The sequence below is a fragment of the Homalodisca vitripennis genome, chromosome 1, assembly GCF_021130785.1.
Source record: "Homalodisca vitripennis isolate AUS2020 chromosome 1, UT_GWSS_2.1, whole genome shotgun sequence".
Taxonomy (NCBI): Eukaryota; Metazoa; Arthropoda; class Insecta; order Hemiptera; family Cicadellidae; genus Homalodisca; species Homalodisca vitripennis.
In genome coordinates, this window is record NC_060207.1 from 146228575 (window position 1) to 146372753 (window position 144179).

At 32.7% G+C, this 144179-nt stretch overlaps 4 protein-coding genes across 9 annotated transcripts in view; 3 read left to right on the forward strand and 1 right to left on the reverse strand.

The window, feature by feature from the left end:
• Nucleotides 1–2717: 2717 nt before the first annotated feature.
• Nucleotides 2718–42693, forward strand: LOC124373373 (aldehyde oxidase 4-like). Of its 4 annotated transcripts, none has more exons than XM_046831753.1 (27): nucleotides 2718–2779; nucleotides 9324–9373; nucleotides 9481–9647; nucleotides 10745–10905; nucleotides 12972–13131; nucleotides 13340–13613; nucleotides 14702–14931; nucleotides 16038–16140; nucleotides 18690–18820; nucleotides 20207–20335; nucleotides 20627–20794; nucleotides 22635–22800; nucleotides 22946–23061; nucleotides 25375–25470; nucleotides 26392–26602; nucleotides 28462–28642; nucleotides 29705–29888; nucleotides 31230–31428; nucleotides 32864–33033; nucleotides 33321–33479; nucleotides 34126–34254; nucleotides 34808–34938; nucleotides 36084–36174; nucleotides 37922–38083; nucleotides 39600–39696; nucleotides 40751–40861; nucleotides 42551–42693. In XM_046831753.1, exons 1-27 carry the CDS (start codon nucleotides 2763–2765, stop codon nucleotides 42616–42618), a joined length of 3861 nt encoding a protein of 1286 aa, XP_046687709.1. In that variant the 5' UTR covers nucleotides 2718–2762; the 3' UTR covers nucleotides 42619–42693. The 4 variants fall into 4 exon arrangements, with proteins under 4 accessions (XP_046687709.1, XP_046687705.1, XP_046687714.1 ...); XM_046831749.1 differs by having other exon boundaries at nucleotides 2719–2779; nucleotides 32864–33051; XM_046831758.1 differs by lacking the exon at nucleotides 20627–20794 and having other exon boundaries at nucleotides 2719–2779; nucleotides 32864–33051.
• Nucleotides 42694–47963: 5270 nt separating this feature from the next.
• On the forward strand, nucleotides 47964–88762 carry LOC124373399 (indole-3-acetaldehyde oxidase-like). Of its 2 annotated transcripts, XM_046831770.1 has the most exons (27): nucleotides 47965–48039; nucleotides 53899–53951; nucleotides 54423–54589; nucleotides 54728–54888; nucleotides 56599–56758; nucleotides 57751–58024; nucleotides 58948–59177; nucleotides 60089–60191; nucleotides 64003–64319; nucleotides 66013–66141; nucleotides 66401–66568; nucleotides 67300–67465; nucleotides 70452–70567; nucleotides 72417–72512; nucleotides 72949–73162; nucleotides 73740–73917; nucleotides 75169–75352; nucleotides 75435–75630; nucleotides 76232–76419; nucleotides 77812–77970; nucleotides 78981–79109; nucleotides 81581–81711; nucleotides 83371–83464; nucleotides 83685–83846; nucleotides 85175–85271; nucleotides 85858–85968; nucleotides 88565–88762. In XM_046831770.1, the coding sequence occupies exons 1-27, from the start codon at nucleotides 48023–48025 to the stop codon at nucleotides 88630–88632; spliced, it is 4068 nt and encodes a 1355-aa protein (XP_046687726.1). In that variant the 5' UTR covers nucleotides 47965–48022; the 3' UTR covers nucleotides 88633–88762. The 2 variants fall into 2 exon arrangements, with proteins under 2 accessions (XP_046687734.1, XP_046687726.1); XM_046831778.1 differs by lacking the exons at nucleotides 78981–79109; nucleotides 81581–81711; nucleotides 83371–83464; ... (2 more) ...; nucleotides 85858–85968; nucleotides 88565–88762 and adding an exon at nucleotides 78814–78943 and having other exon boundaries at nucleotides 47964–48039.
• Nucleotides 88763–91979: 3217 nt separating this feature from the next.
• Nucleotides 91980–93532, forward strand: LOC124355257 (uncharacterized protein C1orf194 homolog). Its single transcript, XM_046806308.1, has 2 exons — nucleotides 91980–92480; nucleotides 93244–93532. Exons 1-2 carry the CDS (start codon nucleotides 92287–92289, stop codon nucleotides 93419–93421), a joined length of 372 nt encoding a protein of 123 aa, XP_046662264.1. The 5' UTR covers nucleotides 91980–92286; the 3' UTR covers nucleotides 93422–93532.
• Nucleotides 93533–97691: 4159 nt separating this feature from the next.
• Nucleotides 97692–144179, reverse strand: part of LOC124373411 (neurexin-3-like) — a 53728-nt gene continuing 7240 nt past the window's right edge. The window contains exons 2-21 of one of the 2 annotated variants that reach the window (XM_046831792.1): nucleotides 135277–135437; nucleotides 134860–134886; nucleotides 133491–133649; nucleotides 132573–132725; nucleotides 127732–127839; nucleotides 125984–126185; nucleotides 124146–124331; nucleotides 122940–123083; nucleotides 120412–120629; nucleotides 119101–119209; nucleotides 117380–117574; nucleotides 114194–114637; nucleotides 113860–114018; nucleotides 113096–113215; nucleotides 110580–110758; nucleotides 109679–109850; nucleotides 108291–108529; nucleotides 104722–104836; nucleotides 102337–102531; nucleotides 97692–99417 (exon numbers count right to left, since the gene is read on the reverse strand). In XM_046831792.1, coding sequence (XP_046687748.1) covers nucleotides 98840–99417; nucleotides 102337–102531; nucleotides 104722–104836; nucleotides 108291–108529; nucleotides 109679–109850; nucleotides 110580–110758; nucleotides 113096–113215; nucleotides 113860–114018; nucleotides 114194–114637; nucleotides 117380–117574; nucleotides 119101–119209; nucleotides 120412–120629; nucleotides 122940–123083; nucleotides 124146–124331; nucleotides 125984–126185; nucleotides 127732–127839; nucleotides 132573–132725; nucleotides 133491–133649; nucleotides 134860–134886; nucleotides 135277–135381 — 3807 coding nt within the window. In that variant the 5' untranslated portion in view covers nucleotides 135382–135437 and the 3' untranslated portion in view covers nucleotides 97692–98839. The remainder of the gene's footprint in view (nucleotides 99418–102336; nucleotides 102532–104721; nucleotides 104837–108290; nucleotides 108530–109678; nucleotides 109851–110579; nucleotides 110759–113095; nucleotides 113216–113859; nucleotides 114019–114193; nucleotides 114638–117379; nucleotides 117575–119100; nucleotides 119210–120411; nucleotides 120630–122939; nucleotides 123084–124145; nucleotides 124332–125983; nucleotides 126186–127731; nucleotides 127840–132572; nucleotides 132726–133490; nucleotides 133650–134859; nucleotides 134887–135276; nucleotides 135438–144179) is intronic. The other variant, XM_046831786.1, reaches the window with a different exon arrangement.

Below are 144179 nucleotides of genomic sequence, written 5' to 3' on the forward strand. Positions count from 1 at the left end.
ATTACTTGTGATGGCCATAGTGATATAAGTTAACCTTTCCTAAAGGAACTGTACTGAACTGTTTTACTGATATAAATATTGTTTTTTGAATCTAACTTATTGGTGAAATTAACTGATATCCAATAATGAAAGAAAATTACGCTTAGCTTTCAAATACAATAAATTTTTGTCTTACGTGTATTTTATTTCTCCTAATTTCGTACTAATTTTAGAGCCTTGTTGAATGAAATACGATCAAATATGAAAGAAGATCAGTATTATTAACGATCTGCACACTTACAAGACGACTTACTAGACGACTCACAAATCTTTGTGTCTTAGCCGAAATCTCAATGATTATCGGCTAAGTTTCATAAGGTTTATTTCATGTAAAACATACACATTTATTTGTTCGTAAGACTTGTTTTTGTTATATGACTCACAATAGCCATGAAATATAAGAAAAATTATTGAAAAAATGTTATTAAGTCTTAGGGAAAAAATACAAATTTTCTAATAAAATTAAACTGAATAAAATCCTGAAAATTGTTAGTAATAAAATTAAAGTACTAAAAGTTAAAACATAATACTAAGGCACTGCCTTCAAAATATATGTTGTAATTGTGTGTTTTGAATGAGTTTTGTTTCTTACAAATAAACATATTATTTTATTAATTTGGAGTTCCTAATGTTCCTTAAAAAGGTACTGTAATTAATAACTCAGATTAAAATGTTCAGAAAATGTACCTGGGGTTTAATGACTCCAGTTAGTATATACGTTATTTTCACGGAGCGACAATGTTACCTACAGGTAATTCAATCAAGGCAGTACACTTTGATTTACCCATTTAGTGAGTGTTCCATGTTAAGTTGAGCAGACTCCCTAATGAACCACCTTCTGAAATTGTAATATAAGGTAAAAAAACTTCATTTACCGTTTCAGAGATTGGTGGTAATTTAGTAAAATCGTTAACATTCCACTCTAACCGTTGTTCCACGAAATTTATTCCACTTGTACTTCAACTCACGCGACATACCACAACGAAAAATCAAGTAAAGTAATATATAGTCCATAAAACCCCTTCTCAGCATACTAATTTGTTTGAGTTCTTCAAAAATATTTAATCTTTAGAGGATGCGTTATAGTTAAATTACATGATCACCAAAGAACATCTAGCGATATTAAGGGTGAAACTGTTATAGATTTTGAAATTTTATAGATTACAATCAGTGCGCTCAATCTTATTTAATTAATATATCGCTTTAAATTACCTCGAACAACGTCGTCACTAGAAACACAAATACGAACAACGAAATATTTCCAAGCGTTCATGGCATAATATTATATATAATTCAGCACGTATTACGTATCGTTGATTAAATGTCATTATACAAGCTTCGCATGAATCTCATACACAAACAGGAAAATTTCACACATACATATCGTCTCCCGTAACCCTTGGCACAATAAGTGAAATGTTTCCTAGCATCCGTGGAGTAAGTGTCGGAAATTGGAATTAAAGTACATCTCTGCACCTGTTTCGCCTCGGGTTTCTTCGTCATATTTCAAAGAAGAGAATTAGAGGAACGTCTTCTGAAATTCTGATGTAAACTGGGAAGCTTTCCACAGCGCCTCGTAGGTAACTTTTAGTTATTTGAAAAATGTCTCCGCACCCAATTCTGTCTAATTGCTCTTGGACGGATTTCACTCTGCCTTCACTAAGGACGTTACTCGGAATACTAGTATGGAAAATTTAACGTTTCCTAGCATCCTTGAGGTAAATAATAGTTATGGGAATACAACGATTCCTTATCAACTTATTACCTCTTGTTTCGCCGGTAATATTTCCAAGTCTCCTGGAGGAACACCATCTGGAACCATGATGTAAATTGGGGAGTTTCCCACAGCAACTCTATGGTAACCAATGCGAGTGTTTATACTATGACTGCAGCTTTACAGAGATAAGTTGTATTAATTATATAGGACAACAACATCTCTGCAGCTTATTTCGTTTGGTTTTCCATAAGGTTTTATATGTGCAACCTCCAACAAGATTTTCTGATCCTATATTGTCTCAATCCTTACCTTTCACTTTATTAAAATCTATCGAAATGGTTTCGGCAGTTTAGGAGAAATTAAAAAATGTGAATAATACTATATCCAGCTTTGTCTTACGGTACAGGTATTCCTTTTCTATATGTAACTTCGTCGTATTAAACCTAAACGTTCCCCCCCGCTTAGAGTTGCACTCTCAACAACCCGACTGAAAAACAAAGGAGACACCCATCTAACGACGAGGACTTATAAACCTGCATACTCTATGAGCAGAGGCTCAAGATGGACTTGGACTAATCGCCGAGCAATTTTTCTAACATGTATGGAACGCAGAAGAATTTACGTTTGGTATGTTAAATAGTTGTAATCATAGATGTTTTAATTTTTCTGCAGTTTGACTTAGCATTATTTGTCTCTTTGTCTGTCCACACAATGGAGCTGTAGATTAAGAATTTAACATGGCTTTCAATTTAGATATAAACAAAATCGTGTTCGTATTTTGTTCACGACTTATAAATGTTTCTCAGTGCAAACGCTCGTTTGATATGTTCATGTGTTCGTGACGTTAATGTGTTTGTAACAATGAGACACAATTATCATGGGAAATTTATTTTAATTAACCATGAACCACGTGGCGAGATAATTTATTTCCAAAATATATCAAGAATGTCGTGTGTTAAATGAGAGGAAAACGGTTCGTTTTTCACAACACTCAGGTGCCACAGCCATGGACTCAGCTGTCCAGTAAGTATATAACTGCAGTAAGTAAACCTGTTTTTGGAAATAAGTAACTTAACAAATTTTTATCTAAAATTGTGTGTAACCTATAGACTAGGGGCGTTAAGAAATTAAATATACTATTAATTTTGATTATATCAGAAGAACCTGATATGAACTACCCAGAGTTGAAAAGTGTATGAAAATATAAAGACGTTTGGAAAGTGTACACGTCTTTAGTTTTATTTATTTAGGTCTAGTACACGTTCTACAGGAATATAAAATGGAACAATTTTTATCAATTTTGTATCAAATGTAAAAGCTTATTTCAAATGACGTGCAATCTGTTCGATTGGTTGTCTTTATTGATTAAGATATGGCGTTTGTATATTTGTAACAGAAAGGTTGTGCGGAATATTAATGGCTATACAATTTAATGAACCGGTGAGAAATTATTTTAATGAAAAAATAAATTAAAACACGTTAACTCGAACCGTCTGCGACTTTTTAGAGTTTTTAAAATTATGCAAGTAAAACATCAAAATCGTAATGTATTTTATGTTAGAACATGATATGTTTTGATGATTTCCCATCAATGATTTTGTTCTCCGCCTAATGAGAGGTTATAGTTTACCCATATAAGTCTTTCCATATAGGTCACTTTATGTTCTGTTTGTGTTAATAAAGAGATTTAAACCAAAGACCATCTTTGTAAGACTATTGGTAGTACTACACGAATAATGTATATATATTTTATATAATAAAAATAAGCTTATATTAATGATGTAAAAGAAAATAAAAAATTGTCAAATAATTTTAAAATTATTTTAAGAGACCTTTCAACACCAAAGATTTGAATCAGCATAAATATGTTGACAATTTATAAACAATTATCAGCCGAATAAAGATTACTAATGTTATGTAAATAATGATTTATGTTTATATACATTGAGTAAACAGTTAAACCATTGTATACAAATATTTCGTCTTTGGATAAATACATATGATCTAATAAATAGAAGACCAAAGTATTTTCCGAGATTTGTTTCAAGCTCTGGAGTGAACAACATATAAAACCGACCGCCATTTACAAACAAAAGTATTATAATAGAACATTTGAGCTTGTTTTACCATCCATGTTATTAGTGTACTTTGAAAAAATTCAAATCTATCTGACAGAATCCACGCAGAAACGCATTCTACCGAAAACGTCAAGAAATATAATGGTTATTACTAAACGGAGAACAGAGGATATAGCGTGTATGCCTTGCGGCCTCCGATCCACTGAGCAGTAAGTATGCACGTTATGCCTCCCCCCCCACAATTCTTTAACATTTTAACTTAGGGAGCTAATTTGGCAGAGCCCTATAGTTGGGTGTATACCCATAAAAGTCACACCCTTAAATTTAATTCCTTAAACTAATAACTAATAAGTGGCCTTCTATACCTGCTTCGCAAGTATCCCGGATCGTTGTCCATAATTACACCCTAGGTATTCGTTCTTAGAAAAAAGCAATGTTTGTAAACTTGTTACAATATAGTGTGTGTCCTTCCTTTTTGCAATCTCTGGGCGCTATATCATTATATTTCCTTGCTTTAGTATTAATAGAAAGTAGATAAATTACTTTTTGTATATTTATGTATGTATCCTGCAGACTAGGCACGGTATTTATAAAGGTTTTCACATGTTACGTACGACTATTTGTTCTTTCGGATTTGACAAAACTGGTCCAGCACTACTCTTATTTAAACTACTGTTTAAAATATTAATCCTTCAGCTACTATATGTCGTCCTACAATGTCAAAGGAAGTCAATTTAGACAAAGGTGTACTGAGGGAATTATGTGTAGGCTACATATTCAAAATGTTGTTTATCCAATTGAATTGCATTGCAATGTTTAAATATATTCAGATTAAAATAAATGGATGCGTTTCTGCCATATATACGAGAAAGTGACATAATACGAGCATCTAATGTTATTTTTATTAGTACGCAGTTTAGGACCCCGAAAAACGATTGGAATTTCAAGATTTCGGAATTATTGAAATCTATAACAGCTCGTTCTATAATACTGATTGAATTCATTCCTGCACATATAAAATTATATGACATTGGGAAAACCTTGACTGTGTTAGCGGTATAGACAGTTCCAATATCTATCATGTCTACGGGAGTTTCCTTAAGCGAATGTTCAATGTATTTATGAATTAAACATTTTTTGGGTGTTATATTCGATTCAGCTTTTTTGACCACGTTACCTGTGCTACTCAGCGTGCGCTTGGGAGGTTTAGAGGGATGTACAGGCAAAGGTTGGTCTTGTCAGAGACAACAAAGGTCCGCCTGAAACAATCTTTGATTGTATCCGTGTTATTTTATTGTTATTCTGCATACGGTAACAGCATTTCGAGGGTTCAAAATGAACAGAACACGGCTGTCCGTTTTATTTGTAATTTACTTAAATACGACTTATCAGCCCATTGAAAGGCTGCAGGATTGTTGCTAATGGAGACCGTATTCAGGCTGCAGACCTGCTGCCTCTTCAGGAACTGCGGTACTTGGGTACTTGGTAGAGAGACTCCTGTAATACCATGATGAGGTTGCAGAACCCAACAGGATGATTCGCTTCACTTCCCTCAAGCAAGCATAGGCATAGGAATGAGAAGCTTTTGGTACTTTGCTCCCAAGTTGTACAACTCCCTCCCTTGTGATCTAAAATCACTCAAAGATGCTGCCTTTAAAGTAAAGGTTAAGGAAAAGTTGGCGATTGATGATTAGGTTACTACGTTTCATACGGTTTAGTTCTATATTAATTAATTCCCGTTAGTTTTAGAATACTGGAGTATTTCTGGAAAGCTCCTTGTATAGATAAACACTCGACCAATAAAAGCATTTTTGACATAATTTTGGTTTTATTTATAAGTGGTATTTCGGAATAACACGTCTATATTTGATTCTTATATTTAAACGATATAGTATGTGATAACGATAAATCCACACTATATTCCACTACATTTTGGTTAGTGACTATAAAACATGAAACATTTAAAAATTCTCACTTACAGTTTTGTAATATTAACATAATTAGACACAACTCCTCACGATTAATGTTTTATGCCATTAAACATGAATTGCCATTGATTTTTTTAACGTAGGGGGGATGCATTTGCGCACGGAGTGTGGGACTTCCTTGCGGACTACCCACTAAACCCCCTATGGGCCACGGAGGGCCCAGGCCGGAACCCTTTCGAATGACATCTTGCCTGGTCCGTGTGTCTTATGTCCCATCCAGGACAAAACTACTTGTTTCGGAAGCTAGGGGTCAGTCAGGCATCCGTCTTCACGCTTCTGATGAAGGATCGCATGTACATGAGTGGTGACTGCATTCCATGTGTCCTCACTCTGCAGCATCAGCTCCACAATGATGTCTGCCGAAACATCGCCTGGCCTCGGTGAAGCGCCCGCAAGCGAAGAAGGTGTGATGAACATCATCTTCTTCCGGGAAATAAGCACACCGAGGCGACCTGACTTTTCCCATCCTGTAGAGGTACTTCCTAAAGTAACCGTGTCCCGTCAGGAACTGACACAGGCCGTGGCCACGATCTATCCAGGGCTGAAGCTCTCGAATGAGACGCAAGGTCCAGCGACCGTCTGATCCTTCCGTCCACCTCCGCCGCTCTTCTCTGTACCGATAACAGCCTTAGACTGTATCGCCTTATCCTCATGACACTCGCTCAAACTTCTGCGCCATACAGAAGGGTTGAGTTTACAGTAGACATGAGGAGGCGTCTCTTACTTGACCTAGGGCTTCCTACGTTAGCCATCAGCCTGCCGAGAGACATAACCACCTTAGAGGCTTTGCCACACACCGCCTGAATGTGCTCCCAGTACCGAAGACGGCAGTCGAGTAACACACCCAGGTACTTCACCGCAGTCCTTGTCCGTACCTCGACACCCCCCCCCCCCACATTCATAGAGATCAGAGTGGGGATTCTCCGTCGAGTGAGCATAACGATTTCGGTCTTGGCGACCGCCAGCTCAAGTCCGTGGCTCGTCATCCAGGCATTGACCCGAATCATTACCTGATTAAGGCGTATCTGTGCCAAGTCCGGAGTTCTCGCCTTGATGACTGCAGCTACGTAATCGGCATAACCCACGAGGAAGACGTCGTGGGGCATATCGAGGCGAAGCAAACCATCGTATGAAACATTCCATAGGTCTGGGCCGAGAATAGACCCTTGAGCCGCACCGGCAGTGACCTCTTTCGTTCTCATTCCGTCTTTGGTTTCGTACAACAGCCGACGGTTCTTCAGGTAGTCAACTGCACAACTGCACAACGACCAGGAGATAGTCGGGCACGCTGAAGTCCCGCTGCAACGCCTCCAGCATGTCCTCCCAATGAGCAGAGTTAAACGCGTTCTTTGCGTCAAGGGTGACCAACAGCACAATCGGCCGAGCCTGGTGACAAGCTGTTTCGGCTTGCTGGACGGCACTGATCTGATTAATCATATTTAAAATAAAAGTCATAAAACACTTTATAATGAGTGCAATATTCTTCTATACTTTCTATAAAGACATTATCAGGCAGAAAATGCAATCCTCATTAGCTCTGTATTTATTAGTCGAAGTCTATATATTTGGCCAAAAGACTTCCATCCTGCCAATTAAGGCGTGTTCCACATAAGTAGGTGAATGAAAACTGATCTTTTCGTAAGAGAGAAAGGTGCACAGATCAGCGTACATCCGAGACGGCGCAACCCGTAATGACAGGTTACTGATATTGAGTCTGATTCTGATAATAACAAGATGATAAGTTCCTGTAGGCTGCAATCAATAAAACATTTTCCGTATCTTACCAATGTGACTGGTAGTTCCATGCGCTCTTAGATTATATCTAGAAGAAAGCGACAAATGAAAAATCTTGTTAGTTGTGGTATCCCAATAATTCATTTCGCTCTGTCCGTCGAGTGGCGAGGTCTGATCTCGTTATTTAAAAATTTTGAAAAGATATATCCAATTCTTGCTGTGGCCAAAGGAGAATTCCTATTATTTATATTTATTTTTCAATAGTGAACTTCGCTTCTGTGTTTTATTATTTTCTGTTATATTAAAAAACGTTCCATTTGTTATCTTATATTCTAGTATACCTTCTTCGTAAGTTTAGCCGAGACAGGTGTAGTCAAATCTTGCGCTGAGTGTAAGAGAATGTTGGAATTTATGTGATGAAAATGAATAATGAATACCTTAGATTCACAAAGACCAAATAATAAATGTATTAAATCTCAATTTAAATTGTTGCAACTTTCTGTTCAACCTAAGTCTAGGCATTAATGAAATCGGTCTCCAATTCGGCTTGGAATCCTACGAGGCTTCTGACGCAATTGCTTAAGTGCTTTCATGGTCCTTTCAACATTTTACTCTCATCCTTGCTGTGGCCAAAAGAAGAATTTCTATTATTTATTTTTTAATAGTGAACTTCGCTTAAGTGCTTTCATGGTCCTTTCAACATTTTACTCTCATCCTTCTCAGAAAAAACTAACAATTAGCACTTTAAATATTGTTTAATACAAGTAGTACACGTTTTTATATTTACTGAATCAGTTGAAATAATAATTTAAAACATGATCGTCATAACACACAATTTTAGAAATTAATAATCAGTAATCGTGTCTAATTATGTGGGCAAATCAGACATAAACAGCTTAACTTTATTCTTCGAACTAGCGTATTTATGTCATAGCTAAATCGAAAATTAAATAATGTAAAAAGGGAACATGATCGCCCATGCAATGTAATAAATATTATTCAGAATTATAGACTCGCTTCAGGAATGAGAAATGAAGGTCGTACAGGTGCAAAGGTCACAAACTAACCACCCGTGCATTGTGTACCAACTGTTGTCATTATAATGTCTGTCAGACCTCTTATAACGGATATGCCATATTTTCATCACAAGTTTTAATTTCTTTGGATCTCTTTGAAACTTGCAGGAACCTGTCAGTATGACTGACTATAGTCCGCTGTTCTTTATCATTAGTTTCAATAATGGCTTTGTCCCTATACGAGTACTATAACAGTTTACCTGTATGTACTATAGTGGATCGGAATACAATATTAAGTTTTGATCTCGGTATATATTTCTTCCCATTTTTCTATACAATTATTCTATTAGACTGTAAACAATGCATAAAACAACTGGACTTATTATGCAAAAAAATGAGAACATTGTTATATTATGCCTTCTATTTGTTAGGCTCTACAAATTTATTTTTTACATTTTTCAAATTTGTCTTGTATCGTCGAGAACTTAAGAAAGCACGCAAACCAACAAGTGATTGGGATGTTCCTCACAAGCCATGGCCACAGAGTGATAACAATTTATCGATTAAAAGGAGTTTAAGCCATGTCATACGGACAGTATTAAAAATTAAAATTAAACTACAGAATGGAATATTGCTAACCTTTCAATTAGTGACTCAGTAGTTAGAAATCATTCTTTACTTTAAAATTTTAAGTTAAAAATATAAATGAATGAAATGGAATTAAACAATGACTTAGAATCTTTTTTTACAGATGCTGGGATAGTTTTGTTTCATTTACACTGAATGGAGAAATCCAAAAAGGTAAATATCTCAAAACATGTATTAAATTATAATTTATGCGTTTAAAAAAAGAAAAAGAAAAATAACGTTTTTTATGATTGATAATCGGACAATGAAAACTTTTGTAGTATCCTCACTTCCCGGAGACACATCTCTCAACACTTACATAAGAGAATATGCAAAGCTGAAGGGCACCAAGTTCATGTGTCGAGAAGGAGGCTGCGGGGCTTGTGTTGTCAGTCTACAGTTTACACATCCTGCCACGGGTCAGCAAAGGGTGGTTTCGGTTAACTCTGTGAGTAAATTATAGATCTTGTTTTAATTTAAAGATTAATATTATGTAAAATTATTGATAAAATATTTATAATATATCAAAAAATAGTTTTATGAATTACTATTTGATCATCCTAAGGGTTGTACGCAACATGACATGTATAATGTCTCTTAGCGGAAGTGCGTTCAAGTTTGATTAATTTATTCTCATGCGATAAAAGGGTAATAATATTTTTTAACCATTATGGAATTCAAGTTCCATGAAGGTTTTAAGTGTTGTGCAATACTTTGTGTACGTAAAAATTTAGAAAAATACTTTTCCGGCTGGCAGTACATTTTTAGATATTTCCTTTTTCGTACTTTTATTTAAAATAAGTGTAGGTAAACTTTTGAAAACTCAGAAAATGTTATAAATAATATACTGAAGCCAGTCAAATTCCTTTCTATAAAAACAAGACATTACTAATGAAATAATTCAGTTCAACAAATTTACTGCGGTAGATGCACATTGATACTATATCTAATATTCTTAAGTCGGTTCATGTCTCAGGAAGGTGTTAAAAAAATAGTTGTTTAGTAATGTGTTACACTTAAGAGTTATCTAAAATATATTGGACGGCGGTATATAGAGACCAATAAAGGAACTTTCAGTTTAAAATATCCAACCCCGAAAATCTTTTAAAGCGTTGTCTTTGTCTCTTCGCTACTACAACAACATTTATAGTAAAGTTTAAAACGTTACTTTCTTTTTAGTACGACACACACACACACACACACACACACACACACACACACACACACACACACACACACACACACACACACACACACATACATATGCTAGGATTTAACAACAATTAAAGTATTGACTTTGCATTTTTATTAATCTAAAATCAATCATTATCAATCCACTACTCCTACATCTTTATGTCTCGGATGTTCGAGGCTGTAAAAATAATAATCGTTTTTGAAATTGTACGTAACGATCTTCGCGATGACAAAGGCATAGACACAAGGTTATGAACTGTGAACCGTGTTGGGGTCACTCTAGATAATACTTTAATATTTTTATTAAATTAATTGAATTGAAAATAATGCAATTAACTATTTTTGTGTTAGTGCACGTTTCCTGTGTACGCCTGCCAAGGGCTTAAAGTTACTACTGTGGAAGGCATTGGGAGTAAGGCTAAAGGTTATCACGAAATTCAAAGTAGATTGGCTCACTTCTACGGTACCCAGTGTGGTTACTGTTCTCCAGGATGGGTTATGGGTATGTACAGGTAAATATTTTTGGCTGTTTCTTATATTTAACAATTTCATTTATTGGTACTCTGTAAGCAAATATTGAATCATTAAATTTGCGTTCTAGGGATGACTAAGTACATAGGCTGATATAAATATAAATATATATATATAAAGTTTCATATACCACTTATGTATATAGTATACAATTTTAATAATGTATTACATTTAAAATCATGAAATAATTGGATATTCATGTATATACAGTATTTCTAAAATCATGTTTTGTTCAATGATATCATATCTACTATGTTTTTATGTTTTATTTTTAATAATTTGGTGGAGTTTCTCAGACCTTATTCATACTTAATACTATTTAATAACACTTAAACATGAAGAGACTTTCAAAATGTATTAATTCAGTTAATGCAGCAATTTGCTTTGCAGGGTAGAGACATAGAGTTGACATGTGCCTTTTTGGGTCGATACACGAACTATTTTAGTGACGTGGGTGATGTTAGACTACTAATTCTTTGAGTGAAACCCTGATTGGTTGAAAGGAATATATCAATAATTTGCTAAATACATACATTTTAAGATAATATCTAGACAGAAAACATTTAGTGTTTAGTCGAGGTTGTGACACTAGGCCTACAGCTAGGCCGTAGTTTATTGTAGTGACGATAAATAATACATATCTCTCTTATTGTGTACCCGTTCGTAGCGCCGAGTTGTATTTCACATGCGCATGCGCTCTTAGTCTGTTACGTCTAAATAAAACTAATGAAAATGTTGCTTACAAGATGTGACTTTGCTTAACAAAATTGTTGGAATACGTGCTACATTGTTTCCAAAGACGTTACTCTATTGTTGAAATGTCAGTGTGATAAGGCCGTTAGGTTATATTTTTACGTTCAACAGCAAATAAATATTGTGTAACAGACTACAATAATATTATAAAATCCTAAATATTATGACGCTACTTATATCAATTATATAAAGTCCCTCCTCTGTACTTCCAAGCATGGTACAATTGGTAAAATTTAGCAACATAACCAATTACGAATTAAGTACAGCGTACTTAATTGAAGAATTCATTTTTTGATGTTACATACGTGAACTGTTTCTGAAAACAAATCTGTAAACTCTGACAGCACTGTTTTATGCTGGGTTGGAACTGATGCTCTGTAGAAGACTAAATTATAAGAAATTTTGCTACAAATACGGAGGTAATAACTGTTACGTATACATTAAATAAAACCTAACACAGCTATATAAAACAAAATAAGAGTACGTCACACCAGGTTCCTGCTGAGGTTACTTGCAAAATTTCAAATATATAATACATACCATTCGCGAGATGTCTTGTGGACAGTCAAAAAATTGAACAGAAAAGACATTTTTACATCCCCGGCCAACAAAATAGAAATTGTGTCACCTTATTGAGTTATAGGGTTAAATGAGCTCAGCCATATTCCATGGTTGGACATCCACCATTATAGAACTCATGTCTGTGTAGAAATGAAGGTTCATGGTAAATTTAAAGTCTGAAACTATGGATCAAATCCTTCTCAAGATATCTTGCAACATCATACATCCAAATATGTGTTCATTAAGGTTTCATAACGTGTTCAAAAGTGTTTAATAAATAATAGTTTCGATGAGATAAGAAAGATACTACAACGCACAAGTGCGCGCTGAAATTAAATCTAGTTTTAACTAACTTTTAACATTTACTTTTCACTCTATTATTTTTTCCTTTTACTCTACGAATAAAAATCTCAACCGTTAAAATCTTTTGTAATTCTCAGAGTGTTTACACATTGATTTATTCCACTATTTTTCGTTGCCATTATGATTACTCATAGGAACAATGTATAATATTCGCTAATGCTCAGCCAAATGTACCATCATCGCACTCAGTATTTCCTACATTTGAGTCATGCAAAATATCTAGTATATAGGTCAGTTTGTTATTGAGACATCATGTGAACAGAAAGGCATGGAAATGTGTCAGCCCCTCTAGTGATAGGCTTCGCTGACGCTCAGGTAATGAATGATAAGTTGGTAGTTTCTGATGTATTAATGAATACATTCTTTTCAGTCTTTTGAAATCGAATCCCGAAGTTACTATGAAAGAAATCGAAGACTCATTTACTGGGAATATCTGTCGTTGTACTGGATACAGACCGATACTTGATGCTTTCAAATCATTTGCTTCTGATAGAAGTAGTGAACTGGAGAAGAAGGTGGCAGACATTGAGGTAGGAAAATGTATACACTTACAAACAAATTTTTTTATAATACTCCAAAATGTATTGATTAGACTGTGAAATATAACTATTAAAAAATTGAATTTCCTTTAATTCCTAATAATATAAAATTCATCCATTGAATTTTATTTAGTTCGTTTTGTCGGTGTTATCATAAATTCCGAGATTTATGGTAAAATTAAATACGTTTTATTTCTAGGATTTATTAAAAGTATGCCCAAAAAGTGGAATTGTATGTCATGGAAAATGCAAAAATGATAAAAACCAGAGAAGCCCTTTCGACTGCGTTGATAAAAACCACAAAGACGATTGTGACATTGAGTTCCTGGAAGTGGCGCTCGCCTTGCCCTCACTTAGACTCGAACTCCGGGGTGGCTCTCAATGGTACAAAGTGTCTCAGGTGGATGAGCTATTTGAGATATTCGGGATGGTAAATGGTTCCTACAATCTTGTAGCTGGCAACACTGCTAAAGGTAATAGTGTATTTGAACTTATTCACTTGTAGTTTAAAGAAATTGTTAAATTAGCTTCTGTCAAAATTATTATTTGTTTAACAAAGACGCATATGTTTTAATTTATGTACTGATCCAACCAGCTATAAAGTATGAAGTAGGATATACAACATGAATTGTATGTACTAGAATTTATGTACTAGCACAATTACATTGATAAACAGTTACTGGGAAACCAAAACCGTTACATATCCTATACCAATTATGTATAAGATATGTGTCTACGTCCATAACTTGTAATTGATAAACATAATTAAATAAGTATAAAATAAAGTTTGTCAACGGCCATTACAATTATTTTTATTACCAAATATTCAGAATTTTGCAATCAATTAACTATTATACACATTTTTAGAAATCATGTGTTCCACGGATTTTGAGCACTTAATTAATTTATAAATGATAGTTTTTCTCATCAACAACTCAGATTAGGTCCTTCGGAACATTTGATTAACTGTGCTTTAAACGGAATACTTTATTCACTTTTATATAAAAAATCTATGCAGTTCCGTTTCTATTAAGGTATGACCCAATAATGTAGTTTTTCAGGTAAGATTGCTATTTCACTATCACCAACTTAGACTTATTTTGTAAATTAAATAGTTAATTGTAAATTTATTTATTTATTTGCAAGAGTTTACACAATAGAGCCTACGATGTGAGTTAAAAAGGAACATAGATTGAAAAGAAGATGACAAAGGAAATAATAAATAAACATTATGTTTCGCTACAAAAGTACAAAAAGTCAGTACTCCTCCATTTTAAAGTAATTAATTAACAAAACTCGAATGACGAAACAATTCTTAAAAGCAATACTACTCATAAGACATACTAATTCAAATATGGAAACTAAGTTCAAAATACAATTATCTTTTAAAATCCAACAGCATTAATGTAATTTGAATTATTATAATCCTAGGATACTATTTGTCTCAACACATTGATTGTTCATAACTTTTAACTATAAACAAAATTAATTAAGTTTAAAATAAAGTTTGTAAACGGCCATTAAAATGATTTTTAAATATTGAATACCTCTGTTACTTTAGGAATAGTCAAGGATAAGCCACCGCCAGATGTATTTATTGATATAAATGGAGTAGGGTTCCTGAAAGCCCACTCATTCCACTCCAACAACTTGTACGTCGGAGCAAACACCACCCTGTCGGACGTTATCGTTCTGTTCGAAGCTCTGGCGGAGGAGAAACCTGAATATTTTTCCTACTTGAAACAGCTGGCCGATCACATTGAGAAGGTTGCTAATAGGCATGTTAGAAATGTAAGTACTGGCTTTTAAAAATTCTTTTGTTCATTTTTGGACAAAACGATTAGAAAACTCCTCGTTTCACTTAGTGGCTTAATGCTCTTTGTGCTGATTTGGATACAGGATATTTAGGTGTCCTAGAGGCTTCCCTCCTGTGGAGATCCGATGAGAAGGGATAAAAAGCACTATCTAAGTCATATCAGAGAGGAGCTAGATCTGGTTCAGCGTCTTATAATCAAAGGTGACCGGGGGGGGACCAGGGGAGACAATATTCTCTCATGTTTAACAGTAGGGGAGCTCCAATGGCTCCCACAATTACCCTCATCAGTAATCTAGATCAACCTTTTAACCCTAATATCTCATCATTTTCGGTTAGTGATATGCCATTCCTGGGCATTCATAGGATTGCACAGATTTAACTGACACATCGGGCTTTAATGTACACAATATAAGTTCTACTAGTAAACAGCCAAGGAACAGTTTTTATACATGGAACGAATAGTATTGGTGTCTATACTGAGCACAAAGTATTCCTTAAAAGCATAAGACCCAACACTAAAGAACGTTCTGTTTAAAACAATTAAAAGTTATCTTGCCCAAGAAAATAATGCTAACATTATTGAAGTATTTCTATACTGCACTCGACGTCTAAGACTTTCGTCCCACTTTCGTAAAGCTCAAGCCAATCAACCTTACGGCGATAATTTCGAGATCATAACGAGTTTATGACATCCCTAATCATCACTATTGAACTCCATCAAATAAATAATACGAATACATATATATTGAAAAAAATTATAGTATTTATTATAGGAAGATGGGTTTTACAGATATGAACATTTAATATTGATTGTGTTTACTATATGTCATTTCAATATTGCTCACTTATATTTAATTCCTGTAAGAAAATAGATCATTCTATTTTCGGTAACCAATAATATTTTAGAGCAATTATAACATTCTGCTGGCCATATAGAATATTATTATTTCTGGTAGTATTTTATGCGGAAATCGGTATCAAAACTTTTAGTTTTAAGCCATAGCAAGTAGATAACAATAAATACCGTCTAATATCGCCGAACTGCTTATAATATAATAATAAGACGTTTCCAAACCAACAGGTGGGAACGATTGCTGGCAATTTGATGATAAAGCACGAGAGCAGGTATTTCCAATCTGACATATTCGTGATCCTCGAAACTGTTGGGGCTAACGTGTCAGTTAGTAAGTATTATTCTTGGGGCTAACGTGTCAGTTAGTAAGTATTATTCCAAACCAACAGGTAACGATTGCTGGCAATTTGATGATAAAGCACGAGAGCAGGTATTTCCAATCTTGACATATTCGTGATCCTCGAAACTGTTGGGGCTAACGTGTCAGTTAGTAAGTATTATTCTTGGGGCTAACGTGTCAGTTAGTAAGTATTATTCTTGGGGCTAACGTGTCAGTTAGTAAGTATTATTCTATAGTTATATATTTTTCTACAAATAATAAAGCAATAATCCAAACTAATGGTTCAGAATTAACTAAGACAAATTATGAAAATGTTTATTTAAAATATAATGAAGGAGCACAAGAAAATTTAATGTATACCACTACAGACATAATGTAATTCTAGAAGTTGTAAGATATCTTGTTCTCAAGTGTTTATTCTTTCAGTAGACTAGTCCTGGCTAAATGCGCCTACATTTTTCCGTCCTAGGTCAAATTAAGGTATCACAATTAAAACTGCAATCAGATTAATTTTAAATGCGTTTCCTATGGAAAAAAACGAACATACTATAGGTACACATTTTACATTTTAATGGTCTTACTTGTATGTCATACAGGTTAATGCGTTATTTAAGATATTTAATTTAAAAGGCAGGGCGGTAGTCATATAAAATCTGATATAATTATTGGAAAACATGAAACTTTTCTGTGTAGATTAAACATAATTTAATCACAGTCATCAACTTTTATGTACACTTGGTATCATAAGGATTATGATTTAGTTTTGATTAAGATTATATTCTGATTATATTTCCCTATCATCATAAAAATCAACATAATCGATTTAAAACACCTAGCGGGTAGAAGAGGAGGAGGTTACAACTATGGAGAAAGGTTTACAATTAATGGAGTCTAGATTCACCGAAGTTGACTTTTTTTGTCCCAAAGCACGGAACAAGTACTGGAATGTCTCCTCCTCCCGATCGAATTGTCACAGGGTAAACACACTGTCAGTTGACGAGGTTGTCTTAATTTGTCCCACAGAAGGGAAGAAGTGCAGAGTCTCTTCCTCCCGATCGGATTGTCATAGGGTCGACACACTGTCAGTAGACGAGGTTGTCTTTATTTGTCCCATAGAAGGGAAGAAGTGCAGAGTCTCTTCCTCCCGATCGGATTGTCATAGGGTCGACACACTGTCAGTAGACGAGGTTGTCTTAATTTGTCCCATAGAAGGGAAGAAGTGCAGGGTCTCTTCCTCCCGATCGGATTGTCATAGGGTCGACACACTGTCAGTAGACGAGGTTGTCTTTATTTGTGCCACAGAACAGAACAAATACGGGAATGTCTCCTCCTCCTGATCGGATTATCACAGGGTCTACACACTGTCAGTAGTCGAAGTTGTCTTTATTTATCTTTATTTGTGCCACAGAATAGAACAAATACTGGAATGTCTCCACCTACCGACCGAATTGTCACAGGGTCGACACACTGTCAGTAGTCGAAGTTGTCTTTATTTGTGCCACAGAACAGAACAAATACAGGAATGTCTCCTCCTCCCGATCGGATTGTCACAGGGTCGACACACTGTCAGAAGACGAGGTTGAATACACAAGGTGGAGTATAAACGCTGTTCCCAATCCTCAGAGTCGCTTGGCATTAAAGAGAAGTTGGGAAAATACCACAGTTTTTATTATCACGTTTAAATCTGGGTCATGGGTGGGCAAGACCAACAATACTCTATACTTAAAGTAGTACAAGGAGAAATACATCCACAACTGGAAGAAAATAATCAATAAATCATTTAAAGCAGGGAGGATCGAACCTATGTGCTCGGCTCAAAACGAGCGACTTTGTCTCAGAGATCTTGTTACTCCAACACGAATCATAAGCAATTAATTAAGAGGGACAATTACCAGTGAGGTTTTTTTTAAATTATGGCCGGGGGGGGGGTATTTATCATGACCTGACCAATCAGCGACAATAGGAGCGATCACCTGATCCTCTCAATTGTTTGTATGAGGCCATAAAATGTAGCCTATTGAGTATTACATATAAATGTTAAGCGAATGAATCTAAATATAATATTATATTTTATACTATGAAGGAAAATAATATAATATAGTACAATATAATATAATTTATACATATATAATATTAAATATAATTATATATGTATATATATTATAATAATAAAATATAATAATTATACTTTTGAACTCTTGGAAAATTATCATCCAATAAGAAAATTTTTTGTATTTATCAAATTTACTTCTAATTTTACATAATCATGAACTTAAAACTGAGCAAATACGTTAATAATTAAATAAGTACTGGTTAATAAAATCGGTTTCTTAAAAATGTAGCTGTATGAGTGATTAGCTGCAGTGCTTACATACCATGTATTTACTGAACCAGTTTAAATCTGAAATATTAGTACTTTTTACATTAAACCCCTTCTCCATTACATACTTAACACTACGTTGGGTCTCCTCTTTCTTTTAGATTACATGAACAGTTTTAATTTAGCAATAGCTTGTCATCAAGTAAGATGATGATTGCAGGAGGGGATAATGAAGCAATCACATTAATGTCACTGCCGGCCTTCCTAGAGACTGACATGTACAAGAAGGTGATCCTGCAGATAGTGCTACCTCCCCTGAATGCCAATTGTTACGTCGTAAAAACATTCAAGGTAAGTAATTTTGTAATATGCAAGATATCGATCATAATATACTAACATAGCAAACATTTAGCATATAAGATACATTTTCAGTGAATTTCCATAAAAGAAATAATATACTGCTGTTATCTTCATACAAATTCTTCCTAATCCTGCATATAGAAGATGTAGAACAATTTTCCAGAACTTTACATATATTTGCATACCAATAACACACAAAGTCCATGATGGCTACATTTTGTGAACATAACAGCACACACCCTCAAAAAGTCCAGTATTTTTATGTTCCAATTAAGATTGTTACTTTAGTTAAGAAGGTGAACAAAGTTTTAGGAATTAAAATTTACAGTAGGACGAGGCTTCCCTTGAGAGCCATCCCTTAAGAGTACACTTTGTGGGTTTTATTGACAATATGTGTTCTGTTTTTCTGTACTTTGAAGGATGTTTTGGTGAATCATTGTAAAGATATGAGTTAATTTGACATGCAGATGGCTTTTACCATATAACCACCAGGAAAAGTTTCGAAACCTCAAATGTTGGTCATGGAGTATCTGAATGAGTTGACGACCTCATATATCCTTAAGTTCAATATTGGGGCAATAGGGAACTCCAGCAATTGCCGGTGGCTCATAAAGAACTCCAGGTTTTAAATGTACATGTTGGTTAATTAGGTTTTATATATATATATATATATATATATACACATATATATATATATATATATATATATATATATATATATATATATATATATATATATATATATATATGGGGTTAATTAGGTGATAATTATAAATTAATTATCTACTGGTAATATGTCTATTAGAAAAGTATTCGACCATAATTTAGTAGAACCCGATTGACAAGATTCAATCAGCGCTTGCATGAGCTGACATTGAACTTATGTGCGCATGCTTTGACTCACTAGCATAATTTGAGTTAAGTAGTGTAAAATCTTGATGATTCTTTAATAGTTGCAAGGAAATGAAGGAACGATTTGAGCAGCACTACTGCATCAAAGTTGGCTAGACATTGTCCGCGAGTCAAGTGGAAAACATTAGGAAGAGTTGCTTGCGGAGTTTCGGAATACGTGATGGATGCTATGGGCACATATACCTACGAGTATTACACAGATAGAGAAGCGGTTTGGTATTTTAAGATGTGATGAGATACATAATCCTAAGATTATGTTTGTATTAATAATATTTATTATTATTTATACATAATATTATTTATTATTTGTTAATATTAATTGCTGGATAATTAATTATTATTTAAAATTTGCAAGTATTAAAACAATTTATGTATGCATAATTCAATCTATTTAGATATTGCTTACTATGTGCTATGCACTTACAAAACTGTGTATATCATATTTAGAAGATTTTGATTTTACAGATCGGTCCTAGGGTTCGAAACGCTGTTGCCTACGTCAACGCCGGATTTAGATTTTGTGTAAAAAAAGAAGATGGTTTCCGAGTAGAAGAACATCCAAGTATAGTGTTTGGAGGAATAAATCCTTCTTTTGTAAGTACATGGTCTATAAAATACTCAAACTACTTATTCTCATTTCGAATAATGAAGGTACATTAAATCAGTCAGTGAAGGTTTGCAGTTAAATACATCTGGGTTTTATTGAAACGTGAGACAAGGTTCTCCTTGGTTTAATTACAGAGTCATACTTTCCAAAAACAATTTCGTATTAGACCAAGTTAAAACAATTAAAAATATTGTTGCCTTAGTACATGTTTATTTTCTTTTATTAAACATATATTGTAAAAATTACTTTATTATCATTATTAATAATTCATATTTCAGATCCACGCTGACTTGACAGAAAACTACCTACACGGCAAGCGTCTACTGGACGTATCTACCTTACAGGCAGCTCTAGGTATTCTCAGCAAGGAAGTACAGCCAGATCACAAACTGCCGGATGCGACACCACAGTTCAGGAAAGGCCTCACTCTGGCTCTGCTTTACAGGGTAAACATTCGAGTATTACCCACTAGGGAAGCAATACAAATAACGTTCTCTCCCTTTATCTTCTTTCTCTCCCCTCTTTTCCGCACATCCCTCTCACTTTATCTTCCACCCCCTATCATCATTCCTTTCCTTTCTATTCGTGTGTGTATGCGGTAGAAGTCGCCAGACTACGTGTCGCGGCAACAGGAATCGCCAGGATAGATTGAGGATCATCCCTTGTAGGAAAAATTTCATATCCCAATTCGTTGTAGGAACACTTTTCGGACAGACAACGGAAAATTTAGGTAAATTTTACCAGCCTCCTGAGTGATCAGCTCCAGTAGCGCTCAGCTAACTAATTAGTACTAATCAAACCACTTGTCGATACGTTTCGTAACCTTGGGCGTTCTCCCAACAGCATTCTGGTGGGATACGGTTCATCCCTTAGATCGAAAATCTGCCTTTCACCAAACTACCGCCAAAAAGTATTGAAGCTGTCTCTCACTATACTCCCCGCTACTAGAAGGCAATAGATGTATACATGACAGCATTTTGCCAAGATGAGACATACATCGAAGGGACACCACCATTATTGAAATCGATTTTGTCATATACTGTATAAAAATGAAGTTTCATTAAAATTTAAAGCTAAATTCGGTATCGAGATATCCCCTGAGTATATCGTTCAGACAAATACCACGGAGTTGCATACACCAGCATCGAATTAGATTTTTCCTATGTAAAAAGTAAGTCCAATATTAAATTTTAGATATAGAACATTATTAAAGTATATTTAGGAGAGTTAACCTTCTATAAAGCTCATCCAAATGATAGTCATAGACTCAAAAGAAATTCGTACATACATACAGAAGGAAAATTTATCCAGCCCTCCAAATGATAGGGTTTGCTAAAGCTTAATCAATTATAGACCTAACTGGTTGTTAGTTGTAATTGATATTTCAATTAGTAGTTACTAACTATATTTTAAAACGTATAAACATAACTGTTATTTACAACATACGTTTCGCCTTAAGAAATTTCTCTGTAACGACATCGCTAATTTCCTTCTGGCAGTGCTGTTTTGTCACTTGTGTTCTCTCACAAGTAGATTCAAACAGAATCGAGACGGGAAGAGTATTGTATGAAAAATATAAATGTAGTCTAAAGGATGACTATAATTTGTAAAAGTAGAATTTTCCTTAACATATATTTGTCTCACATGAAAAATTGCCCAATTTATATAATTTATTATATTAAGTTAGGAATAATACATTTCTTTCGTCCTTCAAACAGGAAACATGTCTGTGTTGGTTGTTAAACTAGATAAGAGTTCTTGCAATATTGCACTTTCGTCATGTTAGAGAAGGATGTCAGTGATTTCTAGAACCATAACTAATGACTTATGTATTGAAACAAACAATACACTTTAAGGGTTGTAAGGCTGCTATAATATAACATAGCAAGGGTTGTTTTGATGTAAACAATTTAAGCCTGCTCACTTTATTGCTAGGAGCACCAATCTGATAAGAAAGTCCCAACAGTGTGAAGGCCCAGTTCCGCAGTGGAGGAGAAGATATCACGAGACCATTGTCTTCAGGCAAACAGGAGTTTGACACTGACAGTACTAGACCTCCTCTCTACCAGCCGTTAACCAAACTGGAATCACTTATTCTATGTTGTATATTCAGGTAGTCCTGAGCCTGAGTCCCAACAGCGTGAAGGCCCAGTTCCGCAGTGGAGGAGAAGATATCACGAGACCATTGTCTTCAGGAAAACAGGAGGTTGACACTGACAGTACTAGACCTCCTCTCTACCAGCCGTTAACCAAACTGGAATCACTTATTCTATGTTGTATATTCAGGTAGTCCTGAGCCTGAGTCCCAACAGTGTGAAGGCCCAGTTCCGCAGTGGAGGAGAAGATATCACGAGACCATTGTCTTCAGGAAAACAGGAGTTTGACACTGACAGTTCTAGACCTCCTCTCTATCAGCCGTTCCCCAAACTAGAATCACTCATCCAGGCCTCTGGTAAGCTTATCCACATAAACTTGTTTATTTGCATATTGGAAGATATCAATAAGTTATCATTAATTTTAATGAATGGAAGTTAATAACATTATTTGTTAGTTAAAGTGTATAAACATAGTTTTACTAGTACAAATTGAAATTGCAGGTGAAGCAGAATACGTGTATGATATGCCAACAGTGGGAAATGATTTGTACGCCGCCTTCGTTATCACTAAACAAGGACCCGCTACTTTAGTCAGCTTGGACCCTTCTAAAGCCCTTGTGAGCTGAACAGTTTTTTATATCTTTACAATTATTATTATCTTGATCATTACACTAAGAGAACATCTCTTTCGGCTCAGTTGGAACTTAGGTAGATTTTTATTTGGAAATGTCAATCTGAAGATTCATTACTACTTTAGATGTCCGATTCGAACAAGACTGTAGGGACAATTACCCTCAATTTTAGCATATTAATAAAATCGTAACAGTTTCAAACATTTAGAAAGTCTATAAAATTGAAACATTACTGAAGTCTGTTCCACGTTCATCGTGCTGTACAGTTCTTATCGGAGATACTCAACATGTTACTACCTTCACTGGAAACATCATGCCTAGTGTTTTGCGTGTTGCGTCATCTGTCCCTGCGACCCGCGCGATGGCGCTTGAATATATTTTACTGTATTCTAACTTTGTACCTTAGCTCATGTTCATATGTGTTTTATTAATCCGTGATGTTTGTATCACTATAAAAAGTTTATACAGATAGAGGTGTGAAAGGAACAAATAATTTATTAATATAAATATTTATAAAATAATTCACACAGAATTGATTTAAAAAAACTTAAACATTAAAATAGTATGATTTTGTTATGATAGTGTTTAAGAGACAATGTTTATTGCGATGGCAGTAAAAATATTCTAGCTTTTGCACGTGCAAATGTAGGTATAAAGTTCATTTATTTTAAAATATATTATTCAGTTTATTTACAGATTCTCTCCGAGTACTTTTAAACTTACATTGCAAGATGTCATTGTTCTGAACAGGCTAAAGGCATGACAGAAAAGAATCTATCTTATCTGTGGCGGCACGGCTTATCTATATGTTATTAGAATTCATCATGAAAAACACAACAATGACAGATGGCTTCGGATAAAACGGGCTTAGACATAAATATAACATAAAATAGTATAAAACTATACAAAAAATAAGCAGTATATTTGAGAGTGATTTTGAATACACACTTTTGTAGTTTAATACAATGTTATTATTAATAATTAACTATTTTGACTATTTTTAACTAAATATTACATGCTTCAAATTTATTACTTTTAAATAACTTCAAAATTTATTTAACGTGTACATAATGTACATGTAACATTTAAACTATCATTATTAATTGACATAAATAAATAGGTTTACAGCTTAAGATTGAAATTATTTAGTAATAACTACAGTAATAGTTTAAATTTATCCCAGTAATTTCAGTTAATTGAGGAGTAATGACAATTGTAACCTGTACGATGTAGCCTACACCATAAATCAGAAACCTGGTCCTTAAAAACATAATTGTTGAAACTTTTCTTCAAGAAAGGTTTAAGACGGACAAATATTTAGTATAACCGAAACACACGTATTTAATCCAATATATTTACGGAGCGTGGCCGTGGGAGTCGATGTCTTGAGGACGGCTAGTACCAAGAGAACTGCCATAAGGATTAACATGACCTATTGCCGCTCCGTACTGCACGCAATGATTACATAGTATACTATGTAATCATTGACTGCACGGTGAACGTGGAACCAACTATATACTAAAACTTTTACAACCATATAAATTCTTTCGTAAAAACGTGAACTTGCATTAGTTTTAATTATCAAAAATTACGTTTGTAAACATATTCACTTATAACGGTTCAATTGTACACTTCTATAACTGTAAACGGCACCATCTTGAAAGCTTAAAAATTTATAGAAAAATAAATTGGCAAAAAAGTGTCAATTTTTGATTCTTGTGAAATATTTGAGATAAAAATTGATCCGAATAGGAATGACCTCCATCCATTACTGGCTAAAACTGGTTACTGAATTCAACCAAACTGTATAGAGATACTGCCTCTGTAAGAAGTTTAAGTTATAAAATATTTAGCATGTAATGTAATTTTGACGTAGGTAAGACAAAGTATGATGACGGTAAACATGTATCAACCGGTTTTGCTGGCATGTGACTTTTTGCAACTTTTCATTAATTAAGCAGTGAAACGAAGTCAACCAAGTTATGTGCAAGTACTGGCTTTGTACCAATCCTGGATATTTTAAAAGGTCAACGTATACACGAGTGCGTTATATTTCAGCCCTAACACACAAATGTGTATATATATATATATATATATATATATATATATATATATATTTGTTATAATAAATCATTTGTTACGAAAATATTCTAAAAGATGAAATATGATAAAAACATTCCATTTTCTGGATATTAAATAAATTTAACCTGTATATAACATATAAATTAAAAGTGATTCATTTTAATATGTTTTAGGGGTATTTTCTTGTACCTGAATAATTGGTTCGTTTTTCCGCAGAAAATACCAGGTGTAGTAGCCTTTTTCTCAGCCAAAGATATTCCCGGGGAAAACACTTTCACGCCTTCACAAGACTTAATTCCTGACAAAGAGAAGGTAAATTTGTTTTCTAGAGGAGATAGCGTTTATGGCCATAGATATTTGAACACATAAATATTTTAGAATATGTCTCATGTTATTCTAAATAAGGACTGTGATTTGAGTGAGCTAGCTCAGGTTTTTTATATTTACAGTATAGTAAGAGAAGGATAAGAGCTATAACAAAGGAAAATTTTCTACCAAATATTACATACAGGAAATCATTAAAAAATAATGTTATCAATTTTAAGGAATTATATGCACTAGAACTGGAGCTCCCGTCTTAGAATCTAAAAAGTTCACATATAAGCCTAAGGTATATGATACAATTTTTTAAGCTATAATTTCCAAACAAAGTGGAGTTTTTTTTCAAAAATAATGTATTGTTTCAAAATAGTTGACCAAAACAGAACGAAATTGGGACTTTACATAAAACCAGGTAGTTCTACGAATTTAGAAAGACATGTCACGAATATATTTACTACAATTTGTCTAAGCCCAAAAAATATTAAAAAAGAAAAAGTAGACTTATGTTTGAAACTTCATTTATATGTGTACAAAGTTGAGTTTAATTACAGTGCATATACATCCGTGGCATTTGGATGAGCGATAACAAGCCAAACACAAGGTGATATATCAAGAATAAAGTGAGTTATCAAAATCCAAACTATACAGATCATGTTATTCGTTCTTGAAAGATCTTGCGAAAAATTTATATTCGTATGACGCTCGGCCAAATATCATGAAGAGTCACTCATCATTATTGATCTCAATGTTTGAGACACCCTTAGTAACACCTTATTAGTTTTAATTATGAAAATAATCAAAAATTATTTCGAAATTAATATGTAATTTAAAAGTTGTATAAACATTATATTACGCTTTAAGTTTAAAAAAAAATTATAGATACGAGATACTCATTCTTCTTGTATATTCCAGCTGTTTGTCGATAAAGACATTCTGTTTGCTGGTCATCAAGTTGGAGTATTGGTGGCCAAAACTCAGGAACTCGCCGACTTTGCTGCGGAACATGTAATCATCCGATACAAGGACAAAAAGAAACCAGTCCTTGATGTTCGTGAGGTTGTGAAGAACAAGGACACCTCAAGAATGGTTCTCAGGGATGAAATACCACCGATTGTTCCTACACGTAATTATTATCTTATGCATAATATTTTAACGCTTTAAATCTATTAATAGTGACTTTATATAGAAAGAACTTGGTAATATTACATTTATTATTTTTTTAAATAGAAGAAAGATATAAATAACATGTCAAAACATAACAAGGCCTTTCATAATGTTTGACAAAAAGCTTACGGAATCACCTGGATCCAGAAAAACTCCACAGTGTATACAGTTACACCATCTCTGGAACAGAGCAATCACTGGAAACCCTCCAGGCTGTACTTCATAGGATCATCTAAGTATTGATTCACTTAGATACTAGAAACATGCATGCTGCTTATTGGCAATGCGTTAGTGAAGTGTATCACTACGGGTTGTCAAAACTTCTCTTATCTCTGTCTGCACAATATTTAGAGATCGAATTAAGCTTTAGATTTGAAATTTTGCATGAAGCTTTATTGCTGTATATAAAATATCTAGTTTGATGGTGGTGGTTTGACGGTTTTAATCTATAATAATCTTCAAGTGTCAGCGAAAGATGTCGAGAACGATTTGACGTATACACTAGGGCGGTATATCCTTAAAGGTTTGACGGTTAGCACGTTGAAATAACTGCCGCGTTCAAGATGACAATTTTATAAAAAAATACTATAAATATATAAACTTGAAGTGTAACTAATACACATGTTCAGTAATATAGTTGGTCTTAATATACAAGTATGTATTTGTATACATTGTATGAGCAATATATTATTTAATTTGAGGTTTGTCCGAAAAGTGCAAATCCGGTACCTTTTTCTTTATTACCGACATAAAAACTGAAAGTTATAGTTTGTAAATGATTTGACTTGTTGATAAACAAGTTAGATTTAAATTTAGTTTTCATTATAGTAATGGTTATAGCTATATAACTTGGACATCTAAACGGTATCCCAACCAAGAGTGATTTCTTATATTATTTATAAATATCGAATAGAGAAGTGTATAAATTAGCATCTTTCAGGTCTCAGTCCCATAGTTGATGAATAATAAATGTGATGGTGAATGAATAAAAGTGAAATATTTGCGTTTCTGCATTTTTAAATAAACCGCAAAACGACACTCTACACTACCTGTGTTGTGAAAATCAAGCCTGATGAGTAAAATGTAATAACATTTATTGAAGACTAAACACTATGTTATTCATAGTTCCTAAATACGATTTTTTTGGTCTCGAATTGCACAAAATTAAAATTCTAAAAATGAAAAAAATGTTCGTATTTAGATTGGGTTTTATATTTTTTTAAAGCACCACTGAAACCACAATTTCAGTCAGTATATTACATTTTTACAATGATGCATCAATAAAATACTGTGTTTCAGATCAAAATTATATATTTGTTATATTTAAATAATAAATGAATATTTATTTTTATCCATGCAAAAGAAGTTATAAGTTTAATGACTCATTTTAAAATTATTCGTTCAACTCCAAATTCCTCCAAATTAGGAACATGAGTATAAAGTAATATAATTATATATGTAGTTCATAAATACTATGACTCTGCTCAAAATAGAAAAAAATACGTAATTATTTTACACGTAAAAATTACAGGCTGAAACCATTTATTGTTTTTTAAAATAGATTTCCAGACATTTTCATGGCACATTGAAATGAATAAACATACTTTATTTGTAACAAATGTATGTCTATAGAGCTTTAACATAGTTTTACATACGATCGTGTAATATACATGATACTCATTACAATATAATTTAAATGAGTAAATAATTATTGTATTTACAAATTTTGAGAATTTGTACGTATAATCTTGTGTTGTAGTACACTATAGTTGTAATTACAATTCAATTTATAAAAATAAAATACTGTATATTTTTTAGCTTCTGTCTCTAAAGTAATCAAAGGAGAGTTTAAAATGGACACCCAATACCACTTTATGATGGAGACTCTCGCTTGTGTGACAATCCCGACGGAGGATGGACTTGACGTCTACTGTACAACGCAATGGCCACAAACAGCTCAGGAGGCAATAGCGCTGGTGCTCAACATCCCCGAGAACAAGTAAGATACAACTTATTTCAAGTTCAGTTCCTTTATTAAATTTATTGACCAATTTAAATTACTGTGAAGAGAGAAATTAGGATGTTCTTTGTTTAAAGCTTAACACGATTTCAGAAATTTTTTGTAGTTATTGTTACAAAAACTGAACATTATGTTTAAAAGATTAGAATCTATACTTTTCAACAGGTGGCAGAAACCGTCATAATGTATATGCCCAAAATTAAAACAAATTGCTCATTCCTTAGTAATTAGTACATTTTAGAACAGTAAATAAATGACCACGTAAATAATTCGATGATGGTGGTGTATTACGTGGTGGAAATTTAAAGTTCTGGATGAGTTAATATTTATCGCATCAAAGAATTAAAATTTATTTATATTCACACTACCGATAGATATATATATTGTGTTATGTAAGAAATAAGGCCTCAGGATCCAGCTCAAACCTTCTATTAGGAATAATATGACTACATGAAGAAATTTCATAATATGAATAGTATTCATTTGTAATGTAGAACTCTATTTTCAAAATATGTAAATATTTCACAGCGTTGTACTTCTAAAAGGCTTGCACATTTCAAAATTTCATTAACAGTAATTTTTAATTTCTAGTCAATCAATTTTTACAGTATAATATAAACTTATGCTTCTATTAATCCTACTTCAAAGACTGCTGTTTAGTTTGTAATTTTATTTCTCTGATAATTGTGTAATTAACTAACAGTATTATTAGTTTTGTCTTAGCAAGTGAATTTTAGGTGGTAAAATTGTGGTTTGATATTAGGCAGATTTTGTCATTTTAATAAGAAATAAACTTGTTTTAATTGCCATTTTATAAAATTTTCAGTTGTAAACTATATTTTTTGAAAAAAAGTGGGGAAAGAACGTATTTAGTCCTGTACGTTCAAAGCCAAAGTGATTTCTTTTACATTTCCCTAAAGTATATTTCAAAATGTAGGTCAATTCTTTCTTGGATACAATTATGCTTCATTTATAAATAATAATTCATTGGACATTACCATACGTTTTAAACACATACTCTCAACTTATTGATGTTTTCAGTATAAACATGAAGCTTCGGCGTTTGGGAGGATCTTTCGGTGGAAAATTGACACGAGCCAACATAGTCGGAGGAGCCTGCAGCTTAGCCGCTTACCTTCTGCAGAGACCGGTCCGTATGGTGGTCAAGCTAGAGACTATGATGGAAGCTATCGGAAAGAGATACCCTTGTTATTTCGATTACGAGGTGAAATATTAAATTATAATTAAAGTTAAATAATTATTTTTTCTAGAATTTGATGTGTTTACGGATTCAGATTTTAAATTTAAGAGTACCGATAACTGTTGTACATTAAACAAATATCCTACTAGTAAATAAAACGTCTGTTACATAGTAAAGAAATCTGAACTTTATCATATTTCGGAAATAAAGTAATGTTGAAAGACATACATTCATTTCAAATTCGTGAGTTCAAATTCATTATTTGTGAGTTCGAGTGGTAGGCCTATACTCTTCCAACTTAGTAAAATGTAACTGACATATAGTTTACCGTTCACAATGCGTCATTAAATTGCTTATAAACTTAAATTATTAGTTAAAAAATATAAAAAATTTGACATTTTTGACCTTGAGTTAAGGTCAAACATTTTTTGAACAAAGTGTTAATTCCAAATACAGCTCAAGTAATAAGGGTTATTAAATGTAAAATTTGTGGGCCTTTAATCATCTTATTTCTTTGAGAGTTATGAGCAAATATAATGATGCAGCAATGGGATCACCGTTGTCACGTGTAATGGTTAACTTATATATGAAACCATTTGAGAAGATCGCACTAGAAAAAGCGCAGAGCAAGCAAACGCTACGAGTTTGCTGTTTAGGTTATGTATAGCCAAGTATTGTTTATTTTTATACTTCAATAAGAATAAAAATAATAGTCTGCATAAAGAGTTTAAATTCTTCAAACTCAAGTAGCGATATTAAAAATGTCTACGGGTTACATTGAATGTTATGTACATTCAATTTTAGTATTTAAACAACTGTTTTATCTATGTTGTGATCCCATACAAAGTTTTCAAATTATTTATGGATTTTCAATACATATGTTATGATTAGTTATGATCCCATTAATCTATATGAAAACTATAGATTTGTTATATGAAACTGTAAGGCTGAATGACGTAAAAAAATGTACTACATTTAAGAATTTCAGTTCATGTAATTCAAAATGACATCCTTTGCGTCATTGAAGAGATAGGGCGTTGGTAATAAAATATTTTATTGGGTATTGTATCTGACGACTGTAGAGAAAACTTAGCTCTATATACTAGAAACATATACAGTGTGCTTGAAAAGTCCCGGAGCGGTTTAATAATTGTTTAACCATTTTTTGTACAGCATTGAGTCGTGGTATAAAAAACTAATTTTTTATGTGATCGTGGTTTTTATCTCATCTGTAGGACGGCCCTCTGGCCCCCAAGGATTCAGTAGAAAATCTTACGTTAGAGCATAGGTCGAGATGTACATCAAATTAAAGGTCTTTTATAGTAAAACCAGTGCCACAAACCGAACCTCACATGTTTCTTTCAGGCTGGAGTGAACTCAGAGGGAGCGATCCAATATTTGAACACAAATGTCTATGATGATGCTGGCTCAGCATTCAATGATCCAGTCATCGATTTATTTCTGTTTCCTTCTTTCATGAATGTATATGACTCAAAGTCCTGGGGGACAAAGATGTACGATGTGAAGACTGACAAACCATGCAATATATGGACAAGATCACCAGGTAATAAAACTTATAACTTTGTTTTCCTTTTGAATGTTTCAGTGAACATAGGTAAGGCAAGTATGTTGCTTATGATAAAAACTACACTAGCAAATAATTACATTAAGATATTATTTTTTATCGGTGATCGATAGACGAACAGTAGAACGGAAATAAAATACTAAATTATAAAATTGTACAGGTAAACTAAACAGTGAGTGAATGGGCAGGTAGGGAGGGGTTGTACAGAGAAAAGAGTTAATGGACCATGAGAATAGAGGAAAAAGGGGTATTTAATCACTCAATGATTATTCGTCCAATTAGGGTTTGCACTGGAATCACGAACAATTCTTCGACATTGGCACTGGACAACGAGATGTTCACAATGCACTGTCTGCAATTGGCAAGTAGCAGTTTCAGACCGTATATTCGGTAGAGAAAAATACTACTAATTCTGCCACACAATACTGCCAATTAAGCGGTGATACGGCACAAGTAGAACTACTGTTAACCGCAGAGTACACATAATCCGTACTCTCACATAGTCATTACCACAAAGGACGCGGACTGAGAACATTACAGTAAAGTTCATAGAGTAGTAAAACATAGTGTAGGATCTGTCATCTGCTAAATATACGCAAAATAAGAGCGTACCTTTGTGTTTTGTTTGTATTCGTACGCTGAGTTACGACAATAAATGATAAGCGTAGCTAGAAGTGGTTGTATGATAACGGGTTCTGGTTTAGTTCAACTACACCTAAAAATATCTGTTTGAATAATTTGTTAACAAGTAGCTAATATAGAATAACAACCTAGATTTGTGTAGGAAATTATTATAATAAATATATTGTAAACATTACACACACATATATCAAAATATCCTCTACACTACAAAATACGATAATTTTTCTATTGTCTCCATTTTATAAACTCTAAATTTTTTATTATCAAGGTAATATCTAGAATAAAATTCACAAAACCTAATTTACATGCAGGGTTTATGTTTTTTTAGTCATTATAGAGTCAGTAGACTATGATAAATAGGAAATATGTAATTGAATGACATTTCTTTTAACACTAACAACATTTGGAACCTATCTTCAATTTGTGTTACAAAATTTTATCATTAAGGTTTTTAAAGGGCATTTCCATTGATGTATTACTTTATTAAAATAATAATTATCCCATTTTTTAAAGGTGGAAAGGAAAGGTTTTGAACTTCGAACGGATAAAAATCTCCAGCAACATTATTTAATTTTACACACTCATTCATAAATTAGTTTATTATTCTATACTTAAAAATTAACAAACTGTTGTGTGTTTCTGGTTATAAATAATTAGATTTTTAATTAGTATAATGTTGATTGGTACATAGATGAACTCAGTAGTGCCAAAATAACACTATGTGAGATATCTATGATCTGTCTTGTACTGTTATCACTTTTGAACGTTTCAGGCACTTTGGAAGGTATAACTTTGGCTGAGCACATAATGGAACACATAGCCCACGAGCTCGGCAAGGACCCGCTGTCTGTCAGGATGCAGAACTTGAACAAATTGTATCCTACTGAAGCCTTGATCAAATTAGTGAAAGAGAAATCAGACTACGAGACTCGCAAAGCTGCAGTTGAGGAGTTTAACAAGGTTTTATACTTTAACTTTGGCATAGTTGTTTGATAAAAACTTGTTTCACTATGTTAATTTTAAATGCTATTTATCTTTGCCGATTATATTTTATTACAGTTATACACAAAATAATGTATCCTTACTGATAGAAACACATTTGATTATAGGAATACCGTTCATAACAAATGCCATATTTAACTGTTATGACAACTCAACATTTTAAAATATAAGTTTTGTGACAAAAGATATATTAATAATTTATTTCAAAATGTGTTACTATTTTTCAGAATAACGTATGGAAGAAGAGAGGAATATCGTTGGTGCCGATGTCATTTCCTCTAGACACTCTCTCTAACTTTCACGCCGTGGTCTCTGTGTACAGAAACGACGGATCCGTGGCCATCACACATGGAGGGGTGGAAATGGGACAAGGGGTCAACACTAAGGCAAGTACATTCTGTTCATTGGTGCACCATTCACGTTGGCATTCACATCAATCTCGATATAACTAAACATATTGAGTTCATTCTAAGTTAAAGCAATGAAGAATGCAGATGTATTTTTTACGGAAACGGTTGTAATAGAATTAATCATTTCTACACTAATATGAGGAAAACTCATTAAAAATGTTTCTTTATTTTAGTGAAACAAATAACTGTAATCAATAAAACGTTTAATGCTTACAGCTTGTGACTCAGGGTTCTCTGGTTTTCGATCCAGAGATGACAAGATGAGGTTCTGTATTAAGGCAGGAATGTATATCTTATAGGTATTGTATATTAGAATCTAATTCAATTCAAATTTATAGATGTATACAGTTAAAGAGTGGCAAACACATTTTTGTCTGTATGGGAATCATACAAATAAAATATGGTTTACTATACCAATATAAGTAAAGTATAAAAAAGTGTTATAACTTTAAAATTAAAAGAATCTTTTTAAAACGCTTTCAGAAACTAAAGTAACCATAGTTTAAATATAATTAAAAAAATGTACATATTTTAATACCTCGATGAATTTTTTAGTAATCAGGAATTACTCCAGACTTTTAGCAATTAGTACTAAGGTAGTGCTTTGTTGGTGATTGTATAGGCAGCCCAAGTCTGCGCCTCAGCTCTCGGCATACCCCTCGAACAGGTGTCAGTGAAGCCGATATACAGCATAACAGCGCCCAACAACGGGCCTTCAGGTGGCAGTTACACAAGCGAAAGTATCTGTCTTGTAAGTCATTAAGACAATATAAATACAAGAAAAGTTATACTAACCTTTCTGTTACAACAAAACAGGTCACATACTCCACCAAGCTTAACATGGCATGTATTAGCTATCTAGACAAGGAAAGCCATTTTTACCTCATCACAAGTGTTGTTATTGTATTCCTGTTCTGTGTCATATTTAGTTTAAATCGACAAGCAGATAAAAATTCTTTAAGGTAATCATAATGCAATAAAATTCACCAACGTTAATCTAATTTTTTCAACACAATAATCAAAGACAATACAGAAATAATTTTTTTTAATTCGCAGTATAAGATAATTTGAACACTGTAGAGAGGATTAGACAATAAAGAAATGTTGACAGGTTGTGTTTAATAAAGTAAAATTGAATATAAATTTCTAAATTGACGATAAATTTATCGTTTGTGATTAAATGAACTTGTGATAGTAATGGTACTGACCTCGTAAGCTTAGGTACTACAATATATGATTAGTGTAATGATGCAATGCTATAGATATATCTATTATTGAGAATTAACAACTACTCAATTTTGCAGGCAGTAGACGAGTGCTGTCGGAAACTCAACAAGAGGCTGGAACCTATTCGTAAGGCACTGGTAAATCCGACCTGGCCTGCCCTGATACAGGCCGCCTACGCAGCACAGGTCAACCTCAACGCTTCATACATGTGAGCTATAAGTGTAATAATTTTACTTCATTCCTAATTTCATCAGGAATAAAGTTGGGTACTTAGGTACTTAGTGCGCGTAATCTATATATAATATATATATATATATATTATATATATATATAAATATTTATAATATATAATATAATTCAATATTATATATTTGTATAATACATACAATAATAATATATTTATTATATATCATATAATATATATAATAAATTTATAAATGGTATTATAAGTCAAGAATCTCAATAAGAAATTATGGAAGTACTCTTTCCAAAAAGTATTTCAAACATCAGCAATGACTTCATTTTATACTAATAAAACCATACTAACACTTTCACAGAACGACTAGATTTGTCTCTAATAACAGGTCCCACACATTGTTTACATTATTATGGCTGGCGATTACCTCTTTGTGATATTTATTAACTCTCACTCACAATGTATACATGAAATAACTGTGGATATGTCACAAACTTCTGTGGCCGGGAGCGCCAAACATGTCACAGTTGAGAGGTATCAGTTGATTGTTGCTCCTCGCTTTTGCAAGCAGGTGTTTAAAGTGGTTGTGCTCGCTTATGAGTTCACGGAATTTGTTGGAAAAGAACAGTTGGAATAAATGTAAAAAGTTAAATATAGTTAGTACCTTGTAAATATTTTTTATCATTGATATAATACTTAGTAAATGCCAAGTAGTAAAAGACTAAACGTACAAGCCTACCTTTAAAGTGATCGTGCTCGCTTATGCGTTAACGGATTTGATTGAAACAAGTACCGTTGGAATTATAATTAAATTTTTAAATAGTTGGTGCCTAGTACATTTTTTGGGTGCCTATTATGGGTTTTTTTGTTTGGATGTTACATGTCACAGTTGAGAGTTATTAGGTATTTGTTGTTTCTAGCTTGTGTAAGCGTACTATTAAAGTGATCTTGCTCGCGTGTACGTTGACGGATTTCGTCGCAGAAGGAATTGTTATGAAATTTACTAAATATTACTAAGTTAAACAATTTTTATCTTATGTATAAAATTTTAGTTCTACATAACACGCTACCTATGTGCGAAGTGTGACAACCAAAGAACAGTCTCTATTAGCTCTTACTACCTTGAAAATTAATACCCTAAATATGTGTTTTAACAGGTTTTCAACAATCAAAGATAAAAAAGAATACAAAATATTGGGAGCTACCGTTATAGAAGTGGAAATCGATATTTTAACTGGAGAACATAAGGTAACTTTCAATGGGTGCTTAAGAAAATATCAAATACTAAATGTACATAAAAAATATAGTTCAAATATTATACATATTATTTTAATAACAGTAACAATCGAATAGGAATGATATTAGAAAATGTTATAAGTAGTTCTTGTCTCTTTAAATTAGTCATTACTTTTTAATTACTATGGGATTTACCTATCATGAATTAAAAACGTTTTTCAACAATGCAACAACTTTTAAAAAAGGTTCTGCTACAATTTGTTCCAATTCACTATTCTAAGCCAAAAAGAATTAATAATAAAAAGTACAACAAATTGGTGGCCTAAAAATTTACGTTTTGGGCTAAATTTAAAAGCATAATATGTTTTTATACCTTATAATGAATTCAATTGCTATTCATTGAAAGGTTAAGCTCTTAAAGGGTCCCAGTTTTGTTTAAAAAGTCCAGTACTTTAATCAATAATTTTTTTATTAGACATGTTTACTTTCAGCTTTCTTAGTATTTTTCACATAAATTAAAAAACAAATAATTTAAAGGTAAAACGACTTTTCACACATATAGGCACAAGATAAACCACAACGGCTGCTTGGAGACCGAACAGTTGGATCTCCTTTGTTCTCGGGGTTTATTTTTGAAGCACTGTGTCATCCCCAAAGAGCGCTCCAGCAGTTATGTCCGCTCATGGCGTGACCTTTCGGTGCAACCCTGGGAATTATTCATAATGATTTTCATGTTTGCTCAACAACTAAAGTTTAATCCTAAAATACTTTTAAAATACTTATTTTAAAAATATTTTTAATATTTAAAAATAAAGATTAATACTTTACATTTCGTAACTTATTAGAGAATACAAAATGTAATAAATTGAAAATTGTAATGTGCAAATATTGCAATCGTAATCGATTATTGTTAAAACTAATCAGTATTCAGTAATATGTTATAAGTAAATTTATAACAGTAAAAAATAATTTTTTTAAATACTGCTTAAAATACTTTAAATCTTTTATCGTATTGCAATGTAAAATTTCGGTAAGGTTCTATCAAACTACAAAATACTCTCTAGTAATATTTAAAGTATTGTAAAAGATAGGGAAGGATATTTACACCCGTAATTTATTGTTTTTCAGAGCCTACGAGAAGTTATTATAGCCTTAATTAAAAAAAGGAGTCATCAGATTTGTTGTGCTATAACATTTCCCTCATAATAATTGAAAATCAATCATCATTATGTGAATCAAGATTAAGATAATACTAGTGTAATAAGTTTAGTGTATACTTATGACTTGTTTGCGTGAAAGAATTGTAATTTAAATGTTAAAATGTATTGGAAAAAAGCACTAAATTATATCACTGCATTTTAAAGCTTATTAACAAAAACCATAAACGTATGTATTGAAACTGGCATATGTTTCTTTTTAGCAAAGTTTCATTTTTAAAGTAGAATCAGTTTTATAAATAATCTTTCAAATGCAATAAAAGTTAAGCAGATAAAGAAGATTCTAATCTTGACTAAATTCCTTGGCCTTTTAACTCAGTCTAGAAGTTTAACGGTTGCATTATCTCTGGAAGTCGTAGCACTTTTAGTCAAAGCACTAGGAGTCAGCAAAGTTTACTTCTATAATTTGGGTAACAACAATAAAGTCTCCCACGAATCTACAATCTAGTTCTCCCATAACCAGATTGAGCTCGTCGTTGAAACAAAAAAACAAGGTATGAAAATGAAATAATATAATATTTTACAATGTTTTTCGTTCACAGATTATTCGCGTGGATATTCTTGAAGATACTGGAAAAAGCCTGAACCCATTTTTGGACATAGGCCAAGTGGAAGGGGGATTCGTCATGGGCCTAGGCTACTGGACTTCCGAGGAGATGGTCTATGATCCTGACACTGGAAGGATGTTAAGCAACAGGACCTTGGTAGTTCTGACCTTCAGTCCTGTTGTAGTTCTGACCTTAAGAATCTTCGTGTTTTAGAAATTTTTATATTCAGTTACATTCAAGGTGGAAGCACGGATCGTAAGACGCTTCACTGAGGTTGCATGCCAAATTTCAAATTTAGCTCATTTCATTCTCAAGATATCTTGCAGAAAGATAGACGGAAAGTCAATGATATCTAGAAACAATTAGCACGAAAATGACAGACCATAGAACTTATTTTAGTAGAAATGTAGTTTATGCTAAGTTTAAACTTTACATATGAAATCTTTCTTGACATAACATTCAGGAACATTCCACAGGATACATTCAGATTTATGTTCATTAATCAAAAATGTATACACCAAGTCACAATAACATGTAAACATAGATCGGCTAGATGTATTTTATATAATCATATGTTACATCTTTAAATCTCTTATTGATGTATTGAGTTTGTTTACAAATTTATTTATCCTTTATATTCTTGTTACTCGTAAGACCAATGTAAAAATATTCACTAACGCTCAGCAAAATCACAGGGAGTGACATGCACCTTCATCGAACTCAGTGTTCTTCATGTAGAAATGGAGCCTCATACGCAATTTTAAGTCTTACACAGATCAGTTCGGTTTAGAGATAATGTGCGGAAAGACAGACATATAGAGAGAAAGACAGAGACAGAGGTAAACGCGTATCTTCGCTACAGCTCAGCCTTTTATAAACGCCACAGCAAACATCATATTTAGGCGTATCTAGTTTCATACAATATTTAAACGCACTATCGCAGCAATATAAGACGCTTTGTACTATATTGAAATGTTCACTATGTTATCTTTCATTCTTACACGATCATAAACACTAATAGATCTATAATCCATGGTTCGACATTGATTAGTCTTCGGTCATCTAAATATTATTGGGTCCTAACTAAACAATGATGATATCTCAGCAGCAGCGGACTGACTAACACGTAACTATTTACTTCAACAACTATAAAATTGTTTAATATGATTTTAAAATGAACACTAACGTTGTTTGAACATGAATAAAATTGAGTTAAAAAGTATTAGTTAGTAAAAAGTGTTTAATATGAATATGTATTATGTAGCCCTACTTCGTATGATGTTTGTATGTTCATATACCAATTACGTGACTCGGTAATTATTTAAATAGCGTAGTTAGTATGAAGAGAATGAAGTATACAAATTGCTCGATTTTGAACCAATCTATTATCAACAAAAATGTATATTTAAATTCGTAAACATATAGCTTGACGCTTGACTCCATGCCTGTTTTATGATAGGCTTAGATAAACGTAGGAAAGGCTCTCCTTGAGCCACAGACTAATACAATGTACGATTATTGTAAGACAAAAATAGTCAAATTACATTGTTTAATGTCACCATAAAGGCACATATGTTATTCGATCATAGAGTTATTGTTGTAAATGTAAGTTTTCTAGAAAAGAAAATATTTCTCCCGCATGTCGTCAATAAACGCGGTAAATTTGTTTCAGAAATATAAGGTCCCTTGTGTAAAAGACATCCCTGTTGATTTTAGGGTTTACCTTCTCAAAAATAGTGACAACCCGCTTGGAATTTTGAGATCAAAAGGTGAGTACAAACAGAACATAATTTAATGGATTTAAAGGGTTACTGTTAGATCTATATTTTTAATCAAGTAGGCTGTAAACTAATTATGCTAAATGTGAGATACTAATATACCTTTACACAGTGAGCTGTATTTTGCCATTAAAAGAAAGTTATCATAGTTGTAAATTCCTTTTTACACGCATAAATGTACTATTTATTCGAATGTACTTTTATTTTCAATATTTTATATTATTCTTGAGACCATATTTTGCGGGATACAATGGTTAAAGATCAAGTTATTAAACAGTAAAAGTTTGTAGGCAAAGTGTAAAACTTTTACAGTGCCTGATTCATGTTACATTTAGTCGTACATCTGATGTCTAATTAAAAAAGAAACAAAAGTTAAATAATTAAGGATGACACATGAAATCTTATATATTTTGGTAATATTTTGTAATATAAATATAGAAACACAAGTGATGATGATGTAATGAGGGCCTTTTAAAGAAATTCAAATTTTGTATAAAAGCACATTATTACCAATTCAAATATTAAATCTTTCCAAAAATCATTCAGTTGAATATTGATGGAAATGAACTAGTTCCTAAGGCATTGTTTTATACTGGAACAGGTACGGGTTAGTTAAAATAAAATGTAGCTCAAATATCACATAAAAGTATAAAAGTGCCTGTATATTAATGATTATTTTTACTGTTGACATCTCTAGATATTTACTTTGTTAATTCAACAATTTATATATTTTAGTGATATTCCTATCTTCATGAAATTTTAAATATTGATCTACGTTTTGACTGGTGAGAGGTTATGAATTTTTACGGGACGACGCTCGTAAGGTTTAACTTTGGCCACCTTTCTGTTCCTCTGTATTTTCTTCATACAATATATCATGTATCACATAGATTTTCATTTCTTACCGTTTAGTGTAGGCTAGTTTATAGAACCAGAACAATTCTTATAGAGTATATTGGCAATCAAGAAATAAATTTAAAAATTAATGATTGGTAATAGCAAAAAAGTCAGCTCTATATATGATAACAATATTCCAATTTTCCAGCGGTGGGTGAGCCTCCCCTGGTTATGTCCAACTCAGTGCTGTTTGCCATAAGGCAGGCACTCAGGTCGGCCCGCAAGGACGTGGGGCTGCCGGACCAGTGGCTATCGATGGGTAAAATATTTAACGTAACTATAAAATAATTAACTTTGTAAGCAGTTTGGAAGAAAGTAAAAGCTTCCAAAGAGCGTAAGTGAGCACTTACACTGGGCACTACTATGTCCAACCCTATCTCTATAGTCATTTGGTTCGTAATGATCGAACCAAAGTCATGATATAAACTCTTTTTGGGATTTTGAGTGCCCGGGAAACATCCTGTAGTATGAATTGATTCAATAAATGTTGCATTTACCCCTATGCAAAGGGTTATTTAAAACTAATGGTTATTAACTAAGGGTTATTTAAAATACTCATCTCTACATCCTACCTCTTCACCTCAGAGTACCAATAAGTTCGTAGTATATCTTTAAAAAATTGTGTAAAATCTAAAAATATTTGACATATGGAGATTTTCCGTGGATTACTGCTAGTTGAAGATAAATGAGAAAATGACGTCAGACATGGCAAGCTGAGCTTTTCTAGATATTTTACAAACTTGAAATTTGAAATAATACTGCTGTTCGTGGTGTATAAATGGTACAATTAATAAAATTATTTTTATCTTGGGGTAATTTTTGAAAGATTAAATTATTTCAAATTTCTCTTGATGACAATTTGACGTGAGACTAGTACAGCAAACGAAGCTTTTTAAGTGTTCTGTAAGTATGTGTTAATTTAGAAAACAATTTAACTCCCCGAAACCTTTATGCATATACCTTAAATAATATTTCGCTTATGTTAGGTGCTGGAATGTAAAACATAATTATATTTCAAAATAATTTCTGTGAAGAAAACTTGTGTTGCTCAAAATAACGCAAAATGGTGACAAAGTATACGGAATTGATACAATAAAACTAAATAATTTTATGTGTATTTTTTTAGTAATATTAATGTAGTTAATATTGCTTGTAAATTATATAAAAAAGTAAAGTAAATATGAATATTTTCCTCCACATTACTTGAGTTTTTTTTATTAATACTGGTTTTGTTGTTTGGATTTTTGTTAAAGACTTTTTCAAACAACCGAAGGTTTCCAAGAATAATCCAGACAAAACCACAGCTAAAATAATACTCATATTATTTGGGGAAAAATATTCAGATTTACTTTACTTTTTTATAATTTACAAGCGTAGATGAAATACGTCAATATGGTTAAATAATAAACACTAAGTGTTGAACATGACCACAGTCTGGACTAAAGCTTTATAATTATGTAAAAACATAATCAAATTCTATAAATTTAACATTTTTTAATTACGAAAAGTTGAAGTATTTGTTTATTTAATTTTTAGGTATACTTAATTAAATTATAGGGATGTTATCCTTGAAGATACATTCTTTAGATAAAAAATATTATACTATTAGAGTACCGAAGCGTCAAATTTAAAAGTTTACTGTAACTACTGCCAATAACAAATTATTTTTTTTAAATCCAATAATTTTACCCCGATTAATCAAAAATTAAAAAAATTGGCTACAATTTAGAAAAAAACTAGATAAACTGTGGCTTAATCTAGGTGTTTACAAGTCCAAATCTTGAGTAATTTACGTTACATTTTAGGCTACAAAAATTATTTATCTTTATAACTACATTATAATTTTATCATTTCTCAAGATGAATTAGGATGGCTCTCATTTTAAATGTATGATAAAATAAACTATAGTTTACTAGGTTGTTGTATTATATATAAATGTTTTTTTCAGATGCACCATTTACAGGCGAGAAAATTTTCCTGAGCTCAGGGATTGACACAGACAAATACCTTCTATGAGTTAAAAAAACAACTAAAAAAGCCTATGTAACAATAATATACTAATAAAGCAAAATACTATCGATATTGTATACATTTGTTTGTTGAATTCAGTCACATTTTTATGTATGCTATAAATAATTTAAATCTTTAATATAAATTTGATTATTTAAAAAGATTCATAATGTTATATTAAGATTCGTATTTTATAAATTTTAATTTGTAATTGAATAGCAACTAAAGAAACCAAAATCCGTTATATTATCTCTAAAATATGTTTCCGGGCTGTTCCGATATTTGGCATATCTGCAGCTTTGCTAAAAATTAAACAAATGTTGTTATTGCAATCTTGCGTAATTTATAACCAATATTACGTCAATCTGTCGTTTATAATCAATTATATATAAAATATATATATATATATATATATATATATATATATTGTAAGAGTATATTTTACTGAATTATTTACATAAAAGAATTGTAAACATAAACTGGAATATAACTTGATCACTAGACTTAATTCAAGTTCTTAAAACATAAAATTGAATATTTGAATTAAAACGGATTTCACTTGGATCAACATTCTCTGCTCTTACATGGAGGTAAAATATTTTTTTTCTTGAGGTTTAAAAAAATTATCCCTAACAAACATTATGGCAAGATAATTAATAACAAATAAATATAATATATTATTTTACGCAAATATAATATTTAAATAAATATTTAATCATAAAAAGTAACTGCTTTACCGTAGATTATAATATTACGCTCTTGGACGTCCTGGATGGGGCACATATAAATTTCTGTTCAACAACATTACAATTACAGAAAGTTTCAAACGGATACAAAAAAATGTATATGTCAAATACAATAGAATGATTAATTCCGCTGTAAACAAAAAGTTTCTTGGAGATTCCATCTGTTCGTCATTTTTTTATTATATCACACAGTAAAATGTTCGACAGATGCATTAAGAACCATCCAAAACATCAGTGGAAGTTGATAAACTAACCACATTTTCGTATATTCTCTAATACTCGTATACTAAAACGCTACGTAATGTTCCAGTCCACTGTCAACTACTGTGGGATTTTTCAAAAATTAAGACTCCAGCGATATTCAACCAAATGTTCATTTACAGTGAAATTTTTATTAAAGTAATTATTTCAAATTGTGTATTAAAATTGTTATCTTTTATTTTTGATGAATGCAGAACAGTGTTTTTAATTCATTATAAGGTGAGTGAAAACTACACCTTTTCTTTAAGTGACATTGAATTACAACATATTTTTATTTTTTTCATTACTCTACATTACCTTACAACAACCTTTTTTCTACACAACACATCACTTTCCACGAACATTTTCATTTCCTCTATAAATCTTGGCTGCAAGAACTTCTAGTCTAAATTAAATTTTTGAAACTACATCTACACTGCCACAAGAAATTTGAAATTCGATAGAAAGAAGCCATCAAAATACCAAACATTATCCGTCATGATATTTATGAATATGAATATTTATGAATCTGAAAACTTTACAGATAATTTTATACGTAATTTAAGTATAGCTTATACAAACAATAATTAAAATTTAGCTTATAGTTATCTCAATGATTTAATAGTTTAAAACATTTCGAAAATAAACTGAAAATCAAAACTCAAAGTTCAGTCATATTACAACACTTTTTACAGAAGGATTTTTGACAAATGAAGTAAGAACCTTCCAAAACTTCAGAGGAAGTTGATAACCTAAACACATCGTCCTTGATTCTTCAATAATCGTATATTAAAAATGTAATCACAAATTTGTATTCAAAATTCAATAAATCAACATAAAAATGGTATTTAGAGATACAAAATTATGATTGACTAAATTGTACTCGTATACATAAAATATATTATTGTAACGTTTTATTACAGGGAATGTATTCAAATATCATCTAATGTTAAGACTAAATCCAACATTTTAATTAAATTTCGAAACAAAACTAATGAACCCTGGGGATATATGGACATAAACACAATCAATATTTGTTTGCAAAAATGGGCTCTGAATGGGCTAAAAATTTACAATATAGAAAACTTCTAATCTAAATTCCATATATCTCTCAGAAATTACAAAACAGGATATCGAAAACAAAATAATTAAAAAACGACAAAACACGTGTATAAGAACAATTAAAATATAAGTAAAAAATTAGCTTAAGAATTCAAACTGGAATTTTTCCAGATAAACTTAAAATAGCAACAATTTAAAACATTGAAGCAAATTAATTAGATCCATCTAATTTTCTCTAATTAATTTTAACACAGCTCTTTGAGAAATTGTTATATAAGAGGTTATATATTTTTTTGAAACATACAGTCTGTTATGAAGAAGGCAGTTTGGTTTTAGAATTAACAAAAATACAGAAAAAGCAATAAATATAGTCGTAATTAGCAAATGAATAAAATACACTAATTACATTTATAGATCTTAAGAAAGCCTTTGACACAGCAGATTTTAAAACAATTCTTTAGACCTACAAACATCATAAGTTTAGATAATATTGAATAAATATGAATAAGACATTAAATTAGTTAGAAGAAAGTAAGAAATATAAAGTTTTATTAATTTAGAATATAATGAATATATAAAGAATTAATTTGGTTTGGCAATAACAGTAGAGTTATAAGATATTAAGACGAATTTAACTAAAAGATTATAGAAAAAAATACAATATACATTGATGATTGTTGGAAAAAATATCAGTTAAAGTTAAAGAAGTGTTAAAATTAGTTCTGTACAGTAAAATATGTCTTCTTTATTTAAAGCAATCTATCACAAATGTCTAATAATATATCAAAAGTTTTAACTTTTTAACTTCGTTTAGTTCTTAAAATGTTTTTTCATTTTCAATTTCTTGACATCAGATTGATTACATCAAATTTTGCATATTTCCGAAAAACTGTTTGTTTACCAGTATAATGAGTTTAATCATTGAATATAAAATGGAAACTATTTTCATAAATTTAAAGCTTTCTGTATAATTATTTAAAATGTTCTTGGAAAAAAACATTGTTTGACCCCAAAAATAGTTTAGGACCGCTATATTATCTTAATAATATTATAAAGGCGAAAGCGAGTTTGTTGGTTTGGAGTTCACCCGTAAACTATTCAACTTACTGTACTGAAATCTTGCATGGAAATTCCTAGGGTCCCTAATATTTCTGCGGGCTAAGCTCCACTGGTTTCTAAAGTTGTGAAAAATACCATCTTGGTATCTAAAGTTGGATTAGAGTAAAGAAATATTACTAATTGAAGGATTCTGTTAAACGTAATAAACTGTTTTTTGTAAATTTTGTTTTATGGCAGCAGAATAATATGTTTAGTTAATTTAACGACTAATTTCACTTTGTTTACAGCTATAGTGTGAAAGCATATAGTAAGCTTGATAATAGCAACACTTCTTATTTCAAACTTTTCTGCAATCGCTGTTAAAGCAGAGGAACAAATTATCCTGAAAAGAAGATTACTAGTTTTAGTAAAGTTATACTTTCAACTGCACTTTTGGGAAAATAATAAGAATGCAGTGATTGGTCAGTACTGAATGTATTCATGCAGATATAAAATACAACCTTACTATCTAACTGTTACTATACTTTTATAAAGTCTGTTATATTACCAATCTTAGTTGTCTTTTGACAGGAGTAGGCTTCTTAGACCTGAATATATACTATTGATCGGGAAACAAAGCGAAATAAACTATTGAACAAAAATACTGAGACCGGAGAAAATTAAGGACGATAAATATACACTATTTGGTAGATTTCCTTTTCATAGCAACAAAGCAGACTCTACATTGGCGTCAGTAATATAATTCACTCGAACGAGAAGTACTCATATACTATGTGCAGAGCCAACGAAATGTCGTACGAAGTCACGGATAACTGCTAGTATTTCCTAAAACTAATATATAAACACATTTTTCAGTTGAAAAACTCATTTTGAAAAACGTCTGATGAAAGTTTGAACAGATGTTCACATTCATAAATTTTTAGTGTTAGTTAATTTTTCATTACGTTTCAATATTATTATCATTATTTTGTTCAAATTCTACAATATCCCGGGGAACCTTTCGGATTTTTCTACTTAAAAAACTTAATATTATAAGCCAAATCGGTTCAGGTGTTCTTAGCAAAATATTTGGCGATTCATTTGTATTGTATAAATAATAGTTTTCCGGATAAATTTAAACACATATTTTAAAATAAAACCGTAGTTGCATAAAAACCGCATGCAAATGCTTTGTTGTGTACTTGTTCTCTTTGTGTTTATTTTATCTCAACCACGAGCTAGCAATAAAAATGCAACTGTGTCGTGTTCTGACGTTTTGCAATATTAAGATAACATATCAAAAGTTCAATGGCACCAATTATAATGTTACGCAAGTTGTACATTTTCCTGTACACAAAAATATATTTTGTTAATATCAAATTTAAAGTTTTGAATATTGTGTAGAAGATAATGATAATAGTTCTTTTTATCTTAGTGCCACACATCCACAAAAATAGACGCAAATGCATTTAATATCATTATAGCAAAATAGTTGTTGTTTTTTAATAAATTAACAAAGAAATAATAATTTAAATACAAAATAAAACAAATTTATAGGACATGCTATTGAATAATTAATTTCATTAATGTATCGAAAATTCTTTCCACTTAGATAAGTGTGTATTAGCGTATTGAAACACATACACAGAATGCAATACAAATTTCGAAATGAAAATAAAATTGAACCGTGTTGATACGGATTCAAGTTGTTTAAATTTGTTTAAAAATGTTACAATTTAAAAAAATCAATATATCTATTTTAACTTTCAGTTCTTAATGTGATTAGTCAAATCCAATTTAAAAACGGGGTTTATATTCAATAAATATTATATTTCTGTAGGTATTGAAATGAGTGTGAAAGTGAAATTCATTGCATTATACGAATATCTTGTAGTAGGAAACACATTTTTTGTGAGTATAGAAGGATGATAAGTTGCAAACTCCAAAATTGTATTATGTATGAGTTTAAAGCAATATTTCTATGGTGGAAACAAATACGTATACTGAACTATAAATCTATGATACGTAGTGTACAACTAGAGAAGTTTGTTTAAAATAAAGACATGCTTTTTTCGGAAATAATAACAATTTGTAGGTTTGGTTCGAAGTGTTCTTGGTGGTGCTTCTACAGAATACGATGCTTTCTCCGAAACGCTGAAAATTCGTCACATGAAAGAAAGAAAATGTATCAATCTTCGGGAAGAAAGTCCAAACATGTATTTAATACTTATTTATGCCTGATGGATAAAGACCCTGTGAGAGTAGAGTGGGAGTAGAGTGCCAGGACTGACACACTACTGCATCAGTCGTGCCGTGCCGCTGCCATGGCATTGTCTACCAGGTGAGTATTGTGGTGGTTCTATAAAAGGATCTCTTTGTTTATTATCAACACGAAACGATAAATGCAACTTTTTTGAACATCCAAAACTCCTTTGAAGAGTTATTAATGATTACAATGGACTAAGAGGTCTTTTATTCTTAAAAGTTTTGCTAGGATGAAGTAGAATTAACTTTATAAATACGTATAATACTATAAAAAATATATCAATAATTAGTAACTAAAATTAAAATTAAATGTTCCCAACATTTTATTTAGATTTGCAACGATTGCTTATACTTGCATCGGGAGTGCAAAATTACAATTTTATCATTTTTCCTTCTTGTCTGTCGAACAGTACTTTCCATGTAGCTGTGTTTAAACATTCGTAGTGATTCGAAAAATTAATATCAGAGTATTTTGGTCAGAGTCACACAATTCGACGGACGATTTTGAACTCTGGAGAGTACTAATATTACCCACCCCCTTAATAGCCTAGTGGACTCCGCCTGCCTTAGAATAGTAATTGATGTTATGCTCAATTACGTCCACGCTGGAATGGATACTTGCATCTTCAAGAAGAATATTTACTACAAGGGAAACAAGACATGTATATTTTGAAGTTCAGCGTCAGGTACCACATACATATAGGCAGGTTTCTAGCTCAGAACAGGCTTATTTTATTTTCGTTTCAACGATATTTCTAGATAATTTTACCTTGGTTAAAGATGTAATAGCCCCTCGACTAACTAGATATGTTATCGAGCAATATATATATATATAAAATGAAAAAACTACAACATTTTTATGTATTTAAGACTACGTAACGCCAGAAGTATATTTACTAATTTTAGAGTTTCTGGAATACAGTATTGAAATATCTTAAAAATGGGTGCTGAGGTAGTTCAGAGTTAAATATTAAATATAACTTATTATCGTTAAATATTAAGTGGTAATTTCCAAAATGGTCTGTAACTCAGTTTCGAGCCTTTCACTATTATTTAAAATGTAAACACCTTAAAATCCATTCCAAAGTTACAGAGTTTCACCTTTTTGAAATGTATATCAGTTACAAATGTTCAACGAACTATTCCGATATATCGCTCATTGCTGGCACTATCAGAGCGGATCTTATTGTGCACTAACTCATATGTTTGTACATATGAGCATTCAAGTAAATAAACTTGAGCGATGTAACTAGAAGTATATTACTTACTTGAGCGCTCATAAGTACAAACAATAATTACTTATGAGATAGTCCACAGTGAGATACGCTCTGATAACACCAGCAATGAGCGATTATAAAATTAGTTGAACTTTTCTAAGTGATAAAATAAAAAATGAAACCCTAAAAATTTGATATGGATTTTGAAGTGTGTACGTTTCGTTGTTAAAATTTCCAGTTTTATTTACATATTCAATATACTGATTTATATTCGTGCTATAATAAACGTAGAATCAAATTACATTGCAGCAGATCATTCAAGAACCATCCAAGAAAAAGGAAATGTATAAATATATAAATATTAAATCAAACTTCATGTAACGTTTATACTGTTGAAATTATTATAAACCTAATAGCAAAAACAAAGCTGTAATAAAATATATAACATAAAAATAAAGTTATCGTAGTAAAAAGTTATTAAATTAATTATAATTTATAAGACAGAAAGAAAACTATGTTTTCAAAACAACTCAGATTTCTTATTTTTATTAACTTCAAATATCAATGATAAACTAAATAGAGAAGGAAAAAAGTGTTATTACGTTATAACAATATAAATATAAAGAGAACATAAATTGTTTAACATTTCCTAGATTCTTGTTAAGTTTTAAAAAGAATGCTTATTTCTCTAATATTAACTTTGTTTAAGAAATCTTTTTTGTCAGAATTACTCATCGTACAAAGTCTGTTATAAATTTTTCCTTTCTCGGCAACACGAATAAAACACTATTATTTCATAGTACTATCTAAAATCAGAAAATTGATCACATCCACAATGAGGAAAATCTACGTGTTAATATGCACCATACATATTAAGGGTATTTTATTCTTATTGTCTTACAAATACTTATTTTTCCAAAACTCTCATATCGGGTGGTATACGAATTATAAAATTGTGAGGCAGTGGTTCGTTGTTGCATGGTTTGTGTTTAATTCTTTAACACTGTGAATATGACATGTCGCTCGATATGTGTCATTGTAAGTCTTTACTCTCCCCCACCTCTCATCCTGTAAGTTAAGGGGAGTGATTTTTACAATGCTAAAACCATGGAAATAAAGTTATAACACATTTCTGATATCACATTACAAGATTATTTAAAAAAAATCTTATAATGTTTCAGAAGTTTAAGGTGTGTGAATGGGAGTGGAAAACACGTTTATAATTATGTATAGTTCTATTAATAATTTGTACTACAAAGCTAATATTCTTCTTGCATGCATTAACTTTTCACTTTTCACCATCTATACATCAGCAGGTACTATAAATGATACAGATTGCTAAAACTGAAATTGTACAAGGAATGTCTTGTTGACACATAAAATGTAATAGAAGAGACGTAGACAGGGATGCAGATATAGTTTGCAACTTTTTAATTTCACACAGATTTTTAGTTGTCTTTAACATTTCTCAGTTACGCTCTCATTTTTTTGGCTATAGATAATTAAAATTTTGGATTGTAAAAACATAAGATTCATGTTTTTACAATCCAAACTTAAGTCATTGATGTTGTTGTCTCTTTCAAGAAATACACTTTCTTAAATTCATTACTCTCTCTATTCCACCAAAAATTACCTCTAATTATATTTTGCTCTTACATTTAAATATTAATGTAATGCCTTTGATAAATATGCTTGGTTGATATAAATAGACCCTTTATATAGATTGAGATTTGTCTTTTAAATAAAAGTATAAACCGAAATAGGTAAGGTTATTCATAATTTATGCAATTTAACCAAACATTGTAATTATTTCTGTTTTAAAGGACTTCCATGTACTAAAATTTAGAATAACGTAACCATACAAATTTCTAGCTATTATTATGATTCTGGAAGATAAGATGAGTAAAACTGTATTTTCGTGGTCGTGGTCGTAACGTCGTACTCTTGAGGATCAGCCATTGCGTGCCATGAACGTAGCATGTCAAGGTCTTCAGTGGTGCACTCTTGCGTATCCTATTCATTACGATATTATATTTTTCAAGAAAATTGATTCGTAACATGCAAACTTTGAAATCTAGGAAATGAGGTTAAACACTGTTCCTATTTTTTGTCCACATCTGCGCATATTTCTTCGTCTACTCTGAATTATTTCGCATTAAAGTGAACAAACACATAGGTTTAACTTGTATTGATATCTTCGCATAGCTGCTACCAAGATCTTCATTGGTTACGTACTTTCGGTCTTTTCATAAAAATGTAATTCGAGACACCTCTAACTGTTTCGAGATTGCGGCTCTCTTGATTGAGTGATAATTACACTCTGCCTCACAATTGTATCACTCACGATTGGGTAACACACCCACACGATTATCGATTGTATCACCTTAACTTTGAGCGTGGCGCGACGCTCCATGCAACCATCAGATAGTAACAATAAAAATGCCTCGTGTATAGCCTTGAAAGTGGTGCACTCTGGCTCACACGTATTTACATAACCGTATCATGCTCGGGTGGCACGCCGCGTCTTTTTGTTTGTTTTCATGGTGAATCAAACAGCAGAGAATAAGGAAAGAAGCCTTAAAACATTGAAAACGTCTTTTAAGAAAGTGTAAACGTACTAAACACTCAAAGTAATGTGATAAGGTGAAGTAGTATAATCATAAAATTATAATTACTCGATCCTCACTAGAAAATATTATTTTGGAGTTTAAGTACCAAATTTACGGTTTATGGGATAAAATTATAAAACAATGAGTTCGTGCCTATCGGAATAATTTGTAGACATGCGTTCATGCCTGATGTACATGAAGGTGTAAAATAATATTAAAACTGTTTATATCGATGAAGGATGAAGGAGTTATTAGAAGTATGAATTAAAATATATGATTTCAGTATTATTTTGATTATTCCTACTACTCCTTATATTGTCTGTGAGATAGCCATTAGACATTCTTATATAAATAAATATATATATATATATATATATATATATATATATATATATATATGGAATATATATATATATATATATATATATATATATATATATATATATATATATACCGTATATAACATACATACTTTTCTTTGTATTCTCAGTTATTTGGCAAAAAACGAGTAAAAGCAAATGTGGTTTTCTTTGAATTGTGTACGCGAATCAGTTTTCTTATGCCATTAATGCTTAAGAGATTCGGCTATAATCCAACAATTTTGCACCTACTGAACCAATTTTTTATGACTAGCTGTAACGAAATTACATGATTTCCAACTCAAAGTGCACATGGATGTCCCCTTCTCACGTTTATGAAAAGTTAATGAGTATAATTAAACTCTTAGGTTTAACCTAATTGCTCAGATTGTGTACACAGTGATTTTATTGGTTAGTTTCTATAATAGTATATATTTTTGTACAGTCCGAATGACATGACCTTTTATTAAATTTGACCTTGCTTGTTGTAATACTATTAAACATTCAGCAAACTAATAGTATAATTATATCAGTAATAAAATACTAATGATATTTTGGGTTTAAATTCATTTTATTTTCTAATGTGAAAAGTAACATCAAGCTACAATAACAAAATCTACTAACAATTAATTAACTATAAGAATATCTCAATGTAAACGAACAAATATATTTATTTCTATTTTATATAGTTATAGAGGCAAACAAACTGAAATAAAATACAAGGCTTTAAAACAGTTTTTGGTTTAACATTTTTTGACTGAAGTTGGATCCCCACAGCGAGGCCGAAACGTTTCAAGACTAATTTGCGTAAGCAGTGTTTCGCGGTGCGGTGATGTGAACTGGAAGACTTCGATAAAGTAATGCTTAGTGGCATTAGGTAATTGAAACTAAAAATCTAAATTGGGATAGTATACTATGATAAATGTTATAAGGCACAGTTAAAGAATTTTGCTCATGAGATTCGTAATATTACAAATGACAAAACTATTTCTGCTGTTACTTTGAGGAAGAAAGCATTGGAGTACATTTGCCGGGAAACCATTATCTCCTACCCACAATGTCTACCTGATTGTTGGAGTATATTTCTTCTTATGTGATATTTTGAAGCAAGAATATCTTTGATGCTACAATTTCTCTTTTGTTCACGCCTGAATTGGTTAGCGTTGTCTTTGGAAAGAGTTTAATTATCTTTTGTATTTTTTTTTACAATGTTGTACACTTTCTTAGGACTTTCTTGCCAATATTTCGGTTCGCATCTTATTTTTTAATAATACTAAAAATCTAACTGCTTCTATTTAGCCACATATGTACCCGTAAGATCTTGGCAATAAGTTACTTTAAATTTATAAAAAGAAGTTGTTAAAGAAGATATATTAAACACAAGTTTGTTATATTGGTCGCTGGTTACACTATAGCCACCTACGTTACAGCTATTTACAGCTATATACAGCAGTTTATTGGTAATTTTGGTTGAAAATCTGTTGTCTAAAAATGGCTGTTTATAGCTATACCGGAACATGCCAGGAAATTAATTGTTATAACAGTTTTTTGACGGAGTGTAAAAACATATATGATAGTAAAAAGAACTTTGTACAATATTTAAAACCTACAATGCATACACATTAAAATGCCCCAGAGGAGATATTTAATTAATAACACTGAATGTTCATTATTGTCTATGAAGAATAGAAAAACACAATAGTTTGTAATCTTTGTTTATAAAACCTTAATGGAATGTTTTTCTTGGCAGGTGTCGAGATGACGAATGTATATTGTTTACATTAAACGGACAAGTTCATAATGGTAAGTGTTAAATATGTATATATTATTATATAAAACCTAAATTTCTTTGAATTTATGCACACAGAAACATAATGATAGATTATTAACAGTGAAGTCTCATCATCACCAGAAGCACCACAAGAACCATTACCTTGGTGATGGCCAAACAATAGAATGCTAATCCAATGATGAAGTCACTTTGTTGTATATTTTTATTTTGATTTGATATATTTAGTGAAGTTTGACTGAATAGTTAATGGACACTCTCTGTAAAATTTACTCAGTAAGTTAAGTTAAGTAAGTTAAGAGTTACAGGATTGTGAAGGAACATAACTCATTCTTTGTGTAGAAGGTGGATGAGATGAAGCAGCCATTGTTAGCACAATAATTGCCATCATTCGTTTCATGTTGGTGCGCTTTTCTTTATTGCTTTCATTATGTTTCGAGTAATTTTAAAAATATCTTGATTCAAGCAAACCAATTATGTTTCAGTATCATCAGTAAAGGGCGATCTGTCCCTCAATACATATATCAGGGAGTATGCTAAACTGAAGGGCACCAAGTTCATGTGCCGAGAGGGAGGATGTGGCATCTGCATTGTCAGTCTACAGTTTACACATCCTGCCACGGGTCAAGAGAGAGTGGTCTCAGTTAACTCCGTGAGTAATGTCTTTATCAAGGACAGTTTTGGCTATGGACTGGGTATTTTAGTTCCCTAATGGAAGATCAATTGACCTAAGACGGCACAGTTCGACAAGTATATACTTGCAGGATAATATTGTTATTGATTGTTACAGTGCATGTTCCCTGTCCTCGCCTGTCATGGACACAAGGTAACCACTGTGGAAGGTATCGGCAGCAGGAAGACAGGGTATAACGAGATACAGAGCAGACTAGCTCACTTCTACGGTACCCAGTGTGGTTATTGCACTCCGGGGTGGGTTATGAGTATGTACAGGTACGTACATATCTACCCTGAAGTAATACATTTGATACATAACATAAATAACTTCATTAGAAGGTAGATAAATAAACGGTGATTAGTGTCCTCAAAATTTTGATAGATGAATTGAAAATAGATGAATTAATATGAGAAATATTGATTGATAAGTATTGAATATTAGAACTATTTAATTACTCATCTGTAGAACTACACACCCTACGTTTTCATAAAGGTTGTTTATGTTCAGGAATACAGGTTTTAATTATTTTGCATTGTGATGTCACTTATCATCGTTAAACAATACTGCCAGTACGTTTGGCATGAACAGAATCTTATAGCTAAGTACAACTGAAAATAAACATAGAAGGTATTCGCACTCGCATTCAAATTAGTGATCTAATACCGACGGGGTAGGTAATAAAATAGGAATATTATAAAAATTACATATTAAGGTACTGTAGTATTTAATTAATATTTGAACTAAAATTCATTGGACAGTAGTGGAGTCTTATATTGTACTTGAACACTTTTATTTTTTTTAAATGGTGCATCCGAGATTTTGGTTATGGTTTCTTATGGATTCTTGAAGTATTTTACAAAAAATACCAATAATGTTACGTAGCATTTCCAGCAGAATGTTGTCAACTTCTTGACGGACTTACTTCTTCAGGTCGTTCTTAGTTCTTGGTTGATGGGCTTCAAAAATCTTTGGATTTTAAATATTCCGTTAGGAAAAAAATGACGAGGTGTTAAATCTGGTGACCGGACTGGCTAAGAGATATCACCAAACCAACTAATGAGACGATAGGAAATACAAGCCTAAGAAAATTATGGTACCATGGATGTATCATCTGTCTGAAAAAATATATTCTCGTTCACATAATGATCACGCGCCGGAAGGGCATCCACATGGCTGCCTGACGTTCAGGGGTTACTGTCACAGTGCTACAGTTTTTATTTTCGTAAAGTAAGAGCCAATTACTCACTAGGCCTTTACGCTAACATTCTCCGTCGTCTAACTGTATATAGATACTATTTAGATAAGTAATTAGTAAGTATTTAGAAAAGTACCGGCTATTTAGATACGTCAAATGGTCAATGTCTCCACTCCTGCAATTCCCACTATCCCTGCTATCCCCTTCTTCAATCTCCTAAACTTCTCTTATCAAAATGTCATGTTGTAAGAAATACACTGAAATTCGTTTACCTAATATAGGTATTCAGTAACAAAGATTATAGAGTCTTAACACCTTTGTCTATGACACTTCAACCACTACTAAAAAGAATAAGAACACGCATCCAAATGTTGTAATGTTATAGTGACAAGTTGACATAGACAAACATACTTCCTCAACGATCTAGCACAACGATAGGATCTTGGACTTTAGTAACCGTTTCCCTGGTTTTAAATGTTTCAATTGTCTCTATTGAAAACAATGTAGTGAACATTTTGCATAGACGTTTACGTTAAATCGTTGTTGGTTATATGAAACTAGAACATACCCGCAGCTTTGTTCGCAATTTGTATGCATCATTCCGTGTAATTCATTGAATGGCTCCCCCTATTCTAGTTACACTTGAATTATTTTATACCTATGTATGGGAACTTTAAAGTCGAAGTTTATATCTTTCTTATTGAAAGCACTTGTAATGTTATGCGTTAGGAATCCCTAGATATTTTAAAAATGGAACTATTCATATATCATTAATCATTTGTGTTTTCAGCTTTATTAAAGCTAATCCTGAAGCAACCATGAAGGAAATTGAAGATTCATTTTCAGGAAACCTCTGCCGCTGCACTGGATATCGACCGATTCTCGATGCCTTCAAGTCATTTGCTAGTGATAGAAGTAAAGAACTGGCACAAAAGGTTTCTGATATTGAAGTGAGTTGTGTTTCTTATTTTAATAACAGCTAGAAGGAATACACCACAAGTGATTAAGTCACTAAACTTAGCCTTTCTCATAAATAAGTTTACATTTGTATAACAAAATGGTATTAAAATTTGATAACCTGATAATGCTTGTGTATGATTAGCATGAGATATGCTCTAAACTTTGCTATGTTTTTATACAAAACTTATAAATAGTAAAAATATTAAACTCATTTAACCTTTATAATTTTTATTTTTAAAGTCCATAATGAAATTTAATGTAGAAATACTGAATATTTAATTACAACTGTACGAAATTATCTGTAAAACACATATTCAAAACTTCTCTCTGTACTGTACAGTCATAGTACACAGAAAAGTATATTGGTATACTCTAAAAAAAAATTAAAGTAGCTCTGACGTGTACTCTGAAGGATAATATTTATCCTTATATCTGCGCGCGCGCGTGTGTGTGTTTGTGTGTGCGCGCGCGCTTTTTAAATACGTTGTTAGACATTATTTTTGTCAGGCAGGATTTATTTTTAACAAGTAAGACATGGAGGTTATATTTTGGAAAGATTTGTATGTTATATGCTTGATACCAAAAACTATTACGTTCTAATTTAAAAGTGCACTTTATTTACCTAAAAGTATTCTATTAATATCAATAAAATTGACATTACAAAATATGTTTCTCATTAAAATACATCCTGATTAAAGTCGATTTTAGTTTCAATTATAAATAATCATATATAAAAATACTTTGAATAGTTTCTAAAAGAGCATACATAATGAAGATTTAAGTATTGTTATTCATACGTTATTGAATATATTAAAATGATACAAAAGCATTAGCCTAGCATTATCTTTTATAAATATTATTAATATTTATTTCTTGAATAGACTTTAAATCCATGCCGATCAAACCTAGCCATACCCACCTAATCGTCCCAACATCTGCTAAGTGAAAATGGTAAAATAAAATATGCATATCTTTATTTAAGGATCTACTGAAAGTTTGTCCAAAGAGTGGAGTATCCTGTAACGAACAGTGTACAAGAGAACAATCAAAGAGGACTCCCTTCGCTTGCGTTGCAAAGAATGGCCAAGATGATTGTGACATAGAGTTCCTGGAAGTGGCACTCGCCGTACGGTCCCTGAAACTAGAACTCCGGGACGGAACTCAGTGGTACAAGGTTTCTGATGTAAATGAGATTTTTGAAATCTTCGAGATGATACATGGAAGTTACAGGCTTGTTTGTGGAAACACTTCTATAGGTAAATTTTATATATAGCACTACAACTACGTATGACGTGTATAATGCTTGATTAGAAACAGTATCAAATGTATATTTATTTGTAGCTTAACTGTTAACGCGTTAATGTTTAAGAAGAACATATATATTTAATGTAAACTAGTAAATGTTAAAAACTGTGATTATTATATGATGTCTACATGTTTAAATCAACGTTATAGCATTTAACTTAAAATAAATCTTTTAAGAATTTGGTAAAACAGTAAAATATAATAGTTCTTAACAGTTAAGAATAAAATAGTTTTACAAAATAAACAGATATTTCACTAAGCTATAATAACATATTCATAACGAATTTTACATTATTTTACGTGGATAACACAGTAATATGTAGAAGAAAATGTAATAACAGAATTAATGTAAAAGTTCAATGTAATTTTTCGTATTTTGAGAATATTTACTGTTAGTGGTAACAAACTGTAAACGAGCCCAATATATTTTAATTTATATAAACTAGATCCAAATAAACGCTCATCTCCTGTAGTAAAGTAGCACTATTTGAAGGTTTTCCATCGAAACTATTACATTAAATAATGTTTATGTTTTATGTTAGACTAAAAAAAGTATCTTTATTATTCAATAAACCTTTTACAACTTATCGAGTCGAAATTTTAGCGTCTAAACTGGTAATTGTGCTCATGCTAAGTATTTTACTCGGAGGTTCCCATTTAATTGCCTTCTCCTCGTCATAATTATTCAGTAGTATACAATATTGTAGTATACATTATTCTGTAGTTACAAGATTTTTATTCTATAACTCTAAAATCACAGAGTATAAAGGATATTTGCTATTCTGAAGCTTGGTGAATTAAAGAGGCTTCGAACTAGTGAGGACTGAGAACGTTTGCAAATCAATACTGTTTCATAATTACGAATCTTCTTTAGGTATTTTGAAAGACCAGCCTCCTCCGGAAGTATTCATTGATATAAACGATGTGGCTTTCTTGAAAGCTCATTCATTTTACTCAGGCAGTCTGTACGTCGGGGCCAATACAACTCTAACTGACGCCATCGCTCTGTTCAAAGCGGTTTCAGTAGAAAATCCTGAGTATTTTGCTTACACCGAGCAGTTGGCCCTTCATATACAGAAAGTCGCAAACGTTCCTGTCAGAAATGTGAGTACTGCTAGCAGTATTATAATACTAAAAACCTTCTTCAAATATATTTGGTGTGAATACTAGCTTATCTATGTCACGTTCTACCTTTGTCTGAAAGTAATAGCGTGGAAAAGAATTGTAAGTGGAAACTATCGTATTTAATATTTATTATCCTTTGTGCTGTTTATGAATATATATAGTTGTTATATAGTACATACATTCATGCAATCATTTTCTTAGTCACTGTTTACTACTTAGTTTCAAATTAGTATTTGCTGTTATTGATTATGAATGAAAAGTGTAAGGGTGAGCTGAAACTGAAATTGATTACACATATTTCGATGAGCTAAATATGTGGAAGAAACAAAGAAACATACAGATCATCTATGATATTATTTCCATATTGATTATAACAATTAATTAAAGCTTAGATAAACAACAACAGAAAAGTTAAACTTTAATCGTTCATTGATTTATTTAATCATTCACAGAAGTTGTATGAATGTGTATACTTACCAAAGTTGTATAATACAACACAAATTCAGCCCAGTAAAATACAGGTTCGATACAGTTTTGGGAACATTTTAAGACAAATCTTACAATCTACTGATTATTATGGATTCCATCATTTGTTGTCTAAAATGGAAAGGAACCATCCCTTTCATGTTGCCAGGATCACTGAGAACTCTGAAACACTAATTGGCGCTTAGAGTTAGAGCTGTATGCATTTCAATGGGTTGAATAGGATTACCTTTTGAACCTAGACGTGAATATACCTTATAATGGGCTTGCTTCGATATAGTACTCCATTATATACCAATACGTTATATACCAATTAGTTTATATTATTAACAAATGGAATAAATTGATAGTGTGAAGATGTTTTATGTTTTAAGGTTTTAAACGAATAGAAATGTTGATATTTACAGGTAGGAACGATTGCAGGCAACTTGTCTATAAAACACGCAGCAAGAGAGTTTCAGTCAGACATCTTCCTCATTCTGGAGGCTGCAGGAGCTCTAATCTCTATCAGTGAGTGTTACTGTTATCAATCTTCAACTTGGGTATAAAACATGCAGCAAGAGAGTTTCAGTCAGACATCTTCCTCATTCTGGAGGCTGCAGGAGCTCTAATCTCTTATCATGAGTGTTACTGTTATCAATCTTCAACTTGGGTATAAAACATGCAGCGAGACAGTTTTGAGTCTGACATCTTCCTGATTCTGAGGGCCGGGCTCAAAATTGTGTTAGCCATCTAAAAAAACAACTGATTCATGACTCAATAATTATAGTTGAAGACACAGTAAAAGAACACCGCATAGAGATTTCATACATAACATTTTTCTATATAGTATCAAAGTAAATTTTATTAGTACAAGCGGTGGCAGTTCAGCACGGAAGGGAGTAAAACCTATACACGACGCACCTTTTTCCATAATCGCTTCTCTGCCTTTTGCCTACGATCAAAGTGCTTTTTTTTTAAATTTTTTTTTTTTTTTTTTTTGCTTCACCAAGTTTAAATTAAATCCAAATTTCTATATAAAACCAATCAAGTCCGCGATGCCGGTGATTCCGGAGGATGGTGGGTTGCACAAATGGCAGCCAGGTGGGGCTGATTTGACATGCTGACACCGTTGAGCTCAGGATTCATACGGGGACTGTTCAATGTGGGGAAGTTTGCTGAATCCCCGTCTGTTGTACCCTTACATCTTCTATCTTCTTCTTCTGCTGTTTCTATCTTCGAACGGATATACCGAGCCCCTCTTTGGGATCTCTCCTTTGCCTGCTGCGACGTGGAATTCTCCTGTAGTCAGCACTGATATGTCATGAAGCAGGAGCTGGAGGTCAAGGTTCACTTTAGCGGAGGGCTGCCTGGAGGATTCCTGTTACAGGAGCTCCTCGATGAGGCACATAGGCGTGGGGGGAGCTTTTCGTTGCCTGGCTGGACCTGGATAAAGCGTTTGGCAGTGTGCCCAACTCCTCGCTCTACTCCGCCCTACGCTCTTTTGCATTGACCGCTGACCAACTGATCATTTAGGACTGTACCAGAGTATTACTACGTCCAACCGGCACACTAGCGGCGTTACAGCTGGGGTTCCGTTTGGTGTAACCTCAAAGCAAATTCTTCAAAATCAAATTTCTTGACTTTCGCGTTGCGATCAGGAAACTCCAATGACGGGCCAGCCGTTTTATTGGATGACTTTTTCCTGGAGGAAGTCGACTGTTCAAAATTCCTCGGTATATTCCTAGATCGTGGATTGACTTGGAATTATCACATTGATCATGTTTGCTCAAAACTGGCCTCGGGCATCTATGTATTGAGGTCTTTAGCCAAATACTGCCCCATTCAGGTACTGATAACGACTTATTATGGCTTGATCTACCCCCACCTCACCTACGGTTTGGTGCTGTGGGGAGCCAGCGCAAACTATCAATTTTTCAGGGCATTCAAATTGCAGAAGCAAGCGATTCGCATAATCGCACAGTTAAGGTTCAGAGAAACATGCAAGGAAGCTTTTAAAAAACTGCAACTGTTGACTCTGCCGTGTCTCTACATCCTAGAGACAATCTTTTTTTGTATGTCTAAATGTGCCATGACACGTGGCCGAGACATACATTCCTATGGGACAAGGGGCAGAGATACCTACCGAACTGGAAGTCACAGGACGGGGTTTTACGAACACTTGCCTTCGTTCGTTTTCTCAACAAGTTGCCAAATTCAATCAAAAACGCCCCAACGCCCAAGGCGTTAAAAGCTCGGTTAAAACGCTTTTTAGCGTCTCAAGCATTTTATAGTGCTGACGAGTTTATGGCATTCGACTGGGTGACCGCACAATTGGAACACTGACAACCAGCGTTGGAAAAATGGGAAAATTGGCATGAGTGAATGGGGTGCGACTGAAATTTCTATATGTTTGACTGGTCTCAATGTGGAGTGATTGGTCCAAATTATAGAAAAATGACTATTGCTATACATTTTTGTAATGTTCTGGCAAAATAAAAATGATTTGATTTGATTTTGACTTGGTGCGGATGTCCGACAAGGATGTCCATTATCTCTCATGGAGTTACTTATTCGGCCCCTCGTTGCGCTGGAGGATATTCATGGTGCTGACTTGCAGGGCACGCTTGTCACTATTCTGCACTTGCCTTGGTCACCAGATCTGATGGGCCACTTCGGGCGCTGCTTGAGGCCGTCGTTCCGGGGGCTTCGTGAGTCGGTCACAGGATCAAGTAGGCAAAGTGCGCCACTCTTCATGGGGTGCAGTATGAGGTAAGGCCAACGGCAGTATGATGAAACCGCTTACATACAGCAGAAGTGCTATGCTATACGCACATTTTTGGTCCCGCAGTTTGTTTTCAACTTTGAGATGAAATCACCATATTCCTGATGGTGAGGATCAGGAAGAGGTGCTTGTTTGGGGGTTGATAACAACATAAAGTCGGGTGGTAAGCAGAATTTCAAAAATATTCAAATCCATTGTGGACATAGGCTCCCGGTCAAGGCTGTCGCCCCACCTGCGGTAGCTATGCAGCTGTGCTATCGGTCTGCCGTTTCTGGCAGCGTGATTTGGATTACCATTATGTGCCCCACCACGATCCATTTCCTGTACGAGAATTCGACTGGTCGACAATCGAGATCCGCTGACTCGCGCTTTGTTCATAAGGCGCGCTTCAATAAGCAGTTCATAAGTGACCGTGGACGCCCTTGTAGTTGGCTCTCTGGGCGCATGGGATAAGGCCAACTGGGAGACCCTGGCCCCCCTGGGTGTCTCCTAGTGGCCCTCTTCCAGTGTCATCATCCGCTGGAGCCGGGACTTCCAGCACGTCACAAATGTGCGGCAATACGACCCTTATAGATCAGGGGTAGTTAGTTGTATATGACATAGTTTTAAGTATTTTAATGTATTGATGCATATTTTTTTAGTATTTTATCATTAGTTGTAGTGTATTAATAAAATAGAGCCATGACTTAAAATATCGTTGTTATTGTCATTGAAGATTTATTGTTATTATTATTATTATTATAAGTTTTTTTTATGATATTTTAAGTGTAATCCCCCAAACTGCGTGTTGCATTTAATTTTAAATTATTAAAATTTTTAATTCAGATGGACTCAATGTTAATAAATAAAAATAAATGAGAAAAAATAACAAGGCCATAAAGCATTGAAGAAAGAGTTTTATATTATAAGAAATATATTTTTGTTGTCTTTCACTTAAACAGTAGAAACACGCCGAAAATTAGAAACTATTTATCTTTACGCTTTGAAGCCTACCTTACTTTTGTCTTTAGATGATAACGGCCTGTCAGCATCGAACTTCTTATCAAGAGAGACCTCATTAGTTTTTACTCACCAATATTCTGAGCCGTCTGCTCAACGGATAGCTTGTAAAACTTAGCTGCCAGTTCGATGCACTGTTCCTTAATTGACTTTTGCTTTTGGATAAGGCAGAGTAGAGATGTATAGAAATACGTCAAGATTACCGTTCATAATACAAAACTGATAAAGTGCTTAGTTGTTGAGAAACATCAATTATTGGTTATAGACAATAGCATATGTAATTGACAAAGTTCAGGGACGATAAGGCTGTACTACTAGATTCTATCCTGCTTCCCATAATATACTTGCACTTCATTCACACATCGAAATATCTTGGATTTGTTTTAAAAATGCACAAGAACTGTGATGAAAATTTTATGAATGTTATCAAAATTCTCTTTAAAATATGTTTGACAAATATGTTCTATGTTCACTTGTGGTTCTTACGCTTTGTAATTGGATCATTGACAATGTTATATGGTGGATTAGAAGTTATTAAGAGTGCCTTGTATGTTATAGGAGGAGACAATGAAGCTATTGAATGCCTCACCCTTCCAGACTATTTAGAAACTGACATGTACAAGAAGGTCATCCTACAGATCATTCTTCCTCCACTGGACTGTAATGATTATATATTTAAAAACTTATCACTGACAATGTTATATATAGGATTAGAAGTTATTAAGAGTGCCTTGTATGTTATAGGAGGAGACAATGAAGCTATTGAATGCCTCACCCTTCCAGACTATTTAGAAACTGACATGTACAAGAAGGTCATCCTGCAGATCATTCTTCCTCCACTGGACTGTAATGAGTATATATTTAAAACTTATAAGGTAGGGTAAACTACGTTTTACCTATAGTTTAAGCGACACCTTTGTCAGCATTGTTTGCCATCAGATATGAGGTGTTTTTCAAATCTGACCACAATAAAATGAACATAAAGGACCTGAGTACGTCATTAAATGTCAACATATATAACAAAATTTGGCTTACTAATGCATAGTAGAGTTGAAAACAACTATTAATAAACATTCCTTCTTGAATAGTGTAGTTTTATCAGTTAGAAAAATATTCCTCAGACAAAGTTTCAACATTTATGGTCTCGTTAAGTGCATTAAAAATCATGCAGGCTCATATACCCGTGTTTGTTTTTTGAGGTGTTTTATTTTGTTAAAGAGTCTCATTAGCAAAGCGTGCGAGAAATAGCTAGACCTGGATAAATACCAGGTGATGGTTTTCACTCCAATTTTGTTTTCTCAGATGATCACAGTTACCAGTAACGTGGCATCTTCTTTATTAACTATCTCTAGGGTGAGACAATTGTTTTGTATGTCTTAGGTTAAATTAATTATCAAAATATGACAATTAAACTTTAAGTTATTTTATGAATGGGAAACCCAATATCCACAAATAATACATTGTAAAAATAAGTCCAATATCAATGTTAATACCATCATTGTAACATGGCAAACTATCGCTATAATTGGGAAACGTGGGATTTCTAGAATACCAATGAAAACCTACCTGACAAATAGGTTAGATAAAGTGGTAAAGGTGCAAATATTTACCATGTTTTCCAAACTATTAAGTATGGTTTAATACAAAGGTAATTAACTTAAATTATAGAACGTAGTTTAGATTTGGATAAAAGTGACCGCTGAAAAGGTATTTTGAAAAGTCTCACATGGAAATCAATGACATGTGATAATTTATGACAGTATATATATATATATATATATATATATATATATATATATATATATGATACGATGTCTAACATGTTTCTGAAAGCATAAAAGTACATGCAAAGCAGGGATATATTTTGGATAATAACTTATCCCAACATATTTTAGGATCCCATTTAAATGTTGTGTAACTTTTCTCAAAGACCTTCTTAATAGAAATCTGACTTTCCTTTTTGTTAAAGAGCTTAATGCTACAAAGTATATTTTTACACTTAAAGTAAGAATATGAGAAAATATCTAACTGAAATTAGAAGTAAAAGGGCCTTCGCACTGTTTCCGCAGTAGCAAGATATTCAGGATAAATAACATTTGTGGTAGGGACCACGTCTTAACGAGATTCAATGAGAAGGGTCAGTGGGCCTTATTCAATCAAATCATATTGCAAGAAGGAGATATATATATATATATATATATATATATATATATATATATATATATATATATATATATATATATATATAAAACCCATTTCCCCCTAATATCTCGACATTTGTGGATAGTGGTGTACCGCTCCTGAATATCAATAGGGTCGCTTAGTTGTGACAAATCAAATTTTGCTGTACCCGTTAGGTATAACTAGCTAGAAGTGAACCCTTATGGGGCAACGGGTCACAGTTAGGACTATAGATATCAGTACAGGTATGGTTATTCAAGAATCTAAGTATAATATAATACTTTTCAAATCAATAATAAGAGTATAAACTTTACATATAAACTATGAGTAAAGATGAACCTAAGAAACTCTCATCTCTCTACAGATTACTTACGTATTTTGTTCTAGATTGCACCAAGAGCTCAGAACGCATTGGCTTATGTAAATGCAGGCTTCAGGTTTAAAGTGAATAAAAATGACAAATACAGAGTTGTGGAACTGCCTCGTCTAGTGTTTGGAGGAATCAACCCTTCTTTCGTAAGTTACGCTGTTACAGTTCTTCAAATTTGTGTAAACCGTTGCCTTTATGTTTTATACTCATTTAATAAAACCTTTTTGAATAAGTACAGTATGAATTAAAATGTTTCCTGTAATAGTTCAATACAATTACATAGTGACCAGGAGCTCCGCAGTCCGAAATGTTTCAACATCTCTTATCGCGCTACAGATACAGTGTACATTCGTTAAAGATACAACTATTAATGCAGAATATCACTAACAACATGACTATTTTCAGATCCACGCTGAAAACACAGAGAGATATCTCGTAGGCAGGAGATTACTGGACATGTCTACTCTGCAAACAGCTCTTAATATATTGGGAAAGGAAATTAAGCCAGATTACAGACTACCAGACTCTAGTCCTGAGTATAGGAGAGGTCTTTCACTTGCTCTATTTTATAGGGTAAATCAGCTATACATATTTTACTCTATTAGTTTAATTTTCTCTTTATATTCTATGGACATTATTTTTTGGTTATGTTGATTCATATTTGTAGATAATGTAAAGATTTGAAACAAATGATTAATTTGTTATAATAGGTTTATAGAGTGTACTACATACTATATGTACTACATTTGCATATTTGCATAGAAACTGAGTTTATTTGCAGGCTAAACCATTCTCTAAATCTAGAGTCTCAATGTGGACATAATATGGGTAATGTACTAACATCCTAACAAGTTATAAATATCATTATTTCTTTTATATTTTTTAAATAGAAACAATCTTTTACACAATAGGTTTTCAAATCCATTTACAAAAATTTAGATAATCTATTTGAAATTCTTATCTTCATTTGCATAATGAAACTTAACATAAGAAACTCACAGTCAATATGAAATAAAGGTATAACTTCTACTCAAAAAAGGTTTTTTTTGGAATTCCCAAAGACGCTATTATGTTATGATAACACAGTTTTTAAGGGCAAGTTGATATATTCCCAAAGTATGTTCATGCTACAAGGGGTGGGATTAATTCTCTTACGATAAATAGCGTAAATAAAGTATATCATGTACTTTGTGACAATATAAACCCCTTGTGTAACCTCCTTTGTGAGTTTGTATTTTGACTTTGTTAAATTAAATTTATATAACAATCGTATGGCACAAGTATTATTTTTGATTTATACGCAGGTAATCCTGAGTGTAAGCCCAAGCAGTGTGAGAGTCCGCTACCGCAGTGGAGGAGAAGATATCACGAGGCCATTGTCTTCAGGCAAACAGGAGTTTGACACTGACAGTTCTAGACCTCCTCTCTACCAGCCTTTCCCCAAACTGGAATCACTCATCCAGTGCTCTGGTAAGAGATTGCTTTCTGTTAAAGTAGAAGTCTTCATTGGAAGTACGTTGATGTATAAATGAGTTGGATATTTGTATATAAGAAAATAACGTATGATTTCTTTTGTTAGCATTGTCTAAGTGTCCTGTATAAAAGAAAGTAAAGAAGTAATATATCCATGGATTTATTAGTATAACATTATATACATATATTTTCATTCGGCATCTAAGTAACCTTTGTAGTTTGCCAAATGCTCATCAGAGCACAAAACGCAAGAAGGATTGAATTGAATGAAGGTGCGGTTGAAGATTTATTGCATACCTTTGTATTCTGGGAACATTTAAACACAACACAATATATTTTGGCAGTATGATTTAGTATGTCCATACCGTTAGTAACGTTTAAATTGAACAATTTCCTTCAAATTATTGTGTGGTTTAAATAAACCTTTAGTGTTTAATAAATAATGATTTTGAAATATTTATTTATTATGATAGCAAGGCTCCAAATCGATTAAAAAAACAGAGAAATTGGTATGTTTGTGACGCTATTTCTAACATTGATCAGATTTATTACCTTGTGGCCGTTTTCTTCAATCGTTACATTTAGGTCTTCAATAGGAATAGTGCTATGCATAATCTTCAGCACAACCCCTTTATGCCGTTTTAGCTTTAACTGGTAAAGTATGGAAACTAAGCGTCAGAAGTTGATGGATGAAATTTAATTCTATCTTGATTAAACCACTTGTACGAGTATTCAATTTTACTTACCACTCAGCCTAAGGCTTTGATCGATGAAACAGTTTTCACTCGAGGCAAAAATATAGAGGGGAGGGGTGGGGAGGAGTGGCTTTGAATCTTTCATTGGTTTGTTAGTGACGTTCATCCATAGAATATTCTTTGTTAGAGCTTTTTCATAGAATATTCATAGCTATTTCTGAGTTTAATGGGGGTCATTATTTCTTTGCCCGGCAACTTTAATAATGGCAGTTTAGTCCACGGTCTAGTGACCGTGAACCGGTTTATTCCCATGAAGGAATAAATAGTATTTCTTTAGGTGTTTCTTGATGTTATCAGAAATATATCCATCCGATGATTTAATTTCAATACGTTAGAGTTCTTCCTAAATGAAGAAATGTAATCATGTTCATGAGCGTTCTGTTCCATAATGATGAAAGATAAACAAACAACCTAGCACTTAAGTAAAATTAAACGGAATATATCAAACCAAGGAGTGTTCAAAATTGAAACTAAACTAACGTACTGACTTTACATCATTAGTTCATCACGATTTCACAATTCAAATCAAAAATATATACAACATGAATAAAATCAAACAAGTTATTAAACGTTTCTCAGAGAAAAATGAACATGTATGTCTTCACTACTTCTCTCGCGACAATTGCCAGTTAAATTTGGAGTGTTTCGTTAAATATTATCATTATTTATCCAAATTCTTTAATATTCCGGAAACAATTTTCATTTATCTCTTTAAAAAACTTCCTCGGACTTAAAAGAACTAAAAAAAGGCCAATTAGCCGTAGTGGCCTAACCATTCCCGAGATTACCGCTTAGCAACACTCAATTCATTTCTAGTTATAAGAAGATGTATTGTAAAAGAATATTTTGAAATTAAGCTTAAGTTGTAAGGAGGTTAGTAGTATTTAATTTGTGGTGTGAACTGTTGTGACTGTGATGGGAGAGAAAGAAAAAAGCCAAAGTAAAAATGTAAAAAAAAGAATACAGCAGTACTTTTTAATAGTTTTTGAGGATTTTAACATACATAGACTGACAATACCTGTAGAGTTACTTACTAATCGAAGGGAGTTACTTACATCGTCACACACACACACACACACACACACACACACACACACACACACACACACACACACACACACACACACACACACACACACACACATTCAATATGAAAACAAGAAATAATAAACAAAAGAAACATCATATGTTAATAAAACTAATTTTGAATTACGTACAAAGAGTAAATAATTTTGCTTAAAACAAGGAATATAAAGTTATAAATTAAATTTGTAAAGTGTAATTTATACATACTGCTATCCATATCTTAAATTTAGACCATCCGGATGTTTAGTTTGTAGCACCCTCTGATGAGCTATTTCTAAATAATTCATTTTAAGTTTATGGGGGTTCTGAATTTTGTTAATACTTTTTAGAGAAAAGCATTCATAGAATTTTTTGTTATGCTCCATTGCATGGGCCGAAATAGGATTTGATTTAATTTTAAGGTTTGTATCGCTGCGATTTTTGTTCATTCTAATGTGCAATGGAGTTATGGTCTGACCAATGTAGTCTTTCGGACAGTCTTTACATGATAATTAATTGGTAAATGACATTGCTGGATTCACAAGTCATTTTACCAATTATTGGATAATTTCTTTTCGTTGTGCTGGATTGTATATATATTGTATTTTCGTTATATATATATATATATATATATATATATATATATATATATATATATATATATATATTGTATTTTCCCAAAATTTAAGGTAAAATAAGTTTTCTTTTATTTTTAATAATTTTAAATAAGTGTATTTAAAAACATATTTATTTTACTTGTTATATACTATATTTGTACTTAATATATTAAAAAAACTTAATATATTAATTGTGGCTCTTAGATTATTTTGAGAAAAATAACAATGTTCTTCATGAAGTTCTCATGAAGACACCTTGGTCTAGATTATCCTGTATAATCTAACTAAAGATGCTAAATCATGTTGATATGAAATTCAGAGAGTCATTCGGTGATGTATTCATAAAACTTAAGATATATACAAAAGATATATCTAACCCTTTAATCTTTTAGTATACACATAAACATTTTTATAATTCTCGTACTTAAAAAGCGATCACGGATATGATTATACGAGCCATAGAGGCGATTTTATTGTAATGAAAATCGAAAATATTATTTTTAAATAATTTGTTATGAAGTAATAGTTCTGTTATAATGATTTTAGGCGAGGCGGAATACATTTATGATATGCCAACTGTTGGGAATGACGTGTATGCTGCTTTGGTCATCTCTAAAAAAGGTCCTGGCATAATGGCCGATATAGATCCATCTGAGGCGATGGTAAGCAGTAAGACTTTGCTATTATGATAATAAAAAGCTTAATATTTCTTCAATAACTTATAAAATTTCTTCTTGTGTTGTGTAATTGCTTACAACGGTTGAGGATTGTACAACAACAATTCTTGGTTGCATCTCAGCGAACTTGCAGTGTCTTATCAAGAAGGAAAAGTAATTTTAAAAAGCAATATGAGTTATAGAGAACAGTGATTTTGTGTGCATTTTGATAAAACATTGTTATCAGAGTTTAAGGCTAGCAATATAATGGCCAAGTTCAATATATTCTTGTTTACAAATACAACGAAACGGAGCACTTTTCTTCCTTCTTTGCTTTACTACAGTTACTATAATGCCTAACAATATTTTTAAATGTATATATATATATATATAAAAATTAGAATTTTAGAATTATTTTAAAATCTTTACGAGATAGTTCTGCTTTTGTCTAAAAGAAAAGAAGATTATCCTGAAGTGTGAGATTTTGGTTGGTAGCTGAAATTAGCATTTATTAAAGATGAAAGGAAAAGCAAAATAATTGCCAAATAAATGATAGGAATTGTTTTTCTCTGGAGAAAAACCTTTCTATGTACATTGTAAAACTTGTCGTAAAAGTTGTAGCGTCAAAGCCAATTTTGACGAAAATTCAGATAAAGTAAAAGACGTTATGGGGTAGTCTTTCAGGTTTGTTGATTTAAGAAACTATCATAACTTATTTCGTTTGGTTAAGAATGTATATATATATATATATATATATATATATATATATATATATATATATATATATATATAGTTTATGGGCAATATCAACTATTAACTATATGAAATAATGAAAATAACTTGTTATTTTAATGGGCCCTGAATGTTTCGTCCAACAAAATTATTCAATTGACTGTTTAATTTCGGTATATTAAAATATACTTTTTCATTGGTTTTATAAAAAAAATCAATACCTCACAATCGCAATAAATTATGACTAAGATTAATCAGTTATTTAGATAAGCTGTACCTAAAAGTAGCGCTGGATTGAGTTAACAAATTTCAGAGAGAGTATTTAAAATTTTATTCCAGTAGCTAAAACGAACTAATGTATAAATTGTATAACACACACACACACACACACACACACACACACACACACACACACACACACACACACACACACACACACACACACACACACACACACACACACACACACACACACACACACACACACACACACACACGCACACACGCACACGCACACACACGCACGCACGCACGCACGCACGCACGCACGCACGCACGCACGCACGCACGCACGCACGCACGCACGCACACACACACACACACACACACACACACACACACACACACACACACACACAGAGAGGCACTAATCTTATCACTACACAACATCTGACCTCACTGGACTTTCGAGTATATGTTTGAGTTTATTCAGGTGAAACTAACTTGTTGTGTCCATCATAGTATTTGTGGTTGCTTAAACTATGTATTAGTTTTGACATTTGAAGAAGATGATGAAATGAATAGTGTTCTAAAAAAGAAAATGTACTTTATTAGAAACCTGTTGTTCTGACATAAAAAGTTGTTCTCTTTGTTCATTTGTAAGAGATTCTGCAATAGTCTATCTTAAGACTTAAGTAATATATATATATATATATATATATATATATATATATATATATATATATATATATATATATATATATATATATATAACAGGATATATTATATATTATATATATATAACAGGATACCCTGATAGCAATGATTGAGAGAGGAAAGAGCCAAACCCAGCCCGTCGTGTTGTTACGTAACTAATGGCACAGTAATTTTGTGTTGGTTACAGAAAATTCCTGGAGTGATCGCATTTTTCTCTGCAAAAGATATTCCTGGTAAAAATACAATTGCGCCAAAGAATGAATTCATACTATATGAAGAGGAGGTAAGAAAACATCCATGAAACCCAATTTAAAGTAAAACAAACAATTTTCATCTGAATATTAATAAATGGAATACACAATTTCAAGAATTAGTTGAAACACCGTTTTGTATTTTATGTTTACCAAACGTTGTTGCACTTAATATTCTATTGTAATAAATTATAAACTGTTTTACCTTCTTATTTTAAAGTTGTTTATTAATGCTTCTTTTTCAGGTTGTCATTAATGTAACCACTTTTCACAACTTTTATAATCAGCAAGTATATTTAAGAAATGATCGTTGGTTATAATTTGATTTTCTACTATATAAGTAGTATGTGCACATTTAGCAGCTCATGTAAATTATAGGTTCAGTTATAAAATAAGTAAAGATGATTGTGTTTTCTCAGGAACGATCCTCAGATCACGATAACTTTTCAAATTATATTGAAATTGCAGTTATTTGCCTCCAAGGAGATTCAGTTTGCTGGCCACCAAGTCGGCATTGTGGTAGCTCTGACTCAAACTTTGGCGGACGTGGCTGCGGAAAGGGTAAAGATTGTGTACAGCAAGCGTAGAAAACCAGTGCTGGATGTGAGGACAGTTGTCAGAAACAACGATCAGTCTAGAATCGTTTTGAGGCAAGAACAAGAAGCAACTGCGACTCCTGGAAGTATGGCTTTTATTGTACATAGCATAAATAGCATAGTACATAGCATAGTATACCGGTTTGTTACTCTTACATGGAATGTGCAATGTAATGATGTAAGAAGATTAATATCAAATGTAATTAATCATAAGTAATAGTTATAGTTATAAAAAAATATAATGTATATATTTATTGGAGATTAAAAACAATTATTATGTCTATGTGTTTTCTGTAAATGTTGTAAAATGTACATATAATGTTCAAGTTTTTTACCCTCTGTAGAACCTATGCCCCGAATTTCACGATTAATTGATTAATAAATCTTAGTTTGAGAGTAAAGTACGTAGAGAAATATTGAAAGTAGACTGCACGTATAACAGTGATTAATCCATTACTTAGAACGTTCGTTTTAACTTGAATCTTATGACTTTTGTGTCGATAGATAATATGTATTTGGATTTTGTGCCTTGAAATACAAATGCACACAACATATCTAATTTATTGTGACTTTATTAAAAAGTTAATTTAATATACTTAATTTAATCTTAAAGTATATTTCATTACTTTAATAGCAATACCTAAAGACACCCAAATTTTGTAGGTGTCACAAAAGTAGTCAAAGGAGACTTTAAAATGGACACCCAATATCATTTCATGATGGAAACTCTGACTTGCTTCGCCATTCCCACAGCAGAAGGTCTGGATGTTCACTGTAGCACTCAGTGGATGCAGGTGGTTCTGGAGACCATCGCCTTGGTACTCAACATACCTGAAAACAGGTGAGCTTCCTGTCCTTATGCTGTTGTTTGGGTCAGCTTATTAGAATATGAACATTCCAAATGTATATTACATATCTTAGATTAATAAAGATATCGAGAAAACTTGATATGATAACTGATATAAGATAGTCAATGGAGTTAAAAATCTTACCACCATGCACTTTACTTAAATATAGTCTATATTTAAAGTCATCTTTCTTGTAGCCCCATACAAACAATCTTAAACTAAAAATCTTTGTAATTGTTATTTTCGATCTCATAAATATGGAGAGTGTCTGATACAAAATATATAACTGATGCAACTCAAACGCTTTCCATTTTTTTATATGTGTACTATTTATCCACAAAAAACCGAAAATTCTCTGCATTAAAAAGGTTCTTAAAGTATACTTTACAAAACACTAGAAAGCTTATACATGTGAACAAATCCTACTTTTAACATAAGACATTTACCATATTGACTTGACCAAAAATAAGGACGTAAAAGGATCCGAGACGTTGATGTGTATGAAGAAAATGAATAATTTTTTAACTTTCTTCTTGTGGGTTAAAAAACAAGGATGTTTAATTTAATTCGGCTCTTAATGTACCACTATTTCGGTGGAAAACCTTCCCATTATCCAAATCTTCTCAAATTTCAAAAACTTATTAGTTATAACAAAATTAATGGTTGTATTATGTAATTAAACTAAATATTAGTTTATTATTAGTCAATGTGGCGTGCATTTATTTAAGTATTGTAACTTAAAAGCATCAGGTTGACCATCTCAAACTATAATCTAATGAGGATGGAATGGTTCCAGCTATGATGAAAGCATCAAGTCTTGGTTAAAATTTTAATATAGGTATCATTTTACAATTTTATTCGTTTCCACAACATTGTGAAAAAGCTTTATACATTTAATAAAAACATAATCTCTCCCATAGCACAATGTTGCGATTCTTAATTAGAAAGTAATAGATTGATATCAAGAAATATCAATACAATTTTCGTAATGGATTTATATTTTCTCATTATTAATATGGTTCTAAAATATAAATTTCGTAAAAAGAGCATGTAAAACAACTTTAAAACGTTATGTTTGTCTAACTAAAGGTCTGAGCAAAAATAATCGGCGTTGGAAATAATTTAAAAAAGTAGAATCCATTCCACTATAGTTTACTTATGATTCTTTATCTTTATTGTTGAAAGTAAATTCATACAGTGGAATAGATGCATGGGCGAGGAATCTAAATTCATTACACTCGCAGGATAAACATGAAGCTGAGTCGAGTTGGTGGAGGATACGGACAGAAGGTGACACGAGCCAACATAGTCGGAGGAGCCTGCAGCCTGGCCGCGTACCTTCTGCAGAGACCGGTCCGTATGGTGGTCAAACTAGAGACTATGATGGAAGCTATCGGCACCAGATGGCCTTGTTTAGTTCAGTACGAGGTGAGCAATACAAATATAACACTAATAGGAATAACACAACGACAATTACACTCATGCTTAATAACCAATCCGATGTGTTCAGGCAGGAGTAAACGACGAGGGAATGATACAGTACATGAAGACATATGTTTACGAGGATGCTGGTTCTGCATTCAACGACTTCGTTGCCGATTATACAATACTGGCGTTCACTAACGTTTACGACCCAAGCACTTGGTCTACAAAAATATACGACGTGAGAACGGACAAACCTTGTACCGCCTGGGCTAGAGCACCGGGTATGTGACTTTCTTTAAACATTATTTATCATCTAAAATATACAAATTTACCCGTTTGCAGTAATTGGATTAGAATGGAATAAACTACAAATATTAAAGCATTACTCGGGTAATGTGTACTTAAAATGAGTATCGTCTTTTAATTAGTTTCAAATATTGGTGCTACTGATTACTCGCTCGCACACGACTCAAAATTGAATATATTTTAATTTGGCGTATTTAAAGTTTGTACGTATAAAGAGCTTGGCTATTAGAAAAAATCTCAAAACTGGTTGTTAGTATTCATTGCAATATTTCATTTAAATACTGAAAATTTCAGACTGAGAATTTCGATAATAGGAAATTAAAATGGTTTTAGTAGCGATAATAAATGTCCATTCATTGAGTTAGACTAAGCGATGAATGAGAATAAAATACTTGAAGTTTGTACTTAACCTCCAAGAAGCCTGTCACGCGACAAGTAGTGTGGCGTATTCCTTCCTTGTATTTATGGGTAAAACCTAACTTGTAGACGACTGTTTTCAATGCCTTTAAGCTAAAATAAACTGAAAAACACAATACTTTGTATTTAGTCTTCCAAAACCACACGTAATTGTTCCAGGTACGTTGGAAGGTGTGGCGCTCGCAGAGCATATTCTTGAACATATAGCACACGAAGTAGGCAAGGACCCTCTGTCTGTGAGGATGAAGAACTTGGACGAAAAGTATCCTATAAGGGCTATGGTAGCCCTGCTGAACGAGAAGGCGGATTATGAAAATCGCAAAGAATGTGTCAAAGAGTTTAATAAGGTACAACTTTTGTTATAAATATTGAAGGTGTTGTAATTTCCTCCGTGAAATCTGAGAATTACCTATTTATTTTTCTATATAATAGTATTTCGTCCAAAACATAGCCAATAAATCCAGATAATATTTTGAGCTTCAATTACAAACCGTGTACTAAAAGTCTACCTAAAGTTAAACTCATACAACATATTTGAATATCAATTGCTATCAGAAGGACGATAACATTGAGGAGATGTCCTGATTTACCAAAGATGATTAATCGTCTTCATACTGTAAACCCAGTACCCACTATAGAATATCCTTTCATATCAATCCGCTATAAGGTTTCTCTGTGAAAAACTGTAGCTTGTACTTGTTATATTTTTAATGTAGAAGTAACAATAGAACAATGAACTCAAGTATGCCTTATCTGATGGAAAGTTCATCTTTTGTTGTACAACGATTGAAATAAAGTTCGTGTTTTTATTTGACAAGTTTTTTTTAACATTGACATAACTTTAAAGATTTTAATGAAAATTTACTTCAAGAAATGTTTCCTAAACCTTAGGAATTAGTTTCCTTTTCTAACTTTTGCAAACATTTTTGAAATCTGGTACGAATTATCGCAAGAATATTGAGGTACATTGATGAACATTTGCTAAATATTTACTTACAGTTCGATTCAAACTTTAGTGTTAATCTTCGTTCTTCGCAAAGACATCATTGCAAGGTTCACAATAATGCAAGGCATATATGTTTAGAGCTGGTCTAAGCGATGCTCTGGGAAGCTGTTTGAAATACAAAAAACTATGTGGCCCCATTAAGTACATATTGTGTGTAATGTTATCAACTTTTAATAAATCTGAGCAAAATTGGATTTAATCATTTGTGGAACTCCTATTGTTTTATTGCTCTTTCCGTACACGAGACTATAATTTGACTTACTCTCATAGTCACTACAATACAATCTTGGCACGATCCTGGATTTCCTTAAAATTTACTTCAGCGCCACACACTTGACGTGTGATGACGATATGATACTCTATCAACGAAACTTCTTTACGATATTGTTAATTGGTAAAGAAAGCCTCCATCATGTAAAACCAATATGTCAGACCAGTCGATGATGGCTGTGACCAGAGCACGGTTTAAAGTCATAAATAAAGGGTTGAATTGAATTTTAACACTATCCTAAACAACCCATATGTGATAAAACCAGTGGTACGGGCTCTATAATGATTAAAATATTTCAGGTTATCATCTGGTCACTGGAAAGGTGGATAATGGGTACTGGTGGTGAACATTTTGCTTTAAGTACTAATTATAAACAGTACAAACGACCTGAAAACATAACCTACAACTAACTTTCGGCTTTTCCAAAAATATTTTACTACATAAATGAATGCCGTGTTACAGGCGAATATGTGGAAGAAGCGAGCTTTGTCTGTCGTGCCAATAAGGTTCCAGATGGATACATTCAGTAACTACAACGCTATCGTCTCCATTTACAGAAACGATGGAACAGTAGCAATAGCGCATGGTGGCATCGAATGCGGTCAAGGCATCAATACAAAGGTTTGATGTTTTTTTTTTTTAATTTCAGAAAGAAAAAGTGTTACATCACGTAGGCTAACTACTGTAGATATTCTGTTTAAAGTAATGTCAGTAAATATCCTCACTTCAAATGATTATTAAGAACAGTCTTTCTGTTATTACCAAGGGTCTTGTAGTGTGCTCGTAGTTTAGTTCTTTGCCGCTAGGTCACAGCAGTAGCCAGACAGGTGAAAATGAAGAAGTAGCATATAACATGCGTGGCAGCTAACAAATGGGCATAGGATGGGACAAAAATAAAATTCTAGTGATGTTTAGAAACAATATAAATCATAATTATTTTCTAACCAGGTTTAATTTCATTTCAATTTCCTCATCACATAACAATTATAGAGCTGTTTGTACTGTCAAATAGAAATAGAACATGAATATAATTATGTAAAAATTAGTTGTTATCCTCAGCTAGTAAAAAAATAATTATGGACATTTTGTCAATGAAACGAAAACCGAGTGGATATTGTGCATAAGGATTATTGTTAAGAGGAAAATATAATGGGGAAGTTGTGAAGTGTGGGTATAAATGAAGCTATACAAATGTCGTCAATAAAAGTATCATTCGAGGACTGTTACTTATAACTTGTTTAAAATAATAATTGAGTTTAGCACTTGTCCATTAATGGTGAAAAGATAAGAGTACATTTAAAATTTCGTTATGTTTATAAAAAAAGATTTATCCCAGTTGTTCGTAAACATTCCGATTACAGAAACGTTCCAAACTGATAGGCATGAAGATTATTTCGATTTACCTGAATTTCTAAACAAAATTTGAAGCAGAAGAACTAATAACTGTGATTATTTGTTAAACAGGCAGCTCAGGTGTGTGCCTGAGCACTGGGAATTCCTCTGGATTTTGTTGTCGTGAAACCCACTAACAATCTGACGTCTCCCAATGACGGGTTCACTGGTGGAAGTTACACCTCTGAGAGTGTCTGTTATGTAAGTTTCCAATTATTACTGTATTATTTGTTAAACAGGCAGCTCAGGTGTGTGCCTCAGCACTGGGAATTCCCCTGGATTTTGTTGTCGTGAAACCCACTAACAACCTGACGTCTCCCAATGACGGGTTCACTGGTGGAAGTTACACCTCTGAGAGTGTCTGTTATGTAAGTTTCCAATTATTACTGTATTCGACTAATAAAACAATAACTAAACTTAATTAACTGTTCTCATTCAGTTGCTGATGAATATTGTTGCTTTAATTTTAAATAAAATAAGAGTTTTATGTATACGATGGAATATTTTATGTCTTTTATTTTGTAAGTCCCCACAGTTTAAAGTGGTTTTTGTCTGTTTCTACTGTATTTTTCAATATTCTCAACTATCACGTATATTGCTCTGATATCTTTGCTCTGCAAAAGACTTACTTGTGTCCACAATCATTATAATCGAAGCAATAAAACATAAAAACAAAAGCATACGATTCATCACAAACACCTTTGTTTGATTTATTTATTTTATTTCCTATTTTGCATTTGAAAATGATGATTGTTTTGTAACGTAAAGTTTCAAAAGTTAAAATTTTAATCTAATAGCTAGCTACATCCATTCAAACTTACAACCATCACAAACGCACAATCATTCAATTAGATACACCAGATCCGAAACTTGTCCGGTTTTAGGCCAATACTAGTTAGTTATCCCAACCGAGTAAAACGCAATCGCCACCACATGTGGCGATTAAATCGAGCTCGAATGTGATTTGGATTTTCCGTTTGTTTGATTCATTCAGGGAGTTTAGTAATCAGCTTAACACCAACTTGGGACGGCAAATGCGCAAATGCTGCCGTCTTGTGCTGTACATCAGAACAAGATTAATTACAAAGTGTACAGTTGACACAAATATTATACATGTTTGTTAACGACATATTTTAGTTGCCCTAATCAATTTGTTTTGTTAAATAATCCCAACATGCATTTACCTGTATAAAAAACAAATATAAACGTTTTTTGTTAGTAGTTTAAGGATCTGGTGTAAAGTAAGCATATCACATTGTTCTTATATGTAATAAGAACATATAAAATTTGTAGTATATGGATGCATAAGTATACATTCATTAATTTCATATATTTTTACGTATCATATATTTAATCTTCAGGTAAATAAGTTATAAAATGCGTAACAAACGTGTGGTAGAGTTATGACACAATTTAAGGTTAACAACTGATTAAAGAAACCGTATAAAACTGAACTCTTTCAATAACAACAATAAATAGTTATAAATGTAGCGTTGTGCTATTCATCCTCTAATAGGCATACTGGTATTGTTATTATTGAGTACACTGACCTAGCATTCAGTCGAACAAATGGATTAAAATGAATCATGGAGATAATATATAATTCATAGAAGTACGATCACTGGACAAATGTAAAGCTGGATGATGAACCACTTCGACTAAGCATTTAGCGATCCGGCTCTTCATTTGCTGTTATGTCTAAGGATATCCATTCAATATCACAAGCAAATGGCACGGGTGGAAAGACTTTGCTAAGTGGACAAAAGAAAAAAAGGGCAGCAAGTAGAGCACAAAAAATATTCTTTTAAAATAGCAAAATTTTAACTGTAACTGGAATAAATATTTATTTAATTATTGTAATTTACATGAATGTTTTGTTGCATAACTTATTATTCCTATTTAAAAAAATACTTTAGAATAAGAATTTGTATATAATTCTTAAGATAAAATTTGAACTAAAAGCCCTAGGAAATACTAGTATAACTTTGTCAAAGAATCCACATACAATCTCTTCTAGCATGGCGCAGTATCTGTTTTAATATAATATATTAACCAATACAACAAATCCTCAGCTGGTAGTACAGTAGTGCAAGTAATGTGAAATAACTCTGTTGTACGGAACTTAAATTGAAATAAGCAAAACATGCTTTTATATTTATCCTCATGCTAGTAGTAATATTTAATCTTTTTACTAAACTCGATTTCCAGTTCAAAAGTGTAAATGAAAAAAATACTTATTAACAAAATATTTCTCATAACAGAAATTGTTTTAGTGCCCTATAAGATATATATATATATATATATATATATATATATATATATATATACTAATATATGTATATGTGCATATATACATATGTATTTGAATATATATATATATATATATATATATATATATTATATATATATATATATATATATATATATGTTAATGTTAAAACTGACTAAAAGCAATTAACACTTTGAGTACCGAGCGGTGCAGTGTTTAACGTTAGTACACACACAACAGAGCGCTTCTGAGACCATTGATAGCAAACGTTTTATCAATTAAATCTCTAGGTAAATATATCTAAACGAGCTGTTCTTTTGAAAATCGCGCAAGCAGGCTTCTGCTCTATTTTTAATTTTTAGAAAAGTCTTTCCCTAACTACTCATTTCCATTAAGAAGAGTTTTTTCTATTTAAGAGTCATATTGTTAGATGGAGCAGAATCATTATAAAATGTGTTTTATAAAAAGAATCTTGAAAACAATTTCAAACAATAGGCATACAGATATAAATGAACGAGCACAACGCAGACAAATGAGTAGCGTTTTATGAAGTTGGTAATCATGTTTTAGGCTCTAGAGCAGTGCTGTATGGAACTCAACAAGAGGTTGGAGCCAGTGCGTAGTAACCTAGTTGCGCCAACATGGTTGGAAGTGGTACAGGCAGCCTACACTGAGCAGATCAATCTGACAGCTACTTACATGTTAGACATTTTCATTATTTTATATTATTATTATTATAGCATTAGTAATATCACATGGTTTCAACGTGTATATTTTAGTACTTCTCAGTATTTTGAACATCTTTCTGTCTTTTAATTAGGACTATTGTGAAAGTTTTAAGGAAAGCTCTAAGAGATAACATAGTACCCCAACGAAATTGTAGTAGAGTATGTACTTATTTACAACCGATGCAAACACATAAAATGATTGTGAATCTCTAGCACGAGTGGCAGTTGTAAAGTGACAGCCTATTTGGAAAAAGCTCTATTTGGTTCTGTTTGGCTTTACTTATAAACAATGGCCTGTGGTTATTATTTATTTCTCCCCCTCTTTGAATTAATTTGGATTGAGCAAATTGTATCACAAAAAGAGAAGACAAATGTATTCAATTATTAAAAATGAGAGTACCCTTGTTTTGAAAATGGAGGACCACATGCTCAAGCAGTAATTGGAGGCGAGCCTCACTGGATTGTCTCAAAGGGTTCGTTGGATATCTTGAGGCTCACTTTGAACGTAATTTACACTATGAAAGTCAGTTCATGTAACCGCGAAGACACGTACCGCACCGGGAACGCATTTTTGCACTTGACACATTTATTTAAAGCGAGTAATGGAGTTTTGTACGTAATTACTACTTAAGACAGGGTTTGGTTTATGAGAGAACCCAGTAAAACCACAAGAACGTAACGGGTTAGTAATAGTGTCACATTGGCTATAACACCCGTATCCGGAGTTTTCATAGTGGAGTTTCTCGCAATTTCATCAGTGGACGATGCCAGTTATTTTTGATTTAGTTCCTAGAGGAGTAGGTACAACTGCGCGGTTGTGTCTCACTCTCTACAAAAGGTAAACATTGTGTTTTCGATATGACTTACTAACATACAAGCAAATGAGAAACAAATACCTCTACATATTAAAAACAAAATTATACATAAACATAATCTTATCTAACACACTATGTGGCTGCATGTGAAATGACTCACACACTCACTGATTTATAGATACAAATTCTAATATACTTCGGGAAGTTCTAACTTTCAATTGCGACGCAGTTGCCTTTTGTCTTATAATTACCATGTAGAGTCTGAAAATCGTAAATGTTTTATATTTACCCTAAAGAAATTCTAGACAGAAAGGCAAAATTTTTTCGTGTACCTTTTGCCACTTAACGAGCTGAAGGCAAGTATTATAGAATGATATCATTAGCATAACTTATAATCATTATGAGTTCTTTCTGTTATAAAAACAGAATAACACCTCATACAAAAGGTGTACGTATCCTGTAACACGGTAATTTACAATGATCTTTGTTTTGTATAGTTAAATGCAAAACTATAAGGACATTTTCAGTGGAAGCTTTATTGCTGTTCATACCTCTTTATTGCTCTCCTTGTTTCATATTTGGGAATTATTTCATTTGATGTTTATATATTCAATTTGTATTGAGATATCAAATGAATATATCAAAATATGTTTTTTTTTTATATATTTGTAATAACAGGTGACAGTAGTTAATTAGTTCACTCGATGGAAATAGATAATACAATATAATATATGCTGAATTAACGTGGTATGTTAATGTGTTATTCGTATTAATCTGCTCTTACAGTTACATCCCGTACACTGTATTTATGTTATAGGTATGCGCCAAAACAAGGCGAAGCGGTCCATTACCAAATATTTGGAGTCATCATTATTGAAGTTGAAGTTGATATATTGACTGGAGAACATAAGGTGTGACCAATTAAAAAAAATGTTTTATATATTAAATATTATGTATTATTATGCAAGATAATTAGTCTTTTTATAAAAGAGTAAGACTTATAGTTTTTTAAACAGTAAGAACTGCATTAGTAGATGAATTAATAGATATCTTTTGGGAACCATTATCAGTTTATTCGCGTTAGGATAAAAGTTTTTGTTCTTTTTCTTTAATCCCACATATGTATTACAGATTTCAAGAGTAGACATTCTTGAGGATGCCGGGAAGCCTTTCAACCAATTTGTGGACATAGGACAGCTTGAAGGAGCCTTTATAATGGGCCTAGGTTACTGGACGTCTGAGAAGTTGGTTTATGATCCTGACACCGGGAGGGTTCTAACCAATAGGACATTGGTATGGTTTAAGTTATGTTTGTTTTGTATTCTGTATTTATCAACATATTTTGTATTTTTCAATTTCGACTCTCACAAATTGTTGCATCGTACATTATTTTGAGGATTTGTAATAATATATCGCTTTAAACACAGTTAATAGAGGAAGAAAGAGCTGATTATATATACTGATATATTTAATGGTAATATTATAGTTAGGAAATCATGTGGTTTTGTTATATTATCTGTGAAACTTATGAACTCTTTATGTAAGCATTTATAAAATGATGCGGTTTGATCTATATTTTTAATGCATGAACAAGATTTTAGAAGTTTTATATCGTAATTACGTTTATAAATAATACTAGTAGTTATTTACTGGCGGCTTTACACGCAATTTCTCGCCGTGTAATAGTGACGTAATATGCACACTTTTTAAATACGAGTAGTATACTTACTCTTATTTGGAACTTACTCAATGGCTACTGAAACGTATTCAAACCTCCTGATCCAGTTTGGAGATTAGTGTCTTGGGGCCCTGAATTCAGAGAGTGAAACATATTTTCTTAAAACCAGTTAAGTACTAAATCGAATTTCTCTTAATTCGATACATTTAGTTGAATATATCCAAAGTTTTCTGTATTTTAAAACTATATCAAATATATAAAAGAGTATTATATTAAAGAATTAAAAATATGTTGTAAGAGGTAATTAATTAGAGTATGCTTATGAACCTCAATAATTACTTTTAATCAGGCATCATCAGGCATCTATATTTATTTTATAAACTAATAATAAAAAATGTGTGAGAAGGAGGCGTGCAAAAATATGTTGATAGCAGTGTTCATTATTTGCTGTTTTAGAATCTTAAGAAGCATAATCAGTTTCACTGAAAAGTATGCGGTTCTTAAATAGCCACAGCAACAGCATTACTGCAGATCTTGCTGTGGCGATGTCAATTAATTGCCAAGTCAGAGTTCAGAACAAACATTTTGTGAGTTGTTGTGAGTAAACTAATCACTTTTTTATATCAACTGACTTATTTGTATTACTATGTTTTGGTATGGTTTGCTCACTTCAACCTAGATTTTGTGTTGGGTTAGTTATCCTCCTGAAAAAAAAGATAAAATTGCAGATCTGGAAACAGAGTTACTGTACAACGGCAAAAAGCAAGTGTAAAATGTCCAAAAAAAGCCTGATTAATGTAAAAGTTTTACAAAAAAACAAGACTCGACTTCACTAACAACAGTTGGAGACTATTTTTAGCGTATTCTCCATAGGATGAGTGTATTGTTCTCTAAATGCATGTGCATATTAAAGTTTTAATATTTAGATCAAGTTTTTTTTCAGAAATATGAAATCCCAGGCGCAAAGGATATCCCAGTAGATTGGAGAGTTTACTTATTAAAGAATGCGGATAATCCACTTGGCATCCTCAGATCTAAAGGTAAGTAGTTCGATTCAAAATCAGTTTTTTTTATTGGTATCTGAAGCATACTAGACACAAAATTGAGGTGGCTTTTTATCATAGCTCGTAACAATTTAACTTCTGGGCACCCATATGTTTCCTGAAATCCTCTATAACAGAGTACAGTAGTACCCTAGCACCATACAGTATTGCTATTCCTATATTTTAGGCTGCTAATGTTTATATTAATAACGTCCATTCATGTTTATTTGTTGTAAAATGATACTTAGAGGTACCGATATATAATATACATTTTGTGAAATAAAGTGTAAAAATTGTCAGTTTAAATATGAATTTATTATAGAAGATGCAAATCATAGATTTATACATGCCATTAGAATGAAATTAACGGTTTAATAATGAATAAATAAAACTATGTTTACTTGAATACCATGCCCTCCTTTGCGGTATAATTGTATGGGAATCATTCAATCTAAAATTCCAATAACGCTTTCTGGTGGTCAGTTGGTCACCTTAATTTTCTTTTAATTTGGAAAACCAATGTTTTCTCGTATTGAAGTTTAAAATATTTCAAAGCAAATTAACCATGGGGTATTCATTTCAGCTGTTGGAGAACCTCCTATATGTCTGGCAATATCAGTCTTATTCGCTATGAGACAATGTGTACGATCTGCAAGGAGTGATTTATGCCTTCCAGATGAATGGCTGGAAATGGGTAATAAGAGTTATTATAGTTTTTGATAGTGGTTTTGTTCTATGCTCCTTTCGTTTCTAGACTTCTTCCTTAAATATTTGTTTGCATAAAACTGATCACATTACTTTATTGGAAATCTCTAGATGTGACATTAGTATTATAACGATTGAAGCTTTTTGAGTATTTTTAAGGGGGCATAAAGCACCTGAGTTTAAAATAAGTTACTGAAGTTGCCTCATTCGAAAATACTTTATATTTTGGGAAGGTTTTGAAATTTAACACAATTACATCAGTAAACATATGTTTTACGAAGTATACCCATTTACATTATATCATTACTAATATTTATTTAAATATAATAGTTACATTCTTGTTTTTTCATAGGTTATCTTATCCTTTTCATGGGTGGAAATTCCAATTTAAAAACATTATTTCAATCAATCAATTGTATTAAATAACAAGTTTCTAATTAACAGTGTAACGACCCTTATTCGTGCCCGTCCTTAATCCTCACCCTCTCAAATAGAAACCCTGTTTATCCAAAGTGCAGTTTCCCTTATTGCCCTTGACCTCTTTATTTTCCGCCTTCCGCTATTTACCGACGTCCTGTTGTTCCTAACTTGTCTTATCTTAGCGTCTCCTCCCACGGCCCTACGTCTAGCCCTACACCCTTTTGTTTTCTTTCCGCCAATCAATCCTTATTTCCGCTACACCTAAAACATTTCCTCTACTCCCCTCCTAACCGTAAACAACCAGCGTCGTCCTAATTTCCCCTGCGTCATGCCCTAGTTCCACGTACCTCTTTTACCCTGACCTTTGCCCGCACCCTAGCGGCTATCCATGTTTCCGCTTACCATTATACGTTTCCTATCCTCGTGTCCTACTAATCCGCTTTGGGCGTCGCCTTTAGGTAGTCGGCGTCGTCCTATACACACTTCCTCTTATAATTCCTGTGTCCTTCGCTTTCCGACGTTACAATAAGCCCTGTCCTATTTTCCCACGATCAGTCCGGCCCCTCCGTCACTTGACCCTACCATGCGCCGCCAATGAAACTTCCCGTTAACCTTATCGCCTTCCGCGTCTTTCCCCAATAAAACCTTATCCTCTCCTAAACACTCCTACATGCACACCTAATTCCTACCTCCCATACGTCCTGCAGCGTCGCTTTATACAAGTCGGCACTTTTTTCCCTATGCCGACGGACCCCTAAACGACCCATCCCTGCAATAAAGAATACGGTCGAGTATTCAGAAACAGCAGCGTCACCATTTCAAACAGGTTGGAACAAGCAGACCATATAACCCTACGGAGAGATGTTGCCGGCACCGCAGGTGGGAGCAGACTGACTATATTGGGGGGTTCTGCGCATGCGCCAACCTGGGCTATATAAGGGAGCCGATCACCAGCACAGGTCTCATTCGTTCCTGGGAGACCACTCCAGGTAGAGCATCTCTTTCGTTCCTGGGAGACCACTCCAGGTAGAGCAGCTCATTCGTTCCTGGGAGTTCACCACGGATACAACGCTCAGTAGATCCTGGGAGACCACCACAGGAAAGCTCTCCGAGGACCGACCACGCTTCGCCACTCTCAGGTAAGAAAATCGCCCTGCGCTAGAGAAATCCAAGCGCCTCTTCGTCTTTCCCCGCTAGAGCGATCCAAGCGGAACCTTTTCGTCCAGCGCTAGAGAAATCCGAGCGCCTCTATCCTCTCGCCCCCGCTAGAGCAATCCAAGCGGAACCTTTCGCCCTGTGCTAGAGAAATCCAAGCTCCTCTTCGTCTTTCCCCGCTAGAGCGATCCAAGCGGAACCTTTCGTCTGCGCTAGAGAAATCCGAGCGCCTCTATCCTCTCGCCCGCTAGAGCAATCCAAGCGGAACCTTTCGCCCTGCGCTAGAGAAATCCAAGCGCCTCTTCGTCTTTCCCCGCTAGAGCGATCCAAGCGGAACCTTTCGTCCTGCGCTAGAGAAACCCGAGCGCCTCTATCCTCTCGCCCGCTAGAGCAATCCAAGCGGAACCTTTCGCCCTGCGCTAGAGAAAATCCAAGCTCCTCTTCGTCTTTCCCGCTAGAGCGATCCAAGCGGAACCTTTCGTCCTGCGCTAGAGAAATCCGAGCGCCTCTATCCCCTCGCCCGCTAGAGCAATCCAAGCGGAACCATTCGCCCTGCGCTAGAGTAATCCCAGCGCCTCTTTCTCTGTCCCGATAGAGACATCCGAGCGGAACCTTGTTCCTTTGTTAGACTCTTTCCCAACGCTTTTATTTCCAAATTACTATTGTCCTTACTCTTCCCCATACCCTACTTGGAGCCTGGGCTGTGATGATACCGAGCGTTTGTATTGAGTACACTTAAGTTGACTCTGCTCTCAATCTGAGCCTTTGGTTTTCCCAATTCTAACTACCTTCTCCCGAGCCCTGGAATACTTTACCCCATTTCACGACTGAGACGTTCTGGGTCAGTTTACAGTTACGTTACGATACGAAAAGTCACGTTACAACAGTACATGTATTTAATTAATATGACCCTTTCAGATTGAGTTCATGTCAACAGTTTTATTTTCCAGCTGTGTGCTAATTTTATTTCCCAAAACCTTTTTGTTTAAAATAGACTACGCTTTTTACAGATGCACCATTTACTGCAGAAAACATCTTTCTCAGCTCCGAAATCGACGAAAAGAACTACGTACGATAAGACAATGGAGCTCTACAACACACAACGTGTACAGGAAACCTGCCTACAGAATGCACACATTACTTTTGTTTCAGTGAGATAAATTATCATAGAATCTTAAACGGATGAAATAAAAGATCCAAAGATCAAAGTGCCTTATCAATTACATCCCTCATAATTTTAGAAATACTTACACTTAAACATATTTGGAGTGTAAAGTTTTTAACTGTTTATTATAGAAATCTACGGATTATTGCATTAGGATATAACTAAATTATTTGAAGTTACAAATAATTCTAGTTCAGATCAACATTTGACCAAGTAATGCTAATGTTCTTGGGTAATTGATTCAGTTAGCTAACCTCAGTTCTCACTCAGTTATTCAAAACTGTGGTGGCGCTCAGATAAGTATTGATCAAACTCCTCGCTCTCAAGGTACAGTACAACAGCGGTTCACGGTGTTTTCTTACAGTCTTCTTTAAATTTGGAAATGGTGAGTTTTTATATTATACTCGATAATTACTACATAATATGTCTATATATAAGATAAATATAACTGAATACTTACATCAAAAAACGTTATCTTCACCGTTATTGTGCCTATTTAACTGTTCATTCCCTGAACATAACATTTAAATAATTAAAACTCTCTTTGATATACGTACATAAAGGTATGTATATCAAAGAGAGTTATATAGAGAGTGTATCTAACTGAATATTTTAGATACATCTACTACCAATAAAATTGATTAACAGATTATTTTAATATATGTGAGGATTAAAAGTGAATATAGCAGTTATAGTAATTTTCAAGTAGCCCCGTAGTTATGCACTACATGTTTCAGAACTGTTGCGAACCCTTAAAATAGAATTCAATATTCGAAAATATTTAATATAAAATTTCGGAAAAAAATATTTAAGCTGTGCAAATAGTTTAAAGAGATATCATGCCTCATATATGTGCCTCTTCATACGTACGGCATAGCACATTAGAGGCCTACCACATACATTATATACTGGGAGTGTTCATGATAGGAACTTAGGTATTTAAAATTGGGAAACAGACTCTTGCAAGTGTTCTTGCTCTTGTGTAGTTGGAGTAAAAAGCGCACAACAAAATTTTACCCTATGAGTTTTTGTATATACACATGAGTTTATACACATTAAATTCAAATAAATTTCTTGTTTTCCTTAAAAAAATATGTTTTAATTGGTCTAAGAAAGTATCTCTACTTTTGTATTTAATTTTTTAGAACCTAAATTATACATAAAGTAAACGAAAGTTTGTATAAGCACGAAAGTTTTATACATTTGGCTTGACTTGTATAATAATATATTTATATTATGTCAAGCAATTTAGACTATCCAATGAGTGTTCAAGGATAGTCATTCCAGTACACAATAGTCACCGATATTATCAGCTCTTTGTATTGTCATAAATGGCGCAGTATTATTTTGTTTCTACTTAAAATTATAAAGGTAAAATTATAGTCCATCAAACTGTGATCAAACTCATTATTTTTATGTAAGTCTCTGTAATACAGATTTTATTGGATATTTTGTCAAGATGGAAAGATATTTATATTGACAGTCTTATTAGTCACATGAAACCGTAATTAAAAAAATGCATCCTGATTTAGTAATGTTTGAATACAGAATATTAATATGACTTTACACGCTATTAATATAAGCTATTATACGGCGATTAAATTTTTATAAAATTGTTATTGATGTACGTAAATAGGAATATGTTTGGGTTCCTTCTCTCAAAGAGTTCTGAAACAGCCTAAGATCCTTTATCTGTAAATATCTTCTTTTTAACAACCATGTTAAAATAGCCAGGCTTTCGCTCATTTAACCTAAGAAAGTGTAATGGCGTGTATTGACGTACTGTAACCCTGATCCTAGGTGCTCTATTGTAACTTTTTTAGTATGGTGGGCTAATGAGGGGGCTGACACTGTATTATAAGACAGGTGAGAGTATTTCTGTTAATATAGTCTGTTAAGAAGGTTTGTATTGAAAGACTGATATATTTCTTGTGCCTTATCAGAAGTACTTGGTTTTTGTCTTCACAATGAAAAATATGGTCGGATTTATTGTCTAAGCTTTAGCGAAGCCTATCACTCGTGGGGCTGGGAAAATATCATTTCTGTCTATCTAGCTGTCGATCGATATCTCTAAGACGAAATAACCTATTGACTCTCAAGTTTGCATGAAGTTTCATTTACACCGAGTGTAAATTCCTATCTAAGGTATTTCAAGTTGTGGTAGGCTTTTGAGAGCATAATTCAGATGTGTCGCCAAATTTCATCTTCCTTGGACAGTGCGACTATAACTATAATATTAACTATATTTTGTTATTAAAAACCAAATATAGTTCTTCTAGAGGTTGCGGAATTACTTATCCCCTACGGACATAAAGCATGTGTATTTTAAATTTCACCATTGTGAGCTATGGGGGGTTGAAAATACAAAAATATATTTATTGTAGGGGTTGAAACTATATTTCAACCCCTATTTGATCTTTATAAAAATACTATTGTTTTTTCATTTAAGCTATGAGGGACGTGTGTATGAAATTACATCTTTCTAGGACGTCGAGAAGTTAAAAATACAAGTTTTCTAGGGGTTACATACAAACCCGTTTCAACTTACAAACCCGTTTCAACTTCTATTGTTCTTAATGACAAATAACTTTACTTTATATTTACAGAGCATAAGAAATTTTTTTGTGCAATGTCATTGTTTTTTTACGGGGGACTAGAGGACAGGGGAATTTGCAGTACAAAATAAAATTCTTTTAACGATGCAACCCCTAAGAATTTTAGAATTTTAAGAAAATTCCTTAGTTTTTCTATTTAGACATGTGTGCCAAATTTGAACTTTTTGAAATATCGAGAATTTAGAGAATTATTAATGATGAGGGAGTGAGTTAGTGAGGGCTTTGCCTTTTATATATACAGATATTTCCTAAAATTTAAATGTAAATAAATCATTACTAATCGAACTCCAAAATATTCTATGAAACTTTCCTGATTTTCGTCGGACTTCAATGAATAAAACAAAGAATCAACCGAATTATTCTAGTCATTCTCGAAATTAGTGCTTAGCGATTCAAGTTTATTTATAAAATTATTTGTAGATCCATTATAAAATTACTTATAGCAACTACCTACGACTGACCTTAGTCTATTTTAACCTGTATCATGTAGTTCAGTTATAATAATTAGTGTTGTGTTTTGATTTTATCAATTGTATTTTTAGAGTTACTGGAGTTGATACACAATATGGTTGTTTTGATTTTGAACTTTTGCTTGTCACAACGCTCTGGTATAATTTGTTCGTTTTTTACCTAGATTGTACTTATGTGTCCTGAGGAAGAGGTCAGATTATATATCTCGAAACGTAGTGTTCCTGATCTTTTGTATCAGTGAACAATTCAATTGTAAAAAAATCTTTTCCTTCTAACTGTCTCCAATAACCATAAATTGAATAATAATAGAATCCTCTTTATAAGTGTAGGTTTATGACTTTGAACACCTCCCCCTTTGTTACCACACTTCAAACACCCCGTTCCTTATTCGTGATGATTCTCATTTACTTAACCTCTTGACCTATATTATCGATGTTTAATGTCTCTCCCTCTCCAGTACCGAGAACTCTGAGACTGAAGTATGGTAAAGTGGCCAATACTTCACAACAAACACACAGTGACCTCCTTTCACCGTAGTGTCCAGGCTCCATCCGGCATCGTCCCTAGGGACTCCCTGGACATACATCTCTCCAGCTGCTATCAGCACAATCTGGAGCTGTTCCCGGAGAATACTGATGTTATGCGCCATCCTTCTAGACTACACGAGTCCACTCAGTACGTATACACTGTGTATTACACATAAAGATTGAACTATTTTAAGAATTGCGATATCAATGCTCGAAGCAATTTATAGGCAATGCAATCTAAGGCAAAGGCTGCACAACGTTTCAAAGTGGGATACCAAATCATAAACGTATAGGATTTTTTCTTCATTTGCATTGTTTTAAAATGTTACCTAAACATATACTTTTGAATAAAGAAAATATTTAAATATTTTTTTATGTATACGAAACTATAAAAGTTTCGTAATGTTAATTAATACACATTTAATTTAAACAATTAAATTATATCTTGTAGATATATGTTAAAGTTTCCCTTGAACGATATAAAACAATGCCCATACGTTTATAAAAGTAAAGTTTTATAAACAAAAAGCTGTACACTTTTTATGTGAGTTTCATTCAATATAATACATAGCATTTGTTATGAACATAAAGCTATCTAAAAACAGGCAATGGTTTTTTCTGGTTTGTAAATCTTAAACTTTTTTATTTTATAGCTTGGTACGTGCACATTTTTGGTATAAAATAAAGCACTACAAAGTTCTCATGCAAATTATTGTAAAATTACACAAGGAAATAATATTGTTAACTAATAAAAGTAATAAAAACTGACCAAAATTATAAATTAGTGACATTACCCAAGAGAAATTTGTCTAAAATATCTGACAAGATTACTGAAACCTAGAAGACTAACACATTACCAATGTCGATGGAAACTAACTAAACACAACTTACTAGTTATTGTTTGTTTCCAGACAAATTATATCTCCAAATATATCAACCACAGTCCAACCTCAAGAAGGAATCATATGTGGAGGTATCAAAGCTCGGCCAAGCATTCATAGTGTCAAGCTAAGCATCAGTGCTAACCACATCGCTCAGACAAACCGTGGCTTCTCTCGAAAACTGGACGGCACATTTTACACTTTGTAGGAAATCATGTGCATGTGTTGCTATATACATGTTAAAGATTTCATGTTATAATGAATATCAATATTGTGTGTTGAGTTAAAAGTTTAAGTTGAATACAGTTTAGCAAAGTAATTGCCCTTTACTGTAATTCCCCTATATTCACTCAATTGAATTTTTTCAACTGAATTCCATCTATAGTCTTAGTAATGAATTATTTTAGACATACAAGTCCAAATATAAAGGAGAAAGACTATGGCTTCTAACTTTCCAGATAAATCATACGAAAATACAAAAGAGTATCCTGGTAGTATTTTGGAATTAGGATTTTTCCATGATTAGTAATGGATTTCATTACTTAATACTACACGGAATACACGCATCCCTTTCATGCAGACAAAACACTGGCTGTAATTTTTACTTATTAAAATATTGTAACAGAACTCATTACTCAGAGGTTAAAAAGGTTAGTATCTACATGTACCACTGAAGTGGTCTGATGTTGAATTTTATAATTGAAAAACCATTTAATTGTAAAAAGTTCATGCCAATTTTTGTTGAGATTTGTTAAGAAGTAATTAGCGGAATACCATTACTTACAAATGTAGTGAGGATTTTGTGTGTACATAAACACAATGCCATAACAACTGTGTGAGGTCAGACAGTGTGTTTGGAGAGATTAAATGTGGTATTGTTCTTTTTATTTTCTCTTTTATATTGTTAGCTTATTTTCTTTATGTATCGTTAAGAATTATATTTGTAAGTTCATGAGTTAAATTCATATGAATAAAACAATGTTTTTTGTATTTTGTTATGAAATATAAGTATGTTAAAACAGTTTACATGTTTTTGTATTCAATTATTGTAAATTTACTGTTTATGATATGAGGTTGAGTGGTAGGGAGGGCTTTACAGCTGTAACTCCACCTCTGTAATAAAGGCATTTTTAATTTATTTTCATTTCAATAACAAAACTAAAATCATGTTCATGTTATAAATGAATAAATACAGTCAAGTAAAAGTTGTAATGTTTGTGTTCTACAATAATTCTGTGCAAAAAAAAATCATATCAATAATTTGTTTTCTGTAAATAAACAGGTCAATAGGCACTGGTGGGTTTATATTGTTCAAAGATCGAGTAGTTTAAGAAGAAGGAGCTTATAATTATTTAAAGAAATTTTAATATGTACAATTTTACAATTAATGTAAACATTGTTGAAAGACATAGAATAACTTAGGATCAGAACGTATTCGTATATAATTGTCAAGAAGAAGTAGAGAAGAGAAGTTGACAATTATTCAATGAAACGTTACGCTTGAAGTGCTAAAATTATCTACAACTTATAGTGCAAAACATTACTACACTACTATTAGTTGCAGTAATAGTTAGTTATAGATACCCACACCGGTTGGGGTTCCCATTTATCTCTCCGAAACTTTGGAGCCACTGTCTTCGAAGCCTTGGGCTACGAGCCAGCTGCATATGAAGGTAGTGACTGTTCTCAAGGTACATTAAAAATGAACTTGGAGCTATTATGGGCATCTTACTTTTGAGCTCGTCCGTTGAAGCACATGTAATGTCAGAGGAGATTATAAAACACATTCCTGTGCAATTGTATAAGAAGGTTAATATTTGTACGCTGATAGTGAACTTTGGTGATATGAGGGAATATTTGTGATTATGAAAATCGATATGTGATTTTGGCTATCACACGTTTTTCAAGCTTCTGTGCAAACCATCTACAAAATAAAGACTTGTAAATTATCTCCTAAGTAGTAAAGACGTCAAACTACGAATATTTTTCCATTTATGTAAGAAGGCTGCAGCTTTGAAGGTGTTATACAATTTCTAACAATTCAAGGATGTGTAAGAACATTAGTTTATTTTATACATAACCATCTTAATGCTCCTAGATTTGAAGCATACCATAAATTTTAATGGTTTTTAATTTGTTTTTAAGAGTACTAAGTAAAATACAAGGATATACCGTGCTCGTGATCAAAATTTATCTCCATTCCTCCGTATAAGCTTGGAAAATAAAATATAAAATATGAACTGTACTGCTCGTTGAAACCAGCTACAACTTGAACAAATGCATGGAATAGGAACATTCATCTTACAGCTGACCCAGATTGTAATGGCGGTTATTGTTTGCCCAAGTCATTCTTTTTATACAATGGTGAACTTGAGTTTGCGCTTTCATTGGTTGCACACGTTTAATAAGTGTAATGATCCGGAAAACAAAAGTGTTTGAACGGGAAATATATTTTAAGAAATATAACAAGATCTAACCTGGGGACTATGCACAAACAGTAGTTATCTCTTTAAAATAATAAACATCTATATATAGAGGTTTATTATTTTAAAGATATAAAATTATATATATAGTTAATCTTAGGAGATAGTCCCAAAGATATGTATTTAATATAAGTTTGTCATGGGCTGATATTCCTAATTGCTCTTCCAGATAAGTCTTTGGGAAAATTCCATTAATTATAACGTTCAGACTTTGTTTACTAACATATCGCTGTCATAAGAACAATAACTTATAGTGTAGCTTCGTAATCTTTTTAAAGAGGGAAAGGTGACCTGATAGTAATTTATAAATATAATAAACTATGTATTTTGTTGTCATTGGTAAATAAAAATGTTTTCTGCTATACAAAGTATCCGTATTTAGTAGTATTGCGTAACAAAAAGTTAAATAATGTATAATCTTATCTCATCTAGCAATTTTAAGTATAAAGGTTTTCTGAATCTATGGTAAAATATCATCACCAGAAAAGAGGTTAATTCCTGGAACACGTGATTGAGATTTTTTATTTCAATTGAAACCTTTCTTTCATACGTCTTCTACTCATACCGAAATCAGGAATTCTGAAATATATTTTTACATCTAGAAAGTTTTAACCAACCTTCAACATTAAATGCGATTAAAAGAGAGTTTTCTCTACTTCATGTGTGTAACACAAAACTCACTAGTTAACTTTGTCAACAAGTCAACAACTCACAAAATCAATGTGTAAAGATATACATTGTATTTATGAGTTGCATGAGGTGTGGCAGAAAAGTAGTGAGACTGATTTGTTATTTGAACTATTTAATTTTGAGTTCCTTGGTTACTGTCTGTTGGATGTTTTCAATAGCACCAAGACCTTCTTTCAAGTTTTTATATTTATCTTAGGAATCAGAAAGAAGTTACAGGGACTGAGATAAGGTGAATAGGAAATCACGGGAATACATTTATTGGTAAAAAACTGGCTGATAGAGATTGCCGTGTGACGTGGGCATTGTCATTATGGAGCATCCAACAGTCTGAAATATACGATCTGAGCCTAAGTACCATCTCCTGAGCTGTTAAACGACTTCTTTATAAAAGACTTAGTTAACAGGTTGACCAGGAGGCACAAATTCTCTGTGAACGATCCACCTGCTATTAAAAACAAATAAGCATTGTCTTCATTTTTATTTGCTCATGCTAGATTTTTTGGTCGAGGAGATTGGGGAGTGTGCTAGTCTTCACTTTATTGTTTTATCTCGGGATCATACTCGAAAACCCATGAGCACCAATGATCACGTAACTGAAAAAATGAGTCATGTTCCATACTGTCAAGAAGGTAAAGGCACACATTCTTGCGATAATTGTCTTTTTCTTTCTTTTATAGTCAGGTTTTTTGGAACTATCTTGGCCCACACCCCTCTCATGCCCTGTGTCCGAATCTGATGAAGAGTGAATTGATTAAAACGTAACTCTATATACAGTAGTCTTAATATAATTCGACGGTCTGACCTCACCAGAGCCTTCGCTCGTTCGATGTTCTCATCAGTTCTTCGATGTTGAAGGCCCAGAATGAACTTCGTCTTCAACTAACTCTCGGCCCTAATGCCTTATGCCACGGAAAAACTTGTGCTCCTGATAATGAATATTCGTCATAAGCTTTCTGTAACTTTAGAAAAGTTGAAATCACAGATTCACCCAGCCTAACACAAACTTTAATGGCACACCGTTGCTCAAATTTATGTTTTTCCATTTTCAAAACACAACACACTGGAAACACCTCACTTCTAACGAGTCACATAGTAACTGAAGAAGGTTGAAGCTTGTACTGGGCCTTCTGGAGATACCAAAATACAAGTTGCGATAAAGAAAAGGTTGTAGTGTGGCCAGATCGCTCTCAGTGATGCCAGTCTTATTAATTTTCTACCACACATCGTAAATGCGGTATAGAGCGTGTGAAAAAGGAGGTTGATAGTGGGAGTTTTTATGTAAATTGAACTAATAATAATACAATATTTGTTTTAAATGTTGTATATTCAAGAATGCCAAATAAACATACTTCCTACAGTTTTATACATAGATAATGATAATGTAATGTAAAACTATAATAACGCTGCATTAAACAAAAATATTGGCAATGATTTTTTTAAAAATTTACATCTGTACAACATTATTATCTGACTATTTACACTAAATGGCATAGTAACACAATTATCAATTTTATTGCCCTTATCAAGTAATAAACATGTTGAGATCAATACTTTTTATAATTCCCTGTTTTTATTTAATTTTTCTATTTTCAAAAGAACTATAATGCACCTCCAAGCAAAGGAGAGAGTATTTATTAAATTAAACAAGACTCTTCATCAAATACTCAATCATTATTTACTAATGAGTGTAATATATTTAAAAAAGTTGATTTGTATACACTTTATATTACAAACTGTAACAACCCTTACTTTATTACTTACAAAAAATAAAATTTTTATTGCCTTTAAAGTTTATTGTGATACATATAATATTTTCAAGGTGTCGCTTTAAAATTACCATTCTATTGGATGGGGACTCTTCTCTAAACCAAAGCATGGAGTCCGTAAAAGCCTTATTAATTTGTGAGTTGCGCAGGATTAAAGGGTAGTTCAAAAGAGAAATTCAGAAACAGTCACAAAATGTGGTTAATGCCAATAACATGTTTAACTAAAACACAGTAAGCATATTTTGTCTAATAAAAGCCTAAGGTGTTGAAGTACAAAATGATTGTTTATCTAAAGTGTATGTACATGTAAGTGTATCCATATCAATAAAAGAAAGTATACCACCTTTGTTGTTAAAAATAGAAACAACATTTTATGAAAACAACTCTTTTCAACCTTAAAAACTACTTTATTTGACATAATTAAAATTCAGTCTTCAATACCACAAACAAAAGAAACCAAGAATTGTATAAGTGTTCAAAATAAACAACATTTACTATCAATATTAAACATCGATTTCAGTTATTTCCTTTTATAAAATTGAACAACACGCATGTTCATAACAATTAATAATACTTATCTATTTAATATTGTGCTTTCCAACATGTCTGTCCTTCGCTTTATTTTGGTACTGTTCAACAGAGAGAAATAAAGGAAAGAGTGACACACAGTCGCGATCACAACACATTTTACACGTACCACTCCTTTATGTCTTTGATCTCTCTCTTCTTGGCTTTCCCGTTGCCGTTCTTGATGTTGCCGTTGATAGCTTGAGGCGTGGGCGGAGACTGAGTGGCGCCCAGTAACGCAGCTGACTGTCCTTGCGAGGCGTGGAACGTCTTAGTCTCGTCCACTTTGTACACACCATCCGATCTGTTCTTGAACTTTAACACTAATAGGATAATGATGATTATGGCTATCATAGTCCCGGCTATGATGCCGATGACGATGGCCGTGTTCTCAGCCGCCCGTGACGAGATGTGGGGGCGGTTGGTTCTGGGAGGATACAGGGGATAGAAGGGTGAAGGTGATGGTGGAGGCGGTGGGGGTGGTGGAGGTACGTGTTCTGTTGTAGTGGAGGTACTGCCTTGACCTTGTTCTGTACTGCTGCCTGGGCCGGCGCCGGCGCCTGTAGTAGACGGCGGTCCGTGGGAACTTCCCTTGCTCGTGACAGATGTCACCTCCGGCCCTGCGGACCCGGCGCTTATCTGGGTTGACCCTGAAGAAGAGGATGTGTCAGGAGTGTCAGTACCAGTAGAAGTCACGTCTGCCAACAGGAGAAAACCATTAGCTGAGCAAAATTACATAGCTAGTATATGTAATTGTCATTTTATTCTCTTTCGACATACATATATAATTACAGACAATCTCTTAGAATAAACTAGATGTTTTCTCTTCAATCACATGATTTCTCTACTACATACACTTGCCTTAATCACTTGGTTGACTCAGCCATTAAAGCTATTAGGCATTTTTGGGACCTGTGTAAACTTGAAACATTTTAGTGTAAGTGGTATTAAGCGAGATTGAGTTACACATATAATTAAAACTCATACAAGATTGCAGAAGTTATAATTGACAAAACAATTTATTTGTTACTATTTCATTTAAGTAATTCACAAAAATCCAACTTTGTGACTTTAAAACGTAAGATCTTAATAAAATATACTGTTCGGTTTCATGGTTTCAAACTAAGACAGAAACCCTTACACTTACAATTTCAAGATTTACTACTGTTGTGTAGTATTTTGCAGTTAATTTGTAAGAAATGTAATATCCGTTTATAATTATTAGACAAAGCCATCTCAACCTTCGTTGAGGAAGTGTAAAATACACGTTGATTTTGTGGACAATACTACTTTCTTGAAGTCTCATCAATACATTTAAGTGAAATTTTACTTGTATCTTACGCTGACTGCGCCATTTGGAATTATTGTGGAAATATATAAAACAGTCCACGTTTTGATTTTAACAGACATTTTTGAGAGGTTTAAGAATATAGAAGTTGGTTTACAAAACTTTACCTTGCTTATATCCTCTTTATTGCTTCTTCACATTGAAGTTGTTAAACATTGTATGAGTATTAATCTTGAAAGATTAAGTAAAATCAACGTGTAGTGTTTGGTTGGTCTTATTTTCACCAAAAATATAAATAGTTTAAAATATATTAACTTCAAAATTTATTATATAGTTCGATATGACGTTCAAATATTATTCATACAATTTCTTATCATAGAAATTTTACATTATCACTATAGTATTTTTATTAACTTTACAATACAAGTACCAGAGATCTTATAAAAACTAGCAACCTTACTAATAATGGGATTTCATTACCCAGATGAGTTGGTACCAGAGGAATTGGTGATGATTTGGATACCCATATCCAGTAGTGAACTAACAAACATATTTCAATCGTAAAGCCTTTCATATTGACCAATTAGTAACTTGACTCATGTTGTTTTCATAAGAGCTACAAATAACGTTTAGTTAGCTTCACAACAGTAAATACGAGCTGATAGCGCTGCCATGCAAGCTTAATGACAGAAAAGCCAACATTATACGCTTGACATTGTAAAACTATAGCTGCACTATCATAAAAAAAGGCCAGCCTTGTACAAAGTCCATTTGCTGTTTTGACACAAAATGTTAAGCTGCTTAACGTTTATTGCAAAGTTATTGTCAGCGGCTACGTACGAGACTGTTCACTTACCATGTGCCGTTTATCTCATTGACCGGTTGTACACATCAGCAACAAAAAATCGGCCAAGTAAAATTTCAGCTAATATTATTGACAGATTAGGTAAAGCATTGAAACTTCTTATTAGTTAATTGATGCGGCTTAGAATTGTATGCCAGCATCGGAAAATTAATTTACTTCCAAAAACACGTGTTTAAAATATACCTACATTCTTGGTAAAAAATGTTAAAATCCTTGTGTTTGGATTTTCAAGACTATATCCTCATTGTTGTGTCCGTTATAATCCTTATATGTTTAAGCTCATTTTGTAAAGTTTTCTACATTGCCGTGAACTTGATTTTGGGTTAGAAAAGAGTGCTCCATTTAAATTATGTTTCAGCAAAGAGATTCAAACAGAAATATAAGTTAAGGTAAAACATTTTTGAATCAACTTTAATATGAACACTTTATTGTGCATTCCATTGTTGTATTCCTGGAGTCATTTTAAGAGTACACGTACAAATTCGAATTAGTTTTCAGAAAAATAATACAGAGTATTCCTGAACTCTCTAATAATTCAGATATTATTCCTGAACGTACACTGCGCTCAAATCAAAATATCATATTCTAACTTTCAATAACTCGATAATAATCATGCCTAACTGACGCCATTTTCTATGCACTTAACAAATTTTTATTAACCAACAGAAATGTTTCTGTTATAACAGAACAATTTAATCTTTTGTTTCTAAGACACTTTATTTTCAAAATGGTGGCTTTAAAAATGTATAACGTAAATATTTAAAAATGCCATATAATAAAAAGTTTAAATAATATTTTTTGGTAAATTAAAATTAAAATCTGAAGTAATTGAAGAAGATTACATGAGAGGTTTGTAGGGAATTCGAGAACTCCCTGTAGAACTGCAAAATGGTTACGGTACACTTTTATGTTTAGTTGTACATAAATGTTTTTGTAAGTTTTAAAAATTCCTACACGTAACTGAAAGAAAACAGAATATAAGGAGCGAGTGAGAGGATGAATAAGTAAAAGTGATAGGAAACAGAACGATAAGTCTAGAAAGAAGAGGCCGTAATTCTAAGAACTATTAAACATATTTGAAAATATATTGTTATTGAATATTTTTAAACTGATATGTTTATTTTTAAGGATTTTGAAAAAAAAAATTGTTTAGTGGAAGAAGAGAAAATTTTCATACAATTTTAATGCCAAACATGACTCTAATAAGAAGAAATAAGTTATTGAAATAAATAAACATACTGTCTTGGATTTTGTAGTTGTTTTTTTTTTTAATAATCTCAAATAAATAAGTGCTAGTTAAAACGAATGTATTACATTCAAACTGAATTTATTTTACGTTTAGATAGTATTAAAAAAAAAAAAAAAACGTTTTAAGTAATATATCACTATCATAGGTCGCACAAGAAGTTGCGTGTTAAGGGGTTTGTCGTGAATGAAAAGTAAATGTGAAAGAGCCATACTGACCTGTGTTGGAGGACGAGAGGCCCGGGCCGCCAGAGCTGCCCGCCTCAGTGGTAGTCGTCTCTCCGGAGCCAGAACCCCCCTCAAAGCAATCCTCGTCATCACATATAGGCTTACCACTAGCAGCCTTGCCCGGACCCTTGGTGGTGGACGGTGGCCGAGTCGGGGGTACGTACACCGGAGTTATCAGGTCGTCTCCTGTACGAGGTAAGGCATAAATTGGTCGTAATCTAACTTGCTGGATGCTATCAAAGTAGTTACATAATTTACAACTTATTTTGGAATATGAATGTGAAAACACTTTAAAATATAATGTATGGAATGATTAAGATTCCTACTCCTAATTTTAAATAAAAAATCTGTATTACGAATATAATTGTTGTGTGTTTGCACATTATATACATATTAAATGATTTTGTTATTATTTTTTCCAAAGTTCTTTTTGTTATCTATTCTGGAAGTAACATAAAATTAGTTCTCCTGTAGTTTGTATTGATTTAAGCTATAATATTAGAATTATTATTACGATACTAAAAATATAAAAGGACATTTATTGAAGAACGCAGGTAATACTTATATTTTGAGCTCATAATATATACTCGTACATATGTGTGTATATATAAAATGCATATGTATATGTACACACACACACACACACACACACACACACACACACACACACACACACACACACACACACACACACACACACACACACACACACACACACACACACACACACACACACACACACACACCACACACACACACACACACACACACACACACACACACACATCCGTATTTTAATGATCAGAGTTTTAATGATATCAAACAATTTATCAATAGTAGGCATTTTGTTTAGGTTATTAAGTGCAAAACTAAAACAATCATACTCGTATCATAAATATCACAATATAATTTTTACTTGTTAGTTGTAAATTTAGGCTGTAATGTAAGCTCAAGTTTTACCATCGTATAGAACAAGCAGTGGATTAATATAGAAAATAATAAACTTCGTATTACTTTAATTATCATACGGTGGACAATAACTACAATACCACGTTGCTATCTAATCGTAATATAAGATTTTATAGTCATAACCTTTTTAAGGCCAATGTCAATACAAATATATAATACAGTACAGATCAACAAATGCAGCTAAGCGGATGTATTAAAGCATGAATAATAAAGGCGATAACATTTCCAAAACATTGATAAGACCAATAACAAAACACTGCATCAATCAGCGATACAGAGGTCCTCCATAACTGCTACGTATTGAAGTAAGAACAGAAATACTGAGCCTAATTGGCTGAAAATAACAATGTACTCGTAACTCTGATCTAACAATGTACTCTTATTTTCAACTACCACTGCAGAGAATCGTTGCAATTCTGAAATAATTCCAGGGTAAACAAAGAATGCCTTTTACTCAGTATTGCATAGACATCAGTAACACGTTAGCTTAACGCTATAAAACGACCGCGTGTGTAGTAAGAAGTTAAATAGCTGAAGACATTCCTATTCTGTTTTAAAGAAATTAACGAATAAAAAGTAAACTTTTGACAAAATTATGCGTAAGAATAAGGTGTTTGTAAAAGCCGATAGTTAACTTAAAATCATGTACAGTTAAGTAACATTAGTTGAAATACGTGGAATATAATTAGAGCAAGAACATAGAAGATATCATATGTCAAATATATAAATAGATCTTTTTTATTCATGATGCATAGTAAAAACTATAAATTTGTACAAATCAATGCATGCAATAGCATCCTAGGAAATATTTTTTTATCCTACCGAAGATTGTTTCTTACTAAATACTTATTATTGCGCCTGAGAATATATTTTTAAATCAACTAAAACTTTTAGACGAGAAAAGGCAAGCTTATAAATAAGGCCTTTACAAAATAACGTAACGACTTTCATGAACCAATAAACAAAAAATATATACTAGATGATAGTTATGAAATAATAACTTATTATATATGAATAATTTTGAATGAGAATTAATAATATTTATAATAAATTATATTTACAGAATGTTAGAATGGTAAGCTATGGTTGCAAAAAGATCAAGTGTTATAACTTTGCCTTTGTTAAAGTAAGGATTATTTTAGTTTCTTTTTAATTTTTGAATAAAACATACAATATTGGATGTATTTTAAATTAAAATAGTAAGAAACGAGGTTCAACGTTTATTTGAAAGAACATGCCTTGTTTCTTGGCTTTAATGAAAGTAAAATCTTGTAGCTTGGTTTAACTACAAGTTCAGAATACTTTTGATACATTTTTTAAAATCAAAAGTATTACAGAAGTTAAAATGTATTATAAATCCTGAAATGTGGTTCGAATAAATCAACAGTAGTTGTGTATTTCACAAACCAGATCCGGTCTCGAACACAGGCGTACACTGGTCCTCATCATCAGCGTTGCACCCGGACCCAGCTCCCGAGAACACAAGGTCGTCCTGTATGCCGGGGAACCCCGAGGGTGGCGTCTGTCACAGGAACAATACATTTATATATAAAAAAAACCAATACCACTGTTCTATCTACTCGTAAACTAAGGTATAAGTAAGTTAGTTGTATACTATCGCCTTTTTAATAATTATCTATATACAGAATGGTAAAAAAAGTCCCGGAACGGTTTAATATATTTTTTACCAATATAGATAAAGTAATGAGACTTGGTATATCAATAATAGCCATAAATTTCTAGTTTTGTAAGGTATTAAAAGTTTTTTATCCCTTACGGGGGACGGCCCACGAGGAGTCAGACAAAATTCTTAAATAGCAGCATAGGTCGAGTTTTATATCAAATTAAAGGTCTTAGTTAGTAGAACACATTGCCGCAAACCGGACCTCAAAAGGTTCACTCTAACTGAAATGGCGGCGTTTTAAAGTTATTCGTCATTTATCCAAAATAAGTCATTCTCTTACATTAAGATAACATTAATTTAATAATTAGAATTGAAAATTTTAGTACTTACAGTTATAGAAAGTGTTCAAAAATGTTGTCCAAGTTTCTCTTGGCAATAGCCCAATCTGTGGTAGAAGCCTTCAATAACTTTTTGAATCATCTCAGGAGGTACTTGATGAGTTTCCTCTGTTATGCCGGTGAATTTAGTTCTTCTGTGTTGGCAAGCTTAGTTAAAAAACCCTTTGTTTTAAATAACCCCATAAAAAGAAATCAAGAGGATTTAGATCAGGTGATCTAGGTGGCCACTCTATTGCTCCCCTACGTCCTATCCAACGACTGCGAAACTCTCTGTCAAGCAGCGCTCATACTTGTAAAGCATAATGAGGTGGTGCACCATCCTGTTGAAACCATACTGTGTTTACAGCACGTAAAGCCGGTATAATGGTTTCTCTCAACATCAATTCATATGTCACCCCATTCAAATTTCCATTGATTATGAAAGGTCCAACAATATGATTGCCAACAATCCCAGCCCACACGTTAACTTTTTCAGGTTTCTGGGTATGGCTTTCCCTCATCCAGTGAGGATTGTCGTTTCGCTCCAATAACGACAGTTATGCCTACTTACATCGCCATAAAGTGTAAAGATAGCTTCTTCTGAAAATACAACTTTTGCTAAGAAATTTCGATCTTGTACATATCTATTCATCATTGTCTCACAAAATTCCACTCTTCTGTCAAAATCGTCTTCCGAAAGCTCCTGGACCAATCTGACCTTATTACGGATAATAGTGGTTTTGTTTTAAAACGTTTAACACTGAAAACATGGCTTATTCCGTGATTAGTTGCTGCAGTTCTTGTTGATGTGTGGTGGCTCTTCGATGAAACTTTGCAATACTTCTATGGATGTATTTTCGTCAGTAGCAGATAAAGGTCTACCACTTCTTGGACGGTCTTTACATTGCCGGTATCTAGAAATCGTTGGACTGTTCTACAGACGGTAGACTTTGATATTGGTGGCCGGTCCGGAAATGTGTCATTAAATAAATGCACAAACTTCGTCATATGATCGTACAACGGTCACCATACCCCCTCATCATAAGCAGGTTTATTCTCTCAGTCTCAGTCAGAGACATCCCTATCACAAGATTCACAACTAGTCACTGTTAACAATTAAATTAAACCCCAATCTACACTTTACAAATCTTAACTTAAGATCGACTTTGTAACAGCTCATGAGGAAAATTACGTTTCCTGTGTAAAAGCATTCTACCCTCAGAATGATAAGATACACAATTAATGACCCTGCAGTTGGACTTTCAACAGGAATGTCAAAAAACAACTTTCACTGAATAGAAAGGATGTAAACACTAATGAGTTTTCAAGACCAATACACTATCCCGGAAATCCCATTTTTGCAATGAGTGTTGCCAACACAGAAGAACTAATTCATCGCATCACAGATAAATGACGAATAACTTTAAAACGCCGCCATTTCAGTTAGAGTGAACCTTTTGAGGTCCGGTTTGCGGCAATGTATTCTACTAACTAAGACCTTTAATTTGATATAAAACTCGACCTATGTTGCTATTTAAGAATTTTGTCTGACTCCTCGTGGGCCGTCCCCCATAAGGGATAAAAAAGTTTTAATACCTTAAAAAACTAGAAATTTATGGCTATTATTGATATACCAAGTCTCATTACTTTATCTATATTGGTAAAAAAAATATATTAAACCGTTCCGAGACTTTTTTACCATTCTGTATATATATATATAGATTATTCACTGTTTATTTACTTTCGTTTTGTACTGTTTTCTTTTATATTTTTATATTTTATACAATTTTTGCACCTGAAGACGGTTTTCACCGAAATATAGTGCCAATGTTTTAAAAACAATTTGTTTTAATTGTAAAGTAATTCACTACAAATAATATATATATATATATATATATATATATATATATATATATATATAAATGTGTATGTTTTTTTTTTAATAATATTTTTGTTGCAGTACTTGTGTCAAAGAAGCAGACTTATTGCACAATCCAAATAGCCTAATATTGCACACTGACTGATGAAAATTTAAGTTTATTTACCTTTCGTTAGTTGATTTAGGATTTCAACATTGCTGTATAAGAATTATAAAAAAAGGATGTATAAGATTAAATTAATTTTTTGAATAGATAAAACTTTCAATATCCTTCCAAACCAGGTTTTATATCTACACAATGAACGTATTAATTCTTATTGATTTCTCTCAGAGACCGTTTTATACACGGTTAGACCAGTTTTTTTAGGTATTGAAAATTAACAATCCTTTTTTTATTTCAGGTTTAGGGATACAATTCTTCCAAATTACAAAAATAACCTTCAATACTTTTTAACTACACCTACACAAAACTGTTTGTTGCTTTTAGTTTGATATTTAACTATAAATACACGTTTTCTACATCATGTTTACAGTACAAGAACACAAGTGATGACACTCTAATGCAGGTTTAGTTCATTTGATTATTGCCTACATTTTTTATTTTGTCATGACCAATAAAAACTATTTATCCTTGTTAAAACGAGAGAACTGCAACTACTTACGAGAAATAGTAAATTTGTTTATCATTATGTGAAAAACACTTCTAATAATTTACGGGTACAGTAATTTTGGTAACTTTCAACCATCGCTTGAAACAACTTTAGAATATTCGAAAGATAACACTTTTATCGTTCATTGAGGTTACAAAGTTGGCTTGGAATTACATCGGATAAAGCTTTATTTTATTAAACAGCCACTGAATAGATCTCTATCATGATTTTAAATTTCATTATAATTTTCATTTATCAGAATTTTTAGTTGAGGAATTATTTAGAGATAAAAGTTGTTGGCATTTGAATCATAAGTTGGTGAATATTTATTTGGCCTTCACCAGTTACACTCTGACGATACAATATTAAGGATTTAATCTATCATCCAGTTGTTCCATTAAATTCTATAACTGGAAAGAAATAACTGGATGACACGCAAGTAATACCTGCTGCATCCTCTGCAAAGGCTCGTGTAGACGGTCGCGGATACCGGTAAGCAGCGTGACGTCACCGCGGACCTCGGTGCGAGGATCGCTCTCCGCCGCCAGGTCTAGGAGCCTCAGACCGTTGTGCACCAGCCCCGCCATCACACCTCCGAAAGCTCTCTCCACTCTCTGTTTGGCTCTGTTCCACTTGCCCCCTACCTGAATCTGAGCCTGGCTGTTGAAAACGCTCAGTTGGTGTCCTGCAACCAATTTTGAAATACTTGACTATCCAAACAAACTATTCATAAAATAAACTACCTTGGCTTTGTTTTTAGTTTTCTATGGAAGGATGAACTCAACCAGTTTAGTTATTTGAGGACCATATATAAGTGTTAAAACATTAAATATATTACACTCCCTCCTTGTAGGGGAAGACCATTACGCTATAACAATCTCATATGGTAAAAAATATATTCTCATTTTAGACTATTGTAATTTTATAAATTTGATGTTAAATATTAAATATTTATACCTTAACATGTATCAAACTTATTAAAATCACTTCCAAATAAGTGTATACCATTAATTGAAACCTTAAGAGGCATACACGACTAAAAATTATATATGATTAAAATTATATTATTTAGAAACAGTATTTTACATTTAGTGAACATTGTATAGCAGGTGATAAACATTTTTCGCAAATACAAATGTTCGTCATCTTGAACGTTTTAATAATTGACAGATATTTTACTACAAGACAATGCAATTGAACCCCTATATTTGATCTACAACTCGTTATACCTAATATTTTATTATGATGCCAAATTCACTAATGTTCACGCTAGAACTCATTTGCTCCTTGGGAAAATTCCCCTGTCTTAAAAGTGTGGTATAAACCATACAGTAAAAATGCCATATATACAAACATAATAAATAACATGTGTTGTTGTTTTAATTATATGCACATTTACATAACACAACTTCATTAGTTGAGAGAGAATACATGAATATATAATCACATTTTAGTGTAGATGAGGTCACAGAAAATATTTCAGCTAACAAATCTAAATATGCAATTCAAAATGCTTTAATAATCTATTGTACTATTAGATGTGAGATAAAGTGGTAAAAGAAGTCTGGTATGAAGTCGTAACATGGCTTTTTAAACCGTGACATACTTTATTTATTGTAATGTTGCTTTTACTTTTAGGAATCAGGGTTCCAGAAATATATGCACATTAAAATAAAAATATGTCAATATTATGCTATCACTTATACACACAACTTACATGTAAATCTCAAAAATAAAGTCCTTATGACACTGCAGAAATTTTATATCGGACTTATATTGCTAGTTTATTGGAGTATAAAATGTTCAATTATTTTCTAGGAATAAATAGTTTTACCTTTGGGATGGTTAGTTTGTACGTTGTAGTCATCCACTTGAATAGTCGAGTTAGCTCCAGACCTCGTGAATCTGACTACATGGTAAGTGTTGTCGCTCACCTTCACACTGTTCTCACCTATGGGGTGGTCGTTAGTTCCCATATTGTACACCATGTAGATGTTGCCGTCCACCTGAACAACGAGTTAATATTGAAAAGCTCTATGTAGAAGACAGGGTAGGTTTTATTATAATGATAACGGGCGTAAACGTATTGTAATAAATCGATTAGTCTATTATTACATGCAATTAGATTTAAAGTTATGATTTGAATTTGGACAAACATAGTTTTAGATTATCAATATTTCTTATTAAGAGAGATATGGTGTAAAGGAACTTTATGTCACTTTAAAAGAAAACGCCTTTTGTTAAAAAATATAAATAATATAATTTTACTATATATATATATATATATATATATATATATATATATATATACTATACTATATATATCTAAGTAGCTAAATGGAATATATATTTTAATAAAAATACTGTTTTTACATGAGCACATCAATTCAGATTGGTACGGAATATTTGGTTTCTTTCTGTTTTAAAATGTTCGTAATAATCCAAATTTACCACGAAAACAGGAGTTTTGATAGGTAGTACTGTACTGCAAACAACAACAAAAGTTTTATAAATTTATACCTCATTTGGTTTGGTTTCCAAACAAAGGCAATTGTAATTGAAACCATTCATACTGAATAATCTACTTAATTAATATCTACATTTGTTATATCTGTAGGAATATAGATACATATATATTAAACAGTTAGGTTTGCACTTATCGCCGTCAAGATTTGGAATTTTTAGAGCACCGGCAACTTCCCTATATTAAACATGTAAATAATTAGATAAATTACAATTTCCAGCTCCATGTAATCGTTGGAAGTCCCACTGTCGACTCTGAGCAGCACGGCGTCCTCCTTTGTGGTGACAAAGCCCAGGGCCAACACGTCGCTCTTCATTTCTGGTCGTCGATCCTCGGGGAACACGTATGTGATGAGGCCTCGGTTCGGCCCGAACTCGTACGCTATAGATTCTGAAAATGTTAAATAAGTTATTGAATTATTTCCTGTCACCTTAAATTTTCTGGTGGCGTACAAACATTTATACTTGTAGTATATTTACCGATGTAAATATATTTGTGTTTGTTTACAACTAAATGTTCTTTTTCAAATACAACTGACATTTTGCTTCAAATATCACCTAATAATGGTTAAAAACTGATTCTGTTATAGTCCGGTAAAATTGAAATGCTGTTATCGGGTATTTACCTACGAGTATAGGTACTCGCGTATTTAGTGTGTGTCTGTCTGATTAAACCGGTTGAAGATGCAAAATAGATGATAAGTTAATAACATGAAATTTATTAAGAGGGCTAATTTGTGAACCTTGAAAGATTTTTCAGTGGAGTTTTTATGAGCGCTTACTCAAACGGTTACTTTGCGTGTTAGGTATTTTACCTTAGGAAAATAAAAAAAAAAACTTGTATTTCAGTTCTAGATCAGACTAATTTTTAAATATAAATTGACACAGATTTGTTTGCATATAATAATGAGTAATAAAAATAAAAAGAATATACAAGAAGATAAATGCTTTTTTTGTACAAGAAAATATTCTTTAGTTAATAGCACTTAAATATAAATAAGCGATGATCTTTCATAACTGTAATGGAAATGGGAGATAAAGTCGAGAGTGTTTAATCTCTACTAATATTAATCTCTGAATTGAATATATGAATTGAGAGTTGCAGGCTAACCTTCACATCCAGCAGAGACCAGCGAACTTGGTATTACTGGATGCAACCTCGGAATGAAAGATAATAAGCTAAAAATTTGCATACGTCTTTATTTTGATGGTATAAAACTTACCTCAAAAGTCTCATATAATCACGTGTACGCGACTTAAGATATTTAAGGTCAAAGGTCACGAAAATCAGTTTTTGCAAATATCTCGTTTCCCTTACGCTAAATGACTTTGAATGTAGTTAGAGAAATTGTAGAACAGAAAATTCTCTTCAACTTTAGTCTGAAGTAATTTTATGTACGTTCAACCCTTTTTGAGATACAGCGCAAAGAGTAGGAGACCGCTTACCTGTATATACGATAATGCGAGATCAGCCAGTAGAATACAATAAATAAATGAGTTATATTTTTAATTATTCACTTATTATTATTATTATTATTACTTAGTACTATTATTTTTATCATTATTATTAAATTGTTATTATTATGTATTATTTAATATACCATATTTATAGTTATTAATTATAAATTATATGTTCTCTAAATAATACTTATTTTATTTTTACCAAACATACAATATTAAAAGAAATACTTTTCATCCATATTACTATATTACTATGAATATTATATCTCGAAATACAAATCTCTTGTACGACGTTTGCTGTTTCTGCGAAGCTGTAGCAGATGCTCCATTGTTATATATGACAGGTTTTTTAAAAATTTAATTTTAAATAATATTAAATTGTATAAAAGAAGCAAATGGACGAACATTTAATTGGAATTTTTTTTAAGTGCACATTCACCATAGAGGGTGCCTCATTATATCTAGGTTTTTTCATAGCTCAAAACTCTCTATGTTTACACTGTTCCATGTGCTTAAAATTTACCACAAATTACAAATATTGTGAGATCTGTGATGTTAATAATTAATTGCATTGTTATTCATAACTGAACGTTGTCTGTTCAAAGAAAAGACATGTATACCCAGTTACGTGAATCTAAAAACAACTGAGCCCAAATTGAACGAAAACTAAAAGCTACTGAGTTTTGTTAAAAATAAATTATAATCAGTGTTGTAGATTCAAACATTTTAACACAAACCACAATGTCTAACTATACATGTCTGTAAGAATGTTTGGTATTATTATTGTTTAATCACAAAAATTTAATTTTATTAATTTATATAGTTTCAATTGAGAACTAAACCATTTACAGATCTGTATTACACAATGTCAGGAATATGAACAAAAGAAACCGATATTCTTTCTACATTCTACGTTTCTAAACTCTTTTAACACAAATATAAAATACTTAATTTAGATTCATAAAGTTTATGATGTACAGTATGCAGGCATTATGATAATTAGTTTCTCACTGAGTATAACAAATAATTATTCTCATAATATATTTAGTTAATATAAATGAGTAAGCCCACAAAACTAATACTGTAAATACAATAATATGCTTTTTACGTTGTTTCAAGGACAGAAAATCAATGGCCTAGTAATAAAACGTTTAATTAAAACTCTTAACTGTCATATGGCACATGTGGATATGTGTTATTATAACTCAGTGTACGGTAAAACTCCTACTAAATACAGTTAGATATAATTGAGACTGGAATACCGTACCGTCAGAACACGTCGGTCCCGTGTAGGAGGTCATATCGCAGTCACATGTGTAAGAGTTCCACTGTTGAACACACACACCTCGGTTGGCACACACGTTGTGACTGCACTTCGTACTTTGACCTGTTAAACAAACACAACTTTATACTTGAAATTTTGAGACTAAAAGTTACATTTTTTTAAAGAAAACCGTTGGATCTAGAGAGATGATTGTACTAATCGCACTTATATTGATAAGAAATTGAAATGCTGTTATCGGGTATTTACCTACGAGTATATTTACTCGCGTATTTAGTGTGTGCCTGTCTGATTAAACCGGTTGAAGATGCAAAATAGATGATAAGTTAATAACATGAAATTTCTTAAGAGGGCTAATTTGTGAACCTTGAAAGATTTTTCAGTGGAGTTTTTATGAGCGCTTACTCAAACGGTTACTTTGCGCGTTAGGTATTTTACCTTAGGAAAATAAAAAAAAAAAACTTGTATTTCAGTTCTAGATCAGACTAATTTTTAAATATAAATTGATACAGATTTGTTTGCATATAATAATGAGTACAGTAATAAAAATAAAAAGAATATACAAGAAGATAAATGCTTTTTTTGTACAAGAAAATATTCTTTAGTTAATAGCACTTAAATATAAATAGGCGACGATCTTTCATGATTGTAATGGAAAAGGTAGATAAAGTCGAGAGTGTTTAATCTCTACTAATATTAACCTCTGAATTGAATATATGAATATAATATGAATTGAGAGTTCCGCTAACCTTCACATCCAGCAGAGACCAGCGAACTTGGTATTACAGCGTCCACCATCAGATTTGGGCTCTCTCCATTGAGGTCCAGGCTGGCCAGACACCCCTCAAAGCCATGACGAGACTGAATTTGTTTGGGAAGAGGTGGGCTAATATCTTTGGGAACGCCACCTGGAAGTTTAAAAAATGTTTTTCGTAATTTAGTATCTAACTCCAAAAACATAATAAGGATTTAAATACCATTCTCCAAAAACAGAATCAATCCTTAAGATACCAATAGTTTTAAAATAGGTTAACAATTATGATATAGCACTTAATACTGCTCTAAGTTACTTAGCTGACTTACCCAAGTACAGGATACCGGCCAAGTCTAGTTTCTCGTTCATTCCCAAGCTGGTGACCGTGGCGAAGGTGTCGTCCACCATGAGAGTGTGCTGCTTGGGACTAGGGCGGCCAATAGTGACCGTATGCCACTTGTTGTCGTTGAGGCTGGCCCTCGCATTGTCCCGTACCCTCACAGGACCGTCGCCCAAGTTGAAGATGTAATGTAAGTGTCCGCTGACTAACTCCACCGCTATGAAGTCCTGCTCCCTCCCGGCATTGTACAGAATGATGCCACTGGACTCTCGCGTTTTGAACTGGAAGTATATGTTGGTCGCAGAGTACGCCTTCAGGACCGGTAACCCCACGAAGGTGTGTTTTGACTTGAAGGTCACTGGATGGTGGACTAGCTGGTGATCTCGCTTGCTGAAGTTGGCCGTCACGTGGATCTCTGGGTTGTATCTGGGGCCTGAGAAAACCATTACCATGAGTTTTACATTTTTTAGGAAACACTTTCACTAGTGTTAATAGAAATCATGCGAGTAAAGATACTCATGGATAGATACCAAATGCGCAGAAGCATGAAGCAGATAATAGAGATTTGCCGACATTACATTGGTGTACGCAACCCTCAGATATTCATTCAATCTGGTTGGCCACTTCAACAACATCTCCCTGAAGTAGCATGAGGCGTTAAATAAGCACGCAGAGTAAAGAGCATAGTTGTCGTAACCATTAAAAGTAATAAACGCATTAGATATTATTTATATTAAAATAAGCGTTAATCACATATGCAATATAGGTTCATGATTTTTCCTTAATAACTTGATGTTTTGTTAGAGGAAATATAGCCTTATTACAAGCATTACCCTTCTAACATTACTACTCTATTAATTTCTTTACCCGTCGTATTGTGTTTTGATTAATATTTGGGTTAGAAAGAGTAATACAACAAAGATGCTGTAGATAATTTATTTTGAGCTGAAGATTATTAGAAGTACTTAACATAATAGTATAGTTTTTCCCCAATAATCTCAACGTCAAATCAATTACCTATGTTACAGTTATACATGTTGATATTAGAGAGTTTGATTTTTAGAACTTTTATTAACATTCTGATATGTATAACATTGAAAATAGGTAATATGTTATGTATATATAACATACAAAGAACATAATCAGGTTGTAGAGTCAAAAAATGCAATTTCAGAAACAACTAATTACAGAAACCAAGAGAAGATAAAATTCACAAATTAAACTTAATGCCCGCTTCAGGATTTTAAAACAGAGTGTGTGCAACTAATGTCCCCAAAGCAATTACCGTAGTAGTTGTGGCACCTGAACAGCGCAAGGTCAACAGCTCAACATTATAATTCAACCCTGAAGCAACATATGATAAATAGAACCTTGTTGACAGTGGCGTGTATGGCTTTCATTTTTTTAGAAACCCTTTACGGTGTTTGTTGAACATTAAATTCCCTTTGTGCATGTGAATATATGGTTAAATATACCTGTAAACTGTAGGATATTTATTTAAGTTTAATATTATTATTATATTTTTTTAAGTATTACACTTATTACTGTACTTGGAAATTTTAACAAACATTTCATTGATTTAGAAATCATCGTTCAATAAAAAAAAATTAATGAATGCCTTGGCATTCTTGCGGCAAACTCCATACGGCTTAGGTAAGCATTTATGCTTTTCGGAATCCTCTCATGTTAGTTAGCATTTCATATTTATGTAGACGTAATTATTGTTAGTTAATCCCCTTCGTTAATTGGAAGTGAAAATAATTAAAAGTTTTTCTCCACAATTTTCTCTCCGCCACCTGGCGTCATTTCATGCCTGATTGAGATGCCGCAAGCCTGGTGACAAACAGATGACCTTTCATACCGAAGGGGAGGTGTACACTAATAAATAAATCAACCTTTAAGGGCTGATACTATTGATAAAATATTATTACACCCTAATGTAAGATGTGGATATCTTGCCTGGAGCAAATATCGCTGGAAGACTTTAAGCTTACATGGGCTTTTGTGAACATAATCATACTCCTGACCACTTCTTTCTTGATATCGCAGAGTATCCCAAATAATTTTCTAAATAAAAATACGTTACTTTAACTGGGCTCCAAGCCATGCTGATGACCATGCAGGCAGATACCCCTAAAATGATGACCCCAAAATGCTACTATAACGAAACTTTGTTAACGAAATCCTTGATTACAAACCCATCTAAAACGGCCCCAAAATAATTTGCTTTAAGCCGAAAAATTAATTAATTAAATATATAAATAAAAACTGCTTCATCGGATGGGTTAAGGAAGTGAAACATTGTTGGGTTTAATAATCAAACAAAATGCTGCAACTGAATTACTTTTACCATTTAATGTAAATACGTTAAAATTAATATTTAAACGAAGTTTAACAACAGGTAATCGAATATGAACATATATCACTGGGTTCGGCTTCGTAACTGAGTTAGGCCAATTTGTCTAGCGAATATCGCCCTACTTGTACCTGAAATGAATGTTTAACTCAACTATGCATAAAGTAATCGGAGAAATATCGATTTCAATTGATTTATTGTTGTATTATATTTTATATTAATAAGTACCCCTTCTTACGGCTACAGGAACGTCATTATTCACCAGTTTGAGTCCACATACGGGCTGCCAAGGCAATCAGCTGAATTTTATCCGAAGATTACTGCATAACCCGTGTCTGGTACTTCCTATCTAGGAGGAGATCCGCCACCCGAACCTTCGCTCTTTGAAATGGTGACAATCCTTGATTCTGTTAGTGTACGATAATTCACACTAAAATAACATAAACCTCATTTTCTTAAATTTACCGTAAGATCCTCTTTACCTAAATTTAATTTGGATCGTTGGATCATCATACCGTAGTCCATTCAGTTTGTCTCTGTCAATTTATATTTTTTATTCTTAATCAAAATCCACATATGGAATGTCCTTCCATAGTATTTTGAATGAATGCTGTAAATGATACCCCAGTGTCTTCATATAATAAACTGTTATTTGAAAATTGTTTCCAGGTGATAATCTACTCAAGTATTAATATGCTCAAGTACAAAGCTACTTCAAAATTATATTTTACTATGGCAAAGTTAGAAATATGGAATCTTATAATTAAAACACAATGTTTGTAGAGTACGTCATTGTAAGCAGTTGGTTCGTTTTACTACCTTTTTGGGCTGGTGTGGCTCCGGATGACCGAGCTATCTCAAAGTAGTGTTGTCCATTGAACTTGAACTGCTGCATGGAACCCACGAAGCTCGGGACTGCGTTGCTCACCTGCACTTCCTCTTCCAGGTGGTATATCCCACCCACGTGGACAGACCGGAGTTCCAGCGTACTTTGCTTTCCCAGCACCGTCTCCACTGCACAGTTTGCATGATTTTATCAACATGTTTAGGGACAATTAAACAAGTCTAACTTCTGGCTGAGTATACAGGAAGTTAGTACATGTTGCATTATTTCTCTGCAGAGGATAAAAATTAATGTTATAAAAGTATCCTTACTATGGAATATTTGAAATATAAGAGATTTTATTTAAATAAGCCGATACAACGGAGTGTCGAAGGACTCGACAGAACGTAACGAAAGGGTGAACTCACAGACAGACTGGGCTTTTGGTCCCAAAATAAAAAAAGTTATTTCTTGGATCTTCCTGTTTACCCTGTTTAAAGGTCTCTAGGACCTTTCCATCAAGAGTTATCGTACATAGTGTCAGACGAACAGATTCCCCTTTGACATTTTGTCCGTTCCAGTCTACCATCAATGGCCGCGCAGGCGAACTACTTCCAAGAACAGGATCGCTCTGCTGTCACCTATCCAAGCAGCAGCCACGCTCGACGTTGCTTGACTTGTCTATCTTGCGATAACCGCCGTACCCGTTACAATGCGTCGTTGACTCCTTCGAGCAACATATATATTATCAAGTTGTATTTGTCTAGGACTTTTCTATCTCATGGACTGTCAACGACACGATTTTAAGAGCTTCAATAAATTATGATTGATTAATGTTAGGCACAAATAATTTTTAACCTTAACCTTTAGATTTGCAAATTTGCTACCTCATTTGAAATAACACTTGGTATTGTTATAGAAGCTTGATAGGTTTATAATTTGTTTGATCTGTGCAGATATATTGAACACATGTATTTTCATATTTTTCTTTTTACATCTATGTTATTTTATAAAGGAAATTGAGAACGTGAAGGGCACTCGTATTATTTAACATTAAAAAATTAAATTTATGAATTGTATACGATCGCTCAAAATTTATAGTTTTGGCCTATTATGGGGTCTTGATAAAAAGCATTTCCAAACGAAATATGGTACAGGCTAATATTACAGCCTGTAATCTATCCCCTGTAGCCGAGCTAATAGAACTGTTTCTAGACTGCTATATTTAGTTTGTTCTGACACAAATATATTAAGGTATGTTCTGCATTGTAGTGTAATTAATCCAACCTTGGAAATTTTGTTATGTTATTTAATGTAAATGGAAAATGTTTTCCATGTGACAAGAATATTCTATAATGAATATGAGTGGTTTAAAATATAACTGAAGAGGGATTACTTAATTAAAGTTAATAAAGAGAGTTAGTTAGAGATATCATCTCCAAAACTTTAACTTATGGACATTTTACTTGGTTGGAAAACTAACCACAGTAAATGACTCGGTATTACAGGCTGCTCACAACGACAGGATGGCAGAGCGGTATCCATTGGTCTTTCGATCTAAGGAGCAGCAGCCAAGCTCTCTGTTACTTGACATCACCTATCTTAGTGAAGATAGTTATACCTTCCAGATACACTGGCTTATACTACAGTTAAGCAGATTATAACAAACGAGATCAATAGGATTTTCAATTATGATTAGACTACCTATATGAATTACCTCGTATAGGAGCCTCATCATCCACCTGCAGGTTGAGGTTGCTTGCTCTTCTCGAGAAGGTGACAGTATGCCACTGATTGTCGTTTAGTCCCTGTCCAGAGAGCATCGTCTGAAACGTTTCAATATCGAAGTTATTATAAAAAGTTTCATATGGAGTTTAGAGAAACCTCCAATATTTGCATTCTTAAATCATAAGAAAAAGTGTCTTAGTTATGTTAAAATGTAAACTAAAAAGGTTTTAAATTAGTTTTTTTAACTGTGTTTTTTTTTTAAAGATTAGTGTCTGAGATTATTAAAATAGATGATGAACCATTACAGCCACGTTTTGGCTGGCCATTACAGCCAGGAAGCATTATAGAGCAAACATTAAAAACAACTTATATTCATTTTATGCATTGGTAGATTTGTAATATTAATAGTTATCTGGTACATTTCAAAATGGGAGTTGATGTTAAACCTGGAAGTCAACAACGTTTAACCTACTGGACTCGGTAAGATTTTACTGCACAATAAAATTTATCATTTTACATGTCATCACATGGCCTTAGATATATTAAAACTATAAATAAACTTCGTGCGCAGAATCACATTACATTTTTATCTAGTGTGCTAGGACAAAACTTATTTTTATTTTGAATGTTCAATGTTGAAAGTAATTTAGAATTTTTCACCATTAAATGTCACAACAGTAATTCTGGTATTCTTATATTTTTGTATTGATTCATCATTGTATATAATAATAAACCTTATAACATTTGACGGCGGCAGATGTCAAAAGTACTGTTATACTTCAAACCAATCATCGTCAATAAGTAAATTGAAACAAACTACGTTGAATGATATTAAACTTATAAATCTTGTAACATTTCACAATGGAAAATGTCCAAAATACTGTTAACTTCAAACCAATCATCGTCAATAAGTAAATTGAAACAAACTACGTTGAATGATATTAAACTTATAAATCTTGTAACATTTCACAATGGAAAATGTCCAAAATACTGTTAATTTCAAACCAATCATCGTCAATAAGCAAATTAAAACAAACTACGTTGAATGATATTAAACTTATAAATCTTGTAACATTTCACAATGGAAAATGTCCAAAATACTGTTAACTTCAAACCAATCATCGTCAATAAGCAAATTGAAACAAACTACGTTGAATGATATTAAACTTATAAATCTTGTAACATTTCACAATGGAAAATGTCCAAAATACTGTTAACTTCAAACCAACCATCGGCACTAAACAAATTAAAACAAAGGCTGAAAGGCTGAGTAGTGTAACTAGTTCAGTTGTAAATATACCTTTTCCTTATCACCAATACGGATTGTCAGTTTGATGCGACCAGCAGATATTGTCAGCTGTAGTTTGTCTGCAGACTGATCCGCACTGGTCACCAAGAGCAAGCCGAGAGGACGAGTCGTCCTGAACCTCAGGGTCACGTCCTCAGTCTGAGACCTGAGTTCCTGGGGCAGGATCACTACCATGTGCTGAGATCCATTGAAGCTTAGCGTAGTAGCCTCTGCAAATCACAAGACAGATTCTATGTATTTACTGCATGTATTTTCATTATAACAAACCCTGTCGCCTATACCTGAACGTTTCTAAGAACTCAATTGTTTCCATTTAGGTAAAAATATTCCATCTTGCAAGGTAAATTAAAAAAGAATAACTGCTGGAGACTATTAAAAATCAAAGTGTGATTTTGTACTTTTTTGTTTTTTTATTTGATTATACATTGAATATACATAACGTTATAAGTCATTAATTTAATTCACCTCTTTACAAAGAAAACTTTGTAACAGATACATAGCTTAAGACTAATCTCAGCTTATCAACTAAGTATGTACACTACGTGCTGTAATGCTCTACAAGATGAGTAAAATTATCATAAAACTATTGAGTAGTTACCAGGGTGTGCTCTAGTGCAGACCACCCCACGCTACAACAAACAGCTTAAGACTTATATGCAGGTAGTTACTGGTACTTATTACTGGTAATGATGTGGCAAAGTTTTTACTTACTATGTGGGTATTGTACTAAACTTAGTTGAATATTGTATTTAATTTAATTTATTTCGAGATATTACATGGTTCCACATTTTTAAAAATCTACTAATAATGTTTAGAAAAGGGTGCACGCAAATTAATTCGGTTTCAAAATAAGAATAGTTTAGGTTTATCACGACCAACTACTGTAGATATCTAAATCCTGACGCTAACTATTTATTAAAATTGCATATAATTAGAAATTACTTTTTAAATAGCCATGCAAAACATAAATGATAAGCTGTAGACAGGTAAAACAAAAATAAAAAGCTTAAAAAGGCTTAAAAAGTTTAAATAACAAAATAAAAGTTTCCAGAATTGTAATGTTCGACTTTCAAAGATCTGAAAGAACTAGTTGAAGTTACAAATATTCAATCACAGATAAGATTGAGTGCATACAAACTATCTCGGATGAATATAATATTCAATCAGTTTACATGTATACTCGTACTGTACAAAATATATTGAAAAATCCCCACTTAGAAAAATTAAAACTCGTATTTCATGTAGATCAAGAATATATGGTGTGATCTTAATAGTAAATATATGAAGTATTGAGTAAAATGTCACGGAATTAAGATTCAGGAACGAAAATAGAGCAACGGAAGTAAAATTTCTAACAAAGCTATTAATACTTTGGAAAAAAATCGGTCAAGGAAAGAGCATGTGTTCACTCAAAGAAAGCTTTAGTATACATTTTAGAATATGAGAATTCACTTTATAGCAGAGTATGACAACAGTTTAGCTTTAATTATTTGAATATTTAAAATAGGAACTGTAGTGTGTTACGTGCCTGTGAGTATTTAAAGACAGTCATATATAGATACCAGTAAGATAAGTAAGGCTAAAGAGGGTTTATTCTTTGTTTATCATGACTGCAACACTCCAAGGCAGATGTGAGTTAATTTAAGCAATTATTTAAAGCATGCAACACATTACAGTTCCTATTTTAAATATTCAAATAATTGTTTGTATAAGAAAGAATCACTAACTGTTCTATAAACTCAAGACGAAACAAATAACAGCGTTAAAATACATGGAGTTAAACCCCCACTTATTACTTTATTAAATTACAGTGCAGTGTGTTTTATTAAATAAACATTTAGATAACACATACTGTGTTAATTTACTCAACAACGTTCTTATGTTTACTAAATATGTTGAATTTTTGTATTATTCACATTAAACTCTAGATTATTATAATATTATTATTATTAAACTCTAGAAACTACTATTAAAATGTACTCTATCACTACACAATACAAGATTCGAAATTTTGTACTAATTAAGTACAAGGAATACACTATTGAAAGTATCATCACATAAATGTAACAATTAGTAAAGACAAATAAATAAAATAAAATGGACAAATGATAACTCAATAAGAGAGAGCTGGCGGAGTCAAAAGGTCTAGAGGCACGCTATTTTACTACGTGTTTGAAGTCTTAATTACATTTTGAGTCAAGGGGTCAAGAGGACGCAAGTCAAAGAGAATACATTTAACATATTAATTGCGATATATTACATTATTACATAATTGTTAAATATGGATTTTAATATAGAAATTTAACTATATCTTCACTGAATTATAAGGTACCTCCAACGATAATAACTATTAGTATAAAGCTGAAAACTCCTGTAAAATTTACATAAGCCACTTATCCCAAAATCTGCACAGTGTGAGGCAAGCTGACGGTAAACATGTGACGTCATAGGCTGAGCCGATCATTTTCGAATGTCAAAAGAGCACACCCTTGCATTTTACAACTATCATAACAAGCAACCTTTGCCACATGTAGGGCCGGCGAAGTTTGTAGCGGAGCAGTCGCAGATGAAACGGTTCCAACCCTCGGAGCAGAGGCCTGAGTTCATGCAAGGCTGGGAGTCGCACTGAGTCCCCAGTGAGTGACAGGCAGGCTGGATAGAACCTAAGCAACAAATTAAAAGTAAATTAAAATTTCTGAGCACGACAACCCTTATGGTGTAAAAGGTGAAAGTACCCAAATTCACTTCATGAGTCTTACAAAACTATAAGGTCAACATGCAAAATGTATACGTTGTAAATAATGAACTATTATTGTTTACTAAAATGTTTTTAGTTAAAAAAGAAAAAAAAGAGGCTGTGTTTTTGAGCACCAATGGTATAGGATCGACAAAATATTAAATATACCCTTATTTGTTGAAAATTGCTATCAAATTATAATGATTGACATTTTTAAGATTGGTTTTTGTCTCTTATTATTAAAGCATTTTGAAGTTACTAGTATCTCATTTCGTTCTATTATGCAGGAGGAATAAAAATGAAAGTTTAGTCAGCTAAGCGAACTTTCATGTAGTATATAGTTCTTGCAACTGTTTCAAAGGGAGTCTTCGGTGCCATATTTTGACTATCTTATATTTTGGGGCATTTTGTAAGATAGATGTTACCTAATCGCTGAAATCTAACGTCGTTAAAAATATTTGTTGTAGTAAATGTTCGTACTATCCATTTAGAATTTCATCATAATAAATTGTTTATAATAAAAAAAAACTAAAGAAGTATTGACATCTTATATTTTTTAGTTACTTGCATAATACTGCATAAACCATATCATTAATTTACGATGATTTCTTAATTACAAATTTACATAGAGATCATGTAGTAACTGTTATTGCAAGATAAAAGAGGTCAGCATGGACCAAATTAGATTAAACTTCGGTGTTTGTTTGTGCTACCGGGCTGGACCAATGAACAAAGTGGGAGCTTGTTACATTAATGGTATTGGTTATTTCGCCTCAATAGTTCTAATACATCTTATTGATTGGTTCCATCTTTGTAAACGACTGTGATTCCTATTTGCTAATTTGTCTTTCCAATCTGCTGGTGATTTTCAATCAACCGCTGCTTTATTGAGGAGCCACAAAAAGTATATCTGTATGAATAATATTACTAGAGATAAACTCCAGTATTCATTGAAATATATATAAATAAAAGAGTTTAATGGACTCACTGGAATCCTGTTGCCTGGCGTACTCAGCAATGTCTAAAGCCTTTCCATTGACGGCGAAGTCTCTGATACAGCCGACATACCCAATGTTTAGTACAGCTGACCATAGTGCAGGTGGCAGTGGAAGGGTCGTTGGTCCCAGGCCTCCGATGTACATTCCGCCTTCTAAATCTAATTGATTTGACTCTCCTAAAAACAAGATGATCTTCATGAAAAAAATATATCTTATTATTTCCTCATTTAACTTCAATAATAATTCCGCATGCATTATTAGGGAATGAATAACTCAGGTGTGAGTGTAGTAAAACCCATAGTTTCAAATTCAGTTTTACACGAAATTACCATTTATTCTAAAAAATATTTTTGGAGTGTGGTTCATGCTACAACGTGTAGGTTGTAGTAAGTAAATTTTCAACGAAACGCGATTTTATATCGTAACATCCTCAGGAAAAATGCTGTCTCTTATTCTATTTCCATGCAACCTTGTAATTTTTAGTAGATAATTCTCTTGACATATTTTTGTTAATGTGATGAATCTAGCGGAATACCTTTTTTATATTACTATACTTCAATAATTAGAAGATCCTAAACGATACGACATGGTCAAACTAGCATAATATCGATATTCCCTTTAGTTTCTTATAGAAACTTATTGTATTCTGTTTTTTTAATGCCAAGAAACACAAAAGAACTAGGATGACAAAATAATGGATCATAAAAGATTTGTGTGGATAATGAATAATGTCCTTCTTATCTACGTAGTTTCTTTTAACGTTTCCAATCTCGTACAGTACATAATTCACTCTAGAATAGTGTTACAGTATGAAGCTCAGGATTTCCAGTGAGACTAAGATTTTTCATTTCATATTTTCATACCACTTTATGGGAGTGCAATGTATGTAGAGGCACTCCGTAAGTCTAAGAGCTTGGTATGTCGCCTGATTCACATAATACCCTAGTAATAAAAATGGTCATAATTGTCTGCATACACTGGTCCACAACTGAACTGAAATAAAATATAAACAATTGTATGAATATGGAAACATTTGTTAAAATTTGTTCTCAAATGTATCGATAAACTTTATGGTCAATATGTAAAAATAGTATGCCTCAGTGCTTAATATTTTACATTGATAAAAATATACTTCTCTCTGCTGTTTTGTAGGCTGAGGATTGTAAAGGTTGAAATTATTAAAATTAATTATAGTCTCGTATAAAAAATTAAATTAGAGTTCAGGCTAAATTCACATTTTCTACCTTACAAAACCAGAATTTCAACATGGTTTTCATTAGTTTTTCTTGCAGTACCAACTGTGAATTTTGATTACTGTACCAAACATGTGTACAAATGTCCAGGATATATTCCAAGTTTATATTAGCCTACTTTTCCAGTGAGATATTACGATACTATGTTTTATGTACACCATAACACGGAAATAAAAACAATAATTTGTATTATCTCGTGCCCAACAGTTCTTGAATCTTGATTAATATTTTTAACAAGTGTACAATTCATATATACTATTATTTATAAACTAATAAAAAGTCTAATTATAAGAGCAAAAACTTTCTTTTTATTAACTATTTGAATATCCACCTGTATGGAAAAATGCATTTAAAAATTGAACAATATTAACGTGACGTGGGATAGAAAGTCTGAAAGGAAATGACAATGTTAATCACTTACTGTTCAACTTATTATATATTCCTGTTATATATTTGTTCTTATATATTTTGTGGTATAACTGGTGGCGGCGGGAGGAGTGTGGGAGGAGGAGACTCTGGAGGAGGATAAAGGAACAGGAATATGATCCTAACACAAAGGACTCCGGAATGCTGACCGGGTGTGCTGAAGTCAGCAGCGTTCTCGTTGACTGTGAGTCGCCCCTCCCTGCCATTGCGCCTCAGCATGACCTCATGCCACATGCCGTCATCCACCCTCCTCGTGGTCGCCTTCACCTTCACCGCCCCCGACCCCAGATCCAGGTGCAGGTACAGGTGTCCCCCCACCATCTCCAACGCAAACAGGTCCGCCTGCGCCAACTGCAACACAATCGACAAGCTGTACACTCTTGCATAAAAAAGTATTATTCGTAAAATCACATTATCAAAAAATGTAGTTTGTGTGAGAACTTGGGCCCTAATGTATTCAGAATATGTAAACATAAAGTAATATATATTCTAGTAAAACCATCTTTGCTGACCAAAAAGTGTAATATTACCAATGCAGACAATATTTTTAAAGTAATAGACCGTTTCGACCATAGTATATAATATACAACAAATCGTCTTGTGTTTATTGAACTAATGTTTTAAATATATATGTAGTTATATTTTAAAGCATACAACTCTAATACTGAGTATATAAAAAATAGTATACCTGACTCTGATTGAAAGGACCAGGATAGCTCCATAGTATTGTTATATTTATAAAATCAGAAATAAATTTAATTTCCAACAAAACAAAGGGATAATAGTTAGAATTCCTTGCACGCAATTCATGTTTCCGATAAACATGTATGCAAATCCCAATGTGGAGCTCCATATGTGTATGAAGGTCTCAATATTAATTGATAAGACTTTTAAAGCTAACAATATATGTAATTAGATTTAAAATAATATTGGTACATCAATGTCCCGTCATATTGTAACAATTGCAAACATATTGTTACAATATATTTGTCGTCATATTGCAAACAATCAATACGTTAGTTTGGACTTATTGAACCTGCTTCCAAGAACTGCATACATATATTATGGTATACATAATGCTATTATGCACAATGCAATTATAATATACGTTGTGTTTTAAATCCAAACCTCTTTCTTTGTTTGGCATAATTTAATGCGCTTAACGATTATTGATGGATTCACCTTTTTGGTAACTTTTATTATTCACTTTCAAATTTACAAAATACTTGTCTTCTATAGATTTTCTCTTTACGTTTTCCTGAAATCTATTATTTCGATAATACAGTTAAAACACCGGTAAAAACACAATTAAATAGCAATTTCAGTTGGATTTGGAAATTTTTACCTAAAAAATATTACAAAGTACAAAACTAAACTACACTTAGAGTAAAATAAGCAAAAGCAGACTTCAAAACGTAAACGATTATCGTATCGTGGTATCATCAAATGAAAAACCATACTTCATTACAAGATTAAAGTTTTCCAACGGAATTAAATATACTAATTACTATTTCACTGCATCCCTTATAGAAGTAGCATATATACTTCTTACTTATATAAGTGTACCGTAAAGTTAAAAATTTTTAGCTGTAAATCTAGTTATAATAAGTAGTTAGATTATAAATTTCAAACTATATATTGAATGTCTTTTTGCTACAATATGACTTTCTCATTAATTAATCAATACATTTCTTCATGCAGTAAACTGAAAAGGCGAGTATATCTCAGATAGGTACTTTATACGTCATGCCCTGTTGTATAAACATGATGAGTTTTAAAATAAAAGTTTATTGTTTATTGTTGTTAAAATTAAAAATTGTTGTTTCTGTCCTGAGGAATAATTAGCAACTGAAATTATGTTACAGAAAATCAAAGTAAAAACAAATAAATATGTTACATGTGAGGATCTCGGTCCACTGCTGTAGATAATGAGTCCGTCCGCCTCCACAGTTCTTATCTTCAGAGAGATAGATCCGGTCCTCGTAGCATCCCAGGTGGGCACGACCTGGACATTTGCATAATTAGTAATGCGTTAATAAACTGTGAAATCCATTCTTAACATTAAACATTTTGTCTAAAAGTAGTAATTTAAGTTTAGTATAATTAGGAGATTATAGACAACAATTACCACTGACAAATTCTATTAGGCTACAAAGTAAACAGGATATAGGTTTGGAGCAATATTGAAACACAAACTGCTGCAGGTCACCGTCCTTTGTTCAAGCATTAAACTAATAAACGTCCCGAACCTTTGTTTATTGCTTAAACCCACAGAAACTTTGGCTGTGATCTAGTTTAGTTTAAATTACGTGGAATCTTTCATAATTATAGTAATTAGAATGCAGTTCACAACCGGTCAATTGGTTCACAAAGTTTTTAGCTGTAGTTAAGGAACTATTTGTAATATATCCTCGAAATTTCGGAGGATAAGTATAAAGTTTGATACCGAAACACTTTAAAGCCATGGTATTAGAATAATACTTTGCCATTATTATAGTATTGAGTTGTAAATTGTACGGACTATTAAAAGGTTTATCACAAAAAATATCATAGCCACTTGTACTTGTTAATTACTCTGATCACTTGACGTTAATATTTAATTAATTCATCCATATTAAATGGCTATATTGTCTATTTATTATAGCTAGACACTTATTGTACTGTAGTTTAACTACATGCATTTAAGCTAGACAATTACTGTATAATAGTAGGCCTATAACTACATGTTTTATAGCTAGACATTGATTGAAAATCGATCTATAAATAGGTTTCTTTTTGGAGTATGGGGGTTTATTTATATTTTTCTGCAATATTTGAGAGTTAAATTGAGAATGAAACTTTTTTATAACAATGCACTTAGTGGAAGAAAATTTCACAAATATAATTATAGGATGGAATTAAATTGTTTATTACAATTTTATTTTTAGCCATATTTTATGAAACATACATTGTATTTCCAACGTTTGAAATTCCTTTTCTAAAATATTATAAATGAACTACATAAGTGTTATTGAAGTGTATATTATTTTTCAAATCTAAATTTATGATTAATTGTGGTTGTTGCATCAATATTTCACCAGCTAAATCGCTTTAATCCTCTCTCCAATATTATTTTGAATATACGATTGAATTATTACGATTTGAATATAGGAATATACATTTTCATGTACCATGTATTCTACAAATTACTTCCCAATAAAAACCACAACCCATAGTTCTAATTCTTAAAAAAGTAAATTATTGAATTTGTGCCTAAAAACTCGTAAAAGCCAAAACATTTGTGTTGGGCACGTAACGGAAACACATTTAGTGAGTTCCTAGACTAAACAAAAAATCCCTTGAGTCAAAACGAACTCTCCAAGGTTTGTAAAGAGGACGAATCACTTCCTCCAAGTATTTGAAATCCTCTCAATGTGAAGAGGACAAAGTAAAAGTAGTATTCATTGTGGAAAGTGAAGTTTATACAAGAAGCTTTAGTAAAGCTTGTTGTCGAAGTGACATAAGAGGCTCAAGCCAAGTGGATTCTCTCTGATCAACAGGTTTGTGACAGGCTTCCGATCAAATTAGCTTACCGCAATCGCATTTCAAGAACAATCAAAGAAACTAATTTTCTCTTTGATAGTATTATCGAGCTTCAATTGTTTATTTCCATTTAAGTTCCAGCAAACTTCACGATTCGGATAAATCCTAGCTGATGGTGACATTTAAGGCAAATGAGTTTATTGATGTTGAATTTAAAATGAACGCCAGCAAGTAAAGGGCCGTTAATGTGTATTTATTTGAAAATGCACAAGCTTTGCAAAAAGGTATAAACATTTTAATGTCAATTATAAAAAACATACAATTACTTTTAGCGAACCGTTTATATCGCGAATGAAACTGTTTTATAAGAAAAATACTAGTGTAAACTATTTGACTTAACTAAAACTTAAAATCTCGTGAAGGGAACTGACTCTTGACAGACACGATATCACTGTGTCTGACATGACACACTCATGTACATAAAGACTCTACCATTTTACATAAAAAGTGGTGTGGTCTCCGCCTGAATCAAAACAATTATTTGGATAGCAATAATATTTAAGAAGCGACAGATAGATTATATATATATGTGTGTGTGTGTGTTATATATGTGTTTATGTGTGTACACACACACACACACACACACACACACACACACACACACACACACACACACACACACACACACACACACACACACACACACATAATCCTTATCCAATTTCTCCAGCAATTTTTTCAAATTTAATGGATGTGATGATGTAGCAGGTTTGTACCATTGTCTTGAATGTTTTATAATATTGCTGTTAATATTTGTATTAAAACTATGATTTTTCTGTTCAAGCATCGCAATGTTATTATTTATATACTTATCATTAGCTTATTTCAAAGATTTCAAAGGTTACATGTATAAAAATTGCTGGAACATACATTATTCATTCATTTAATACCATTAGTGAATTATAAGACATATTCCAATATTAATTTAATTTAGCGAGGCTGTTCAAAATCGAGAATTCTTTTTCTAAGCAATAATTACAAAAATAACATATGGTAAAGGATTTGGAAAAATGGTTAGCCAGTGTAAAGTATTTCAATGCAATAACATTTTAATTTTCTTACGGATTGTAATGAGATTAGAACTAAATTTACAACAGGTCCGTCTTCATTATTAATAAGGTTTTCTTGATCTTTGTTTATGTAAAATGTTTCCCAAGCATTCAAGTGTGTTGTGTTTGTAACTTATTTTCGTAATCGTAAATTTTTATTAGAGTTGATGTGTCCAGATTCAATACAGTGTTTCGTAATAGCACATTTTCAGCTCTTCCATATTTTATATGTGGAAAATGTTCTGTGAATAGTGTCTTGATGTTTCTTATTGTTTGGCTAATACACAATTTCTCACAGTCGTTGCATTTAATTTAATAAATTCCTGATTTGTTTTCGAATGAGTTTTTGTATTTGGAATTTCCTAATATTTGTGATAATTTATTGTTTATTTGTATATAATAGATTTGTTTATATGATTTTTTAATGTTTTCCGAGATTGATTTGCAGATTCATACACACATTTATCAACGTAGGATATTCATCAACTATTTCTTGAGACTTCTTATAAAGGAGCTAAAAGATAATTTAATAGTAGCGAAGATTATCACCGGCCCTGCAGCCGGTGAATTAGCTCATATACCAAGAATACCCATGATCCCTACTGATTTGCCTATACCCTTCAAAAGGCTCCAATTTCCAGTAAAAATATCTCTCGCACTAACGATGAACAAATCTCAGGGCCAAACATTCAAATTAGTTGGAATTGATTTACGAAAAGAATGTTTTACGCATGGACAACTTTACGTTGCTCTATCACGGGTCGGGGCTCCCGACCATCAGTATATTTTGTTACCTGAAAATAATTTAACGTCAAATGTTTGTTTATAGAGAAGCTCTACAATAATCGCTTTAGTTATCTATCCTAAAACAACGGGTAGCACTCCTGGACTGCCGGCAGAAGTGAAAACTTAGTATTAATTACATTTAAATATTTTCATCATTAACAACTTTAACATCCACAGAAAGACAATCTGTGCAGGCTGCGGATAATGACTGCGTCGTCGATGTTAGTGTGAATTGACCTGGGAATCATTTTGCTGACCTTGTCTTTCCTGGGTAGGCTTATTGCAGCTGTAACCGACATCCACGCGGGCGGAGCTGCGGGCGACCGTTATTTATAATAATATCATCGTATACTTTTAGCGATACCAGTAACTATATAGAATAAGTTTTGATGAATAAAAAACATAAATTTTTCGTGTTTTGTTATGTTTATCTTCCGTCATCGTTTACAGCGCTCCATGCTTCTACTACTTATACACTACATCCTCACACACTTATAATAATGTATTCATTTTATTTTACTGAAATAATTTTTAAAAAGAATTTATGTGGCAAAACAACGTTTGCCGGGTCCACTATGTATAATAACATGCTTCATACATTAGAGAACCACTGATAATTTCAAGTCGTAAATAAACACATTTTTTGCGCTTATATTGCAAACACTAGCTAAACTCTACGAGATAGATCAAAATAATGTTCTAAGTTAAAATGTAGGGACAACGGGTTGCGGCGGTACCGGCTTGGCCGGAGGCGCGGCACGGCGCGTGTGCAAAGAAGTCAGCGGTGACATGCATCTATCTTTCTGATATAAGAAGTTGTAAACAAAATAAAATCGTAAGAAATCATAAAAGACGCTAACGAAGTAGCGGGCGGGTCGCTAGTAATCTAGAAATACATGAACATATGATTTTTACCTAGTAGTCAATGGTTATAGTCAAATGCCAAAGTACAACATTTAGGTCAGTAGAAGCGTCACTTGAGACAGGATCTAACAGTACAGGATTCTTGTCATGCAGTATCACTTAAGATAGGATCTTGTAGTCGGGATCCTCGATAAGAAGCTACTTGACACAGGATCTAGTGGAGCGAGATTCTTGAAGAGATCAGCCTTCACCATGCCTAGGAGTTCCCGAGTCAGCTATACAATATTTTTAGTTTGAAAGAGATAGCCGCCATAGCTGCAGAGGCTATATAATGTCTGACAATCCCATACAACAAGTATTGTGGGAACCACTATCCTTCCTGTGCTCTGTTCCTTTTCTAGACCTCCGAGTTCCCAATTTACTTCCTCTATAATGCTCTGTAAAAAGTGGTACATACCAAATGTGAGGCCCGGGTGGTGAAGGTAATGGGGTCTGCCGCCTCCGGTTCTTGGCACATGAAGTCCACGTGTCCATGGACAGCTATCAGCTTGCTGCCTGTCCGACCCAACTCCACCAAGTTCAATTTCAGTGTGTCAGCAGTGAACTCCACCTGTCACAAAACAGTTGAATTATTCATATTAGAAAAGTCATACCAACACAACGATTATACCAAACAAATACGAAAATATGATATTGCATAATTAAAACAGTTGTACATATGGATATAGAATCAAAAGCTATAATTACTATCGGATTTATCGTCCTTTAAAATTAATCAACGTAAGCAAACGTAAATGAATAAATAAAATACTATGTTACATCTCTGAAATGTAATTATGAGAACAGAGTTAACTGTGCGCGCGCGTGTGTGTGTGCGTGTGTGTTTGCTTAAATTGTCGCTGAAACAACATTCCATACCCGTTAGTGAGGATCTAAATTAACAAACTAATACCTGCAATTTGTCAGAGGAAGTAATTATTTAGATCATAACTAGAAAATGTCAACATTATTAAATACATTTTGTCGGGTCGGTATATCTTCATCGCTACAGATCTCATCGTTTTAAATTAAAACAAATTACTGATTGTGTATACTTAATCCACAATTTTAATTACAGAACATGATATTTTTTATGCTGGCACAAGTTAATGCAAATGCTATTGGTCTTTTGCTTTTCAGGTTTTAATCTTTTAAATGTCATACAGAGAGTCAATATTAATATGATATTTATTTAAATTTGCGCTAGATTTCAATGTGCTAATTTTAATTTAAAAACAGAACCAGCAACAAAGCAGAACTGCTTTAGGATCTTAGATGGGACATAGTAGGGGAGAGGGAACTGTTATAATGTACTATTACAGGCATCAGCGCAAACCTTCCGAAGGCAACCGTAGAAATTGGAGTTTATCCTGGAGCCGGGGAGGCTGATGGTGTTCTCACTACCACCCACGTACACTCGACTGGAGGATAACATGGTGAACGTGCCGGCAGTGTTGGAGTGTTCAGAGTAGACTCCGTCCACCACCGCTGTTAACTGGAACATGCACCGATAGCGTGTCATTAATAGTAACTCTCTTCACACCTAGCACCATACGCCATTTTCATAAAATGGTGAGTTAATACATAATACGGTTCAATTTAAATTCATTAAGGGACGAACAACGGATTTAGTATCGTAAATTATAAAAGCTTTATACCAAACTGGTTAACCATTTGAATCTCCTAAGAATATAAAACAATATAGAATGTTTTTAATTGTAAGACAATGAAGCAACCATTTAACTCATATGTGCACATATTTCCATTATTGAGTTAGCAGGAAACTCTACAAAAAGTCCGTGGTCTTGGAGCTTAACAAAGAGGATGTACGTTATTTATTATACTGTACAAAATCTTGGTATTTGTAAGATACACAATTTTGGACACGTTCCGTCATTATGTTCTACATCTGTCATAATTATGTTTTCAAGTGTACAATCCAAAAGCAATAGTGTATATATCAAAAGTAAACAAATAAAACGCGTAGCTATAAACTAATATCTTCTGGTTTGTTTAAAACGTGGTTGCTTTCAAATTTGGTTGTTTAAATTTTCGTAGCCTTATCTTTTCGTTTATGTCGTTAGAAAATCCAATTCATCGATACTTTTGATAAAATATTATGAAACAACCTGATGAAAACGATACGATAAATTCGTGTTAGTTGCGAACAGCATGACTGATTCATAATAAGCCGGAACAATATCGCGTATAGTTTTCCAAAGGGAACAATAACGGTTGTGATATTGACAGTTTCATCAATAGGAAACTGTAACAGATTGAATGTTCATCAGCAGTATTGCCAAAATGAGCATCAGGTTTATGTTTGTTATCAGTGTTTCATCAGGAAGCAACTTCTGAAACTTTCTTTATTACAACTGTATACTGCTGCCTTAGTGTAAAATAAATGTTATTTTATTCTATTGTTTTAAAATGATAGTTACCAAAATAAATTGCGCTGTTATTACATTGAATCATAATTAATCTGTTTGTAGCAATAACACCTCAAGTATGTTACGAGAGATAAGTACCATCTTGAGAACGGCAGACAAACATACCAACTGCAATGTCATTAAATAACATGGGTTCTTTGTAAGACCATTGCCTATTTTATACACTACTGTAGCTACAGAACTGACCCCATATTTCAGGAATGAATAACATTTCATATTATTATTAAAATATTAATATTACAAAAAATGACTTACTCTGCAAAAGCTGGTTACTGCCGATATCTGAAAACGGAATACAAATTGGTTAGTAACGTAAGTTGATATAAAACTAAATTAAAACATAACTGGATACTTAATAAGAGTGTTTGTATTATTTTTCCATACAATCAGACAGATAACATTTTCTTGTTAACACTCTGTAAAACATAAACTCATTAATTTGTTCCTTTAAAAAAGTAAAATAATTTTACTCAGTCTGTGTTTTAAATGTCGAGTTGCCCAATGAAAACTTAAACAATAAATTGAAAGAATTTAAGTACAGCTCAATGTTATTTTTATTTAGTACTGTAATGAAAGGAATTAAAAAGACAACGTGAATCCCCTCTGTCTTTAGGGATAATATTAATACATAGGATTTGTAACTTCAAAAAATTATCCACAAGCATCAATCACCTCCTGGACCCTGCGGTGTACGGTGACCTTGTGCCATTGGTTGTCATCAAAGCGCACTCTGATGGGTTTGATGAGCACATCCAGCTTGCCGTTTCCAAGACTCATAGTGAGAATCACTCCTCCGTCTTTGAGTGCCAGGTTCAGGTAGTCGTCTCCATCCCCTGAAACATCCGGTTCCAGCTCTCGGTACTAAGTTATTGCAAGTTCCAATGAAATGAGACAAGGGAATGATGGAGAATGTCAATTATAATTAAAATAATTTAAAACATTGATAGAACTTACCTCTTAAAAGAAAGCCTACAGTAGTTTTAAGGCGTTTGCCTGTATAAAGATTTCTTATTAATTAAAAGTCTTCTAAAATAACCAGATAAAAATTCCTTATATTACAAATCACAAATAAATTATAACTGAAAATGTCTAATTCAACAAAAACGGAATTAATCAGCATATTCAAGTAATCTCATACAATATGCTGATTATGTATTAAAGTTAACGTTAGCTTTTTCTAAAGATATCTATTTCAAAGCAATCATTAATTTATTCTTATTTCTAATTTGGTTAAAATCAATTGACGGTGTAACAAAATAAAATGATTTATTTTGTCATGTGTACCTAACACTTAAATGTTCATTTCAATGTTCTCAAACTGAACTTAAAACGTAACCGTGAAGTAGGTTCATCAGCGTAAGTACTTAACTTGTACTGAATTTTATTGGTGGATGATCTTAAACTGCATCCTGGAACAGTTTATCATATTACCAGAGGCTAGACTCTGATGGCTAATTTTCGAATATACTATGCTCCAAACCGGGTTTCGAACCCGCTACCTGGGATAAGCTGAGTGGGATAATGTCAGCTACCAAGCACGGTTGTTTTAAGTCAATAACTTGTAAGTGAGTGGTTTAACTTACAGTTAAAAGTTATTAATTTACATTTTAAAGGGAAACGTCTCCTGCTACCTTTATAATATGTATTGCCTTTACCATATGTAATTTACAGAAAAAAAAACTATTTTACCCATTATTATCTCAATATGTTAACATAATGTTAACATGCAGCATTTTACTTATTCACTACATAATGAATACTTACTGATTATTTCCATTACTAATCTGTGTCTCTATTAAGCCGTATAAGTGGGTTCATATACGAGTATAGTTCCATATTTAAGTTTTTACATATGAATTTGTATTTGTGATCCATAAGACCAACGAGATAGCATGTACATGTACAGATAGCGGTGTTGTGTGAGGATGATTCCAGAAAAGTCAGAGAACTAATAACTATAAATGAAATTGTCACTTTTTTGGAGCGTAATAATACTAATTGAATGTTTAAATTACATTGTTTTAAGTTATGTTAACGCTGCTATGAACATTGTGGTATTGTTCAAATACTTTTACTTTATTTTATTTATCGAGCTACAATGTCACCTTGACCTCAAAATTAATAAAAATTGTTGATCTCCAGTTAAATAATCTATCCATTTCTAATTATTTATCACAAAGTAGAAGCATATTTTCGATCATCCTGTGCAGATCACGCTTTCCCACATGCAAATAATGTATGACATAACTGGTGCACAGTGCACACCTGTTACACACATCTATTACACGCCTCATATACTATACAAGCATTATGCTGCAAACACCTCTGGCCGGTGTTATTGTCGCTTGTCCATTGTGTGCTTTAGTGCGCTGATTGCTTTATCCTCGTTACAGTGATGGAACTGTACAGGTGCTTGTATACAGGTCTACAGTTTATGAGCGACTTTTTAATCTGACAACGTTGTACACTAGTGCATTTATTTTCATTAATTTTAACATGATGACATGAAAATCAGATTTTGCTGCAGGCTAATAAATGCAATAAAGTGGTAAATCAATATAGTTCACTACCATTAATGAAATGGCATTCCTCTTATTTGAAATTAATAACATGGTTAATTCCATTCATATATAAAGTATGAACTAAAACGATCTTCATTATTCGGTCCAAGTCAATATTTAATTACGAGGAATCACATAATAAAGTTATGTCTGATGAATATTTCATTCCTATCAAATTACTATCTATTACAAGACCATTACTACCCCATAACCCTAAATATATACAGTTGAGTAGTAATAATAATGTAATATATTTAAAAGACTCGCATGATACGTTCAAGTTAAAGTTGCAATACATACATTACTTTTTATGAAATATAGAATAGGCTATTAATGATCTGTCTTATGAATGAAAACGTGCTTTATCTTTTGACATATAATGCATAATGTTTAAATTTAGGACTAGCAACGTTCCATTTTCATCAGAGTTATATTAAACCTATTATTACCAAACTGGAACGGTACCGTAATGAATTCATATGTCGTGATTGCTTAGCCTCTTGATCAGTCGATTGCTACTGTTATGACTGTTACTGTTAGCACTGATACTCAGCGCAGGATTGTTGACCTGTCATTTAGTGGGATTTGTTTTACAGCGAAATGTTCATGTCTCAACGATCATGTAAAATCGATCAACAAATACTGATTTCATTGTCAGCCAGTGATCTGTCATTAAATAGACAATCATAATCATATATAATATTGCATATAAAATATTTAGCTCCTGACCCCAAATATGAGTGTTGATTAAAAATACTCAAATTTTGGTATAGAAATATATGTATAATACAATATAAATAAACCTTTTAACACTTTTTTGTAAACTTTCATTTTTGTTACTATGTACATTTCGAAATCTGTGATTTCATCTTCAGGTACTAACGTTAAAAGGTTTATTTATATTGTATTATACATATTTATAAAACACTTTTCAAGGCTACATCTCTAATATAAAAATATATTTTTATTTTCATCTCAAAGTGTTCTAGAATAATTTAATAATTATATTTTAGAATATTTATTACTGAACAAAAATAATGAAAACAAACTCCAGGAAATAATAACAATGTATTGAACCTTAATATTATTGCAAAGTTTACAATTCTAAAATAATTACTAAACACACAGTACGTTGGTCATTCAACCGGGAGGGGGTGTCTACTTAATCTATTGTAAACTTAAAAAGTGCAGAAAAATGTAAGAAGAATATGCAGCAGAATGCATAAGCTCGGTTTAATACCAGCCCGATATTGTACGTAGCATTCCGCGGCAGTAACTCGAGTAGCTTCAGTTCATCTTGCACCGATGAAACATGATTACCTAACCTCAATTCTTCAAGCTGCGGTTCTGTATCATGTTAACTCATGTCATAAATGTTTCTGTTTATTAAAACGTAGTTAATGTGTGTTTATTATTGTAAGTGTATAAGGTCATTAGATGTTCACCCCTTTTGGGTGGTCCTTATTCATTTACTTACAGTAGCCCAGTCAATCTAGGTTTTTACCCGGAAATGCGAGGTATAAAGCTAATTTTTTGCACAGATGTCCGTTATGGTATACCAAATCACATCCTAAAAGTCCCCGCCCGTCCCCCGTGTGCGTCCCCCGTTTTAACGAAATAAAGGGGGGAGGGGGGCGCGGCTTACTTAAACGCACATTACTCGAGAACAAAAGCAGATGGAGGAAAAATAATAACTGTGTTTAATTCAGAAAAAATATAAGCTACAAAATATTATGATGATTTTCTTTTAATCAGTTTTAGTTAGTGCATGAAAAATTGTTAACCAACAAAAAAATGTTGATTTACTCTTTATTGTTAAGGTTTTAATACTGAAGTTTTTTTCTCCTATATTTTTATTTTATCAATGGTTTTCCGTCAACACTACACTTTATTTTCTTTCCTTAAATGTATATTTCAGTTGGGAAATAAACTGGTATATGAATAAACTCCAGTTGAAGTATGTAGAATGAACGTGGTCAATGGTCTAAAAAGTATAACATTAGCATGGTATTAAATAAATAATGTACAGAATACAGTAAAATTTAATGGTTTAACAATTACATTTTTAAGTACAATCATAAAATATTATTAATTTAAAATAATATTTGTACAAATCATATTAACTATATTCAATATGATACCCAATTTTAATTTATTTTAATGATTTTTAAAATGTTTAAGCAGAATAACTCCCAGCGCCAACTGTGTCAAAAAGTGAGCCCGTAGAGCTCTAGCATAAGCATGCCCTGTTATCATATGTGGGATTGAAGATTTCGCATAAATTTCCATCCAAATCTCTTCAAGACCGCTCCCACTCATTATGTAGCCTACGGCTCCCAAAAATGACATTAAAAGGTGAAAACCACCTAATCTGATTATGACATTGTCAAGAGTTGAGTCTGTAGTTGAAGCAATGATTTCGACAGCTTTTGCATACAGAGGCTGGTCAAATGTCACAAAACAACTTTTTTGACCATTCTTTCTACATTGTTCAGCTGCAAATTGTAGTGCCATGACTGTGCCTCTGCCGCACCGCGACCGCTGTCATCGCACAGTGCCGGCGCGGCGCGGCGGGCGTCCGGCTTCGCTATTAAGTAAACACTCACGATTGTCTATAAGTTGTGTATACTTTATTAACATGTAATAGAGCTTTTACAACTTTGTTACATCAAGAAATAACACTAGAATATAGCATTATAACACAATTCTAGCTAAAAAAAAGAAAGTAAAACAATAAATAAATTAATTATTAATGCTTAACGGTTACAGTTATCACATTTTATCACATGACCTTTATTAATGGCCACATTTTACTGAATCTAAATCAGTTTTTTTATATTTCTGTATATCTTACCGTTCTAAAGCAGTAAGCGTTTAAGTAATATTCGCCCCCCCCTCCCCCCTATTTTCGTTATACCGGAAGAAGCACACAGGGGACGGTAGGGGACTTTTAGTATATGGTCAAGGATATCATAAAGAACATCTGTGCCAAAATTCAGCTTTATACCTCGCATTTCCGGGTTTGCATGATTTTTTACCTAGATTGACTGGGCTACAGGTATACTCTTATTCACTATAGAAACTTGCACTACTACATGTAGTACATGTACTACATGTAATTCGATTCATTTCTAAATATAAATGATGGCTAACTGAGAAAATTTATTTTCATCAATTGTGAGTAGAATAGATTTACATTTAAAAGACATTAATTAAGTATTAAAAAATATGGTAGTAAAAATTGGGTATAAAATATTCAACGTTGAATTACACACCTCCTGGTTCCATAAATCTATGTTGGTGTTTGTAGGTTTTAGAAGCATAAAATGCAGCCATCCACAGCGACAGCGTATGTAACAAAGGTAGTAGACTGGTTTATTATTCAGTGCCCACCCCCTTCCTGCATTTGTGCACCACCTCTCTCCCCTAACTCCCGGACCTTCCCGAAATGTTACTCGTTGAGCAATGTCGGAACGTGAAGATATCGACCGCTACCTCGCATGTTAACTGTTTTCGGTTTTACTTATTATTTGCTACCATACTGTATTCTATAATGCATACGTTTTTCATCTCTCATTATAACTGTAAGGAATTAACATGTTCGATGTAAAAATATTTTAAATAGCAATACCTATAATATAAAAAGTATGATTTCTGTTTACAGAGCTAGTGCATTGAGACTATAAACCAAAAGCTATGAATCTTTAATAAAAACGATAGAGAAATGTTTCCCAAGAAAGAAATTGATCGTCAGTCACGATTGTTTGGGAGATGAATTCTGTACAAATATGGAATTTTAACTAGTTTCATAAGTATTTATTTCATACTTAAAAAAGGAGTTTATACCATTCACCCTGTTTCTGTTGTATGTATCTCCACAGATCTTTTCCTAGAGTACAGATCTGATTCGGATAAACATATTTTTAATAGAAGGTGGATGGGCCAGTTTGGTTCTAAAAAGTGTCTGACTCAAAAATCACTCTGGGTATTTTAAATATAAAACCGTGTGGGGAAATCACACAAAGTTTCCTTGCTTATGGCACATTACACAATAATCTTGTTCAGAAGAACTACAATAAAGGGGAAATGTTTGTAATGATTAACAATAGAATTAATTGTCCAATATAAGTGTCCCTTAAAATTTAGAGCTGCTTCCTAAGTTTGTGTAGTGTGGCTTTGAGTAATTTTCATTTTGTAAAATTAAAATTATTTTTTTATATTTTAGCGCCTTGATTTTAGTAAAAGTATCAAAGTCGGTTTACTTTTGTTTATAAATTGTATTATTATATTATAATATATCTGTCTTCCATTAGAAACGTAAGTAATATAAACACAACTAAACGAGATAAAGCCTTGGACATCGCCATTTTGCAACCAAATATTCGGCTCTTGACTCCGGGATAAATATTATAATCATATGTATAATGTGATTTTCTGTTGGAAATATTAAAAATTTCATTACGCAAAAATTACATATATCAGGGAAAAATATTATTAAAACTAAAATACTTAATATCCGTCAAACTTTTGGAACAAATAACAGACATAATAATTAATACACAAAGACGTATTGTTTTTATTACTTGAAACCATTGAAACCAAGTATATCACACTGACATACTACACTATGAAAATATAGTTACTACTTTTCTTATTAATAAACAAATTTTAATTTTAATCGAAATGACAGATTGATTTGGAGTTTCCACAAAAATCATCAGACACGGTGTCTTTAAAAACCTAAAAGTCAGTCGTTTATACAGCTAGTCGACTTTTACGCTAATTAAAATCAACCAACCACCAACAAAGTAAACAAATTTTAACCTTCGAACTAATGCAACTAACCAATTGAATCAGAAGATTTAATGGATACTTAACAACTTAAATTCGTTGCGCTAAACTCGATCCTTCTTTAATATTTAATTAATATAAATACAAATTACATTTTTTAGGCATTACATATATTTTATACATAAAACCACTTGCAACTTAATTTACAAATATTATACAATCCAATAAGAGTTTAATAAGAACAATCTTTAAATAGATTCATAATCTTCTAATTTATAATTGTATCATAAATCATTTCTCCTAATAAGTTTACATTATGTTTGACTTTTTTCATTAGTAGTATTTATTAATAGTTTCAACCTCAGGTTAAATGGGTCAAATACTTGATTGTCTCTCTAAATCAAAACATGAATCAAGTCAAAGTAGCTTCAGGTGCAGTGCAGGATGTTATACACTGCACACTAACATACTGACAGCAAAACCAATTTAGCAACTAATTAGTACAACACGATATCCCAGCAAGCTTGTCTCAACTGTGATGGGAAGCTCGCCTGTGGCGTGTACTGCTCATTTTCCTTAATTCGAGATAAACAGCTTTAATAGTTCTATACGTAAATTAACTAACATTATCAACGGTTTGTCAAAATATTATTTATATTATGTACTTTTAATTTTGTTAATAATGCAGAATGAATAGCTAATTATTACAAAGAATAAAATAAATGATAAGGGGTTAAGGAATTTGAATAATTATTTCTGCAGTAGGATAAAATAATAAGAAATAAAATTGCAATAAATAAATCTAGCAAAGAATAACAAAGCAAAATACTATTGATCAGTAAGAAAACGTTTTTATTTATAAAACTTTAAGTATGCATTGAACTTAAAAAGAAACATGTACCTTAAAACTTGCAGATGATGAAATATTGAAAACTTTAATCTTTTAGACCTTAAAGGTTTAGTTTGAAAATGAAGCCGTTGGACCTGTAAATTTTAAGAAAAATGTTTTACAGGATTGTTGTGAAAACCTTGTCACAACGTAACTGTCAAAACGTACTTGGATTGTCATGTATCCCATGGGAAGTACACAGACTGATGCTGTTGGTAGGGTCGGGGAGGAGTGAGCTGGTGGTAGGGGTGGTGTATTTATTATTCAGAGCGGACTGAAACTTTTCACTGAACGTTTTCAACGGTCGACCCAGTTCTTTGTTTGAAGGCCAATGGTAAGCAAAACTGGTGAAATATACGAAAAGCATTTAAAGAGTTTGATTTCGTGTAAATGTGATATATGGTGGTGTTGGTAAACGTGACATGATTTGATAACGATCTAAATTTTACAGCGACTTACACGCTAGACAGCTACGTACGACATTTGACATTTACATGGCTACTTGTATTAGTATTACCAAAGATCTCGTTGTTAAATTTTACAACGACTTACACGCTAGACAGCTACGTACGACATTTGACATTTACGTGGCTACTTGTAAATGAACCCACGTAACAAGCTAACAGCTACGTACGACATTTGACATTTACGTGGCTACTTGTATTAGTATTACCAAAGATCTCGTTGTTAAATTTAACAGTTTTACACAGGTAGTGAGTACACAGACTACTGAGTTCACGTACATCACATCTTCAGTATTGTTTTTCATCTTCTGTATATAATTTTGAAATTAGAACCAATGAGTTTTACAGTTAAAAATATTAATAAAATACTCTGACTTCGACATGACAGAGATTTTTTCAGTTAAATAGATGGATTATAAAAACTGAAACAACTCTTTAAACCCAAAATCTACACTACATGTCACGTAAAAGGTGTCAGTGAGGTCGAATGCAAAATATCAAATCCGCGACTAATTTCACTCTCACAAATCCCTGCTGACTGACCATCATACGAAAAAGGCCTTTTTAGTGAGGATATTAATTTCAATGACGCTCGACCGTCCAAGAGGCAGTCAAACATATAGAAACGAAATTTGTCTAGCGCATTAAGCGACAAGTTTGTCTAACGCTCAGGTAAAAACGATCTCTAAGATCCAAGTGACAGTTTTAGACGTATACTACGTTAATAATTTATGTAACAACAAGAACGTCAAAAGTTTCCTCGGAGTTTTAGAAATGGGAGTGTATAAAGTTTTCTCTAAATGACATTCGTATCTCTCCTGTCTTGTTTGTATCAAATAATTTATGGATGATATGGAGTTACCTATTCTG

Bases quoted from the DNA above. Each gene is read 5' to 3' on its own strand.
- LOC124373399 (XM_046831770.1), top strand. The intron at 58,025-58,947 runs GTAAATTTTATA...AATCTTCTTTAG, and splicing joins TTGTGGAAACACTTCTATAG to GTATTTTGAAAGACCAGCCT. The intron at 73,918-75,168 runs GTGAGCTTCCTG...TTACACTCGCAG, and splicing joins CTCAACATACCTGAAAACAG to GATAAACATGAAGCTGAGTC.
- LOC124355257 (XM_046806308.1), top strand. From the start codon at position 92,287: ATGGTAAAGTGGCCAATACTTCACAACAAACACACAGTGACCTCCTTT. The intron at 92,481-93,243 runs GTACGTATACAC...GTTTGTTTCCAG, and splicing joins AGACTACACGAGTCCACTCA to ACAAATTATATCTCCAAATA.
- LOC124373373 (XM_046831749.1), top strand. The intron at 20,795-22,634 runs GTAAACATTCGA...TTGTATATTCAG, and splicing joins CTCTGGCTCTGCTTTACAGG to GTAGTCCTGAGCCTGAGTCC. The intron at 23,062-25,374 runs GTGAGCTGAACA...GTTTTTCCGCAG, and splicing joins TGGACCCTTCTAAAGCCCTT to AAAATACCAGGTGTAGTAGC.